At 43.9% G+C, this 144,179-nt stretch overlaps 3 protein-coding genes across 15 annotated transcripts in view; 2 read left to right on the forward strand and 1 right to left on the reverse strand.

Moving 5' to 3' along the window:
- Positions 1-30,371, forward strand: part of klhl17 (kelch-like family member 17) — an 85,902-nt gene extending 55,531 nt beyond the window's left edge. For all 9 annotated transcript variants that reach the window (XM_072586184.1, XM_072586179.1, XM_072586187.1 and 6 more), the window contains 4 exons: positions 4,889-4,977; positions 7,378-7,451; positions 11,206-11,387; positions 26,358-30,371. In XM_072586184.1, the coding sequence (XP_072442285.1) occupies positions 4,889-4,977; positions 7,378-7,451; positions 11,206-11,387; positions 26,358-26,586 (574 nt within the window). In that variant the 3' untranslated portion in view covers positions 26,587-30,371. The remainder of the gene's footprint in view (positions 1-4,888; positions 4,978-7,377; positions 7,452-11,205; positions 11,388-26,357) is intronic.
- A 19,456-nt stretch (positions 30,372-49,827) lies between these two features.
- Positions 49,828-108,489, forward strand: plekhn1 (pleckstrin homology domain containing, family N member 1). Of its 5 annotated transcripts, XM_072586188.1 has the most exons (18): positions 49,828-50,025; positions 55,356-55,458; positions 65,162-65,308; positions 67,506-67,586; positions 69,688-69,775; positions 75,248-75,387; positions 78,181-78,330; positions 79,734-79,814; positions 83,014-83,092; positions 84,168-84,322; positions 85,264-85,503; positions 87,034-87,246; positions 88,414-88,644; positions 89,673-89,912; positions 93,687-93,914; positions 96,696-96,744; positions 104,278-104,331; positions 107,642-108,489. In XM_072586188.1, exons 1-18 carry the CDS (start codon positions 49,949-49,951, stop codon positions 107,866-107,868), a joined length of 2,583 nt encoding a protein of 860 aa, XP_072442289.1. In that variant the 5' UTR covers positions 49,828-49,948; the 3' UTR covers positions 107,869-108,489. The 5 variants fall into 5 exon arrangements, with proteins under 5 accessions (XP_072442289.1, XP_072442290.1, XP_072442291.1 ...); XM_072586189.1 differs by lacking the exon at positions 104,278-104,331; XM_072586190.1 differs by lacking the exon at positions 93,687-93,914.
- A 9,951-nt stretch (positions 108,490-118,440) lies between these two features.
- perm1a (PPARGC1 and ESRR induced regulator, muscle 1a) lies at positions 118,441-130,260 on the reverse strand. The gene is made up of 4 exons (XM_072585891.1): positions 130,177-130,260; positions 126,544-127,860; positions 119,404-119,517; positions 118,441-118,585 (listed from the first exon to the last, which is right to left on the reverse strand). Exons 2-4 carry the CDS (start codon positions 127,856-127,858, stop codon positions 118,479-118,481), a joined length of 1,536 nt encoding a protein of 511 aa, XP_072441992.1. The 5' UTR covers positions 127,859-127,860; positions 130,177-130,260; the 3' UTR covers positions 118,441-118,478.
- Between the last annotated feature and the right edge of the window lie 13,919 nt (positions 130,261-144,179).

Genomic DNA, 144,179 nt, shown 5'->3' on the forward strand with positions numbered 1-144,179 from the left:
TTGGTGGGAAGGGTGGAGCGTAAAGATGGGAAGGAGGATGGCCAGGTCAAGAGGGCGGTGCCGAGCTGTGGGTTGGATCACACAACACTTTGCTTCTTGGGCTGTGAAGCACTATATAACATCCTGAGGTTAAATATAAAGTGCAGTTTGTTTCTATAGAGATTTCTAATGGCTCTTGTTGATTTTTGCTTTCTGTTGTTGAGGCAATTTGGAAGACAGTGTTATGTTGTGATGTTTGTCATCCTTACTGAGCAATGCATTTTGGGTAACTTTTTATCATGGAGCCCTCCAGACACACAGTATTTTCTGACCAACGTTCATGTTGGGCTTCGGTTGCAGATAGGCAATGGCTGATATCTTTGCAACATATCGTAAACTCCAACTTCAGAAGGATATCACCAGTACGTAGACTGCTGTGCTGTATAATTCTATTCAACCCATCATAGTGTACTAACCCTTTTGAAAGAGCGAAAATAGAAATTGCTGGAAAAGCTCAGCAAGTCTGGCCGCATCTGTGAAGAGAAATCCAATTTAATGTTTCAGGTCTGGTGACCCTTCCTCAGAATTTGGAAAGAGCTGTCCTTTTGGAAGAATTTCCTCTGTGTTGCTTATGGCTCTGCAGATTATTCATTTTCAAAGACATAATCAATTCCCTCTGACAGTTTATAGTAAATATACTTCAATATTTGATTATAGTTTCCATTTGAATAGAAATAAAATGTCCTTTGTTTGACTCTTTTATCGATTACTCTATTCCGGTCAACATCTCGTTACTTTGTCCCACTTTGCAACAACTTCTTACTTTTAATTTCTCAGGAACCATTCTGTGTTTCTGAACGAAACCTTTAAAATAATGAGGAGTTTTCCTGAGCTTTTAATTTTAAATCTTAGCCGCAGAGAAACGGTGATTTCTGTTTCACAGTTTTGGGTGAGATTTACATTGAAGCTGTGAAGGTGAAAGGGCAGTACTCAACCTGACTGTGTTATTGAGTTCCCCTCGTTCAACCCCACCCACAACATGGCAGCGTGACCATTGCTTTTTGCCTCTATGTTTCAAGTGTTTCTGGGAATCTGTTACCTGAGATTATGCCAAAGCCATTGCTCAGTCTCTTTCATAGAGGACAGTTTTGTAGCTCATTCCTTTTATGAGATGACAAACATAAGATCAAAGGGACAGGAGCATCTTTAAACATATCTATAATTGACACTTTAACATGCATGTTGTTCACAGTGAACTTCATATATCGACACTTGAGGCACTTGTATTATGCTCTAAGCGTGACTATTGTGCTACACTTAATTGAAAATCAGGAGTACATGGGAGGGTGGAATTGGGGGTGTGCAAGGACCCCAGAGGGTTACAGAATAAATGTGGGGTCATGCATGGATTTGCAAACAAAGGTGGGAATTTTAAAATCGAGGCATTTTCCAGTCTGGGAGCCAACACAAATACAGGAGCACAGAATGGAGAATAATTACTATCAACAGCTCAAGGCATGTGCAGACCAAAGCAAAGTTTCCATATGGCCTTGTGGTACAATCTAAGAAGATTAATACTTTGAACTAAATCTCTCCAGAAGCAACATTTGCCAATCTCTTCCACCTCACGCAGTGTGGCTTATGGAGCCTGGGGGGCTATATACAAAGTTGAAATGGATGTGAATATTAATTTGCATGCATCCCAAGTTGCTGATAGTGACAGATCTTAGTGATTAACTTTGACATTAACACCTATAAATGTGGTTGGATTTAGATGTGACTAATGACTGTAATTATATTTTGATAACATGCGTGCCTTGCCTACAAATGTTTCAGCGTTGAAGTGCCTGGAGGTATTATGACTGTAAGAGTGTCCTCCATTGTGGTGGGATCTCTCTTTAATTTATGTTATTTTGATTAACTCATTACTATTGCCATGTGTTGAATTTGCAGAAGTACTTGAGGGTGAGCGACATAATTAACAGATATCATTACACATCAGTACAAAACTCCTTTGACTGCTGGTTTTGCAAAGCCGTTAATGGTGGATAAGGGAATGTACTCATTCCCAATGACTTTTAACCAGGTACTTCCACTTAACGGGGCAATGAAAGTGCAGGAAATTGGGATCGTTCAATATTCCTCTGTACAGTATCCCAGCAACCTTCAGGACTCTTGTCTCTGCTTCTCCAAAAAGTACAATCGTTTGGAATGTCCCAAACTCCCAAGGAAACATTGATGGGACCTGAACAGGAGACAGCATGGGAGCAGCCATTATTGTTATTTGTGTTGAAAGTTGAGGACCACACCCAGTCCCTATAAGGGTCTGAAGGGGTTAATAGGAAGGAGTGTCATAAGCCGCGCCCACTATAATGATTTAATTTGGACTTGAGGTAGAACAGCTTAGGTTAGGGTCCCCAGGGGGATCGTGAGATGTAATTTTGGTGTCGTGAACTCTGTGTGAGAGCCATGGACGCTGTGCAGGTCCAACCGAGTGACATAGCTGTGCCCCCTCCCCTCCCACACTGCCCTCCTAATTCTCACTGAGAAGCCACAATAATTGAGATGCTCCAAAATGGGGTGACAGTGAGAAACAGTTGGCTCAGGATCTCAGAGGAGTAAGTTCCAGGTCCACCTCATAGCCTCTGTGACAACATATGACACATCAATGTAATCTGTAAGCAGTTGTTAATGTGATGACATAAGACCATAAGATATAGGAGCGAACATGAGGCTATTCAGCCCATTGAGTCTGCTCTGCCATTCAGTCATGGCAGATAGACTTCTCAATCCCATTCTCCCTTTTTCTCCCTTCACTCTTGACACTCAAGATCCTATCTATCTCAGTCTTAAATATACTCAATGTCCTGGCCTCCACAGCCTTCTGTGGCAGTGAATTCCATAGATTCCCCACACTCTGGGAGTAAAAGTTGCTCCTTATCTCCATTCTAAAAGGTCTTCCCTTTACTCTAAGGCTGTACCCTTGGGTCCTCGTCTCTCCTACCAATGGAAACATTTTCCCACCATCCACTCTGTCCAGGCCATTCAGTATTGTATAAATTTCAGTTAGGGCCCCCCCTCATCCTTCTAAACTCCATCGAGTATAAACTTAGAGTCCTCAAACGTTCCTCATATGTTAAGTTTTTCATTCCTGGGACCATTCTCGTGAACCTCCTCTGAACATGCTCCAGGGCCTGTACATCTTTCCTGAGGTATGGGTTAGACCAGGAAGTGTTTTCCCTTGACTACAATAGACCAATAGGGCCCTGTCATCTCCTACACTTCGAGGTTAGAGGTTAGCATCCTTTGTTGTGAACTGGAACTTGTATAATGCACGAAGCAGCATATGTCTCACCCTGACAAGAGGTGACTGTCAGGATGTCCAGAGCAAGCTGCTCCTGGATGTAGCTCCTGGCCAGCTCTGTATTTACAGCAAAGAAAGAATTTAGATCAAAGTTTGTGAGAAGATTTGTAGCTTGGATGCTCGTTGTTGTGGTTCTGTTCGCCGAGCTGGGAATTTGTGTTGCAGACGTTTTGTCCCCTGTCTAGGTGACATCCTCAGTGCTTGAGGGCCTCCTGTGAAGTGCTTCTGTGATGTTTCCATCGAGTATAAACTTAGAGAACAGCCAGGGAATTCCTAGAGGCATGGCACTCATCCACAGATTCAATCAATAAGCACATCGACCTGGACCCAATATACCGACCACTACAGCGGACAGCTGGAACTGACAACCGGAAGCGGCAGAGACAAACCACTATAAATGCCGGAGGAAAGATCACTGAAGCGCTTCACAGGAGGCTCCCAAGCACTGAGGATGTCACCTAGACAGGGGACGAAACGTCTGCAACACAAATTCCCAGCTCAGCGAACAGAACCACAACAAAGAATTTAGATGTTGCCCTTGACCCTGGCACCATGGAGCTAGGGAGGGGCTGAGTCAGGGTAGGTTGCCCCAGTGCTTGGTGTCAGATACATCTGTGTGAGCATCAGGTCCTCGTTCCCCCTTGCAATCCGTTTCTTCCCTGGGCCCATTCTTTCCTTTCTCTTCCGGCTCGTCCAGTCATAAAACACACAGAGATCCCTGTGTGCCTCTCAGTCCTTGGCCTTTGGTGTTTCCTTCTCACAACCATTGGTAGCCACACCTTCAGCTAAAGAGAAAGCGGGAGTGGGATACTGAAATTACATGATCAGCCATGACCATAACGAATGGTAGTGCAAGCTCGAAGGACCGAATGGCCTACTCCTGCAACTATTTTCTATGTTTCTAATTGGACCATAACTGCTGGACTTCAAAATTGATCTTAAAAACCTACATTTTTGACCTAATCTTTTGGTCAGTGGTTCCAATGTCTCTGTGTGTCAGCTCATCATGGATTTACTTTCCTACAGCGTAGCTGGAGGAGCTGCGTTGCATTCAAGGTGCTACCCAAATGCAGTACGTTCTTCTATAATGTGATGGTTGCATTCCCTATGCAATCCTGTGTCATAGAAAAACCTTTAGCTTCAGAAACAGTGCTTAAAGTGTCGGCGATGCAATCGTGTTACAGCCAACACTTGTTTTAAAAGTTTGTGCTTTAGAAACAGCATCCCCAGTTCGTCCATCGTGTGACAGCAGATTTGCATTGACGAAATATGCATTACAACAGAATGGCCAGTGTGCAGAAAGGGGCACCTTGAGGATGAGTTACTGGAAGAAGCTGGAGCCCTCAGTTGGAGTAGAAATTGGAGAGAGAGCATTCTAAAGGCAATTTAGAAATCTCTCGTTTCTATCACCAGGATAAGTCGAGCTGTGTCAGTCTGAGTGAGAAGCTGAAGTGCAAACATTCCATAGCACGTGAGGCTGAAACACAGGGTGAGGTGCCCAATGATGCCTTTTTAATACCCGCCACTTTCTGTTTGTTTCCTCAGTGCTGAGAGGTACGACCCACTGACTGGAACGTGGTCGTCGGTAGCTGCAATGAGCACTCGGCGACGATATGTCCGAATTGCAACACTAGGTGGGTGCCTTCCACGTGCCGTGTTTTAGTAGCAACCATTTGATTCATGTCATTGGAAAATGCAGAGAAATGTTGAGTGTGCAAATGCTAAATTGTCACTGGAATGCTAATTGAACAACCAGTGAACGATCTCCGTGTTAACTTGCTACACAAGCTGTTGGCAATAATTGGTCCTTTGGGTATGGTTGGGAGAGTTATCTGCCAGTATTTATTGGCTCCAAGGTTTCTTATATGGGTTGAAAGTTTATTTTTAAATTCGTGCCTGGAATGTAGGCCTTGCTGGGCCAGCTTTTATTGCCTATCCCTCAGCACGTAAGAGACTGGAGTCACATGTTGACTGGGCAAGGACAGTAGTTTCCTTCTGTAAAGGACATTAGTGAACCATATGGGTTTAATGACAATTGTTTCATCGATCAGACTTTTAATTCCAGATCTCTTATTGAATTCAAATTCCACCATCGCTTGTGCTGGGATTTGAACCCAGCTTCCCAGATTATTTCCTGGGATCCGGATTCCTGATCCCATTGACAATACCATCAGGCTGTCTCCTCCCTAGATGTCAGCTGAAGTTTTGTACATTAACCTGTTGTGCTGAAAAGCATGTAACCCAGCTATGAAAACCCGAAACTTGACCTTCTCTCGTGTCCCCTCAACTTACAACAACTAAGTTGAGATGGGGAGTGCTACATTTGGCAGTGCAGTGGAAGGAGGTAGTTCAACCTGTACTCACACTGCCATCCTGGGAAGAGTGTGGAGAGTGTGGAATATGAGACTGTGGAGGAAAAGCATAGCTTACAATGTCCTACACAGTTGAACAGCACATCTTGTCAATGCGCCCAATCAACTTTATACTGGGACACAGTACCAGAAACCTGAAGGAATTTGTTTAGCCATAACTTGGCATGCCACCAGATCTACAGTCATCACCAAAAAAATTTAAGTCTTGATTTAATCTAATTTTCTGGATGGGTCAAATATGTTGGTATATCTGGGGTTCTGAAAATCACTGAGATCAATAAGGACCTGGAGCTTTGTCACAACATGTTTGGGCTTGGCTTCTGGGGTTGGTTAGGCCTTTGGAGGTTGGAGACTTGACAGGGAATTGTCATCATATTCATTGGCTCAATTACTAAAATAATGGAATCAATGTTACAGGACACACTGCCAGTCCTCTCACAGATAAAAATGGTGAAATTGTTCTCCATTTTCCTCGCTGTTATACTGACTCTGACCGTGATTCAGGCCCAGAATGCGGTACTAGCCCTCATCTTCTGCAAATTACAGACGTGGGGATCATTTACAGAACTTACAGGCAAGCCATCAACCTACACCATTTCTTCAGCTTTACCAAACCAACACCTCCCTTGTGACAGCCAGTGAGCTTCAGGGTGTGTGTGTGTTTGTGTTCATTCAGAAACTGAGCACCATGTCTTTGTTAAGCCCCTGTCCAAAGCACATGAGAAATTGGGCTTTTCACTAAACTCCTGGAAAACTAAAGCCCCTCTTCTGACAAATTTTAACAGCAACACCTCCCACCCCCTCTCCAAACCCCATTTAAAATCAATGGTGAATTGTACACATTGACCATTTTCTGGATCTTGGGGAACATGATCACAATGAAGGGTGACTGAGTCAACAGAAGCCCTTGTTGCCTCCGATGTAACAGATCAGGTCAAGTTGAGGAAAGGAGACATTGAAGACCAGGATCTCAGACAAAGACTAAGGTCCTGGGTCACTGAGTGCAGTGATCCCTCTGCTCCCACACACAGTGGAGATTTGAACAACTCCATGCTGTACATCTCTATGACCTTAAATGCCACCCGACGCTATCTTCATAGGGTCCTCCAAATCTGGAGACAAGGAAGGGGATCCACCAACAAAGATCTCTTCCAAACCAACATGGGCCAAAGATAAGACACAAATCCAAACCAACTCTGCTGGGCAGGGCTCATTATTCATATCTCTGGCAATAGACTCCCCGGCCAATCAGTGACTCGGAGCACTGTCTATCTGTGGGTCTTTGGTCACGATGGAGGTTGGTTGGATGTATTCCCAGAAGTCTCATTGTGTGATTGCTTGCCTGTTTTCAGCATTCCTAAAGCTGATCATTGAATATGTTCAAAACCAAAGGGCGCAGTGTAAGGATGGAGTAGAGGAAGTACAGTTTATTGCCTCCCTTTTCCATCAGGACTTGCCCCCCTCAGTGTCCCAGAGATTAATGTCAATACCTGGTGATTACTGTGGAGTTGGTGAGTCCACACTAATTTCACAGAAGTTTGGATTGGATGCTCTTGAAGTGGTAAGAGTTTCTTCCGAGTGTCAGAAATCGGGCTGACTCATCAAAAAGAAACCCTTATTAAGCAGTCGATGAAATCTCTTTTAATGATGCTGTCCTTTCAGATGGAAACCTCTACGCCGTTGGTGGATACGACAGCTCTTCGCACTTAGCAACAGTGGAAAAGTATGATCCACAGGTAACTGATCACACCAATGTATCCAGGGTTTATCCTTCCCAAAACATAGGTCTGTTCAGAGTCGGGGGAGCATTCATAGGATTCTGCTTCTCCGGCTCAATCAGAAGGGCGATACGGCAGTTCAGTGGTTAGCAGTGCTGCCTCACAGCGCCGGGGACCCGGGTTCGATTCCAGCCTCAGGTGACTACCTGTGTGGAGTTTGCACATTTTCCCCGTGTCTGTGTGGGTTTCCTCCGGGTGCTTTGGTTTCTTCCCACAATCCAAACGATGTGCTGGTTAGGTGAATTGGTCATGCTAAATTGCCCATAGTGTTCAGGGATGAGTAGGCTAGGTGCATTAGTCAGGGGTAAATGTAGAAATGTAGGATAAAGGGGAATGGGTCTGGATGGGATACTCTTCGGAGGGTCGGTGCAGACTTGTTGGGCCGAAGGGCCTGTTTCCACACTGTAGGGATTCTAAGAAACCTTTGGTCTTGTTGTAAGTCTGCACACTCTTCATTCAGTCTGCATTGTTTCCGGTCCCCAGTCCAGCCTCTTCAAGACTAGGATTGATGTCGGTTTAAATTCTGGCGGAGTGGGAAGTTGCAAGAGATGAGCAGGGGTGGCCACTATGTTTAATAAACTCACCACAAATATTACAGTAAGTAATTAAGTAGCAGCTGGGGCTCTGTGTCCCCATCTCTGGTCCAAGAGAACTGGGTTCAAGTCCCACCTGTGTCAAAGATGTTTAATAAGCTTTCTGTGCGGGTTGATTAGGGAGAAATAGCAGCTCACTGATTTGCTTCTTTCTCTACCCTGGCCAGACACTGATGAGAACACTGCACCCAAAGTACAGTGGAATTGTCGGACCCCTGTGCCTGTCCCATTAACATGGTTAACAAGGTACCCCAGTATAGAGTCAGTGTCTGCCAAGATACACCAGCACTAGGGACTTCAAATAAACAGAAACGTACATTTCTATCATGCTTTACCAACCTCACCAAATCCCAAATCTGATTTATGCAAAGCAAAATGCAGTGGACACTGGGACTGTGAGTAAATTTGAGGAGGAGTTAGACAGATTTTTAATTGGTAATGGGTTGAAGGGTTGTCGGGAGAAGGCAGGAAAATGGGGGTGAGGAGCACATCCGCCATGTTCGAATAGCAGAGCTGACCCGATGGGCCAAATGGGCAAATTCTGCTCCTATATCTTGTGAACTATAAAGTCCCACACGATAATGACTAAATATTCTGTTTCCTTTTAAATTGATACTGATTTGAGTAATAAAAGTTGGTCTGGATACTTATGTGCAAATAAAACTGAGGACCCCCTGAGCCTATGGTTAGGTTCTGGGCTTACAAATCATTGTGAGGAAACCTGTGTTTCATTTGACACAAGTATCACTGTCACTGCATTCACTGGCTGGTGTAGAGAGTAGTTGATCAAATATGACATTGGCGGAGTTTCCTACTGAGACATGTGGAGTTATGAGTTTTCAGAAATGGTATGCCTTAGTCATAAATTCTGGCCTTCATTTAGATATTGTTGCCTCCACTATAAAGCAACCCAATTTGTAATATCATACACCAGCAGATGTCACACTTGACTTCAGTATCTACTGATAATGACTGACACTGTAAAATGTAATCCTTTTCTTCCACGTTGGATTTGTGTGTACAGTCATATAATAACAGGCAGGCAGTGTGTGCAGACACCTCACTGTGTTATGTTAGTACAGTGGCTTCCACATTTCAAATTTGGGTGACCCTCAGGAAACATTAACACGCTGTAGGGAGCCATGTCTTTGAGAGAGAATTGCAATCTACAGAATGTCCTTCACAATCTTGGGATGTCCCAAGTGTTTTACAGGAACAAATTGCTTTTCTTTTTTTTTAAGTGTGGTTACTGTCGTGCTGTTGTAAACACAGTTTACTCACGGCAAATTCCCACAAAGGAAAGCAACCTTTTTCATGCTGTGAACCTAATTCAGTGCTTGAAAATTGGACCAACTCTGCAGCAGGGATAGGGTAATGGAGGAGACTATAGGGAGAGAATTTTGACTGGAGTGGTTGGGGTGGCAGGAGAAGGGGAGAGGAGAGGAGTAGTGTCAGTCATTCCCAGTCATTGGCATTGATGTTCCTGTGTTTTGCTCCATTTCTCTCCATCTGCAGTTAGTGCCTTTCAAACTGAAGAATGGAAATATCTGTGAAAGAGGCTTGACGCTACTTTTAAAGCAGAAAAAAAGTCTCAAGAGTCACCTTTGCAGAAATACTTAATGTTTTAGAATACTCCTTCGGTGGTTATAGTCACAAGATAGAAAAATACATGATCGAACATTGTTAAGCCTAGGGAGTAGTGATCATAACTGGAATAGAGGCAAAAGATTATCTCTCAATATTTTGTACCACAATAATTTATAGGAAGATAAAACAAAGAATTGTGGATGCTGAAGATCTGAAACAAACCAAAAATTGCTGGAGAAACTCAATGAGCAGCGTCTATGGAGAGAGAAACAGAGTTAATATTTTGAGTCTGCTGACCCTTAAAGAAGTAATTGTTTGCTTTGTTTTTTTCTGAAGAGTGCAACTTATAACTGGAGTGTTTCTATGTGAAACACCCATTTAATGTCCTGTTTGATTGTGGCAGGCGTTGAAATTTCCAACATTGAAATAGAAGTTGATTAATTTTTTTTTTTAACCCATTGCCTGATTGCACAGTTTAAATGGTGCAAGTTAGTTGGAGCTGAGGGAAAGCTGCAATGCTTGATGTGAGGCTCTTTATTGGAATTTCTTTTGTACTAGTTTTTAATGTTAATATCGGAGTGTGTTGCTGGAAGAGCACGAGCAGGTCAGGCAGCATCCGAGGAGCAGGAAAATCGACGTTTTGGGCCGGAGCCCTTCATCAGGAATTCCATACTCATTCCCGATGAAGAGCTTTTGCCCGAAATGACGATTCTTCTGCTCCTCGGATGCTGCCTGACCTGCTTGTGCTTTTCCAGCCACACGCTCTCAATTCTGAACACCAACCCTCACTGTCTCCACCTTAATGCCGGTATCATTGATTCATTCACTCACTTTCCCTGACTTTCTTTGACCCAACAAGAATCCTTTCACTTCTCCAAATATCCAAATAAATTTCTAGAGTTTGCAGGAAAACCAGAGAAAGCCCTGTTCTATTCCTTTCAGCAAAGCTTCTAATCGAAGTTCACAGCCTATTGATGAAAGCAGGTCCCACTAGGACATTGTACCCATGGTAACAGAAGTACTGAAGGAGATAGACTGTACAGGGACATTTCACTCTGGTTGACCTTCAAGACGTGGGTTGGTTCAGCTCTCTCATTTTTTTTTCTTTTGGTCATTTAAACTTTTTATTAGCTGCACAGTAGCTGGGTCAGATTGCATTTTGTGCCCTGTGCAGTCTGTGGTCACTGACATGAGGGAATGGTCTCAAACCCTGAAGGTGTTTGCAGGGAGGAGCTGTCTGCGATTAAATTAAAAAACAAAGATAGAATCACAGAGGTGTACAGCATGGAAACTGACCCTTTGGTCCAACTTGTCCATGCGGAGAGCTCAGAGGGGTATTTTAAAGATAAAAGGTAAATGTTGAATGATCAGGGGAACTGTCAGGATGGGGCTGGCTTGACTACTCCACCTTTACCCTACTCCCCATTGAGACCAAAGGTGTATTTCACTTACCTGTCTGTTGTGCAGTCGTTCTCTAATTCCTGCCCTGAACCATCTTACCAGCGGATTGACATGTTCATTTCTTTGTCTAGACCAACACGTGGACCACTATCGCTAACATGCTGAGCCGCCGGAGTAGTGCTGGCGTGGCAGTGCTGGAAGGAATGTTGTATGTGGCTGGTGGGAATGACGGAACTAGCTGCCTTAACTCCGTGGAAAGGTATAATCCAAAAACCAACACTTGGGAGAGTGTGGCACCCATGAACATCAGAAGGTACGTGTGTCTGTGCCTCTATAGCGTCAATGCTGAGAAATGTCGCCTCTTGTGAGGAGAATCTAAAACAAGGGGTGGTAGTGTAAGGATTAGATTTGGGTTACTGAGGAGAGAAACCAGAAAATACTTTTTCACACAGATTTTCAGTAGAAATCTGTAACTCTCTCACTTTTTTTTAAAAAAAGCACTCCCATTCCTAGTCTTCCTCCGACACTGAAAACAATCATAAATGTAATGTAATCTGCAAATCCAACACCCTCAGGACTCAGGCTGTGTCAGATTTTCAATATTTCCAGATTTTAATATATTTACGGTCAGGTGAAGTCGAGGATTATTTGGGTTACATTGGCCAGCAATACCAATGATTTTGCCTGTATCTGGGCTGCAGAAGGGTTGTGACTGGTTAAATAGTTTTATTTAAAATTTTACTCCAATTGCAATTGATGTGTGGATAATTCTAAAGTTGTCTAGTTTTTGGATATTGCAGCTTTTCTAAGTTTATCATAGAATCCCTACAGGGTGGATACAGGCCCTTCGGCCCAACAAGTCCACACCGACCCTTTGAAGAGTAGCCTACACAGACCCATTCCCCAACCCTATTAACCTACATTTACCCCTGACTAATGCATCCAGCCTACACATCCCTGAACACTCTGGGCAATTTAGCATGGCCAATTCACCCTAACCTGCACATCTTTGGGTCATGGGAGGAAACTGGGGCACCCGGACGAAACTCATTCAGACACTGGGAGAATGTGCAAGCTCCAAACTTACAGACGCCCGAGGATGGAATCGAACCGGGGTCCCTGGTGCTGTGAGGCAGCAGTGCTAACCACTGAGCCACCGTGCTGCCCCATGGTAGCCAGTTTTGAGGTTCTCTACCTGTATTGCAATAATAACTACTGAAGTGTTAGCATTCGCTTTCTGTACCATGAGGTTAATAAAATAACTGCACAGAGTCAAGTGTCCTGTCAACAGTTCACCCGTTTATTTACACATGAACTGTCCTTGACTCATTCAGTATCAGTTACCAGAGTATCAGCCAGAACTCCCTGATTGGACCAGATTAACAGCTCCAATCAGGGGACTCCTATTCTACAATGTCCAGCTGGCTGACCTGGTTGGAATGTACAAGCCTTTGACTTCAAACACCATTTAGCACCATAGAGCAGCCATTGATGAAGTTTAAATCTTCACTCCTACCAATTTACAACCATCTCGAGTCAGTGGTTAGCACTGCTGCCTCACAGCGCCTGAGACCCGGGTTCAATTCCCGCCTCAGGCGACTGACTGTGTGGAGTTTGCACGTTCTCCCCGTGTCTGCGTGGGTTTCCTCCGGGTGCTCCGGTTTCCTCCCACAGTCCAAAGATGTGCAGGCCAGGTGAATTGGCCATGCTAAATTGCCCATAGTGTTAGGTAAGGGGTAAATGTAGATGTAGGGGTATGGGTGGGTTACGCTTCGGCGGGGCGGTGTGGACTTGTTGGGCCGAAGGGCCTGTTTCCACACTGTAAGTAATCTAATCTAATCTAAAAAAAAACTCTCAGAGACGTATAAAATTCTAACAGGACTAGACAGGCTAGATGCAGGGAGGATGCTCCTGATGGTGGGCGCGTCCAGAACCAGGGGTCACAGTCTGAGGATTCGTGGTTGACCATTTAGGATGGAGATGAGGAGACATTTCTTCAACCAAAGAGCGGTGAGCCTGTGGAATTCATTACCACAGGAAGGAGTCAATGCCAAAACATTGAATGGATTCAAGAGGCGGCTAGATATAGCACTTGGGAGCGAATGGGTTCAAAGGTTATTGGGAGAAAGCAGAATTAGGCTATTGAGTTTTTTTTAGATTAAATTCCCTACAGTGCGGAAACAAGCCCTTCGGCCCAACCAGTCCACACTCACCTCCGAAGATTAACCCACCCAGATCCATTTCCCTCTGACTAAATCACCTAGCACTATGGGCAATTTTAGCATGGCCAATTCACCTGACCTGTACATCTTTGGAGTGTGGAGGAAACCGGTACACCCAGAGGAAACCCACACAGACGCAGGGAGAATGTGCAAACTCCACACAAGCAGTCACCTGGGGCTGAACCTGGGACTCTTGTACTGTGAGGCAGCAGTGCTAACCACTGAGCCACCATGGTTGGATGATCAGCCATGATGGTGATAAATGGTGGAGCGGACTCGAAGGGCCGAATGGCCTCCTCCTGCTCCTATCTTCTATGTTTCTATGCAGATTGCATTGCTTCAAGTCAGAGGCCGTCAACACCAAGAACCGCCCTTTCCAAAATTCAGGCTGACATTACGATCAAACCTGTTTGAAAAAAAATCAGAGTAGGTTGTTTGGGCATGAGAAGGGAATATTAGACAATAATGGTGCATGTGTGGCTAACTGGTTGATGTTAACCTTTTATATCTTTACATTTCCCCAGTGTAAAATTAAAGCTCAGGACCATGCTCATGCTAAAATTCTACTTCAGGACAGTTTTTTTTAAATTGACAAGGCGGATTGAAGGGTGATGACAGGAGGGAGAAATGGGACACTCCCAGTCCGTAGTCTCATGCAGCAAGTGGGCAGATATGTTCTCACCAGTAGGCCATTCTTCCCTCAAGTTTCTTCAGACCGGTGTTGAGTTTGTCCTTTTGAGGGGGTCATGTTAATGAGCCTGTGATTTTGAATGGGTTGTGGGCTGCCCTCCATTCTCTGAATGCTCTGGTTAAAGTGTGTCAATGTTCTGGTGAGTTACCCTGGGGCAGCACCAGTGGGATTGTAAAATATTATAATGTCAAAGGAAACCATTCAACCTATCACACCTAGGTCAGCTCATGTGAAGACACTGTCCAACTTTGCCCTGGAGACTGGTCCTTCACGTGTCTCATTGACTTTTGAAAGTTCCTGCAGACATGGCTTCCACCAGCCTTTTAGGTCGCACCTTCCAGATCTTAATGGGCCTTTGGATCTGATGTAAAAGAATTTCTACTCAAATTCTTTTGCCTTTTGTTTAGTCAGGCATGTGAATAAGGTGGTAATAAACATAGAAATGCAAAAAAAAATAGGAGCAGGATTAGACCTTTCATCCTTCTATGCCATTCATTATGATCGTAGCTGGTCATCCATCTCAATAACCTGTTCCTGCTTTCTCCCCATATAGAGTGATAGAGATGTACAGCATGGAAACAGACCCTTCCGTCCAACTCATCCAATGCTGGCCAGATATCCCGATCTAATCTAGCCCCATTTGGCAACATTTGGCCCGTATCCCTCTAAACCTTTCCTATTCATATACCCATCCAGATGCCTTTGAAATGCCGTCATTGTACCAGCCTCCACCACTTCCTCTGGCAGCTCATTCCATGCACACCCCCCCTTCTATGTGGAAAAAGTTGCCCCTTAGGTCCTTTTTTATATCTTTCCCCTCTCACCCTAAAACTATGCCCTCTAGTTCTGGACTCCCCCACCCCAGGGAAAAGACCTTGTCTATTTACCCTATCCATACCCCTCATGATCCTTGACAGCACCAGTTATCTCCTGTCGTCTGCACAGTACACATTTGACGTTACCAGCTGATACTTGCAACAGGGGGAAGGCAATGGCCTAGTCTTATTATCATTAGACTGTTAATCTTGAGACCCAGGTAAAATTCTGGAGACCTGGGTTCAAATCCTGCCAAGGTAGATGATAGAATGTGAATTCAATAAAAATCTGGAATTAAGAATCTAATAATGACAATGAATCGAATTTGGGAAAAGCCCATCTGGTTTACTAACTTCAGGGAAAGAAATCTGCACTCGTTACCTGGTCTGGCCTACACATGACCCTCAGCAATGTCATTGGCTCTAATCTGACCTCTGGAGAAATTAGGGATGGGCAAATAAATGCTGGCCCAGCCAATGGTGCTCTCATCCCATGAATAAATGAAAAGATATCACTGATTTTTCCCTGCGGAGATTGGAAGAACCAAGAACCAAATTGAAAGTGAAACAGAGACACTCGAGAATTGCATCCCATCCCTAACAAGAACAGAGGTTAAAGTTACACTCTGAGACTAGCGCATTTTGAGAAGATTTGTAGCTCCGTTTGAGGTTCAGGATATAGGTTTGCTTGCTGAGCTAGAAGGTTCATTTTCGGACATTTCGTCACCCTACTAGGTAACATCTTCAGTGAGCCTCCAGACAAAGTATCGTCCGGAAGCTCACTGATGAGATTACCTAGTACGGTGATGAAACATCTGAAAATGAACCTTCCAGCTCAGCGAGCAAACGGCCATCCAGAACTCTGAGACTACACAGTACAAGGAACAATCTCAGGGATTTGGCTTGATGGCTCAGTGGTTAGCACTGCTGCCTCACAGCGCCAGGGACCCAGGTTCAATTCCAGCCTTGGGTGACTTGTCTGTGTGGAGTTTGCACATTGTCTGCATGGGTTTCCTCCGGGTGCTCCAGTTTCCTCCCACAGTCCAAAGATGTGCAGGTCCGGTGAATTGGCCATGCTAAATTGCCCGTAGTGTTAGGTGCATTAGTCAGAGGGAAATGGGTCTGGGTGGGTTACTCTTCGGAGGGTTGGTGTGGACTGGTTGGGCTGAAGGGCATGTTTCTACGTGGTAGGGAATCTAATCTAATTTTCTCCCTTTTTCAGCTTTCAAATATTTTCATTATTTTCCATTCTGATATTAACAACTCTGGCTGCTACTGCCATAGTTGATTGATTTTTATTCTAATGTCGAACATCAGGACGCAGTGATAGCTGGCACTGTTATTTTTTTTAAAACTTCATTTATTGAATGTGAATGCCATAAGCTGGGCCAGCACGTTTCACCCATCCCTAATTACCCAGAGGACAGTGAATAGTCAACCCCATTGCCGTGGGTCTGAAATCACATGGAGGCCAGACCAGGTAAGGACAGCAGTTCCCTTCCCTAAAGGGTGTTAGTGAAACAGATGGGCTGCTAGATTGTTTAATTCCAGGTTTTTTTAATTCCACCATCTGCCATGGCAGGATTTGAACCCAGGCCTCCGAACATTAACTGGATCAGTCATCTACTGATAGTGCCACTAGGCCATCACCTTCTGTACAAATGAGAAAGAGAAGGGACACACCACAAATCAGGTGTGACCTTTAACCCTCCATCACCTATTTCACATGGTATCCATGTCACTAGACTCTGATAATAGTCCTTCTGGACTCGAAACATTAACTCTCCACAGATGATGCCAGACCTGCTGAGTTTTTCCAGCACTTTCTGTTAGTATTTGAGTTTTCCCAGGTGCCCTGGCCAAACGTGAATTCCCCCAAATAGACAATGTGATCAATTTGTGTTTGGTAATGTTATCTCGATGATAACAGTTCGAAAGTGCCTGTGGACATCCTTAAATTGAGAGTGGTGCTATATGAATGCAAATCTCACCATATTCTTCCATTGCCAACAAAGATACACTTCAGGAACAAAAGCATCAGTCTGAAACAAACAGCATTGTTCTTCAAATGCACAAGCCAAAGGGAAGTTTTGTATTTGGCAGCATTAATAATGATGGAGGAGATTATGGGCTCATACTTTAGATTCCACATGTACCGTGTTCCTTCTTAACTTTTGACATCAACGGAGTACCTGAAGGAAATCTAGTCTTTCCCTAAAAGGGAAGAGAGAGAGAGAGAGAGAGAGAGAGAGAAGGCCAATTGTCCGAACATGCTCCAGTTCAATCAGGTGGAACACTGACAAATGTCACCACCAGCCCACACTGGTGCCTGGAGAATGCATGTGATTCCACGAAAAAGGGGAAGGCAAATTGCTGACGGAGGGGAAAGGAACAATTGAGCAGTGCAGTGGTGGAGGGAGAATTCCAGGAATGTGGAATGTGAGCCATTAGTTACCACACGGTGAGCTCCTGATCAGACCGTACACGGCTGTGTGGGGGTGAGGGGTGGGGGGGCGAGGGGTGGGGGCAGGGCGGGGTGCGGTGTGGGGAAGGTACCATGTCATATCGAGCAGCCAGTCCAACTTGTCAGAGAACTCTGGGATGGTGCACAAACAGGAGTTAGAATACAAACATCAGAGTTTTGGATGAGTTTGAGTTTTGTTGGGGAAGGAAAATGGGATTACAGCCATGAATAGTCCAAGTACAGAACTATCACGAATCGAGGTGGGGGTTTGACCGCCAGGTGAACTGAAGCAGTGAGTTATTGTGCATAATTGGACCCATTCAGCGTGTACTGACTGAGTTATCCAACCGAATCTCACTTCCCAGGATGACAGGGAACTGGACTTGGTGACAGAGAAGGTATTTGGTCAGAATCACAGCAAATAGGCTTCCAAGGTTAGAAACAACCTGGTTCAGCCTAGGCGACATGGGACTGGGATGAAGACTTATTTTTTCCCCTTCTGATCCTTCTGATTCTTTAGGCAGTTGTTTAGGGGATTCCAAAACTAGAGGGCTTAAGGTGAGAGAGAAAAGATATAAAAGGGACCTAAGGGCAACTTTTTCACACCCAGGGTGATGCGTGTATGGAGTGAGCTGCCAGAGGAAGTGGTGGAGGCTGGTACAACTACAGCATTTAAAAGGCATCAGGATGGGTACATGAATAGGAAGAGTTTAGAGAGATATGGGCCAAGTACTGACAAATGAGACTAGATTCATTTTAGGATATCTGGTCTGTTTCCATGCCATGCAACACTGACTCTGAATATCCTCAGGGTAGTAGTTCTTCGGCCTTGGGAGCAGTGTTTCCTTGACTTAATCTAGCAAAGCTGATTTGTGAATGCTTCAAACAAATCACTTAATCTCTCTTCTATCTGACCTGTCTCCAAACATCTGTGACAAGTGACTTGTGGTAACTGTGGCTAGGCCAATCCAATATTACAGTGAGAAAGGCAATCCAGTGGCTTCTGGGTAAGGAAGGGCTGCCTTAGCAGGAGAGACTGAGTGGATTGGGCCTGCACTCCTTGGTGTTGTATGAACCATGCAAGATTCTTAAGAAACTGGGTGGCGTCGATGTGGAAAAGTTGTATCCTCTTGTGGGAGAGTCTATAAACCAGAAGGTATAATCTCAGAATAAGGGAGGAAGAATCTCGTCACTTCAGGATAGTGAATCCTTTACCACTGAGAGCTGTCGTGGCTGTGTCATTTAGGTTCGTTCAAGGCTGTGGATCAGTAAGCGAATTGAAGATTCTGGGGAGAATGCAGTTGTGAAGTTATCAGATCAGCCATTGAATGGCAGAGCACATTCAGTGGGCTGAATGGCCTGCTGCTGCTCCCACATCTACTGGTCTCGGTCTGTCAGGCAGGGCAGGGAGCCAACACTGTCAGGGTTTATCATAAACAACCGGGAAAGCTGCCAGACCCCCTGAGATCTTGCAAGATTTGGAAAAGATCTGAAGTGTGTGAGAAAAAAATATTTAAAAACGGAACAAACAAAATCTTTAATGGAACTATTAGAGTTTTTGTTGGAACTTGTATGAGTCAACATTATTCCAGTGCGTAGCCTCCAATCACTGAAGTATAATGTTGATTCTGACTCAACAAACTTTCCGTTTGTCATCTGACAAAAACACGAAAACCTGGAACAAGATACAATCTGGGAGATAGCTGATACAGACTTGGCGTCATTGTATACTTAGATTAAGGAGGCAGATCTATTGTGTTGGCCTAAATTCTTGCACTGAACTACACATGACAGATTCATTGCAGCCTTGTAGCTGTGAATTGCAAAGCATTTACTCCTCCTGTGCTGCCTGTACTGGCAAGTGCTGCCTGTGCTGTGTGTGACATTTATGCCCCTGACATGCCTGAAAGAGATTATGCCTGAAATGTTGACTCTCCTGCTCCTTGGATGCTGCCTGACCGGCTGTGCTTTTCCAGCACCGTACTTTTTGACTCTGATCTCCAGCATCTGCCGTCCTCACTTCCTCCCCTGTACTGTACAGGCAGCAAGTGTTAGGGTTAGTGTCCCAAATGTACTGAAGTAACAATTGTTGTAAGGAAGGCTGATAGCAGGTCACTGGAAGAACACAGCAAGCCAGTCAGCATCAGGAGGTGGACAAGTCAATCTTTCAGGTGTAACCCTTCTTCAGGACTGTGGGTGGGTGTGGGGGAGCTGCAGACAAAATAGGTGGGTTTGGGGGTTGGAGGCTGGGGGCAGGGTGATGAGGTGGGGATAGGTGAACACAGGTAGAGGGTATGACCTGGTTGATCGATGGGAGGAATGAATCCACTTGGTAGCTGGAAGGAAGGGTCAGTCAGAGAAATGGAAGAAAGGGGGAGGGGCTGGGAAGGGAATCGGGGGATGGGAAGGGAGGTTATTTGAAATTGGAGAACTCCGTGTTGAGTCCTCCAGGCAGTAGGCTGCCCACGCGGAAGATGAGGTGCTATTCCTCCAATTTGCGATTTGGTTCATTTTGGCAATGGAGGAGGCCAAGAATGGTCATATTGGAAAGGGAGTGGGAAGGGGAATTAAAATGGACGGTGATTGGGAGGTCCGGTCAGCTCCTGCTGAGATGCTTGGTGAAATATGCCCTTAGTTTATATTTGGCCTCCCCGAAGACCACATCGGGAGTACCGGATACAGTAAACTTAAGGTGGAGGAGAGGCAGGTGAACCAGTTAAAGCCATTGGAAATGAAGGCTGCTGACACGTTTGATATCAATCAAAATCTACTGCAGACTGTGGGCTGTGATCCCCAGTGGAGTCCATCGACCAGATTTTGGAGTTGCAAGCTTACAATCAGCAATGCCCTGGTACTTAACTCATTTCTAACAGCTTGGAGATTCCTTTAAATCCTTGTTTATTTTTCTGTCTGCGGGTGGACGTGGCCCTAATGGACTGCCCCTCTGAGACCCAGTTGCTGCTGGGGAAAAAAGAAAGTTTTGAGTTCTCTTAGGGCTTCACTCGAGGGAAAGACAGCCTTTTCATCATCTCCCCCAGTGTTTACCTCCTGTTCCCTGCCCGAACCCTGGACGCGATGTTAAGGCCCCACCTAGATCTCTTGATGGTCACACAGGGTCACTCAGTGTCAGGGACCTTAAGGTAGCATCACACCAGCTAAAACACTGCAAAGTGCTGACATGGACAAACACTGGACACAACATTGCAGAATTCCCCACCCCACCATTCCTGAGCACCACCGAAATATGAGGAATTCTGTGGCGATATCTGCAGTGGGAGACTCTCCGAGCTAGAGCTCACTTTGTTAAAAGGACTTTATCCAAACTCTCCTCAGTCCTGTGAGGTTTCATTGCAATATGTCTAACTGCTGTTTGGTTGCTACATTGAGCCAAGATGTAATATTTGGATACAGGTGCATCTGGGTCAGAACATAACAGGTTGAAAACCAAGATGTGGAGGTGCCCCATTTGGACAGGGGTGCTCAGAGTCTGAAGCCATGTGGCATTAGTTTATAGCTGAAAATGTGTTGCTGGAAAAGCGCAGCAGGTCAGGCAGCATCCAAGGAACAGGAGAATCAACATTTCGGGCATGAGCCCTTCTTCAGTTTATAGTAAATATCCGTGTTGATTTGGTTGCCCGAGATAGAAATGGAAAGGTCTAAAAAGAGGAGGGAGGAGTCTGAGACGGACCAGGTAAATTTGAGGTCGGGGTGGAAAGTGTTGGTAAAGTGGATGAACTGTTCAACCTCCTCGTGGGAGCACGAGGCAGCGCCGATACAGTCATCGATGTAGCGGAGGAAAAGGTGGGGGGTGGGGCCAGTGTAGCTGCGGAAGATGGACTGTTCCACATATCCTACAAAGAGGCAGGCATAGCTGGGACCCATGCGGGTGCCCATGGCTACTCCTTTGGTTTGGAGGAAGTGGGACCGACTCCCACAGCTACCTAGACTGCACCTCCTCCCCTCCTGCCCCCTGTAAAAACGCCATCCCATATTCCCAATTCCTTCGTCTCCGCCGCATCTGCTCCCAGGAGGACCAGTTCCAAAACCGTACCACCCAGATGGCCTCCTTCTTCAAGGACCGCAATTTCCCCCCAGACGTAGTCGACAATGCCCTCCACTGCATCTCTTCCACTTCCCGCTCCTCCGCCCTTGAGCCCCGCCCCTCCAACCGCCACCAGGACAGAACCCCACTGGTCCTCACCTACCACCCCACCAACCTCCATGTCCAGCGTATCATCCGCCGTCATTTCCGCCACCTCCAAACGGACCCCACCACCAGGGATATATTTCCCTTCCCTCCCCTATCAGCATTCCGAAAAGACCACTCCCTCCGTGACTCCCTTGTCAGGTCCACACCCCCCACCAACCCAACCTCCACTCCCGGCATCTTCCCCTGCAACCGCAAGAAATGCAAAACTTACGCCCACACCTCCCCCCTTGCATCCCTCCAAAGCCCCAAGGGACACTTCCATATCCGCCACAAATTCACCTGCACCTCCACACACATCATCTATTGCATCCGCTGCACCCGATGTTGCCTCCTCTATATTGGGGAGACAGGCCGCCTACTTGTGGAACATTTCAGAGAACAGCTCTGGGACACCCAGACCAACCAACCCAACCACCCCGTAGCCCAACACTTCAACTCCCCCTCCCACTCCACCAAGGACATGCAGGTCCTTGGACTCCTCCATCGCCAGACCATGGCAACATGACGGTTGGAGGAAGAGCGCCTCATCTTCCGCCTGGGAACCCTCCAACCACAAGGCATGAACTCAGATTTCTCCAGTTTCCTCATTTCCCCTCCCCCCACCTTGTCTCTGTCAAATCCCTCGAACTCAGCACAGCCTTCCTAACCTGCAATCTTCTTCCTGACCTCTCCGCCCCCATCCCACTTCGGCCTATCACCCTCACCTTGACCTCCCTCCACCTATCGCATTCCCAACGCCCCTCCCCCAAGTCCCTCCTCCCTACCTTTTATCTTAGCCTGCTGGACACATTTTCCTCATTCCTGAAGAAGAGCTTATGCCCGAAATGTTGATTCTCCTGTTCCTTGGATGCTGCCTGACCTGCTGCACTTTTCCAGCAACACATTTTCAGCTCTGATCTCCAGCATCTGCAGTCCTCACTTTCTCCTCGGCATTAGTTTATAGTCCAACAGGTTTATTTGAGGTCACCTGACGGAAGGAGCAGTGCTTCAAAAGCTTGTAATTGCAAATAAACCTGTCGGACTCTAACCTGGTGTCATGTGACTTCTGAGATTGCAGACCTGCCTTGGAAACCAGAGCAAGTGACCCCAGCCAATGCCTCAGTGTTAACTGTGGGAGTGCCGCACTGTCAGAGGTGCCAGATCAAGTAATCCTAGCTGACACCTCAGTGCTAACTGTGGGAGTGCTGCACCGTTGTTTTTCACATGAGGTGACAACAAACTGAGACCCATCTCGTGAAGGGAATAGATTACATGGAACAGTTTGACAAAAGGCAGATGAGTACTCCTCTTGCCCTGCCTCACGTTTATGCTACAACCAAAGCGGCTTGACCAGATGGTTTATTTAATTGCTGCTTGTAGGAGCCTATGTATAAATTGACAGCCACATTTCCCTATTTTACAACAGTCACTGCACTTCGAAAGTACTTCATTCACCTGTGAACTACTCTACAATATTCTGCAGCTACACAATGAGGTGTAAAAAGACTATCGGGGGTGGTCAGGTCCACACCCCCCACCAACCCAACCTCCACTCCCTTAAGGCAGCATGCAGCCTTCTAGGCCATTGTGTGTGGCCTTTTGAATGAATCCAAATTTTGAAGAACAAATCTTTTATTTTTTATTATGTTTTTCTTCGTCCTTTTATTATTTTTATTTTAATCTTAAAATGAATGTATTTAAAATACCAGAGAGTAAAGAAAATTCAACAAAATAATCCTCACAGACTGACCACTGCAATTAAAAAATTGGTAAGTCACAAGAGCTATTTCGACACCTGCCATGCTCATGTTTTAGTTATTTTAGTAAGTTAGTACATAGTAGTTAGATTTTTACAAAATAATGTGAATTTTGAAGAATATATAATTGAAGTTTCTTGGATGTGGCCTTATTAGATTACAACTAACGTAATGCGGCCTTCCAACATGAAAAGGTTCCCCACCTCTAACCCATTCTCTTACATTTGATGGTGTGATACCCAAGAAAGACTATTCCTTGTTCCACTTACCTGGGGGCTAAGATTGACAAATTATCTACTTGAGTGAGTGATCCACCGAATCCTTACTCCTATCATGATTTTACTGACTGACTGGTCATTATCAATTTTGCTCTTCATTAGCATTTTCTGCTGGGGAAAGTCATTGTTAGTTTAGCCTAAAGGGTAGCACCCAACTCCTTTTGAACCAAAGCGTATGGTTTACATACTGTCATTGACAATTAAATACTCTGTATGTGGCCTGACCCCGCAATGTATTTCTCCCAGTGTTCGAGAGTAGGAGAAGACTCAAGACCCACGTCGAAGATTTGAGTATAGGAGTTGGGACACCATGTTGAGGTCATTGGTGAGACCTCTTCTGGAGTACTGTGTGGGGTTCTGGTCACCCTGTTATAGGAAGGATGTTGTTAAGCTAGAGAGGGTTCAGAAAAGATTTACCAGGATGTTGCTGGGAATGGAGGGTTTGAGATATAAGGAGAGGCTGGGACTTTTTTCGCTGGAGCTGAGGAAGTTGAGGAGTGACCTTATAGTTTTTTTTTATAAAATCATGAGGGATATAGATAAGATGAATGTGTTTGTTCCCAAAGGTGGGGGATTTCAAGTCTAGGGGGTCTATTTTTAAGGTGAGAGGAGAAAGATTCTTTTTAAAAAAAAAGACATCAGAGGCAATTTTTTTTAACAGAGTGGTTTTTAGTGGAATTAACTGCCAGAGGAAGTGGTGGATGAGGGTACACTCTCAACTTTTAAAAGACATCTGGATAAGTGCATAAATAGGAAATGGTTGGAGGGATATGGGCCAGGAGCAGGCTGGTGGGATTACTTCAGTTTGGGATTTTGGTCGGCACTTGGACTGATTGGACTGAAGGGTCGGTTTCTGTGCTGTATGACCCACAGATGTTTGGGTCTGTAAAACAGATGATAGGGTTAAAGTTCACATGGGTTATTAAGGATCACCATTTGAGCATGCATGGTGCTTCTTTGAACCCCTGCACCCATCCCACCCCCGTGTGAATCAAACATTAAATCAGCTTCTGTTGCCCCTTTCGCCCTTGCATTCCAGATCATGAGCGTTCATTGTCTTCACAACATCTTTGCTTGTGTCATCTCTGGTTATGATCAGATTCCCTACAGTGTGGAAACAGGCCCTTCAGCCCAACCAATCCACACCGACCCTCTGAAGAGTAACCCACCCAGACCCATTTCCCTCTGACTAATCCACCTAACACTATGGGCAATTTAGCGTGGCCAGTTCACCTGACCTGCACATCCTTTGGATTGTGGGAGGAAACCGGAGCATCCAGAGGAAATCCACGCAGACACTGGGACAATGTGCAAACTTCACACAGTTATATTATCAGTGACTCTAAATTGGGGTCCAGCAGTCCTTTAGCCATTCAACAAGTGGAACAGCCACTCACTGGGAAGCAACTCACCACCACCTCATGGGCAACTAGGGACAGGTAATACAGGGTACCCCCCCGTCCCCCCCCCGCCATCCGAAAGTAGAGCGTTCCCATGAAACCTTTCGTAAGCCAAAGTGGCATCAAGCGAAAAAGCATGACTTTATGTGGGAAAAATTTCGCCTTCCTTCATAAAAGTGAACATCCTCTTTGGATTTCTTTTGGTTAGTGAGAACAGGTACTAATGTAGATCTTTTGTAAAAGCGAAGTGTGTAAAGCGAAATTTTGAAAAGCGGGCAATACCTGTAATGCTGACCCAACTCATGAAGCCCACACCCCACGAGTGAATTTTAGAAGAAATTAATGTTGGAGACCCCTCACTTCCCATCTTCAAGGCATCCCAATCCCTGAGAGCCATCATCGGTTGTTGTGAAGGAACAAATTCCACCTGGCTCACTCATGTCCTGTTTTGGGGATGGAAATTGCCATCCTCACCAACGTTCCTTGGAACTGTGTTTTTTTTTTCAGGTGGACAGACCTCCGGAGCAGTGCAGAGCCATGACTTCTGAAACTGGAAGTCAATGCTCGGAATGGCCTCTGGCTGTGCTGCGTGGAGAAAATATTGGTCTTTACCTGGTCTGGCCCACAGCAGGGTGGTTGACTCTGGTTTGCTCAGCTAGTTCAGAAGGCACTTCAAGGGCAATTAGGGGTGGGCAACACATGCAACACTCTCGTCCAATGAACAAATAAAGGAAAATGGTTATAGAACCCCTGCAGTGCAGGTGGAGGCCATTCAGCCCATTTCGGTCTGCACCGTCCCTCCAAAGAGCATCCCAACCAGACCCACACCCTATCCCTGCAACCCTTTATTTACCATGACTAATCCATCTCACCTGCACATTCCTGGACACTACGGGCAATTTAGAATGGCCAACCCACCCTAACCTGCACATCTTTGGACTATGGGAGGAAACCGGAGCACCCAGAGGAAACCAACACAGACACGGGGAGAATGTGCAAACTCCACACAGACAGTCGCCCGAGGCTAGAATCAAACCTGGGTTTCCTGGCACTGTGAGGCAGCAATGCATACCATTGTTTCCATCCTTGTGAATTTTTGACACAATCCACACATACAAGTCACATCCTTTGCAGGTATCTAGCATCTTGGTACTCACGTGGTTATGTAGTAAAGCAGTGTTCCCACTGAATATGTGTGCGGGTTGGTGATGGGGTGTCATGGGTCAGGGTGCTCTTGTGTGTTGGAGCATTCATGTGACTCAGTGCTAAGGAGTAAAGTTTGAGCTCATCTTTGGACTCTCCATAAACGTCATTAATATTAGCAGTGTTTCCTCTGCCTCTGTGCTGATGAGCGAGCTCTTTCAGGGGTGAACGTAGGAAGCTCCTTCAGATGATGAGAGTTAGAAGTGGCTTTCAGAGTGGCAGTAACTCACTTTTTTTTTCCACTTCTGCTGTTTTCCTCTTCAGGAGCACGCACGACCTTGTAGCAATGGACGGGTGGCTTTATGCAGTTGGTGGCAATGACGGGAGCTCCAGCCTTAATTCCATTGAAAAATACAACCCTCGCACCAACAAGTGGGTGGCAGCTTCATGCATGTTCACACGACGAAGCAGTGTGGGCGTCGCTGTGCTGGAACTACTGAACTTCCCCCCTCCGTCTTCTCCCACGCTCTCTGTCTCTTCGACCAGCCTCTAATGCCAGAGTCCCAGCCAGGCCTTACCTCGTGATGAACACGGTCCTTTTGGAAGCAGCCAAAGTTTGCTGCCCCTGGATTTGTGACGAGGAAGCTCTGGGTGCTGTTCCTCCTGCTCGACAAGAACAAAAAAAACGGGCTGGATTGCACCTGAAGTGGTGAGCGTTCTGTGAACAAATCTGAAATTTGCCAAAAACAGGCAGCGTCCGATGAATGATACAGTGCACCTGCCCACCTGCAATGGTCTGGTCACACAACCTGAAAGGTGTCATTTGAGGCCGAGGAGGAGTCAGGTCTGAAACCTCCAATGTTCAGGTGGGGGGAGGGGGGGAAACTGTGTTTTTTTTTTGAATGCCCTATCTCTATCGTAAGAGTTGGCACTGAGAGCAACGCTGCCGGTGTGTTGGAAAATTTGGCAAACGACAGAATCTCTCCATAACTCAACACATCACCACCGGGAAAGTGCAAGCTGTTGTTATTTCTGGAATTTTATCTCACGTTTTTCATCGGTATTTCCACGGCATGATGCACAGTTCTTTAATTCCAGTGAAAATATATGACAGCCCAACCTTGGCTGTAATGGCCCAGCAATGGACACTGACCACTCTCTTTGAGCCCCTCTCCTCCACAACGCCACTTTTAATGACTTTTTGTTTAAAACCTCACTCTGTTATCTTCAAGGCTATGTAGCATAACTGATTATACGACATATCAACTCCTTCCTGAGTACCTTGATTAACCAAGGTAGACGATAGCAGTGCACAGAAGATATGACAAAGAGAGCTTAACAGCTGAATAGACCTAATTATTCCACCTCTTTTTGTACTGATCAACAAAAATCATTCAAATTGATTACATACCTCGTACTTTTGGTAAAATATAATCTCCAGGAGATTCTACTGTAGCACTTGGATTTTATCACTCAACTTCTCATTGACAGTACAAGTTACCACTGACCAGAGGTGATAATGTGGGTTTAATTTAATTTTTATCTTTTAACTGTGAAGTTTGTTGTCTTTTTATGCATTTTAGTTTTTTTTTACTCTATTATGTTTCTGTGTATTTTACTTAAATGATTGTCTACCTCTGGTCAGGGTACTGTTGCCAGATAGAAGGGCAAAGAGGGGATTTTGCTGATTTTATGGGGAAGGTAAGGACTGGGGATGAATCCAATAAGCATTGTGAATAATGCTTTCTTCCCAAATAATGAATAATGCTTTCTTCCCAAATTTCTCTTCAGTAGCACGGACAATACGTAATAATGAAATATAACGCAATTTACCTTTTTTTGGTTTTCGCCCATGCCATTTTGGTTTCTCATGTTACTATGCCTTTTAGGCGATATGTTTTCATCTGTTTCTGTAGCAAAGCCAGTGTCGCGTTAAAAGCTACTTTTAGGTAAATGTCACTGAGTCAGGTAGCTCCTCAGTGTGCGTACAATCACACAGTGTGTGCCGAAAATTCCCATCATGCAAATGGTATCATTATTTTACATGCTCATGCTTCCGAACCTCAACAGATTCCTCCGAGTTCTCGAGATGGATGATTGGGTACGGAGGGGGTAAATCAATAAGGATAATGTCAACTGGGACAGGTCTTGTTACCACCCCCACCAAAGCCTAGGGCACAGGAAAGCTTGTCCTGCTGCTAACTCCTGTCTGGGGCACTAGGTTGAGGACATCGTCAGATTTGACTGTGACGGTGTTGTAGTAAAATAGTCTGCCAACTGACAGTTCGGTAGGGAGATGGGTGGCATTGGTGTTCCTGATGAACTGGCATAACATTGGTCACAGTTTGTAAGACAACCCCCTCCCCATTTTGCATCGGTTTTCCAAAGATGTAATTGTGGCCAATCAAGTGAGATCAACCCCTATGTTCTATCACAACTCTCGATCACCGCCATGAGGTGCTGGAGAGCCATCTGTATTTGAACTGTGACCCCCCCCCCCGGTGCCAGCAGTTTATTTTAGTCACCTGACCTAAAATCTTGGAAGTACTCAACTTTGAGGGTAGAGTCATCTCCACATCCCCGGAGCAGTAGCTCTCTAACAAAGCTTAAATTGGCAATACTTGGCACGGCTGAATAGATTCTCTCTCTCCCCATCTCATTACTCATTAGCAAAGCCAATTCCACCTACTTTCCCCTTGTTCTTGCATTCGCCAGTCATCCATCTGTAGTAAATGTAAAATAGGTAAAATAAACCTCATGTACTGGGTTACACTGAACGTTAATAAATGAACCAGCTAGCATGTAAATAATTGCTAAAGTAAATCTAGGAAGTGTATGTTTCCAGCAAAACAGTCTCTTGTTGTACAGAATGCAGTTGTAAAAGGGGTTTGACTTTGGGTTTTACAGTGATTTTCACCATGGTTTCTAAGGAAATTATTGTCAGTTTTGAAACCAGACCTTTTCAGTAGATTACCAAATAACAGTTAAAATGGGCTTGAAGTTGTTGAATTCTAAATGTCCATGTTTTTAATTGTTTTTGTTCCACAGTGAGTTTCTGAAGATGTGTTAACTCAAACCCTATAGAATATTGTGCCAGATATCCACACGATGGTTTCACCAGCCTTCGTTCTCTGACTTCAATGAACTTTGCACCTTGACTCCATTTGTCTTTGTTATTGTCCGTGGCCTCCATATAAAATATTCTTTGTCCAACAAGGCTCCAGTCATCTACATCATGTAGTAGGTTTCTATACAATAGAACTTTTTAAAAATTCCTTCCATAATTGAACAAAATGCAATATTTGCGCTATGCCATCCTTGTTTGTAACTGTTTCTGTCCTAGACACCTTGACTGGAACAATTAGATTATCCAAACACGAACTGTTTGTGTGATAATTCAACCCATTTCCAACCTGTCTCAGGCCTTGGGAAAACATGGTTAAGTTTCTCCAAGAGCTAAGAAGTTTAATCCTATTAATTTTGTCATTTATGAACTGACTTACAGTATAATTCTTTTTTAAAAAAAAAGGCACATATGTTTAATTTAATAAGAAGCTTCACTGTAAGGCATGGAAAATGTGTACAGCATCTTTTTAGCTCTTAGCAAAGCTGTTATTAAATGAAAACCAATACTTACATCCCTCTTTCAGTCAGATATTTGGGAAACTACATGTGCACTGTGCAGTGATTTAGAATGTGTTTGAGTGAACCTATAAGAATTGTGGGTACTTTTGGATATAGTTTCACGACTATGATGTTTACCTGTCAGATGTTTGGAACCTTTGCCTTGTCCCTTCAGGGTCAGCTTCAATGTAGCATTTCTACTCCCACCTCCCCACACTGAAAATCAAAGTAGATTTATCTGCTTCAGAGATCCCTCGCTGGCACAGGGAGCTAGGTTTCAGGTTAGTTTGTGCAAGTTGGTAAGACAGGCTGCAACAAAGGTACAAATGCACAAACTTGTCGGTCGTCAAAATAGTTGATCCTGATTTATTTTTCTGAGATTACAATTCACGAACGGTGTGTGTGTATATGTTTGTGTGTGTGTGCGCGTGTGTGAGGTTTTTTTTTTGTCAATTAGATAATCAGACCTGAACAGAATCTAGTACAATGGTTTTGTTTTTACGTGTGCAGGTATGAAGAAAATGACATGTTTGAACAGGGTGGGTGAAGCACCGTGGGTTTAGTTTAATTTACAGTTAATATATGTGAAACTTGTCGCTTATTTATATGTAATTTATGTTGGCAATACTTGTGTGAAATGTTTTCATTATCTTTGCACTACACTTTAAAGAAAAGCAATACAAGATTATGTGTGAAATAAATGTTTTTCCATTATTTGGCAAAGTTATTTCTTTTTTATGTGAAGAGAGCTGTCAAAGTATTGTGTTTGAGGTTTTTTTTTACTGATTCCAATCGATCGGCGATGGGAAATACAGTGTTACAGAGGGACGGTCAGTGGATGGATCTTGGTTGGATGCTGTTTGGAGGGTCGGTGTAGACCCCCAGGCCAAATGGCCTCCCAGCTGTACTGTAGAGATTCTATATTTTTAAAAAATTCTATCCTCTCTGAGTAGAGGAGCCCAGTTTATTATTTTATATTTGTGCCTTCTAGTTTGGGATCCTCCCACAGGAGAAACATTCTCTCCACATCTGCTGTGTCCTAATTTTAAACACTTCATTGGGATATCTCCGTTTCCTCACTTCTGTAAGTTCCAAACCGTTCAATCTTTTCTGATGGCTATAATCTGGGAAAGCAGGTGGTGTAGTGGTAATATCCCTGGCCTAGTATTCCTTAACCACAGGTGAATATTCTAGGGATATGGGTTCAAATCCCACCATGGTGGATGGGGAGAATTGGAACCCAATTTATCAAAAATAAACCTAGAATAAAAACCTAACTTAATGCCGGTCATGTTGTAACAACCCTTCTGATTCACAAATATCCTTTAGGGAAGGAAACCTGCAGTTCTTACCTGGTCTGGCCTACATGTGACTCCAGACCCATGGCAATGTAACTCTTAACAATGATGGGCAACAAATACTGGCCTAGTCAGTGTCACCCACATCCCATGGACAAATTAAAAAGAAAACTCTCAATTCTAGTACCCTCTTTGTAAATCTTCCTTTCAGAAGAAGTGAGATCATCACTTGCTGATGGCCCAATACTGAAGTACTGATCAGAGGGAAGGGAATGGAAATGAACAGTTCTGGTTCAGTCCTCCGCCCCTGCTCCTCAGATGCTGCCTGACCTGCTGTGCTTTTCCAGCGCCCCACTCTTGACTGGTTCAGTCTTTCTCCAGTCTGCGTCATCAAATAGAGGTTATTTGAAACAAGGGTTAAAGGTGTCCTTAGAAAGGGAGTACTTGGTGCTCAGCAAAAGCTCTCAGCCTTAGATGACAGGAGGGAGCTGCAGAGGCTGGAATACATTATTTCCCCCCTCCAACACCATTTTAATTTTGCACTTTCTCCCTTGTCCTTCCCTCAACCCCCACCCACCAGACTTTGTCATGGCATGGGCTGCTATCACAACCAACCAATTGTCAGCTACTCCCATTAGCAGCTATTCATTCTCCCAGGCTGAACTCTCACTCACTCACTCACTCACTCACTCACTCACTCACTCACTCACTCACTCACTCACTCACTCACTCACTCACACTCTCTCTCTCTCTCTCTCTCACACAGACTCTCACACACACACACACACACACATTCTCTCTCTCTCACACACATTCTCTCTCTCTATCTCTCTCATACACTCTCTCACTCTCACACAAACATTCTCACTCTCTCTCTCTCTCTCATACACATTCTGTCTCTCACACTCTCTCTCTCTCTCTCTCTCTCTCTCTCTCTCTCTCACATTCTGTCTCTCACACTCTTTCTCGCGCTCTCTCTCTCACACACACTCTCACTCTCTCACACACACACACACACACACACACTCACTCTCGCGCTCTCTCTCTCACACACTCTGTATTTGGACTCTATCTCCACCTATTGTTTACTCCTTATCCCTCCCCACCGTCCCTTCTCTAGCATATCCCAACCTTTTTCCAGCTACAGTCCATTCTGAAGAAGGTCATCGAACCTAATGAGTTAACTCTGCTTTCTCTCTACCGATGCTGTTTGACCTGCTGAGTTTTTAGTCATGGAGTCAAGATGTACAGCACAGAACCAGACCCTTCAGTCTAATTTGTTCATGCTGACCAGATACCCTAAATTAATCTAGTTCCATTTGCCAGGATTTGGTCCCCATCCATCTAATCCCTTCCTATTCATATACCCATCCAGATGTCTTTTAAATGTTGTCATTGTACCAACCTCTTATCGACCCTTCTTCCAGCTACCAACTGGATTCATTGCTCCCATTGACCAATTAGGTCATACCCTCTACCTGTCTTCACCTATCCCCACTTCACCACCCTGCCCTTGCCACCCCCTTTATCTGCAGCTCCCCCTACACCCACCCCCAATCCTGAAGAAGGGTTACACCTGAAGCATTGACTTCTCCACTTCTCTGGTGCTGCCTGGTTTGCTGTGTTCTTACAGCCTTCTGCTTGTCCACCTTGGATTCCAGCATCTGCAGTTTTTTTTTGTCTCCTCCACTTCCTCTGGCAGCTCATTCCATACATGCATCTCTGCATGAAATTCCAGCAATTTCTGATTTTACTTTTGACCCTTCCTGCTCTTTCACCATTGACCCCGGTGGACAGTGCTTGTTAATTGTTACTGTTTAGTTGGGTTTTTTTATTTCAAAAATATACTTTATTAATAGAAATCTTTGGTACATGTCCAGTCGATGATGCTATTCAGATGTATATGGTCTTTATATTCAGACAACAGATTGAGTTGTTGATGGTTACAGTTCTCTATGTTAATTGTCCCACCTCTTGGCGTTTAGCTGAGGTGTCAGTGGAGCCCAATTACTGAATGGGCCCCCATTATTCTTCAGCAGAAGGACCTTACACGGTGGTCTTTCCCCACCGCACATTGGCAGCAGCTGCCCCAAGCTTCAGTGCGTCCCTCAGCACATAGTCCTGGAACATTTAAGAGGCATTTGGATGGGTATACGAATAGGAAAGGTTTGAAGGGAGATGGGCCGGATGCTGGCAGGTGGGACTAGATTGGGTTGGGATATCTGGTCGGTATGGATGAGCTGGATCAAAGGGTCTGTTTCCGTGCTGTACGTCTCTATGACCTTGGAATGTGCCAGTCTACAACGCTTGGTTGGGGCCAACTCTTTCGACTGGAAGACCAGCAAGTTTCGGGCAGACCAAAGAGCGTCCTTTACCGAGTGGATGGCCTTCCAATGTAGTCGATGTTTGTCTCTGTGTGTGTCCCAAGAAACAGCCCGTAGAGCATGGAGTGCCGTGTCACAGAGCTGCGCGGGACAAACCTTAACAAACCACTGCATTCCTCTCCAGACTTCCTTTACAGAGGCACATTGTTACTGTTTAGTTATGAATTAGTTAATTTGGTGGTGTGTTTTCAAACAAAAAGCCTGCTGGTGTATCAACTTTATTGTAAAGACATAGCATAAGCCTGAATTTATTAAGTGTCAGAATCTGAGGAACGTACCAATTTACTGGGTTACTTAGAGTCATTGGTGTATTTCAACATCAGATTAATTGAGAATGTAAAATGTCACTTCCAACTAATAAAGGTTGAGTTATTAAAATTGCATAACAATAAGGTGGAAGCATCAGCAAGTCCATACAATACACTGGGATGATGGGGAAGCGAATGTGAGGTAAAATCCACAGAACCCAGACAAATAGAAATTTTTAAAACCAGCCTCCTTCCAATCACGTGAATTTCTCAGCTAAAACAAACACTATAAGTCAAAAGGTAAAGTTTCATCTTTGAAAGAAGATATGCGATGTAGGACAAATTATTCCATATGTTACATAGCAAGGTCTTCTCTGTTATTATCTAATATGTTAAAAGTCACCTTTAATCCTGTTTCAAATTAGAAAGTTCATGAGTTAAATTTATTGATCCGATTCAGGGCATGCACTGTGTTTGGTCCTGGCATTTTTGAGGAAGATAATAACCTTCCAATAATCCTGTTGGTGACTGAGTCATTAGGAACATAAAGTTATCCCGATGAGGATAAAATGCTGTGATGTTCCAAAGTTGGATCGCTACCAGCAATAACTGTCCAACACTTGAAGGATGGTCACTGAACTGCAGTATTGGAGGACAGCTAGGTCTGATTGATGCTGCTGTCAGCAAGTGGACACGCAGAGAGAGAATTATTAAAAGGGGAAACTAAGGTAGAGACGCTTGAGTGGATCGCCTTGAGAAGTATTCTTAGAAACCTTGAACTGCACCAAACAGAGTGCAATAGCTTTGGCGGATGATGACAAAGTGGTTAAAAGCAAAAAGAGGTTCCAAACGTGTTGAGCAGAGGTGATGATCTCTCTGTGACAATACAACACACAAACACCTCACCATGACTCTTAACGCCATGTGACTTAGAAGAGCATCATGTTTACATTCTGTGTCTTTAAGGTGAGGTCACTCAGCTGTGAGATCACAGTGAATGCTCTGGATGTGACAATGATAAACACACTCTTCTAACGGGCTACCTGTCCATGGTAGAGGAAGGAACAGGGATTGGCCGTTGGGTGGGGGGGATGGAGGAAGTGGGTGGTAGAGAATGAGAAGGGTGTGGGGTGGAGTTGGGGGAAGAGGATGGTTGTCAGAGAAGTGAGATGAGTATGAAGGGAGTGGTGGGAGATGGTGCAGGGAGTGGGAGAGGGGAGAGGGTGCAGGAAGTGGGAGAGGGGTGGGTGAGAGGGAGAGGGTGAGAGGGAGAAGATGCAGGGGGTGGGTGAGTGGGAGAGGGTGGAGGAAGTGATATAGGGGTGGGTGGAGTGGGGGTGAAAGAACAGCCCAGCACTGTAGGTCAATGACTTTCTCCACTCCTCCAGTCCCCATTGCAAAATCAAAGGCAAGGCAATGCAAGGCGGGGATGTTGTGGGCATCCAGGGAGGTTCAGAGTGAATGACGAAGATGAGAGCTACTAAAGAACCTGGTGCAGTCCTGAGCTGGGGGTGAGTCCCTGACCACACACCGTCCTTGCTGTGGTGTTACAAAGGGGCATCCTGAGGTGCAACATCAAAGAGCAGAAAGGTCCTGTAAGGGAATCGGAGATGTGCCATGAGGGCTGTGAGGGGTTGGCACACATTGGGTGCCTATGTCTGTGGACGTTGGGTGCTTGTTGCTGGTGCGCATGGAACATGCCCTGAGATTTTGATGCCTAGTATCCAACATGGAGCTCCTTTTGGAGTGAGTGGTGAACTGACTAGGGGATTGGGGATTCATACGTAGGAAATGGGGTGATGCCAGGGAGGAATCTGTACACCAGGAAAGTATTAGATCGTAGAGTTTTTTTTGGTCATTATCACAATTCTGTGGGGGAGAGGTTACTGAGTGCAAACTAGTTCCCAATTTTCATACAACACTGACCACACTGAAAAAGTACTTCATTGGCTTCATGCCCTTTTGGATATCCTGAGTTGTGAAAGGTACTATATAAATGCAAGAATTTCTTTCTCTTGTACCCTTCCTGGAAAGTTGGTGTAAATGTCACCTAATGAAAGTTTACCAATAAACTCACCACAACCTCAGCAGGTCGGTAAAATACAGAACTTTCTGTCTGGTGGGCAGTTCTGCTGCTTTTCAGTGCCGCTGCAGGCTTTACCAAAACTGGAAGCTGTTCAGGCATGCCTACTGTTGTGCAATTAACAGGAGAACTGTGGAAAAGCTGTGTCAATTCTCAATATTCCACTGTGTCGTAAGCTGCACATGAGTATCTACCTCAGAAATTCTCACGCTGAGGTAGGGGAAACTTTACTGAGACAGACCTACTGATTAGCTTTTCAATCCAGTGATCTTTCATGGGAAATGATGAGCTATCAGCTCATGCTTGCTGACCTTCGCTGGTTCCTGGAGGCACCTCACTGTTAAAATTCCTGTCTTTATTTTCGAATCCCTCACTTCCTATTTCTGCAACCCCCTCCAACCATCTAAGATTTGTACCCTGCTCCAATTCCTATTCTGACCCATTTCCTGAATTCTTTCACCCCACTGTTGGCGGCCATGAGCTCTGGAGGCCTCGCGTCTTCTCTGCCTTTCTCCTCTCCTTTTAAGTCTTCTGTCTTTAACCAAGCCATTGGCTGCCTGTGCGAAAAGCTCATCATGTGGCTCACCATCAAATGCTTGTTTGGTGATACTCCTGTGGCTTGAGAGGTTTCAGGCACTATATGAATGCAGGTTGATGCTGTTGTTATCGCCGATCAGCAAGTGGAAAGTTTTGCATTTATGACAAAGCCTTATCATGTCCCCAGGGCCCTATAAAACGGTTCACATCCAGTTGTAAGAGCCAGTCACTGTGGTGAGTTCTGCAACCTCATTCTCTGGGCAGGAGGATGGAATCATTGGGTGTTTAAAACAAGAAGAGCATGTGGATTGCAGATGCTGGAGATCAGAATCGTCATCCTGACGAAGAGCTTATGCTCGAAACGTCGACTCTCCTGCCCCTCAGGTGCTGCCTGACCGGCTGTGCTTTTCCAGCCGCACACTTTTCAACTCATTAGGTGTTTATCAAAGCACTGGAACAAGAGAATGGTGAAAATGAAATGGGACCTTGAGATGAGAGGCTTAATAAATATTGTGGGCTATTGGTCTTTAAGGCGTAATCAGACAGTAAATCAAGTTATTGGCAGTAATTTAACAGATATCAGTGAGCAGAGAATGATTAGGTCAATGCTTCAATTCAAAGGAATATGAGGCGAAAGAAGTATATCCTAGGATCACGGGAAAGTAAACTGCCACTGGTGATGTCCAAGGGAGGTCACAAGCTAAAAGGTTAGTGTTGTAAAATGCAGGGGCAGTGATGGATTCTCATCATGTTACAATATCCTTCCTCCTGTGCTAACTGCATGCTTTCACTCTCAAAGCTCTCACTGAGGGATCCTGGCAATTGTCAAGCCTTGCACTGGGGTCACGGTGAGAAAATGATGTGAACATAAGAGGTATTGTTAGTAAGTTTGCAAATGACACCAAAATTGGAGGTGTAGTGGACAGCAAAGAAGGTTACCTCAGAGTACAGTGGGATCTTGATTAGATGGGCCAATGGGCTGAGGAGTGGCAGATGGGAGTTTAATTTAGATAAATGTGATGTGCTGTGTTTTGGGAAAACAAATCTTAGCGGGACTTATACACTTAATGGTAAGGTTCTAGGGAGTGTTGCTGAACAAAGAGACCCTGCAGTGCAGGTTCATAGCTCCTTGAAAGTGGAGTTGCAGGTAGATAGGATAGTAAAGAAGGCATTTGGTATGCTTTCCTTTATTGGTCAGAGTATTGTGTACAGGAAACGTCATGTTGTGGCTGTACAGGACATTGGTTAGGCCACTTTTGGAATATTAGATGCAATTCTGGTCTCCTTCCTATTGGAAGGATGTTGTGAAATTTGAAAGGATTCAGAAAAGATTTACAAGGATGTTGCCAGGGTTGGAGGTTTTGAGCGAGAGGCAGAGGCTGGATAGACAGGGGCTGTTTTCCCTGGAGCGTCAGAAGCTGAGGAGTGACCTGATAGAGGTTTATAAAATCATGAGGGACATGGACTCTGCAGGCACCCTGCCTCTATTCCTGATGAAGGGCTTTTGCCCGAAACGTCGATTTTCCTGCTCCTCGGATACTGCCTGACCTGCTGTGCTTTTCCAGCACCACACTGATCTAGACTCTGGTTTCCAGCATCTGCAGCCCTTGTTTTTACCTAAATAGACAAAGTCTTTTCCCTGAGGTCGGGGAGTCCAGAACTAGAAGGGTGAAAGGGGAAAGATATAAAAGGGAACTAAGAGGCAACTGTTCACACAGAGGGTGGCACTTGTATGGAATGAGCTGCTAGAGGAAGTGATGGAGGCTGGTACAATTACAACATTTAAAAGGCATCTGGATGGGGATATGAATAGGAAGGGTTTAGAGGGATAGGGGCTGGGTGCTGGGAAATGGGACTAGATTGGGTTGGGATATCTGGTTGACCTGGACGAGTAGGACCGAAGGGTCTGTTTCCGTGCTGTACTTCTCTATGACTTGAAGCAATCATGGCCTAAGGGGCTTATTACGTGTACATAGGACAATGACAAAGGTAATAACCACTTATAAAAGGGAATATTACACTAATACAGGTAATTACGGGCAATTATCTTAACATCTGTGGGAAGGAAAATATTACAACTCATACTCATACATTTTGTTTGTCCTAATTGAAATTGCATTCGCTATGCATGACTGAAAAATAAAAGGAGGAAGTTGCATCAATACTCCAGCCCACACTGCTCCACAGCACCGCTGAATAAAGGGAGAGGGAAAAGAATGTCTCAGCTCTTCAGAGTTGTTCCCTGACAAGGATGCTATCAATGGGAGTGGAAGGTGGCTGTGTCCTACAAAAGTGGCTCCTACCATCAGCATTAGGCAGTGAATTGGAGAGAATGCAGATAAATGAAAATGCAGATACTTCTCCAATCCTAAGTTAACACAGTCTCTCATCAGGCACTTCTCCTATTCTGTAAATCCATCCGCCCCTCTTCACCTGACCCCACCTCTAACCTTTCAGCTCAGCACCATCCTTATGACCTGTCCCACCTGTCTATCTTCCTTCCCACCTATCCGCTCTACCTTCCTCTCCAGCCTAGCACCTTTTACCCCCACCTCCATCCACCTACTGCACTCTCAGCTATCTTCTCCTTAGCCCAATCCCTCTCCCATTTATCTCTCCACCCCCAAGGCTCCCAGCCTCATTGCTGATGAAGGGCTCCTGCCCGAAACGTCAATTTTCCTGCGCCTCGGATGCTGTCTGACCTGCTGTGCTTTTCCAGCACTACACTAATCTTGACTCTAATCTCTAGCATCTGCAGTACCCACTTTCGCCTATTCTGCAAACCTCCAACCTGAAGAGACCTCCCGTTCTGCCCTATCCTGTGTTAGCCCAGACCACATTCTTGTAAAGGAACACTAATTCCCCCCTACTACAGAGTAACAGCTTGATCTAACACAGGTCATAGAGTCTTACAGCATGGAAACAGAACCTTTGGTCCAACTAGTCCATGCCAACTATGTTTCCAATAGTAAACTAGTCCCATTTGTATGTGTTTGTCCCGTTTCCTTCTAAACCTTTCCTATTCATCCTGTACAAATGTCTTTTAAATGTTTGTAACTGTACCTGCATCTATCACTTCCTCTGGCTGTTCATTCCACATTTGTATCACCCTCTGTGCGAAAACGTTGCCCTTCAGGGCCCTTATAAATCTTTCTCTTCCCACCTTAAAAGATATGCCTCCTAGTTTTGGACTCCTCCGCCCTGGGGAAGAAACCTTTGTAATTCACCTTATTTATGCCCCTCGTAATTTCATAAACCTCTATAAGGTCACCCTTCAACTTCCTACACTCCAGTGAAAAATGTCCCAGCCTCTCCCTTTAACTGGAACCCTCAAATCCTGGCAACATCCAGGTAAATCTTTTCTGAATCCTCTCCAATTTAATAATACAGCACAGCAACCAGAACTGACACAGTACTCCAGAAGAAGCCTCACTAAAGTCCTGTACAACCTTAACATGACATCAAACTCCTATATTCAATGGTCTGAATAATGAAGACAAGCCAGCTAAACACTTTCTTAACCACCCTGTCTACCCATGATGCAACTTTGAAAGAACTATGTTCCTGAACCCCTAGGTCTCTCTATTTGACAACACTATCCAGGGCCCTACCATTAATCATCTAAGTCCTGCCCTTCTTTGCTTTATCAAAATGCAATACCTGACATTTATCCAAATTATACTCCATGTACCATGCCTCAGCCCATTGGTCCAATTGATCAAGGTCCCTTTGCACTCTTAGATAACTTTCTTCACAATTGATTACATCACCGATTTTGGTGTCATCTGAAAACTTACTAACCATGCCTTTTAAACTTCTCAACCAACTCATTTATATAAATTACAAACAACAGTGGTCCAAGCACTGATCCCTGTGGAACATTGCTAATCAAAGGCCTCCAGTCTGAAAAACAACCTTCCACCACCAGCCTCTATCTCCTATCATTCAACTCCAATTTTATATCTAATTGACAAGCTCAACCTGAATCCCATGTGATCTAACTTTACTAATCAGTGTACCGTGCAGAACCTTGTCAAAAGCTTTACTAAAGTCCATGTAGGCAATATCTACTGCTTTGCCCTCATCAATCTTTTTGGTTACATCTTTAAAAAAAATCAAGCAAGTTTGTGAGACATGATTTCCCTCATACAAAACCATGCTGAGTATCCTGAATCAGTCCTTGTCTCTCCAAATGCACATAAATCCTATTTCTCAGAATCCTCTTAACAACTTACCTACCACTGATGTCAGGCTCACAGGTCTATAGTTCCCACACTTCTCCTTACAGCCTTTCCTAAATAAATGCACAACATTAGCACCCTCCAATCCTCCGGCACATCACCTGGGGTTATAGATTATACAAATATCTCTGTTCGGGATCTGCAGTGTTTTCCCAAACTTCCCACAATGCCCTGTGATATACATGATGAGATCCTGGAGATTTATCTAGCTTTATGTTTTTTAAGACCTCCAGCAGCTCCTCTTCTGTAATGTGGACTGTTTTCAAGACATAAGTATTTATCTTCCTGAGTTCACTAGCCTCCATGTCTTTGCCATAGTAAAAGTCAATGTGCAATGTTCATTTAGCATCTCTCCCATCTCCTGTCGTTCCACACATAGCTGACCTTACTGATCTTAAGGAGCCCTATTATCTCTCTAGTTGCTCTTTTGCCCTTAATGCACTGTAGAACCTCTTTGGATTATTCTTAACCTTATCTGCTAAGGCTATCTCATATCTTCTTTTTGCCCTTCTGGATTCCCTCTTAAGAATGCTCCAATTCCCCTTATATTGTCAAGAAATTCACTCGATCCCAGTTGTCTATATCTAACATATGCCTCCTTCTTATCCATAGTTCCTTACTTTGACCAGCCTTACCCTTCCCTCTAACAGGAACATAATGCTTCTGGGTCTCATTATCTCACTTTGAAAGCCTCTCAATTGCCATACGTCCCTTTATTTGTGAACAGACTACTCCAATCAACTTTGGAAAGTTCCTGTCTCAACCATCAAAATTTACCTTATTCCAATTAAGTACTTTCACTTCCATACAAGGTCTATCCTTTCTCATAACTATTAAAACTAATGGAATTATGATCACTGATCTCAAAGTGCTGCCCCACCAACATTTCAGTCACTTGTCCTGCCTTATTTCCCAAGAGAAGGTCAAGTTTTTCTCCTTCTGTGGTAGGTACATCTGCATATTGATAAAAAAAATTGCTTGAACACATTTAAGAAATTTCTCACCATCCAACCCTGCGGCAGTCCCAGTCTATGTTTGGAAAGTTAAAATCCCCTTCTAATACAACCCTATTATTTTTATATATATATCTGAGATCTCTCTACATATTTGCTCCTCAGTTTCCCGCTGACTATTGGTGGGTCTATAGTACAATCCCATTAAGGGGATCATCCCCTTCTTATTTCTGAGTTCCACCCATATAACTTCACCAGATGATCCCTCAGAAATATCATAATTGCAGCAGTAATGTTTTCCCTTTTCAGAAACACCACTTTCCCTCCTCTCTTGCCTCCCTTTCTATTCTTCCTATAGTATCTAAACCCCAGAATATCGAGATGCCAGTCCTGTCCCTCTCTCAGCCATGTTTCTGTAACTGCTATGATATCCCAATCCCATGTTCCCATACATATCCTGAGTTCCTATGTGACCCCTTGCATTGAAATGAATGCAGTTTAATTCTTCAGCTACCTTGTTCTCTGACTTGCTCTTGCCTACCTTTTCAAATTAACTAGCTTTCTTTAATTTCAGAATCATCCTCATCTATCTCTCTATTCTCACTATTACTTAGGATAACCCAACTTTCCCTCCAAAATTTAAAGGTTCCTGAATACAACTAGCAAATCTCCCCGCCAGGATATTTGGCCCTCTCCAGTTCAAGTGAAACCTATCCCTTTTGAACAGGTGTCTTCTGCCCCAGAAGACCTCCTAATGGTCCAAAAATCTGAATCCCCTGCCCCTGCACCATCTGCACAGCCACTGATTTATCTGTCCTATCTTCCGATTCCTACTCTCATTAACACATGGCACTACGAGTAATCCAGAGATTACTACCTTTGAGGTTCTGCTTTTTAATCTCCTGCCTAACATCTGAAATTCACTTTGCAAAACCTCAGCCCTTTCCCTAATTATGATGTTCTTACCAATATGTACAACAACTTCCGGCTTCTCACTCACCCCTTTGACAATAATGCTGCAACCATTTTGAGATGTCCTTGTCCCTGGCACCATTCTGAATTTATGCTCACAGCCGCAGAATTGCATGTCTGTGTCCCTCACAAAAGAGTCTCCTATAACATTTACTCTGTTCAATCTTGATAAACCTCATTTAACATGAGAAGGCAAGATTTGGCTGCCACTTCTACTTTCCTCTGACGGACTATCCCTTCCAAAAGTATCCAGAATGGTATATCTGATTAACAGAGGAATAGCCACAGGAGATTCCTGCACTACCTTCCTGCCTCTCCAACAGTCACCTATATCTCTAACTGATCCTGTGATGTAAGCACCTCTCTAATCCTCCTATCACACTCTGAGCCTCCGATAAGTGCCTCAGCAACTCCAGCTGTCTCTCTAGTCAATCCAAATGGTGCATTCTTAAAAAGATTCAAAGTCCAACCATTTTGTTTAAAGATCTCCAATGAAGGTTAAACTGATCATGTTCTTATAACATTCTGTCTAGATTTGAGTGGCATGGTGGCTCAGTGGTTTGATTCCAGCCTTGGGTGGGAATCAGGTTTGATTCTGTCAGCGGGTGACTGACTGTGTGGAGTTTGCACATTCTCTCCGTGTCTGTATGGGTTTCCTCTGAGTGCTCTCGTTTCCTCCCACAGTCCAAAGATGAGCAGGTTAGGTGGATTGGCCAAGCTAAATCACCCAAAGTTTCCAGGGATATGCAGGCTAGGTGGATTAGCCATGGGTGATGTGGAGTTATGAGGATAAGATGGGGGTCTGGGTCTGGATGGGAGTCTCTTCAGAGGGTCAGTGTGGACTTAATAGGCCAAATGACCTCTTTCCATGCTGTAGGAATTCTGCAATTCTAAAGATAAAGTCATGATTTCCAATATCATGAATGAGGTTACCAAGTTAAGTTCCTACTCTGTTTGTCACTTGAACTGGAGTCTAGCAGTCCGATGTTTGGGGATCAGCCTTTGCAATTTCGATTGTTAAATCATTCTGTTACCTGGTGGTAGCCTCAAAGATGCAACATGAAAGACTCTTTAGAGCCAGTTTGTGCCAAATTTGGGGCTGCTATTGTCGTGTAAGCATGTCTATAAAGAGAGCTAGATTAAGACTGCTCAAATGTAGTTCATTATTGGGCCCCTGCAGAGTCTCTGTTGTGTTTGATGCCACAAATTGGGCTGGTCTATATAAAAGTAGGCTCATCTCATTGTCAATTTCTTTCATATGGAGATTTCTTGACTTCCTTAAAAGGCTATTGGCAATGAGGGTTGAAATCACACTAGAAGCATATCAGAAAGTGATATCTCACTTCCATCTCCAAATATTCCCACTGAATTCCTTTATTTATATTGGAGGTTTCAATAGTTTGCTGAATCTTTGAGCCACAAGATGAGGAGCAGTCCCACCACTTAAGAAGATCTCAACCTTCTTGGGCCTGAGTAGTTGCATTTTCTCCTGCAGAGGATTTTTTTTTGTGTGGTCCCATGAGGAAAATGCTTCTTCCCCCCTCCCCCCCCTCCCCCACAAAAAAAATTTAAATTAAGAAGCAGAGTTCTTTCAAGAATCCTTGAAAACTCCCCAGGCTGACCTTTATCCAGTCCTTTTGTCTGTCCAATTGTTTTTCTCTCTCTTTTGGATCTATCTCCACTGATTGTTTAGTCCTTCACCCCTCCCCACCACCCCATCCTCTGCATAAATACCAACATTTTCCCAACTACCATCAGTTCCGACGAAGGGTCACTGGATCCGAAACATTAACTCTACTTTCTCTCCGCAGGTGCGATCAAAAGCGCTGAATTTTTCCAGCAATTTCTGTTTTTGTTTTTTTAAACTCTGTTGGCTGGGCCACGCCATGGGGATGGAAATGAGTAGTGCATGGGAGAGCAACCTCTGTGCACTGGTACCCTAGAGCAGCCAATGGTGTCCAATTTGCAATATGCGCAGCCATGGTCTGAACTTCACAGTCTGTCCAAGAGTCTTCCCCAAGATGGGAACAAATATGGCAGGAGGACAAGCAGGGATGCCAAGTCATCCAGTGCTATCTGAGGCTGACAGTCCCCTCCTGGCAGTGAGCCCTGGGTGAGGGAGGTGGTGGTGGGGTTGGGGGTAGCAGTCAGCATTAACGTGCTTAGCCACAGCAGCCTAACCAGCAGCAGATAACCTGGGCCTTTATAACATGTTGGACATGACAATAAAACACAGTGATCCTGTTTTTAAGCTTCCTGCTGGAATCTTTCCTTCAATAAATCCAACTACGTGGCAGTGCTTGGATAAACATTGACGGTAAGCACAATAGCAAGTGGCGATTGTATCAGTTCTTTGTGACTGAGAGAACCCACATGAAGGTGAAGGAGAAACAGGGCTACCTGCATGCAATGAACGAAACAGTCCCTGTTGTGGTTGCCAATGATTGCAGCAAGTTCATGGAAGACTTTGTTCCTTCATTCCATAGATTCCAGATAAGCTCAATTTTGCAAAAGCATGTCAGCCATCGATTCCATCAGTTCTCCTTTTCTACCCACACATAATTACTATTGTGGCTCTTCTTACCAACAGTTAGTAATTTGCTCTGCATCTGGATGCATTTTTCTTTTCAATCTTTATATTGAAATCCAGCTACCATTTTGAAATTAAATGGATAAGTGTAGATACATATAATCATGAGTGAGGCCACTTACTTAAGGGTTTATTGGAAGAATGACAGAATAGGGGAACACTGCTAAATTTTCTAGTTATGTACTGTCCGTACTGTAAACCTGAGACTTCCAATGGGTAATTGGACATAGAGTCATAAAGTTAGACAGCTTACATATTTCTGGAGGTTAATCATGTGACTTCCAGTCAATAGTTGCCTAATCTGTTTGTCGCTCACTGATTGGAAGATGAACTGAATCTTGGGTACTTTATTGGATGAGGTGATGATTCATCTAAAAGCCATTCCTCATCCATCTCCAACATGGTTCATAACAAGGAAACAGCAACATACCAGCACACTGAATAACGTGCAACACTATTCCAAAATCTAATGATTTATTTCTCCAGGATTGTTCTGAACTGACAATTAAGCTGTAATTTCTCGGAGCACTGGGGCAAAGGTAGAGAGTTGGCAACTGTATTTGTGCTAGGTTAGACTTTAGCTCAGTTGGCTGGAGTGTGCCGCCTAACAGTGTGGGCTCAATTCCTGGATTGGCTCAGGTTGCCACAAAGGGCTTCTCAACTTCTCCCCTTGCCTGAGGTGTGGTAACCCTCAAGTTAAATGCCATTGACAGAGTGGGACCATGGCAATGTCATCTTTGCCTCAGATTTAGGGTAAGATTCTCTGAATGACAATCTAATTTAATTGGCTTTATTGAAGACTCTGTTAGTTTAAATGGTACTGGTTGGGTTATTATATTCATATGCAGTTGAGTCTTCTTAGGGGATCCTCAGGGTACTCAGTGTCACTGCAATTGGTCCAATACAAAGCACAATTATAACATGTAAAATAAAGAATTTAAAATTTTCATCTTGAATGTTTCACTTGTTGCTGTTTTAATACTGACAATAATCCCAAGACTAGCAGTAATGTTCAAACCGACACAGTCAGTTTTTGGAAACTCCAGCCTGCTCAGTCACTGTAATGTTGAGAGTGTATCTGACCTGCTGTGCTTTCCCAGCGACACAGTCTCAACTCTGATCTCCAGCATCTGCAGTCCTCACTTTCTCCCACTATAGAGTCAATGATAACACTGATCTGTTTTGAGTAAGGTCGGTGAATTTATTGTTCCTGAATTCCTACCACCCTGACCTTTGCTGAATGATTCCTGATCAAATATCACCTCGATTTTAAAATTCTTATCCTTGTTTCTAAATCCTTCCACTTTGTCCTTCCCTATCTCCATAACCTCTCCAGTCCCATATGATGTCTGTGCTCCAATACTTCTGGTTCTTTGACCCACTCCAGTTTCCAACACTCCAGCATTGACAATTGTCTGTCAACTGCCTTGGCCCTAAAAGTTTGGAATTCCCTGCAAACAATCACTGTCTCTACAATGTTCTTTTCTCTTTTCAGCTACTCCCTAAAACCAACCTCTTGAATAGGCTTTCCATCACTGTCCTAAACATCTCCTAATGTGGCTCTGCGTCCAATCCTCCTTGACATTCCTGTGACATTCCTTGGGATGACTTTGTTCTTCTTTGAATGGTGTCATGGGATCTTTACAGTTATCTGAACAATTAGGCAAGTGCTCATTTTAACACTTCATCTGGAAGGCAGAAACTCTGGCAATACAGTACTGCCCCAGCGTTCAGATCTAAAGAAGTGTAATGTTGACCCCTGTTTCCCTGCGGGATCTGCTAAGTTTCTCTTGTACTTTCTGTATTGATTGTCTCAACAGTAGATTGTAATGCTGTCTATATTATGTGTCAGTGTATGCACGCGAGACATAGCACATAAATGGACACTTTTATGCATGTATGTACTGTGGTAGCACTATAACAACCTTCTGAGAGGTGAGACTGGTATCAAAGGAGCTGCAGTCATGCAATAAAGTGATGTTGTAAAGCTTTAACAATTACACAGATTATTCCTCCTGGTTTCCTGCATTATCTGGCACTCAGATGTTGTAAAATAGTGGCCACAAACTTTTTCACAGAGGTATAGTGATTATGGTATATATTGAATACTGGATTAGTGGTGCTGGAAGAGCACAGCAGTTCAGGCAGCATCCAACGAGCAGCGAAATCAACGTTTCGGGCAAAAGCCCTTCATCAGGAATAAAGGCAGTGAGCCTGAAGCATGGAGAGATAAGCTAGAGGCACAGGCACCTGATGAAGGGCCCTAATCCAGTATTTGATTTTCAGCATCTGCAGTCATTGTTTTTACCTTATATATTGAACCCAGCCCCCAAAACTTAGCTTAACTGTGAACCTAACCTTAAATAAAATACTAAGTTTAATATTAATCCTAATCACTGTCCCATCCCTAATTAATGTTAAATTCATCCAACAATCTTATCCATAGCTTCAACTTTAACCATAACCCCAATAAATAGCCTCAGCAGGGAATTCATCCATAACCCGAACCTCAAACGCTAAAATCAGTGTGAACCAATTAAAGATCAGAGTTCAAAAGTAACATTTGGCAGCTCAGTTATTACTTTGATTTTACTTTGCTGCTTCTCAATATATCTCTATTTCTCCTGAGGACAGTCACTCTTGAAGGGAATTAATTCCACATTTTATTTTGTTTATCTTCCATGTGTCAATATGTTGGTTTAACCAATGAATGTCATCAAAATAAGAGCAAGGATGAGAGTCATGCATAGGTTTATCCAAAACTGGTGTTTGCACACTCCCTAACAGGATTTACCAGACGGACACATCTCTCACTACTTTAATCTACTATGACGGCTATGTGCTGTCACCCATGATCTGGAATCTCCTCCCTCACCCTTTCTTCTCTCCTACTTTCAGGCACTGTCCAGCTTTTTGGCTACAGTAGTCATCAAATTTCCAGTTTCTCTCTCTCTCTTTTTGACGAGACAATTTACATCTGTCTGGTTCCGATGTCTTTCTCAGTTGGAGAACTGGTTTCTCACCCCCACATATGGGACCAATTACAGAGATGTGCAAAGTCCCACAGTGTTTGACGGGTTTGACGGTGTCGACCTGCCCCTGGTTCAGTTTCCTGGAGATTGAATGGACGTCAACAAAGCCCGCAAGGCTTTCAAGGTCGACTGGGGGAGGGGTGTTAGATGGTTAATTGTGCAACGCTGACTGGCGGTTGTCTAATGGAGGCCAGCGCTCCCAATAGGCTTTGAGATCCCTCCGCACCTGCCCACTAGCCTGGCCACAAGTTGTCCTGTGGGGGGGTGGGATGAGTTTTTCCCCAGAATGGTGACCTTGCTGCTTTTATAAAAGGCCATCCTTTAATCTAAATGCTCTAAGGTTGCACAGGGTGGTGTCTGTCTTGAGGCATCTCTTCACTCGGTCTGAATTGACCAGGAACATTGCTCCTCATGGGCTGCGTGGTCTCCTTTGTCCCTACCACAGCTTGAGGAGTCTACCTGCTGCCTGGCAGTGAATGGTGAACACATCCTTTAGTCACTCAATGGAAAATTCTGGAAAAATCACTGCCAGTTTGTGCTACCAATGAGATAAACATTGGCAGAATACAGATTTTTTTTCTTGATACGAACAGAATAAAGCCATTGGTGACTGTTTCCCACAGAGTGAGGGTATGTGACTGCCATTTGACCCAGAGACTGGAAGTCCAAACCCAAAAGGCAAACCCATTTCCAAGTGAATGCTCTTTGTTTGTGCTTTTTTAAATAAACAATAGGATCCCTACAGTGTGCAAGCAGGCCGTTCAGCCCATAAAGTTCACAATGACCCTCCGAAGAGCATCCCACCTAGACCCATTTCCCTATCGTATCTCTGCATTTCCCAAGGCTAACCCACCTAGCTGCCGCATCCCTGGACACTATAGGCAATTTCCCCTGGCCAATCCAGGGGAGAAAGTGAGGACTGCAGATGCTGGAGATCAGAGCTGAAAAACGTGTTGCTGGAAAAGCGCAGCAGGTCAGGCAGCATCCAAGGAGCAGGAGAATCGATGTTTCAGTCCACCCTGCCCTGCACATCTTTGGACTATGGGAGGAAACCAGAGCACTGTGAGGAAACCCACACAGACACGGAGAGAATGTGCAAACTCCACACAGACAGTCACACAAGGCTGGAATCGTACACTGTTCCCTAGTGCTATGAGGCAGCAGTGCTAACCACTGAGCCACCGTCACACCCATATCGTTGCTCAACAATGTTTTGGATTCAGTGACCCTTCCACAGAACAATTCTGAGGAAGGGTCACTGGACCCCAAACATTAACCCTGATTTCTCTCCACAGATGCTGCCAGACCCACTGAGCTTTTCCAGCAATATCTGTTCACATGGGCAATAAGAGTGTCTGGTGTCTCCATCCCAAGATACAGTGGGACTGGAAAATCCTCTCAAGATCCTTTTTGTTCTGAGCTAACCAGTACTAATAATAGCAGAAGGGATGAAATGATAGATTCTGAAGTGCACACCCCTGTGTAAAGTTATTCTAACTCCCAAGTACTTTTCACAAAATGATCACCTGACAAACACTGTGTTCTGAAACAAACAAGCCAATTCAGTTACAAACATGCTCTGGTTAACAGTAACGCTGGTACCACTGCACAGGGGCTGCACACACTGTAGGCTTGTACAATCAAGTCAGCCCTAACACAAGCTTACAGGAAAAACATTCTTCCCTCGTTCGTTTACCTGTGAGGCATTTTGGGTGTTGCATTTATCTGGGAAACATAAGACCTTTGACCCACCTGACAGGTTTGACTCAGGTTTGAGTCTTCTTGTCCCCACCCATTGGAGTCATTCAGTTTAAAGCGGAAACTGGCGAGGAGTTAAAACACATACACACACACACAAACAGAGGCAGCAAGTGATTGGCACCAGACTATCCACCAGCTTGTATTTGGATATTGGGCTTTGGGAGCCACTGTTGGCTCGGCTTCTCGGTTGGAATGGGCAACATTTTATCCTGTATTACAAAGAAGGAACGCCGATTGAGGAAGCCCACGAACAAGTCGAGAGATCAATGGTACGTAGAGTTAAAGTGTAGCGTTAAACAGCAGCAGAACTTTCAGCTGTACCAAAACAGAGCTGTGAAAAATCCTCGACTAGACATTTCTAAAACAGTCAAACATTTAGAATGGTGACATGCACATTATCAATTGAAGTAGGGGGTGACTGTTAATACAGACTGAAAGTTTCAACACTGTGAGCAGCTTAGATTTTAACTGCTTCAGTCGGACAACAACCACAAGCTGTCACTCGGTTAAATAAGTTCCATTTGAAATGAGAGCAGAATGTGCAAAGTAACCTATGAATGGCAGGGAGTGACAGGACTGTAACTTAATCCACATGGAGTAGAACAGCACATTTGTGTGAAACACACACACCCAGAAATTGTGGCAGAAACTCTGGCAGGATCTCTGGAACGACAGGGTCCAGCACGACTCTTTATTAAATCTGTTCCTCTCTCCCCCTGCCTCCACGGAGTTTCTGCAGCAATTTGTGTTTTTGTTTTGTTTTGTTTTTGTGTGTGTTTCAGCTTCTCCCAGCATCCGCGATGCTTTGTTTTATTTTACACCATGAATGAACACAGCTGCGTGCTGGTCTAACTCAACCGCAAACCATGAGGTGTATTGTCCCTTAATCGAGTATTGCAACATGCACTTTATGTTCGATGACTGAACGGGTGTGTGAAAATTGGTACGCAGAAAGAAGTGGCTGAATCTGTTAACCGTTGCATTACCTGGAGAAATTAAAGGGGTAGTTTTGTACAAAAACTCCGCTTTGTTCCCCCCCCCAATTCCATGTGATGTATTGGTTGCTTTGTGTAGCCATCACTCAGAAGTTTTTGTGACATAATTCGGTTCATTTTGTAACATTTGATGTGGGAGAAATTGCAGGTTGCAGTTTATGAGAATGCCAGGTCATGTTATTGAAAGATACAAGATTCTAAGGGGACTTGACTGAAAACAACAAATGCTGGGGATTACAGCGGGTCAGACAGCGTCCATGGGGAGGGGAGCGGGGACAGACCAGATAGACTCGCCCACAAAGGGAAACCAAAGACTAGAGGATGTAATCTCAGAATAAGGGGTTGTATGTTTAAGACAGAGATGAATTTTTTCTCTCTCATCTAGTTGTTAGTCTGTGGATTTTTTTTACTGTAGAGGGTTGTTGAGGGTTAATTGGGTCAATGAACATTTTCAAGGCTGAGATAGATTTTTAATCAGGAAAGGGAATTTTAAGTTTTGGGGTAAAAGCTGGAGAGTGAAGTGGAGGATTACTAGATCAGCCATGATCATTGACTGGCAGAGTGGAGTCAACAGACTGAATGGCCTGCTCTACTCTGTCTCATGGTTCCAAATACAGGGCTTTAAAGAAAGAAGGTTCTCTGATGTGTGATTAAGGGACAATTAGCATATATTGCAATGCTCTGATCATAATCACATTTTTCACATTATTATTTCACTTATTTTCACAATTATGTTAAAAGAGTAACATTCAGATTCCCATTGCCAATTTCATTTCTTGTTTAGAGTTTTCCTCCTCATGTATGTGAGAAATTTATCATCCAACTGTAAATTATTCTGACACATGTGCTGCTTGTCTCTTTGCAATGTGTTCAAGGTCTCATGGGTCAGGTGTTCAATTAATATTGAGCGAAAGTCATATATGACCATTCATTCATTTAATTTCTACACACGCTTAACACCTTCAGATTTGTAGTGTTGAAGTCCATTCTACCTCTAGTGCTAGACTGGCCTTTTTTATAAGAATAGTTAACTTCATTTCTGACCCTTTCTCCATAACCTTTTACATTGATATTCTAAAAGTATTCACCCACATCTGAAATGAACACTGCTGGGAACTCTGCTTCCACCAGTTTGTATCAGGCACCTTGATTCCTAGCAGCTGTTTCAATTCAAAATAGAATGACTTGATATCTTTGCCTTTATCTTTTAGTGATATTTTGTTCACTTACACAGACCACGGAAACCCTATTTGTCTTATCCAACCCCTCAGAACTGGTGCCAATAATGATAGAATCCCATACTATATGGAAGTAGACCATTCAGCCTGTCGAAGAGCATCCCACCCCTCTTATCCTATAACCCTGCATATTCCACTGCTAATCCACCTGGTCTGCTCATCCCTGGCCAATCCACCTATCCTGCACATCTTTGGACTATAGGAGGAAACTGGAGCACCTGGAGGAAACCCACGCAGACACAGGGAGAATGTGCAAACTCCACACAGACTGTTGCCTGAGGATTGAAATCAACCCGAGTTCCTAGTGCTGTGAGGCAGCAGTGCTAACCACTATGCCACCCTTATAGGCTGTTCTTTGATAAAGACTATTCTTTTTTGTTCTGCTGTTTCTTTATTTGTTAAAAACTCTATTGTGTGCTGTTTGCAGGTGGCTATGTGAAATGGCTACAGTGAACTTACTGTTATTGTATTAACATCGTTGACCTTCATTATCCATGAGTTGGCAATCCTGAAAAGCTACTGCATAGAATCATAGATATGTTCAGCATGGAAACAGACCATTCAGTCCAACTCATCCATGCTGACCAGATATCCCAACCAATCAAGTCCCATTTGCCAGCACCCGGCCCATATCCCTCTCAATCCTCCCTATTCATATACCTATCCAGAAGCCTTTTGAATGCTGTAATTGTTTTGGTCTCCACCACTTCCTCTGGCAGCTCATTACATACACCTACCACCCTCTGCGTGAAAATGTTGTCCCTTAGGTCTCTTTTATATCTTTCCCCTCTCACCCTAAACCTATGCCCCCTAGTTCTGGACTCCCCAATCCAGGAAAAAGACTTTGTCTATTTACCCTATCCATGCCCCTCATAATTTTATAAACCTCTATGAGGTCACCCCTCAGCCTCTGACACTCCAGGGAAAACAGCCCCAGCCTATTCCGCCTCTCCCTATAGCTCAAACCCTCCAACCCTGGCAACATCCTTGCATGGGGCCATGAAGTCTCCACAGTGCCATCCCTACTATTTCCGAGGCTAAGATGGGCAAGGGGATCAGAAAGTCTTGTAGAGGCAAATAACCTTCAATACTCTACAAGGGTGATATGCCATGTTGTTATTGATGGTTTGTCTTACCTTGACTCCATCCTCTTCCCCCTTAGGACACGTTCTTCCCACCTGCATCTGTGATACCAACTACACCTTCCATCTCTTCAGGAGCTTCCACTTCCCTGGGTCCCAGCACTTTATCTTCATTATGGACATGCAGTCCTTATACACATCCATAAGGATGGCTTCCAGGGTCTCCACTTCTTCCTGTCCAACAGACCCATCCAGTCCCCCTCCACCAACACCCTCCTCCACCTCGCCAAACTGGTCCTCACCCTCAATAACTTTTCCCTCAACTCTTCCATTTCCTCCAAATCCAGGGGGTGGCCATGGCCATTCGGATGGGCCCCAACTACAACTCCTCTTTGTCGGCCATGTTGAACAGTCCCTCTTCAGTACCTACATAGGCACCATGCACCAACTCTCCTGCTGTTACATCGATGACTGCATCAGAGCAGTGTTCTAAACCCAGGCTGAACTGGAGCAGTTCATCGACTTCACCCACAACTTCCACCCTGCCCTCAAATTCACTTGGTCCATCTCGGACACCTCCCTCCCCTTTCTTGACCTCACCATTTCCAACTCCAGTGACAGTCTCCAGACAGACATTATTATAAGCTTTCAGACTCCCATGACTACCTGGACTACACCACCTCCCACTCAATACTCTGCAAGAACTCCATAACAATCTCCCGGTTCCTCCGCCTCCGCCACATCCACTCGGATGAGGAGACATTCCACTTGCGAGCATCCCAGATGTCCACCTATTTTGAACAACGTGCTTTTCCACCCTCCGTTATTCAGACAGCCCTCCACCGCACACCCTCTACTCCTGTTCTACTGCTCTAAACCACCATCCCCTCCCAACACCATAAGGACAGAGAACCCTCTGTCCCCAATTACCACCCACCAGTGTCCCCATCAAATGCATCATCCTTAAACGCTAACTCCAACTAGACTCCACCACCAAGAACATCTTCCCCTCCCCCACCCTTCTCTGCCTTCCACAAGGACCACTCCCTTCAACAGTACTTGGTTTGTGCCACTCTCCCCACTGAATTTCCCCCCGAACTCTCAGGTACCTTTCCCTGTCACCAGAAAAGATGCAAAACCTGCTGGTACGCCACCCCCCTCACCTCCGAGGGGCCCCAACCAGTCCTTCCAGGTGAGACAGAGGTTCACTTGCTTCTCTTCCAACCTAGTTTACTGTATCAGATGCTCCCAATGTAGGGAAGACCACATCGGGGAGACCGAATGTAAACTTAGGGAATGGTTCACCGAGCATCGCAACTGGGCCCACAGGAGCTGACCGGATCTCCCAGTCACCGCCCATTTCAATTCCCTCAACCACTCCCTGTCCGACAAAACCATCCTTGGCCTCCTCCAATGCCACAATGAACCACACTGCAAATTGGAGGAATAGCACCTCATCCTCCGTCTGGGCAGCCTACAGCCCAGAGGACTCAATATTGAGTTCTCCAATTCCAAATAACCTCCCTCCCCCTTCTCTGACTCCCTTTCCAGCCCCTTCCCCTCCCTTCCACTCCTCCCTGCCACCAACCGGAGTCATCCCTCCCATTGACCAACCAGGTTGTACCCTCTACCTGCCTTCATGTATCCCTACTTCACCACCCTGCCCCGCCACTCCCTATATCTGCAGCTCCGCCCATATCCACCCCAGACCTGAAGAAGGGTAATACCCCAAAACATTGACTTCTCCACCTCCTGATGCTGCCTGGCCTGCTGTGTTCTTCCAGCCTCCTGTTCGTCTACTTTGGATTCCAGCATCTGCAGTTTTTTTTTTGTCTCTAATTGAGGGTTTGTCAGCAGCCAATAACAAGGTCTCTGTGGGAAATGGAAAGATGTTATGTTGAAACACCAAGGAGTATGCTTTATATATGGACAACTTTGGGTACATTTCCTGTTATATGGTCATGCCAACTCTTCCAACATATCCTCCACCTGGCACCTCCAAATCTTTCAACAAGGTTAGTAGGTGGAGAAAGATATAGTGCTCCATTTCTGCCAAATTTACTCAAGTGTCCACTCACTGGCACAATGATCTCTCACCTAGATAAGCTCAAAGTACACAAGTTTCTATGTTAGTTTAACAAAGGGACCATTGGTGTGAAGTGTGACTTAATATCCTCCAGCACAAATTTCCCTCATGCTTCTTACACATGCTGATACGTATCTACAATTCAGCAATTCCTCAAAAACAAATATACCTTCATTACAGTTCCTCTCTGTCACACAGGGAACAACCAACGCGGGAGATTTATGCCAAGGTACAAAAGAAGCCAGCAACTGAGCTGAAGGAAGCCGGTCCCATCCCAAAGGCAAAAACACATGTAGTGCAGGTAAGCTCCTATTTGTTCCCATGCTAACAAACATAACATGCAGCATTAAAAGGTTGATGTACCACAACAGAAGCATGCATGTGCAATATAACAAATCTCACCAACTGGGTCACTCATCTTCCAGTGAAGAGAAAGACTTGCATTTGTTTGGCACGTTTTGTAATTTCTTGACATTCCAAAGCATATGACAGCCAATGAGGTAATTGTTTTGAGGAGTACACATTGTTGGAGACGAGCCCAACCAGAATGTGAGTTTATAAGCTAGGCTAATACTTTAGTGCAATGCGACAGGAGAGCTGCATTGTCAAGAGATGTTGCCTTTGTAATCCAAGACTAAGGTTTTGTCTGAAAGTCAAGTGGAAATTGAAGATCCTATAGCATTAGTTTGAGAAGAAAAAGCAAGGGGTTTTGATGGAATAAATTTTGAGAAACTGTTTGAGATCTGAGAATGACGAGAACGAGGGTAGGTCCGATCAAGGACAGTGGTGGGAGACTGTGTATTGAGTCGGAAAAGATAGGAGAGGTCTTGAACAAGTACTTCTCTTCAGTATTTACGAACGAGAGGGACCGTATTGTTGAAGAGGAGAGTGTGAAACGGACTGATAAGCTAGAAGAGATACCTGTTAGGAAGGAAGATGTGTTGGACATTTTGAACAACTTGAGGATAGACAAGTCCCCCGGGCCTGACGGGATATATCCTAGGATTATGTGGGAAGCAAGAGAGGAAATTGCAGTACCGTTGGCAATGATCTTCTCGTCTTCACTGGCAACTGGGGTGGTACCAGGGGACTGGAGAGTAGCGAATGTTGTGCCCCTGTTCAAAAAAGGGAATAGGGATAACCCCGGGAATTACAGGCCAGTTAGTCTTACTTCTGTGGTAGGCAAAGTAATGGAAAGGGTACTGAGGGATAGGATTTACGAGTATCTGGAAAGACACTGCTTGATTAGGGTCAGCCAGCACGGATTTGTGAAGGGTAGGTCTTGCCTTACAAGTCTTATTGAATTCTTCGAGGAGGTGACCAAGCATGTGGATGAGGGTAGAGCAGTGGATGTAGTGTACATGGATTTTAGTAAGGCATTTGATAAGGTTCCCCATGGTAGGCTTATGCGGAAAGTCAGGAGGCATGGGATAGAGGGAAATTTGGCCAATTGGATAGAAAACTGGCTAACCGGTCGAAGTCAGAGAGTGGTGGTAGATGGTAAATATTCAGCATGGAGTCCAGTTACAAGTGGAGTTCCGCAGGGATCAGTTCTGGGTCCTCTGCTGTTTGTAATTTTTATTAATGACTTAGATGAGGGAGTCGAAGGGTGGGTCAGTAAATTTGCAGATGATACGAAGATAGGTGGAGTTGTGGACAGTGAGGAGGGCTGTTGTCGGCTGCAGAGGGACTTAGATATGATGCAGAGCTGGGCTGAGGAGTGGCAGATGGAGTTCAACCCTGCCAAGTGTGAGGTTGTCCATTTTGGAAGAACAAATAAGAATGCGGAATACAGGGTTAATGGTAGGGTTCTTGGTCAAGTGGAGGAACAGAGGGATCTTGGGGTCTATGTACATAGATCTTTGAAGGTTGCCACTCAGGTGGATAGAGTTTGTAAGAAGGCCTATGGAGTATTATCGTTCATTAGCAGAGGGATTGAATTCAAGAGTCGTGAGGTGATGTTGCAGCTGTACAGGACTTTGGTTAGGCCACATTTGGAGTACTGTGTGCAGTTCTGGTCGCCTCACTTTAGGAAAGATGTGGAAGCTTTGGAGAGGGTGCAGAGAAGATTTACCAGGATGTTGCCTGGAATGGAGAGTAGGTCGTACGAGGATAGGTTTAGAGTTCTCGGCCTTTTCTCGTTGGAACGGCGAAGGATGAGGGGTGACTTGATAGAGGTTTATAAGATGATCAGAGGAATAGATAGAGTAGACAGTCAGAAACTTTTTCCCCGGGTACAACAGAGTGTTACAAGGGGACATAAATTTAAGGTGAAGGGTGGAAGGTATAGGGGAGATGTCAGGGGTGGGTTCTTTACCCAGAGAGTGGTGGGGGCATGGAATGTGCTGCCCGTGGGAGTGGTAGAGTCAGATTCATTGGCGACCTTTAAGCGGCATTTGGATAGGTACATGGATGGGTGCTTAATCTAGGATAGAAGTTCGGCACAACATCGTGGGCCGAAGGGCCTGTTCTGTGCTGTATTGTTCTATGTTCTATGTTCTATGTTCTATGTTCTATGTTCTATGTTTCCACTGATGGCGGGGTCAATGGTGAGTGGGAATGTAAATTAACCAGTAAATTAGAGAAGGTGAAGTTGAGATTTTTTTTTGTAAACTGTTAATTGTTCTGGTTGGAGTCAGATTGAAATGGTGATGAAAAAAATTCAATTCCAACTTTCAGTATGGAATTAGGTGAATACTTAATTGCAGGGCAGCAGAGAGAGATCATGGGCAGTGGGGATAATAGGAGGTCCCTTCATAGGAGCAATAGGCCATATGGTCTATTTTTATTCTCTCTGGTTCAATGATTTTCCTTAGCGCCACAGCCAAGCTGCAACACTCAACAACATCTCGCTCCGAGCAGATCACATCATTCATTCCATTTTGGGAACATTACTGGCTCACCTGCCAAGGCATTAGGCAATGCCACCCTCTGAAACATGGCAAATCATCATAGTAAATATTTCAAGCAGTCCAAGTCTGTGTTCTAGGAGAAAGTGAGGACTGCAGGTGCTGGAGTATCAGAGTTGAAAAATGTGGTGCTGGAAAAACACAGCAGGCCAGGCAGCATCTGAGGAGCGGGAGAATGTTCTATCTAGCAATAATATATAAATGAAAGTATTAGCTGTCAAATGTGGTAATGTGAAAGATTCTTGGCCCTCTTATTGAAAACTAACCAGTGACAGAGTGACATTGGACTGTTGTGGCTATGCCTACTCTGTGACACTGTTACACTGACAACTCACACCTCAACCCTAATGGGTTCACCTTGTTTCTATTTCCGAAACCGTTAAATTGCTGTTAGTTTTCACTACAGAAGCTTCAGCAAACAATAAATGTGTAATTTCCTGAACTATTGCAGCAGCCATTGTGTCACTTCTTCGGTCTGAGAATTCTTGTCATAAACAGCTCCCTCACAGCCTCAGGTGACATCTGTACATGAGTCACTGATTTGAATACAATGTACGGCAATGATGCTGATACTCTCCCTGTTTCTGTGTGAACGTGAGGCAGTGGCAGGACTGAGTGACCTCTCTCATTGTATTGCTGAGCTCTTCTCAGTCATTTTCTGGATCCTAGAATCTGTGAGACAATCATTTATGACTTCTAACCTTCGCTCATAGAACTGGGGAGAAATGTGAAAGGGTCACATCTCCAACTGAGCCCCAACTGAAATGCTTCGAATTGGGGAAGCAATCTGTTCTCACCTTTAACAAATAGGATAGGAGCGGAAGATGACCATTCAGTCTCTCCAGCTTGCCCTGCCATTCTATCAGGTCATGGTTGATCTGTCAGTGTTTCGAATTCCACTTTGTCATCGACGCCAATAAGCCCTGATTCTCTTGCCTGTCAGACATCCATCCACTGCTGCCTTTAACTTAGGCAATGACACTGCTTCCACCATCTTCTGAGGCAGAGTGCTAACATGGAACAACCCTTAGAGAGAAAGGTAACCTCTGTTCTCAAAGGGTCACCCCTGACTTTGAGACAGCGCCCCCACCCCATCCAGGTCTGGACTGACGCACAACAGGAATCATCCTAACCCTGTCCATCTCGTCAGGGCTGCTTGAGGTCTTATAATCTTCAACTGAGTCATACCTCACTTTCCTAAACTCCAGTGGAATCAAACCCAGTTTTGTCCCCGCCTTTGCTTGTGAGACCACCCACTCAGTGTGAATGTGGATCAGTTGGCTGGCTGGCCAGTTTGCAATGTGGGATAACACCAATGGTGTGGGCTCAATTCCATCTGAGCTCACCAAAACATTCTCTCTTTGCCTAAAGTATAGTAATCCTTAGATTAAGCCAGCAGTAGTTATTTCTCTCGAATGAACAAGTGGGACTATAGCAACTTTTGTTCTGTATAAACCTTCGCTGAACTGCCTCGAATGCATTTCCACCTGTTCCTAAATAAGAAGACCAAAACTGCATGCAGTATTCAAGACATGGTCTTGCCAATGCCCTGTATAGCCTAACTTTTACATTCAATTCCTCATGTAATAAAGAATAGCATCTGTTTAACTACACCTCTTGGTTACATGCTGAACTTGCATTCTAACATTTTGTGACTCAAACACTATAACACCTTGATGTCTCTACATCTTGGATTTCCACAGTCATTCTCCGTTCAAGTAATATCTTACTTTTTTATTCTTACTGCTAAAGTGAATGCTGTGTATAACTGAAGCATAACATCCTTAATGTCATGTCTGATTCCTCTCATAATAAAGGATAATATGTGATGATGTAATAGCCTGCATACTTATGTATATACATCAGAACACTTAAACACCATTAACATCATAAATGGGTTCATGATTTCATGATGATATATGATGAAATATTATCAATGTGCATTTATGTAGCATCTCTTTGAGAATAAAGGATCCCAAAGTGTTGCATTTGAGCATTTTCAAACAAAATATGGCACCAAACAATATAATCAGTGCTAAGAAGGAAAGCTGCTTTAAAGAGATACGTGCTGAGGAACATTTTAATAGAGGAGAGAGGTTTCGGACTCCAGAGTTAACAGTCTAAATGAGTGAGCATGCACCAGTGGTGGAGCGATGGATGTGGGAGAGGAGTAAGAGGCGAGTGTTGAAGGTAGGCTGTATTTTTGGAGGCCTGTGGGCAGTAAAGTGGAAGGGGCAACGTAATAGAATGACACAAACATTTGGCTAGGGCTTGGAAATCAAGGTGTTGTTGAAATGACGCAACAATCTAGACAAAGACAAATCTGACCTGTTGGATATTGAAGTTGTCATGATCGGAGGAACAGAGGTGTGGGTCAGAATTTCAGCAACAGCTCCAACATGGAATCCCCTTCAGTGGGAGCTAGGTTTAGAGCATTAGGAACTGATCAGTGCCTTTTATTAAAGTGACATTTCAGCATTAGAGGAGTGGTCATAGAATTCCTACAGCAAGGAAGCAGGCCATTTGTCCCATCACGTTTCCAGCTAGCCTCCGAAGAGCATCCCACCCAGACTCATCCCCCTCTCCTGTCCCCATAACCCTGCATTTTCCACGGACAATCCATTGAACCCGCATATCTTTAGATTGTGGGAGGAAACTGGAGCACCTAGCAGAAACCCATGCAGACACAGGGAGAATATGCAAAGTCCACACAGACAGACACCCAAGGCTGGAATCGAACCCTGGTCCCTGGCGCTTTGAGGCAGCAGTGCTAACTACTGAGCCATCATGCTGCTCCTAATGTGAAAAAGCTCTTTTTCATAGAGTGAGTAGTTAGGATGTGGAATACACTGTCTGGAGAAGAAGGTTTAATTGAGACATTCAAGATGGTATTGGATATTTGTCTGGGTGGAAATGAAATTCAGGGATATGGGGAAAAGGCAGGAGGTTGGCTCTAAGCGATGGGCCAAATGGCCCCCTTCTGCACCATAACAATTTTGTGATTTGACACCATTCTAATTATAAGAACATGGCATTGAAGAGCATCTACAACTGGACATTTAATTAAAACCTAATTCTCTTCAGTATTAAGTGAAAACCTATGATAACAAGCTATAAATTAGTTTGGATTTAACAAAAGCAAAATAATAAATATGCATTTTTATCATCCCAATTGGTCGACGTTTTAATGTCCCAAAGAGATTTTCAGCTGATTCAATACTCTCTTGACGTGTAGCCTTTGGTGTGATGTAGAATATGAGGGCAACCAATTGGTGTGCAGCTAGGTCTAAATGCAGCAATGTGATAATTGCCAGATTATTTTGTTTTAGATCATAGACCAGTACAGCGCAGTACAGGCCCTTCAGCCCTCGATGTTGTGCTGACCTTTTATCCTACTCTAAGATCAAACTAACCTACATACCCTTCACTGTACAATCTTCCATGTGCCCATCCAAGAGTCACTTAAATATCCCTAATGTATCTGACTCTACTACCCACCACTGGCAGTGCATTCCACACTCTCTGTGTAAAGAACCCACCTCTGACATCTCCCCTAAATGTACCTCCAATTATCTTAAAATTATGCCCCCTCATGATAGCCATTTTCACCCTGGAATAAAGATTCTGGCTATCCACTCTATCTACGCCTCTCATCATCTTGTACACCTCGATCAAGTCACCTCTCATCCTTCTTCGCTCCAATGAGAAAAGCCCTAGCTCCCTCAACCTTTCGTCATAAGACATGCCCTCCAGTTCAGGCAGCATCCTGGTTTTATTCATGTTGTTTGTGAAATATGTATTGCCCATGTCACATTGGGAAGAACTCACTTCCTCTCATCGTAATACTGCCATGAGATCTTTCACATTCCAGCCAAAGCAAACAACAGTACCTCTAAGTGTTCAGCATGTCTACAGCATGTACTGAATAAGGCATGATCTCCCATTTATCTAACCCAGAGGTATGAGTGCCACCCACTGAGCCCACACTACAGCCATCACTGCTGCACAGTGAAAAAATTAGATGCATCAGTGTTTTTCATAGTGCACTTTCAGGAAAGAAAAGCAATGTCATAATTTTTAAGGTTGACTGATAAGGCTGTGGAGATGCAGTACAGAAATTCACCAAGTTGCCTTAGACAACACCTTCCAAACCAACGGCAGCTTCGATCAACCAGGACAAGGGCAGCAGATACACCACCACTTACCAGTTCCTCTGCAGACATCCACCATCCTGACTTGGAAGTATATTGTTGTTCCTCTACTGTCGCTGGGTCAAAATCCCAGAACTGCCTCCCTAATGGCATTGTGGGGGAGGTGCCTACACCAAATGGACTGCAAGGGTTGCAGAAAGCACCACCTGCTTAAGAACAATGAAAGCAATAAAAGAGCCATTGATGCCCACATCCCATGAATGAAAGAAAAATATTCTTGAGGTACAGATTGTAGATAATTTTTGTTTGCCAGTTTAGATCAAGTTGCCAACAGTCTTGCCTCAGGGACACACTGACAAAGTCCAGCCACATCAAAGCCAGCAAAATCAATGCCAACTAATTCTGACAGATGTTGCAAGACTTCTTTATTCTTGCGTAACTTTTGTCTCCACACTGTGCAGAGCTGGAATAGGTTTGGGAAAATGCCACATTGGAAAGCTAATAAAATGTCATTTAAATATAAATATATATCAGAACCACAGACAGCATGTCAGTCATCCATAAAGAGGAACGACAAATTATGTCTCTATCTCTCTCACTGTCTCTCTCGCTGTCTGTCTCTCTCTCACAAACACACACACACACAAACACACACATATGCTGGGAGCAGGAGAGTTGACGTTTTGGGCATAAGCTCTTCAACGAAGGGCTCCTTGGATGCTGCCTGACCTGCTGTGCTTATCCAGTGCCACACTTTTTGACTCTGCAGCAGATAACTAGCGTGCCTTCTGCATGTAATCTAGGCTAATACAACAGCCCTCTTTCAGATGTGATGCCCCATCAGTTTTACACGTTTTGAAGCAGAGTAAGGGAAGTTTCTTCCAATTTCCCGGTCGATAATTAACCCTCAAACAACATTGACTAAAAAGAGATTGCTTTGTTGCTTATCGTATTGCTGTTTGTGGGATCTTGCTGTGCACAGTTGGCTGACAGACTTCTTAGATTAACAACAAATAGAACTGCTGTGGAACTTCCTGAATTTGTGAAGGCCTCTATCTAAAAAAAACAACGTTCTTCTTTTTTCGTTCAAACTCCCAGCACTTGCAGTCTTCTGCTTTAATTCCAACCTTGCATAAGCCTGTCTTTTCAAGCTTACAGTCAGAGCAGGGTCTAGTTCTCCCAGTTCCCTCTGAGCTAACTGCAACTCAGCCTCAGCCATGGCTCTCTGCTTTCAAAGATGTTGCACTAATTGCATTTAGATGGAGCCCATATGGATTTTGAGCCAAACAGTCTGTGCACACTTCCCAACACATTCTTGCTGCAGCCTTGTTTCAAAAAGATCAGTAGTATGTTTCACACTCCAGAACTCATTCCTCCTTTGTTCCTAATTAGTCCAGGGCGATTTCTTAAATGAACTAAAAATGGATAATGAGCACATTTTCCACAATGTAAAAAGTGCAACAAGCAACGTATGTTCATCAGATTTTGGGAGGAAATAGAACCATACAATATCAATAACAAACGCTTCAGGTTGCTGGAATGAAATTCCTGAGTCTACTGCTTTAACTAAGGCATCGATGCCCTTTATTAGGGTTTAAAATCGCAGATGAATCAGTTTCACACATCACACTTTGTGGCTAGCACTGCTGCCTCACAGCACCAGGGACCCGGGTTCAATTCCAGCCTCTGGCGATTGTCTGTGTGGAGTTTGCACATTCTCCCCGTGTCTGTGTGGGTTTCCTCCGGATGCTCCAGTTTCCTTCCACAATCCAAAGATGTGCAGGTTAGCATGAATTGGCCATGCTAAATTGTCCATAGTGTTCAGGGATGTGTAGGTTAGGTGCATTAGTCATGTGTAAATGTAGAGTAATATGGTAGCAGAATCGGTCTGAATGGGTTACTCTTCGGAGGGTTGGTGTGGACTTGTTGGGCCAAATGGCTTGTTTCCACACTGTAGGGATTCTATGATTCTAATATCATAAAGCTCAAATTCAACCCAGAGACTTGCCTGAATTCCAGCTTGAGGGAGTGGCAGCCATGTTTGATTTGTTGATGTCAAGTTTTTATCTCAAAATGTGGATAGCACCTAGGTCCAGTGAGCCCCATTTCATCAGGGGAGGGCTTGGGACTTTGGGGGAGATTCTCTGGGGTAGTGGGTGGTTGGAGAGGAGTCAGCGATCATAAGGGGCAGAAGGGTAGGAGTGAGAAAGGGGAGATCATTGTAGTGAGGAGGGAGATTGGAACGGCTGATCTGGGTGGAAGCCAGGATTTGGGGTGGAGAGGGAGATGATGGGGTTGGTGCTGCTGGGGGAGGTCAAAAACCAAATGGGGAAGACCGGGAAAAGGTAGGAAAGTGGGATTGGCAAGGAAAACTGGAGGCCAGGCAGTCGGAATTATCGGAGACTGAATTTGATCTGAGATCAGGAGGGGAGGGTACGTGGGAAATGGAGATTGGAGGAATAGAAATTTGGTAAGGGTGGTTTGAGGGGGAATGGATTTTAAAGTCAACAGGATGTATCAAAGGGTATAGGAAATCTCTGACCACAAAAGGTTTGGATGAGCACAGGTTTGGATTCCTGGGAGGGCCATGTAGCAGGAAACACTCCTGCTAGCCCACAAGCAGTGTTGGAGTGGCCTTAGCTTCCTGATCCACCAGTCATCATCTCTCATTAGCTGCTGGGTTTTCTGAGACCCGGGATATCTGCTTAACAAGGAATAAAGCTAAAATGAAGGAATGCTGTGAGGCTTATAGCCTCAATCAGATATGTAAATGTGGCTTGTGTTTAGCTGCAATTATTTTATTTTCCACATCTTAACATCTGAACGTTTCTATTCCACCCGTGCTTGAATTTTAATGTTCTCCTCACTCTGTCGATAATTCGTGATTGATTCCCCGGTTGCTGGATCTGCTGTCAATCGTGACCATTTTATCTGTTTCAACTAGGAAGCGAAACAAAATGATAAAGAAGACATAGAATCAAAACTATGCTACTACCCCATTAAGGAGTGGGATCAAAGCGGGGTGAAGCTGGAGGACCTAGGGAAGATGATTTATTGCTCCAAGGTTAAAATTTGCCGTCAGCCCTGCAAGGTAAGGAATGCCATTGTTACCCCGTTCCAATGTTTCTCAGAGGAAGAAGGAAGGTGATACTTGCAATGGGTCCCCATATCGGCAGAAATGGGGAAATGAAGTTGAGGCAAAAGGTTGGCTGTGATCATATTGAATGAATGATGGAGAAAGCTGGAGGGGCTGAATGGCCTACTCCAGCTCTTGTGTCTTGTGTTTTTATCTTAGGACTGATTCCTGTAAGATACTGAACTACCAAAGGGGCCTGATCACCATTGGGGTCAAATTGATATCATACAATACTCACTGAGGTAAGAATAGAATCCCAAAGTGTGGGAGCAAGCCATTTGGCCCCACACTGACCTTCTGAAGACTATCCCACCCAGACTCTTTCCCCTATTATTCTACATTTCACCTAACTATTGCACCTAACCTACACATCCCTGGACACTATGGGACAATTTAGCATGGCCAGTTCACCTAACCTGCACATCTTTGGACAGTGGGATGAAACCCATGCAGACATGGGGAGAATATGCAAACTCTACACATACAGTCACCTGAGGCTGGAATCGAACCTAGGTTCCTGGCGCTGTGATGCAGCAGTGCTAACCACTGGGCCACCCAGTAGGCATTAGATAAATGAAACCGTTCCACTGGAGGCGTTGCCAATTAGATACGATGGATAGGAACTCCATTTGGACTCAAAAGGTTATGTCTGAAGCCCTATCTCAGGATTTAGGACCATGAGAATTGCCTGATTGGAGTATTCCAAGGTGCATCTCGTTTGACCTCCACCAACATGATATAATGGCTATAGAGTTGCTGACCAATGACTGCCATCAATTACTCACCAATAAACTCAGGCACGAGGTGAGGGGAAAACTTCAGTGGTGCAAAATTCCAGAAAGGGTGGAGCCAGTGAAATTGGCTCTAGGATGTCACTGGACACACCCAACATTGATCATGGTGCATGTCCCATTGTTCACATGGTGGGCCTGGTGTTACCACTCACTCAGGGAGCCCAAGTTCCTGTGGCAATGTACACTTTTACAGGCATGTAGTAGTCTGGAGTGACGATAGTGGTTGCAGATTATCCAACATTCTTTCCAACTCTCGGTCTCCTGGTCTTAGCTCCATCCATCTGTTTTGCTCCTTCTTGGCAATCAATGTCCTGGGGTGGTGCACAAACCAAGGAGCTCCTGACTTAGAGGCAATGACACAACCCTCTGTACCATAAGACCCCCCAGTTGTTCATGTGTCGTATTCCAAAATGTTACTTTTGGATTTGAGTGGACAACTAGAGGGCCATGTTGTGCAGTGTTGAGAATTTCTCCCATGTATGAACATCTCGTTCCAATATTAAAAGTCCCAGATCATTGTTGAGCAACGGAGTGAGTCAGTCCATGACATTCTTACCCAATTCCAAACAGCAGTTGAATTGATTATTGCCAGGTATGGACTGGGGCCATTGCATTACTCAGGCAACCACAAAATGTAATTTGCTTCTTGTGAACTGCTTCAGGATGTTGCTGACTTATGTCACACAAAATCAACAGTCCTCGAAGGCCAGAGATGAAAGGGATGGGGCACAAGTAAGGATGAGCTGAAGTTCACGGAGAGTGGAAACGAGAGGACAATAGTCAAGCCTCTTGAAGATGTGTCTCCAGCTTCACTGTGCTGCCTCAGCCTGGCTTCCAGTCTGTGTCCCTGTCTGGGGAGCAAGGGAGAGGCTGAAGACTGGAAAAGACCTGGAACTGAAACTTGCCTGTTTGCCAACCTCTCCACCCTCCCCTCCCAGCATGTGTTATCTGCCTCTCAGAGTAGAACTACATGAAAGTGGAAATATCCCAATACGTTGCCAATCCCTGGTGACAAAATAAATGTTTACAACCAGCACCAAGATCTGAGTAATAACCTACTGCTGAGGCTTGAAAGCTGCCTGTTCTCAAACTCTACGGAGGGAATATTGAGCTGCTTGCTTTAACGAAATGGTCCAACAACAAAACTTTCAAACCAGTTAAGTTTTAGAATGTGTGATTTTTAAATGTAGAATTTTATTAGTCCAGAAGAATATCTTCTGCTGATTTCTGTCAAAGGGGACATCTGACTACAGTCTGTCGTGTTTGATCAGTGCATCAATATTTACACACCGTTTATGGTCTGATAAACTGGAGCCTTTATAAACTGCTAATTAAATAAATTGTGTCTCTAATTGTAGGATATTAATAACAGGTGTTTGATATTATTCCAAAACCTCCTGCTTATTCTCTCTGAGGATTCCCATGGCTTCACATACCAGGTAAGTCTGGCTTAGACTCATTAACCTGTAGAATATGGACCCAAGTTGTGGGTGTTGAACAATCTGTTTATCATTCTGATAGTTTCATTGCACGGATTTAAACAAAAGTTTTGATTTTCCTGGAAAAAGAAATATACTGTAAAAGCTGAAGCAAAAATAAAAATTGCTGGAAAAGCTCAGCAGGTCTGGCAACATCTGTGGAGCGAAATCAGAGTTAACTATTCAGGTCCAGTGACCCTTCTGTTTTTGTTTCTGATTTAGAGCATCTGCACTTCTTTTAGTTTTTAATACTGTAAAAGCTTTTGGTCTTGCACTCTAAGTAGAATACCAAATCTCAGTGTGAACAATACAGGGGGGCCCTCATTTACAAACATCTGACTTACGAACACTTGTACTTACGAACTTGATCCCATACAGGGTATAATTTTGAATATTTGACTTAGTAACATTTCCTGTACTTAAAAATGGCTGCTTTATATTGTTATTTCCTGTGTTCTGATTTGAACATGAATCGACTTATGAACAGTCTTCAGAAGAGACTGCCTGTCATTCATCCCAGAATGACACTAAGGTCCAATTGAAGGTTACCAGTCCAGCTCACAATGTCACTCATATAAAGATGCCCAAAGCCACATACATTCACACAAATACCTCTCTTCTTTGCAAACAGAATATTCCCACTATTGTATCTTTCACAACCAAACAAAATCTCAGGAAACAGGCATTCCCTGATACTTTGACAATCAGAAACTACTTGGCCTGCTTTGAATTTCTAAAAAAATTAAATGTTTAGATTTTTAAACATCAACATTTAACAAAGAATCTTGATAATTAACATTCTCTGGTGCATTCTCCACGGCATTGTCTGTACCGGCAAGACACCACGTATCAACCAATCCACAGGTTCCTCTCACGCAGGATATGTAGTTGTTCCCTGGATGCTGAGGTCATGGATTCACTCTTTTCAGTGGAAGTTAAATTGTGAGTGCATGATTGTAATTTTCCAATATGTGTCCCAAAATGGAATTAAGTCTTCCTAATCCCCATCCTATTCACCCTCACCGTGGTCACTCCAGGTGACTTGTCCCTTACACTTAGTGCCTTGGTATAGAGTCCTGGTTTTGTCTGACTGGTGGCACATCACATTTATGTCACAGAAGTGCCATAGAGTGAAAATCTCTAATAAGAGAGAGCCTACCCATCACCCCTTGACAGTCACTGGAATTACAATTGCTGAATCCCCTACTATCAAAGTCCTGGAAGTTACCATTGACTAGAAACTGAACTAGATGAACCATGCAAAGGCTAGGAATTCTACAGTGAGAAACTTACATCCTGAACACCCAATACTTATCCACCATCTACAAGTCAGGACTGTGATGGAGTACTCCCCTTTTGCCTGGTTGAGTACAGCTCCAACAAAACTCAAAAAGTTTAGCACCATTCAGGACAAATCAGCCTGCTTGATTGACACCACATCCACCACCTTCAACATTCACTTCCTCCACCACCAACCCACAGCGACAGTAGTGTGAACCAATCCACAAGGTACATTGCAGCAACTCATCAGGAGTCTTTTACCAACATTGTCTGAACCCTGGAACTCTGCCATCCAAAAGGGCAAGGGCAGCAGATATATGGGAACACCACCCCTTTTAGGTTTCCCTCCATGTTGCACACCATCCTGATGTGGAAATAAATTGCTGCTCCTTCACTGTCATAGGGTCAAACTCCTAGAACTCCCTCCCTAACAACATTTCTGTGTGCACCTATAGCGCACAGACTGCAACAGTTCAAGAGACAGCTCACCAACACCTTCTCAAGGGCAATTAGGGTGATCAATAAATGCTGCCTAAGCCTATAACACCCACTTCTTGTGAATGAATAAAAACAAGTGCTGCTGGAATAGTATCGTTCACTCATCCTGTGGGATATTAAGAGTGAATGGGTTAATCTAAGTTGGGAAATAGAGTTTCAAACAAGACTGCGAACCTTTTGAACAGTCATAGATCCTTTGCATGAGGGAGGGGCCTATAAATTTGGGTAATTCACAAACACTGTAGTATGCATGTGAATAATCCCAATGTATTTTGTGTTATAGGGTACACTCCCTTTAGCAGGGATTACAGTAAATGACATGGACAACACCGATAGCAGTTCAGAGCTGCACCATGCATTTCAAATTACAGGTATGTAGCACGCAGTTTAGGTTCTAAATTATCTAATTAAAATGTCATTTCTGCTTAATTATCTTTTAAAACCAAATATATTTCGATATTGACATGGATTTATTTGTGGAAGCTCGCAATTATCACAAGATTTATGGAACAAGTTTCCGTTTAATGAGCAATTGAATTTTCTTAACCAGTGTTATCATTCATTTCCCCTTGCTAAATTTCCATTTACTGAGCATTTATATATCTCCTGTTTCATTTGTTACTTTGTTTACCCCTCCTCTCCACCTTTTTCCTCTCCTGCTGTTCTTGTCTCCATCTCTGCCTTCCTCTCTGAAATTACTGCCAGTATCCCATCACCAAGTCAGCCTTTTATTTATTATTGCACAGTACCCTGGCTGTAGCCAGCTAGCTCAGTGTCAGTCCTCAGCTGAGGAGATTTTCATCTCCTGGTTATATTGGTCAACCAAAGGCTTTCCTGATTGGCCCAGGTTAACAACCTCAATCAAGAACTTCATCATCAATGAGGTCCCAATCACTACACTCCCCTCTCCCTTCATTTCTTCACTAAGTTCCCCTTGCTTTCCCCTCTCCATTTCTCTTTCAGTCCATCCATCTCACCTCCTCCCCGTTCTTCATCCCTCCTGTCATGTCTCCACTTTTCCTCCCCTCTTCTCTGCCTCATCATCTTCCCCTCTTCTCTTACATTCCCTTTCCCTCTCTTCTTCCTCCTCCCGGCTCCATTCCTTCTTCCCTCTTCTCTCCCACTTCCCCCTCCTCTCTCTCCTTCCCCCAATTCTTTCTCTTGCTCCTTCCACACTTGCCCCAGACAAAGCAGCAGTGACCCACATGACTTGGAAGAATCACCTGATTGGTCAACAGTCCGGTCCTAATTTCCTTCCACCACAGGTTACAAACTTCAGAACAGAACTGTAAATGAACACCGACCTTGAATTCAAACCACACAATTATTACCTGGGGTAGAAGCTATGGGATTATTTGTCTATATTGATATAAACATACTTCTCTGACTCATGAATATGTTTCCTACAAAGTACTAATTGCAGGAACGGATAACCCACTGAAGATTTTTGAATAATTTTGTTTAATAGCAAATGGAGCACAGGAGGTTAAGAGATGACCTGATAGAGGTTTTTAAATCATGATGGATACAGATCAGGTAAATGGCAGGTGTCTTTCCTCTAGAGTGAGGGATTTCAAAGTTAGGGGGCATTTTTTAAGGTGGGAGGAGAAAGATTTAAAAAAGACATGGGGGCAATTTTGTTTTCACAGAGTAGTTCTTGTGTGGAATGAACTGCCAGAGGAAGTGGTGCATGCGAGTACAGTTACAATGTTTATAAGACATTTAGATAAAGACATGAGTAGGAAATGTTTGGCGGGATATGGGTCATGCGCATGCAGGTGGGACTAGTTTACTTTGGGATTATGGTCAGCATGGACTGGTTGGACCAAAGGGTCTGTTTCCGTGCTGTATGACACTGACTCACGTCGAGTCTAGATTAGAGTGGTGCTGGAAAAGCACAGCAGGTCAGGCAGCATCCAAGCAGCAGGAAGATCGACGTTTCGGGCAAAAGCCCTTCATCAGGAATGGGGGCCACTCACATTGAACTGACAAATACGTCCATTTTAGGGAGAATATTACTTAACATTTAGACAAAAATAATTTTCAACACAATTTATTTGCTGAATATTTAAGTTTCTAAAACTTTAATTTTGATTGTTAGAACTGCTCAATGTTAGCATGGAAAATTACTTTTGAAGGACTATGTTCAGTTGGTCGATGTCCATATTTGCTGAGATTTTGAGAACTGTGTTCCACAGTTTGCCAATGGAAGCCATAATTCTTTAGCCTTGGCTGCATGTTTAGCAGTGTGAAAAGTATTTTAAAAATTATGTGCAGAAAAATACAAGGATAAAGAATTGTTTGCAGCCTAAACTTTTGCCAGCTTCTAGGTTCACTTGATGTTCGGGACATTCCTAAAGGTCATTGTAACTGGAGGGGACAAGGTTAAAAATCACACAGCTTCATGTTATACTCCATCAGGCACTCTGAAAGCTAGTGCTTCCAAATAAACCTGTTGGACTACAATCTGATGTGTGAATTTTAACATTGTAACTGGATTCCTTGTGATGCATAGCTCTGATGGACTGTGAAGAGGCTATTTTGTTTGAAGGAAACTGAAATGACAAATGAGAGAATAAAATTATTGTCTGTTATCAGGGCAATTATAAACTAAACAGCCTGCAGCTGTGGTGTAATATCTTTATCAAAAACTTGCGTGCGCACTGTGCCCTATTTGGTGATTAAGTCGAACTTATCAATCAGTGTACTTTCCATCTTGATGTCAAAACTATTACTTCAGTGAGTTTTGAATGAGGCATTGATTATATGGAGGTCAGACATGAAAGCCTTTGACAATAATCAGGATATTTACATTGATATTAATAGTGGAGGGCAAAGGGAGTTGTTTTTGAGGTGTATAAAGTTATGAGTGATCGAAATAGAACAGATAGGGACAGATTTATTTCCAATGACAGGGAGCTCAATAATCAGACAACATAGATTTAAAGTAATTAGTTGAAGGATTAATGGGGAATTGAGGAGTTTTTTTACCTGGAGTGTAATGGAGGTCGGGGGGTTCATTAAATGAAAAGGTGAGGAGACAACATTGGTCATTCAGCCCATGTCTGTGCGAGACCAGCATCAAAAAGAACATCCATTTGGATGTACATGAGGCACTGGATGGGCTGAATGGCCACCTTTATGTCCTAAACCTTTCTACACCTCAAACATGGAGTTTTGTACAGTTATGCTTTATTTAAAATGCATCAAAGAGTAGAATTCCATTATAATGCAAATGTTACTGTCCAAAAAGTGAACCCACACAATAGCTGGACTGTGTTAATAAGAAAATTACTATTTTCTCCTATTTTATAATCATTAAAATTAGATTGAATTTTGTTTTGAAAGCTATGAGACCTTGTACACCATGGTCTTACTGACCACAGAGCTGATTTTGCTTAGAGACAAACAAAGCATTGTGGTTTAACCTGATAGTCACCACAGCTCAGGTGAGGAGAGATAATCTTCTTAGAATCCCTACAATATGGAGCAGGCCATTCAGCCCCTACCAACCCTAAAATGAGTGTGCCATCCAGACCAACCCCATCCCCATAACCCTGCATTTCCCATGCCTAATCCACCTAACCTGCACATCCCTGGATACTACGGCCAATTTAGCATGGCCAATCCACTTAACCTGCACATCTTTGGGACAATGGGAGGAAACTGGATCACCTGGAGGAAACCTGCACAGACACTGGGAGAATGTGCAAATTCCACACATTCTTGATGTTGGGATTGAACCCAGGTCGCTGGTGCTGAGAGGCGCTCGTGCTAACGACTGAGCCATTGTGTGACCCCAAAGGTTGAGAGGGAGAGTCCTTCATGGTAAACCCAGTTGGTGGAGCAATTGAACCCATTGTTGTTGGCATCGTTCTGTATCGGAGATACAAATGTGTTATTGACATACTGAACTCCACCTTAGAGGACCTCTGTTGTATTTGGAAGTGATGTGAGTCTGATTCTCATTACCAGGATTCAGCTGATGGTGGAAACCACTTGAACTCTACTCATCCTGTTTACAGGGTTTTTGGAGCTCCTGAATGAGATTTGTGTTTTGTAATCTCCCTGAGATCCATTTACTTGTAGATCACATACTTTTATCTGTCAAATAACTTACTAGCAAACTTGGCAACGTATCAGTAATTAACCGTATGACTCCAGACTCTCAGCAAATTATGGGAAGGTTACAAAACATTTGATTACTCAAAGAAGATAGTGTGAATTGAAGAGCTCTGTATGACAAAGGCACGGGTCTTAGAATGGTACCGGGAGTGCTCATTTCGTTGCTATAGATGTTTGTAAAGGTGAAAAAGGCCCATTGTATCACAATCTCAGAGTAAAAGGGCACCAATTTAGGGCTGAGATGAGGAGAAATTTCTTCTATCAGAGGGTTGTGAATCTTTGGAACTCCTTGCCACAGAGTCCATGGGGGTAGAGCCCATGTATATACAGTTGGTTCTGAGATAACGCAATAGTTCTGTTCTCATGCGATCTCACATTATAAGAAAGTCTAATAATAGCTGTGCTGTTTAAACTAATGGGCTGGAATCGCATTATAGCCAATATAGGGAAGGAAGGTTTGCGTTCTACAAATGACGGTCTGAATTCTTCAATTGCGTTAAAGGCAATTCGCTTTGATAAAACATGCGTTATCAGAACTGACTGTATCTAAGGCTGAGATGGATAGATACTTGGTCAGTAGGGGAATCAAGGATTATGGGGAAAGGGTAGGAAAGTGGATGTGTGGAATTCTGGATCAGTCATGATCCTATTGAATGGTGGAGCAGGCTCAAGGGCCTGAATGGCCTCCTCCAGTTTCTGTTTCTTATGGTATTATGGTAGCTCTTGATTGGAATAATCTAAAACTAATCACGTTATCTTTCTTCTGCATTTATCTTCTAGTCCCATGTAAAGCCATATCTCTATATCAGTCACATGCCTGAACACTTCATGTTGCAACAACTCACCTTCCCTAGAAACCTCTCTTATTTCACTCATGGTTTGGATACCTGAGTGACACGATTTGTTCCTGTGATACTCTCGTGCCTCCTCCTTTAATGTCAGACAGGCTGGAGGTGTCTGTTGGCTCTCCACTGTTGTTAAAAGGTTCAAAACTCAATTGATAAACAGTGCAACTTTTAGTGCATTTATTGTGAGTGAGACTGTAGTTCTAACTTTATGTGGAAGTCCCTTCCAAGGTTTCCAATCTTTTGCTCTTTGTGAGGAGTTATAAGTTAGTTAACCTGTTCCTGGGAAAGGATTATTGAGCATGTGATGGGGGGAGAAAGTCACAAATGAGTTGCTCATTCAGAAAGCTGGTGCAGGCACAATGGACCTCATGGCCTCTTTCTATGCCATTTTGTGATCCCAAATTTCCTTTCCTAAACTACCAATGCAAAAACTTAAATAGATGATCTAAAATATTCGTACTGTTTTCTAACTTCCAGATAAAATAACTCAGTTCAAGAAAAGAGCTGCAAGTGTCAACCACAGCAATTTGCATTTATATAACAGCTTAACATAGTTAAAATATCTCTTACCCAACACAGTCTGATACCAAGTCTCTTAAAGAGTTAGAAGGACTAAAAAAACTTGCTTGGAAGGTAGGTTTTAAGCAACATCCTAAGGGATGAGAGAAAGGGGGAAGGGGAAAGGTTTAGGGAGGGAATATCAGGGATTTGGGGTGAAATGATTGAAGACACAGACACCTTTGGTAGAAGATTTGGCAATGTACAAAATGTCAGAATTGGAGGAGCTCAGCATTCTGCAGGTTTCAGCACTGCAGAGTTAACAGGAATTTACAACTGACATGCATGTACATGTACTCTATCTGTTTGCAGGTCCTCTGCTGCATCCCTTTACAGTTTACTGTTCCACGGAGAAAGAGGTGAAGGAGTGGCTGTATTATCTCAACAAGCAAAGACAAGTGAGCAGCAAGACTGCAGATTCCCCTCGAGCACAAACGTGCGCAGGGCTTGATGTAAGTTCACCTTCAGCTGCCTTTTCTTATCCTTTCACAGGATGTGGGCATCACTGGCTAAGCCAACATTCAATGCCCATCCCAATTTGCCCTTGAGAAGGTGGTGATGAGCCAACTAGGAACCATTGCTGTCCATATGGTGTGAACGCCCACCCCACCCACTGTGCTCTAAGGAAGAGATTTTCAGGATTTTGATCCAATAACACTGAAGGAACAGATTTAGTTCCAAGTCAATGTGGTTGAATCTTAACTGCCCTCTGGGCAATTAGGGATGAGTAATAAATGCTGCCTAGCCAACAACACCCTCCTCCCATGAACGAATGAAGAAAGTCAGGATGGTTGAGCTACAGTTCCTTCTGCAAGTTACAGTGAGAGAGAAAATAGATGGATGTGAGTCAAAGGAAAAGCAGTCTGGATTTATCTTCTCCTGTGCACCATTATTCTGATTGCTCCCTTGCAAACAATGTGTTAAACAGAGAAGCACTTAGACTGAGTCACTCTCTTCTTCACTAGATGTAGGTGGAGATGGTGAGAGTCGTTGCCTTGTGGGTATCCACACTTTGGTGAGGACCATATGCCAGGAGCTCAGGGAAGCAGGCAGTCTCAAGCAATTGGTGAAGCAACCTCCTTCATCGCCTCTCTCTCTCTCTCTCTCTCTCTCAGCAAGAGCTGAAGGTTGACAAAGCTTTAGTAAGAGACTGGACTCTGGTAACAGACTCTAAGAGTGGAGTTCAAACATTAGATATGACATATCACCAACCCACACAGGAACTGTCCTTTTGTATAGATGCTGATGACGCCAAGAAGAATTCATCTGCAATAGTTGAAACTGAACAGGGGCATGTTGGTGTGCAGGAAGAGGTCAGGTGGAGTGTACGCTACGCCTTTAGCTACGGCATGTCTTTAAGTTGGGAAATCTGAGCTCTTCCAGGGCCTATAACTTCCTTTTTCATAAAGACTGTTCCCTTCAGGCATCTTGACCTTAACGCCATGTTACTGTGGAGCCCTTAGTGTAAGTCTTTGTCCTCCACAGCTGGGATTACTGTGCATTCCATTAGTTATCCTGGGTGGGTGACTAGTAGCTACTTGAGAAAAGCAAAAAGGGCTTTGTTGTGGACAGACAATCTTTCATCGTTGCTGTGTGAATTGTGGAATTGTGAAGGGGTGCATATGCCAGCTATTTGTGAAGATTTTTATGCAATCCATACTTTTCTATAACTGCCTCTACAACAGCAAAGGTGCTGGGCTCCATCAATATGGCTTTCTCACTGTCAAGATTCAATAAGCTAAATCTCATTCCCAGCGTTTCCTTGCGTGAGGTGGTATTATCTTTTAACAACAAAGAATAATAACATTAAACATTCATCATCTCCCTTTTGAGGCCCTTTGAAGATTATTATAACAGGTAGAAACAAACATGATCATAAACTAAAAGAAACTAAACTATCGCAGTTAGTTATTCTGTAGGGGAATGCCTTAGATAGTTTTACACAGCAAGAGCTCTCGAATTGTGATGCTGTGAGTTGCAACGGTGGTTATGACTGCAGCTTGCTCATGTGACAGGTTGAGATATTTCAATATGTGCCCAGTTTTGGATTGGGGTCACAGTTTAAACACTCATTGAGTGGACAGCAGCAATGATAATGTAGCATGACTTCAGGCTTGCACCAGGACACCTGGAAATAGACACTTAAGAAATGAACATGAAGGATGAGCCAACAACAATTTGATTCTGAATTTGAGCAAGTTGAAAAGAATTAGCTGATCCTTCCTATTCTGCAGTAACCCTACTGCCCTTATGACTGGAACTTGTTGGGTAAACCCATTACAGCTTCTGTGACTCAGCTTACTTCCCAGTGTTAGCAGGATATTCAGTCGTTACACATTAATCCTGAGGTTTATACTAGCTACAGATTGGTACCAGAATCTAGCAGATACCAATGACTGGCAAATAGATTACTGGAATTTTTTTTATTGATGCTGGACGTTATCTCAGCTATTGCTCTCCTGGAGCATTGTGTCATTTGAACCATTCAACGTAATTCCTTCCTATCTCTTCATTCTTTTCTCTAGAGTTAACTCTGTTTATTTTCCTCTTTTGTTTATATACCAGAGGATTAGAATGGCAGTGGAGTACCTGTGGGGAGAGTGGGAAAGGTCACACGGTGGGGCTACAACCTAAAATGGAACTACAGGGATAAGAATTTCAATTAAATAGTTGACTGATGTTCCTAGTCTGGGCTCACCTGTGGATTTGGTTGAGATGCTGGAAGCTCTGCTGTGGGTCAGTTATGAAATACATATGGGGGAGTCCTAAAGAACCGGGGCACACCTACGACTGACTGGAAGCTGCATTGGAATACCATACATAATGGAGTCTTTACTCTACTCAGAAGCTGCACAATTTTCTATCTGTTTTGCAAAGAAAATTTTACAGGTGACCAATGTAGCATCCAAATTCTCAAATGCGTGCCCCATAACACAAAGGCACTGAGATATTCACGCATTCTGGGGATTTTGTTCCTGAATATGGGATTTTATACCAGAGAATAGTGAGTACCTGACTTTAGTACTTGTACTGAAGTTACTGAGATATTATCACACAGCGCAAGGTCAACAATGTGTTATTGAGGAAAAGGATCACTGGACCCAAAAGGTTAACTCTGATCTCTCTCCACAGAAGCTGCCAGACCTCCTGAACCTTTCCAAGCAATCTCTGCTTTTGTTTTTGATTTCCAGTGTCTGCAGATCTTTCGGTGTTTATGGGATATTTGTTATTTTTATTTCACACAGCGCAACTCACTGGGGCAAAGTGCTAAAAGTGTTGATCTGAGGATGTTAATTCTGAACCGACCAATTCAGGGAGGCGAAAGGACTCACATCAACTCGCTGGGCAATGTCATCTGGATATCGGAGAACAAATTACAGCATTTGCCCTTTCAGGTATTCAGACATTAACAATAACATCACGGGGCTGCATTGAAAGAATAATTATGGTGCAAAAGCAAGCCGTTCAGTCTATTGCATTTGTACTGCCTCTATTGCCTATTCTATTTGGAAACATTCCTGCAGTTTCATTATATGTACCCCCTCCACCACCAGTCAATTTGTCCTGAGCAGTCAAAGAGCTAAGTTTCTGGAGACTTCAGGACAATTCCAGAGAGTTGGCAACATGTCATTTTCTCTCCCTGGGACTTTGAACCTATGAATGGGATCATGTGCTTCAATCAGTCCTTGTACTTTGACTGTTTATTCAATCTCTGATTGTCTCGACAGCCAGTTGCAAGGACAGCCATTTATCCTCCCGACAAACATCGTAAGGATACGCAGCAAGGGTTTCCTCTCCAACTGTAAATGTACCCTTTCATATTACCACTTTTAAGACCATTAGCAATAGGAACGGAAGTAGACCATTTGGCCCCACGAGCCTGCTAAATCATACAAAAATTATTTTATAATTGGAGCCTTTATGAGAATGGATAAGAAACATATGTTTTAAGCTGGACATCTGTAGCCCAATAACCTTGTGGGTTATCTGCACTTCTCAGTTCTGACCTTCAGCACATCCCTGATTTTTAACTTCCACTCCAGTGACTGTGCCATAGGCCACTTAGTCCCAATATGACAGAATTCTTTTCTTAAATTTCACTGAATTTCTAGCCCTCGTCCTGGCTTTAAGACTTTTCTTAGAATTGATCTCTTTCCCCAAGGTTTTGGTCACCAGCCCTAATACCCCCTCTGGAAACTTGGTGTTAAATTTTGTTTGATAATTTTTCCAGTGAAGTGCGTTGAGACATTGTATTACTGGAGAGCTGTTGTATGGATGCACATAGCTGCTTTGTTTGGTGTAAGGATTAGCACTTGTATGCATGGGAATTCGATTTACAACCAGATATAGGTTGAAGGTCCTTACTTTCCGGCTAGCTGTTAATAATTTATCTCAAATTGGTTTGGGCACCTTCTACATTGTTGGCTCACAAGACAAAAGAACTATTTGTTGATATCAATTGACACTAAGTTCTCAGTATCCCTCCCAATGTTGCAGATTAACAGCATGAAGTGAGAAGGTATGACCCTTGCGCTGTATAATGACCTATTCTGAATCAGAGGCAGATAAATCATCCTTTACACCAATTTGGAACAGACACCAGGATTGTGGAAATAGACATATCTTAAATAGGAACATCTTCATTTTTCAAAAACTAAGGTCAGAGGTGAAAATTTGTTAATTAAAGTTGAGGAACAAACCAGCATGATCTAAATGAAAAGCAGAAATGGGGGTGAATGGCCTCTTCCTGCCTTGACTCTCCTGATTACATTAGTTTATGTGCTTACTATCCCTGCAGGACCAACATAACCGTCTTCTGGTTCTCTTCCCAACGACGCTACTCATTCTGTCTGAAGAAAACCATGTCCTACATTATAAGGTAAAAGTACAATTATCAATTATTTTGCAAAATATTGAAGGAATTTTCCAATTCTCTCTGAATATCTACAACGCGCATGGTCTAATTTTTTTGTGTGATCTCAAACTGTATATGAATTGTTTCTCTTCTTCTGTGTGAGCTCCAAGTACTTTAAAACTCTACATCTATTTTCCGAAATCTTCCCTCCTTCCTACAGCTTGAGGGCTTTTAAAACTCAGACTGGTGCCAATTTGATCACAAAACAATCCAACCTCCCTCTTATTCTTTTAAACTTGGTGCTATTCTGTATCATAACTCTTATTCCCTTCACTTTGGTATCTCAACAAAACTGAGAGGACAGACTCAGTGAGTCACGCCAGGGTCGGGGATATCTCCATATTGGCTGCATGGTATTCTGAAAGGGGGATGTTGTACCGATGACATAGGTAAAAAAGAAATTAGGTCCTGCAGCAGGAATTCAGAGAGTTAGGTAATAGATTAAAGAGGAAGACCACTAAAGTTGTGATCTCTGGATTGCTCCCAATGCCACATGCTATTGAGTATAGGAATAGGAAAATAGGTCAGATGAACACTTGGCCAAAAGGATGGCATGGGAGGGAGGGCTTTAGACTTTTGGGTAATTGGGATTGTTTCTGATGTAGGTGGAACCTGTTGAAGCTGTTGCACCTGAACTGAAATATTCCATTGTCCTTGCTGGGAGGTTTACTCCTGTTGTTGGGGAGGTTTTAAACTGGTCTGGCAGGGAAAATGGGACACAGAGCAGATATAAAGTCAGGAACAAGATCCAATCAGATCTAGAAGGAATGCCAGGAAAATCCAGTAGCTGAAGGATAAGGCACATGGGAGGTCTGGAAAGCTACGTTCTACCTATGTTAATGCAAGAGGCATGGCTGGTAAGGTGGATTAACATAGAGCATTGATCAGCATGTGGGAATATGATATTGTTTCAATCAGTGAGACACATTTGAAGGAAGGCAGGAAAGGCAACTGGACATTCCAGGGGTTCGATCTGTCAAGCAGAATGGGGGAGGGGCAGGGAAAGTAAACAAGGTAAGGGCCTTCCATTATTAATAAAGGAAAGCATCACTGCAGTAGGAAGATGCATTGGAAGGGTGTTCAAATGAGGCCATCTAGATAGAACATAGAAATAAAAAAAGGGATGATTACCTTGCTGGGATTATACTACAGGACTCCCAAAAGTTGGAGGGGGTTAGAAGAGCAGATATGCAGGCAAATCGCAGAAAGGTGTGAGAGAAACAGGGTCCTAGTTGTAGTGGGCTTCAACTTTGCTAACTGGGATCATCTTGGTGTGAAAAGATTGGAGAGGGTGGAATTTTTAAAGTGAATCCAGGTCAATCTTTTAGTGGCAGTCCATCGATAATTCTACGAGGGACGGAGCAGTGTGAAACCTAATCCTCGGAAAGAAGTTGGTCACGAGGTTGAAGTTTCAGTGGGCAAACATTTTGGGGACAGTGATTAGTCATTATGGAAAGGAATAAGGATATAGGAGTATGGAAGTCTTGTTAGTGCTTTATAAAAGATTGTTTAGATCGCAGATGGAATACCATGTGCAGTTCTGATTGTTACACTGTTAGGAGGTAGTGATTGCACGGGAGGGGGTGCAGAGGAGATTCACCAGGATGCTGCCTGGGATGGAAGTCTCAGTTATAAGGAGAGGCTGGATAGGCTGGGTTTGTTTTCCCTGGAGCAGAGGAGGCTGAAGGGGATCTAACTGAGGTAAACAACATGATGTATCGCATAGACAGAGTCGAGCATGAGAATCCTTTCCCCATGCCAGATTTGTCCAAGATAAGAGGGAACCAGTTTAAGGCGAGGAGCAAGTGGTTTAAAGGAAATTGGAGGAAGAATAATTTATTTAGAGGGTGGTAGAGGCAGGTACTCTCACAACATTTAAGAAGTGTCTGGATAAGCACTGAACATGTCAGGGCATAGTAGGCTATGGGCGAGTAAATGAGATTAATATAGTTAGGTGTTTGTTCATTGGTATGATGAAGGGCTTATGCCCGAAACGTCACCTCTCCTGCTCCTCGGATGCTGCCTGACCCTGCTGGGCTTTTCCAGTGCCACACTTTTCGACTCTGATCTCTATGACTGTCTAAAACCGTACGTTAGGAGATTACTGAACAAGTTTTTTGAGTGTGACAGAATTGTGACATTGACAACTTACTGTCCCTAATGCAAGGGATGATAGTGAAGTCCCACTGTTTGTAAGAGCTGGATTCCTGGAGAATATCACAAATGGGAAATTGTGAATGACATGTTTTATTAAAGCGGCCGACAGGATGTTCTAACCGTCTGAACTTTTAATAGCTATCAAACTCCAATTCAAGATAAAACTGGAGATATCTAGGAGAAATTCTGCAATAAAAAAGACATAAAGAGATTTGATTAAACCAATTCTTTCACTAAACTACTCCCAGGTGAAGTTGGTGGAAGTCAGTTTACTCCATTCCAGCGTGCAGTGCTGTGGGTCCACGGGAATCCTGCGAAATGCACATGTCCTGACATCATTATGTGTCTTTTGTAACATAATGTTTCATAGCTTTGTTTAAATTCTAGTTTTCTGATTTTCTTCACATTTTGGGCTGGTTAGAAGCACAGAATAGTGAACCTTGATATGACTGTGTGCGATACAATATGCAGAATGCTCTGTCTGGTCAAAATGAAGCTAGGGTTTCATTGTTTGGGGTGGCTCAGTGGTTAGCACTACTGTGTCATAGCACCAGGGACCCAGGTTTGATTCCACCCTCAGATGATTGTCTCTGTGGAGTTTGTACGTTCTCTGTGCTTTTTTGGATTTTCCTCCCAGAGTCTAAAATTGGGCAGGTTAGTTGAATTGGCCATGGAAAATTGCCCTAATGTCTAGGGATGTGTACTCTAGGTGGATTAGCAATGGGAAATGCAGATATTTGGTAGGTGGGGATCTGGGTAGGGTGCTCTTTGGAGGTTCAATGGGATGAATGGCCTGCTTCCACACTGTAAGGATTCTGTGTATAAATGAGCAACACTGAGAGTAGATATTCTCCCAATCAATGTGTACATAGATGTTATGAACCACCTCTGGAACAGGTGGGACTTGAACCTAGCTTTGATTATGTTCAGACATAGCGATACGATGGCTGCAGCACAAGAGCCCTCACACGGGTTGATAATTTTTTTTCTTTGTGTTTGCTAACAGGGAGAACTTCCACTTAATGCCATAACGATATTTGAACAGGGTGAATCTGACAGTGATTCGCATGCACTGCTGATAGAAGGTGAGTGCAAGGCAAGCACCCATCGTGATTGCAATGTGTATTCACGTAGCACCTTTGTAAATCGCAAAATATTTCAAAACGGTGCACAGAAGCATTATCAAATAAAATTTGATGCCTAACCACATAAGATTATATCAGCGAAGGTGACTAAATGCTTCATCAAGAGAATACTTTTTGAGGCTCAGGATGGTAGGGAGAGAGGTCCAGACTGAATTCCAGAGCGAAGAGCCTACATGCTGAGAGTTTCCATTGCCTTTGTTGGAGAAAGGAAACTCGGAGAGGGAGAATTGGAGTGTAGCGACATCTTAGAGGGGTGTGTGAAACTGGAGGATGTGACAGAAATAGGAAGGGGGCCAGAGCCCTGGAGGGATTTGCAAACAAGGATAACAATTTGACACAAAGCCACTGATTCCAATTCAAAAACAGGAAGTGCTGGAGAAACTCAGCAGGTTTGACAGCATCAGTGGAGAGAAGAAAAACAAACTTAACATTTTGAGTCCAATTACCCTTCTTCAGAACTGGAAACAGAACATTGACTCTGTTTCTTTTTCTACAGATGCTGCCAGACCTGCTGAGATTCTCCAGCACTTCTTGTTTTGTTTCCAATTCCCAGCATCTGCTGTTCTTGGTTTTACAATTATTCCTATTATTGTTTTGTTTTTGATCAAAGGATCTGAACATGTGTCTTGTGCGAACAAAGGGAGTGGGCATGTGTAGGGTTTGTAGTTGGGGGTTGGAACATTGAAGGTTGTGAGTCTGGAGATTTGCAAGCAGATATGGGAGGGACAACGACCTCTGTAAAAGGAGAGGACACAGATTTATTAGCCTTCACTCATACCACACCCATGCCATTTCCTAAGGGAAGTTCCTTGATTCTGAATGAATACGTCTCCTGATCTGCATACTTACAGCGCAGATCTCCCACTCAATAGTGCCTGTCCTAACTACTATGTATCAGAGAGTAATTGTCAGTCCTGCACTGAGCCCATCAATCTGCGAACAGCCCTGTAGCAGGTTCCCAGCTACTGAATCTTGTATAGATTATTACTCTTCCATATTTGCTGTTATATTTCAGGTAAAATGATCAACCAAATCATAGTGTCGTCACAGAATAAAACAGCTCACCAGAAATTGATACATCACCTGAATGCTGCAGGGGTCACAGTTCAAAGAGCTTCCATCGTTAATAAAGGACGTGATTACAAACATTCTGCACAGTGCAGAGATCAGGTAGATGCTATTTATGACACATTCAAATGTTTGCACAATCCCAACCTTGGAAAAGACCATGAAACAAGCAGTTTTACGGTTTTAACAATTGGAGACTTTCTTCCATCTTTTTGTGCAATTAACTAGTGGATCTGAATTAGTTTGTTTTTGGATTTTCCCACGTTACTGAGTATATTAATTATTTACTTGGAAGTTTGCTCCATTAGCATCAGAGGATGAAATTCCTTTCTCCATAATATTAACAAAAACGTTTAGCCCCTTTGTAACATTTGGGTGGGATGCTCAGTCAAATCGCGGACAGATTAACGTCAAGTACATGTGGGTTAATCATACTCTCCTGCAATTTGCCATTTTGGAGTTGAGGCTTTCCATTGGCAACCTGTGAGTTATTTCATGAAGAAGTAGAAATGAAATGCTGTCATTCCCCTTAAGTGTAAGTTTTTCAGACTTGCATTGAGTTCTATCCTTCCATTGCATGATTCAGATTTTTGGATAATTCAATTATTTCTATGGATTGAATTGACTTTGAAAGATTCAGTGCAGACTATATATGCTACATGAGATAGTGGAGTCAATTACAGATGGGATTGGACAGTAGTCATATCCCAAACACCATTTCATGTGCCTACAATCTAACTTGAACCGTCGACAAAATTTATAGTTTTTTATTTATTAATTCGCTGGATGAGGGAATCGCTGGCGGGTCAGCATTTATTGCCCATCCCAAATTTCCCAGAGTGCAGTTAAGAATCAACATATTGCTGTGGGTCTGGAGTCACATGTAGGCCAGACCAGGTAAGGATGGCAGATTCCGTCCCTAAAGGAGATTAGTGAACTGGATGGGTTTTTACAACAATCCATATTAAACTCATTAATTCCAGATTGCCTTTTTTTTTGTCATTTTGTTGTTGCTTTGTGATTAAAACCTTCATTAATTATAGTTTGCAGACGAGGTCAATCCTTCACTGGGATCACTCCGGCATGACGACAGCCCGAAGACAGTGTACGGAGTATTCACATTTCCCCAGAAACCAGTCGAAATGATTTCCATATCAGAAGACTTACCCACGCTGGTTACTACGAATACAACGCATCCAATCAACCCTCCTGATTATGCTGAGCCTTACACACCTCCTCCAATGAGACTCTCCGCACCAGCTGAACCTTTCACGCTTAATTCAGTAAGTGATATTTTATTCGATAAAATATTGTGAAATTATCTTACAATTCTGTATAAATATTGCCGTGTTCTTTTATTTAAATTAAAGACACTATGAAGAAGAAGAGGAAGTGAGATTTGCAGTGATACAACGATTTATTACCACTCCTGGAAACAAATAAAAATGTTCCAAATGCAATGAATTATTTCTGGTCAGTTCATAATCTGGGCTGGAGTGTACTGCCTGGGATGGTAGTAGACATGGGAAGTCTCACAAACTTTAAAATGTATGTGGATGAGTGCTTGAAACATTATAGCATTTGAGGCTACAGGCTAAAAACTGGAACATGGGATTAGTGCAAATAGATCAACACAGACTTGATAGGCTGAAGGGCCTCTTCTGTACTATATGACTCAATGACATGAAACTTGCATATAGGAAGATCCATGTTCAATGGTGATATCAAATACCAGTTGTTTAGTTTTAGTTAGTTCTGGCTGAAGAAGGGATGTTGACCAAGTATTGGGAGACTTCCCTACACTTCAAAACATGGCATAAGAAGTTTCACTTCTAGCTGAGTGAAAGGTGGAAGCAGATCTGACATTGGTTAAACTCGCAGTTGTTGTGGGTATGTTTGCCAAGCTGGGAAGTTGGTTTGCAGATGTTTTGTCCCCTGTCTGGGTGACATCCTCAGTGCTGTGGAGCCACCTCTGTGAAGCTCTGCTGTAATGTGTCGGTTGGAATTTATTTGGCTTTGTACCCATTACTTCTAGTTGTCGGTTCTGGTTGTTCATTGCAGCGGTGAGTATACTGGTCTGGATCAATGTGTTTATTGATGGAGTCTGTGGATTAATGCCATGCTTCTAGGGATTCTCTGGCTGTCCTCAGTTTGGCTTGACCTATTACTATTGTGTTGTCCCAGTCAAATTTGTGGTCCTTGTCATCTGTCTGTAGAGATACTAGGAACAGCTGGTTGTGGTGTTTAGTCACTAGTTGATATTCATGGATGTGGATTGCAAGTGTTCTGCCAGTTTGCCATATATTGTGCATTCTCTGCATGGAATGTTGTCCACAATGTTTGTCCTGCACACGATGGGTCTAGGGTCTTTTGTTCTGGTGAGTTGTTGTCTAGTGTGGCTGTCGGTTTATGGGCTGTCTGAGTGGTCAGAGTAGTCTGGGTATTAGTTCTGAGGTGTTTTTTATATAAGGTAGCGTGGTTTGTGTGTTGGGTTGTGGCATGTCCTTGATGCGTTGTTTGTCTGTTAGGCATCTGTGGATGAAGTTGCGGGGATATCTGTTCTCCGTGAAGACTCTGTAGGGGTGTTCTTCCTCTCGTTGCAGGTCAGGGTTGCTGCAGTGTGTAATAGCCCTTTTGAACAGGGTCCTAATGCAGCTTGTCTCGCGTGTGTTCAGGTGGTTGCTGTACTCTTGCATTGCGTTTGCTTCATGGAATGTGTTGTTAATTGTTCTGTAAGAGGATGATATGCCAAATAAGTGCCCTTTTGGATGTTCAAGTGTTTCAGCTGTAGTAATGGTCTGTATTCATTCCAGTCTGCACACAAGCACAGCTCTTCACCCCTGCCAATCCGTGGAAGCAGTATGAGGTTCTCGGGGCAAAATGTCCTTGCCCTGTCCCAGCCTCCACCCTCGACTTCAGGAAATGCACTTATTGCTGAAAATCGCTTGTCCTTGGGCTATACAGATCCCTTTCCAGCTTTGAAAATGCAGCCAGCAGGTTCTGGGGGCAGATCCTCCCATCGAAATGTAAGTAGAGAGGTCAAATTTGCAGATTATTTGTAATTATTTCAATGATGGATAACATGGAATTACTTGGTTAATAGCACAGAAGCAGGCCATCCAGCCTACCTGGTCTGTACTGGCATTAATATAAATCTGCTTCATCCAACCAAATCAGCATATACTTCACTCCCCTTCTCCCCCATTGAAGTGTGGAATTTGATTTTTCTATGCTGGCTGTTTGGAAGAGTTAGTCCCACTTCCCTATGGAATCTCAGAATGGTCATTGCATTTTTTTGTTTCCATATATTTTGCTTGCCCTTGAGAACATCTATACTGTTCACCTCAAGTTCTCCAAATGACCTCAGAAACCCTCTTACTTGTTTGCCTAATAGCTACCTGCCTGATTATAAGGCAGAAGTCTTAGGCTGAAGCTTGTTTTGACATCGCTTCAAGTTTCACTGTTTCCTATTTGTTTGACAATTGTCTTCATTTTCCTGCTTAGGCCACTTCTGCAATCTAGTTGTAAGACCAAAGTTTGCCGACTGTCAATTCTTTGTCTACTTACAGAGAAGGGAGGATCCCATTAAATTCGTGATTTGGAGATGCAGGTGTTGAACTGGAGTGTACAAAGTTAAAAATCACACAACACCAGGTTATAGCACACTAGCTTTCGGAGCGACGCTCCTTCATCAGGTGGTTGGGGACACCCAACCCCATCTGGTTCACTAATATCCTTTCGGGAGGGAAATCTACTGTTCTTTAACTGCCCTTTGGGCAATTTGGAATTGGTAATGAATGCTGGCCTTGTCAGAGATACCCACATCCTACGAAAGGATGAAAGAAATCTCTCTATTATCCTGTCATGTGATCTAAACCTTCCCTTTAACAGTATCAGTGCGCTTGAATGACATTTAAATGGACTGTACCGTTGTGATTTTTCAAAATCTCCCACTTACCACACATAAACACCTAGAGAATGCAGCCCACACTTCTGTGTGTTTGCGTGTGTGAACGTGCGTGTGTATATATACCCGGGTTGTGAAAAGTTTGATAAATAAAAGCTTGTTTTAAACCGTTGAGCTGACCTTAATGTCATGGTTTGTATTTGGTCAAAAGCACCTTGAGGATGTTTTGCATTGAAATATGGTTGCTGAGTGTGCTGACATAAATCTTCTTTTCTACTTATTTCAGATAGTCAACAGTCAAGGTTCATCAAAACATCTGCAGTCAAGAAACTTCAGGACATCAGGAACCAATATTTCCAGCTTACCTCCTGTTTCATTGCAGCCTGGCAGCATCACAATCGACGATTCACCGAGCGAGGAAAGTTTGAACAATGCTATGTCTCCAACGTACACCGTACCTTACATGCCATTTAGATTACAGCCAGCCCCACCCGCAAGGCCTGTTTGGCTCAGAGAGGTGAGCAGTATTGGGCTAGGAGAAAAGTAGAACTGGGTCAAATATACAAATGCTTAGTACCCAAAGGTCGGAATAAGGAAGCATCCAACACCTGAGTATATCAGGAAATATTTTAATCTACTTGTTTTGAACCTAGTGAGACTATTGGAGATCGGACAAAAGTGAGGACTGCAGATGCTGGAGATTAGAGTCAAGATTAGAGTGGTGCTGGAAAAGCACAGCAGGTCAGGCAGCATCCAAGGAACATGAAGATCAACGTTTTGGGCAGGACCCCTGCTGAAGGGCTTTTGCCCAAAACATTAATTTTCCTGCTCCTCGGATACTGCCTGACCTGCTGTGCTTTTCCAGCACCACTCTAATATTGGAGGTTGGAATTCCACTGTGCAGTACTAAGCACGTTAACATGCCCTGTTAATTTGTATTAAATGGATTAAAGCCTCCTTAAAATATGTGAATAAAATATGTAATCGCTATATGTAATTGTGAATTTTGACTCAGTTGCAGGCTATAAAGTTTGGAGTCTGAAGTCACACGCCACCAGATTATGGTCTAATGGGTTTATTTGAAACCACCAGCTTTTGGAGCCCTGCTCCTTCATTGCTACAACCCGCCTCTTCTCCATCTCTGTTAGGAAAGGCAATCGAGAGATTTAGCTGCTCACCAAGGTAGCACAGCTTCCTTGGAAAGGGCAGTACGGAGAATTGATAAATCCAAATGACCAAAATCCTGACGTGATGAGGATTTCACTTGAGTTGATGCCAAAACAGACAAAAAAAAAGGAATGATCAGTCTTCTCAATGGCGCCAAACTGACAATGTTGCATGGTTTGAGAGAATTCAAAAAGCAGACAAGGGCAATTTTATTTACATTCTTTAGCTGATAGGAATCCAATTCATCAGGATCCCTGTGATAAGCATTGGCTCTATTCGCAGTGAGGACGTTTGTTTTAAGGAACACTTTTATATTTATAGCACAGTTGGCAAAATCCTTGATAAAGATGAAGTAGTCATAATTCTATTGTCTTTCAGCCCGTGTCCAGGCACAATTCTTCACCGTTACCAGATGGAAGGGCCGATCAGAACATACCTCTTCGAAAGACACTTACGTTGTCACAGCCACCGACCAGGTCCAATGGCAGTTTTGGAAAGAATCTGTATCCATTCCCACCCAGGCGTCTTGGTGTCCCTTCATCACCTCTATATGCTGAACCGTTCACAGCTGCCAAGAAGCAATTAACCCCATCTTCAGGCAGGCTGTCTGCTGTGGGGGTAAGTACACGTCAAATGCACACGGATTTCTCATCAGATAAGCAGGAAGTGCTCAGCAGGTCAGCCATCATCTATGAGAGAGAAAATCGCAGTATTCATATATCAGGCTGAAGGATCATCCAGTTGAGAAATTGGGCTGAATTGTTTGGCTGGGGAGGGATAACGAGAATGTCCTGCTTGCTCTCTTAACCCCTCGTCCACTTCACCCCCACACATTCCTCTCTGCTAATCACACTCCCAGCAGAGTTGGTACCCAGTTAAACACATCTTCACAAAGGTTAGATAGGATGGACATTGAGAGCCTTTTTCCTCGGATGGTGATGGCTAGCATGAGATGGCGTAGCTTTCATAGATCATAGAATCCCTACCATGTGGAAACAGGTCCTTTTGGCCCAACAAATCCGCACCAAAACTCCAAAGAGTAACCCACCCAGACCCATTCGTCTACGTATAACCCCTGACTAATGCACCCAACCTACACCTCCCTGAATACTGTGGACAAATTAGTCTTGGACAATTCACCTCTTTGGACTGTGGGAGGAAACCAGAGCACCCGAAGGAAACCCACGCAGAGAATGTGCGAACTCCACACAGAATTGAACCTGGGTCCCTGGCACTGTGAGACAGCAGTGTTAACTACTGAGCCACCATGCTGCCCATTTAAATTGGGGGGGGTGGGGGGGTGATAGGTATAGGACAGATGTCAGAGGTAGTTTCTTTACTCCGAGAGTAGGGGCATGGAATGCACTGCCTGCAACAGAAATAGACTTGCCAATTTTAAGAGCATTTAATTGCTCATCGGATAAACATATGGATGAAAATGGAATAGTGTAGGTGAGATGGGCTTCAGATTGGTTTCAAAGGTCGGTGCAACATCGAGGGCCGAAGGGCCTGTACTGCGCTGTAATGTTCTATGACATCAGACAAAATGCTTCCATGGTTTCTTGGGAGGAGTGGAATGGTATGCTCGGGGCAGGGCAAAACTGGTGAGGAATGTGGGATTTGTGGACCAAGTGAGGAGATAACCTGCCTCCTGACAATTTTAGTGAAAATATTGTGTTTGCCTTTTTGTTCAGCTTCCATTGTCCAGTGTGTTGCACTTTAACACTTTCTCAACCTCCCCCCTTGCCTGAAGCGTGGTGAGCCTCAGCTTAAACCCAGCACCAGTTGTCCCTCTGTAATAAGAGAGCAGCCCAATGGTCCTGTGATGAATACATAGATCACACACATAGATATACGCATATAGAGTCATAGAGATGTACAGCATGGAAACAGACTCTTTGGTCCAACTCGTCCATGCCAACCAGATATCCCAACCAATCAAGTCCCACCTGCCAGCACCCAGCCAATATCCCTTCAAAACCTTCCTATTCAAATATCCATCCAGATGCCTTTTAAATGTTGCAATTGTACCAGCCTCCACCACTTCCTCATTTAGGGAATTCTGAAGAACCTCAGCAGGTCTGGCTGCATCTGTGGAGGGAATTAACCTTTGAGAACTCTGAAGGAGTCATACCAGACTCAAAATGTTAATTGTTTCCCTGTCTCCATAGATGCTGCTAGACCTGCTGAGTTTCTCCAGCGTTCTCTCTGTGTTTGTTTCAGATTTCCAGTGTCCACAGTGTGTTATATGGGGCGGCACAATGGCTCAGTGGTTAGCACTGCTGCATCATAGCACCAGGGACCTGGGTTTGACTCTACCTCAGATGACTGACTGTGTGGAGTTTGCACGTTCTCCCCATATCTACGTGGGTTTCCTCCAGGTTCTCCGGTTTTCTCCCACAGTCCAAAGATGTGTAGGTTAGGATGGATTGGCCATGGGAAATGCAGGATTACAAGGATTGGTGGTTGGGGGGGGTGAATGACCTGGGTGAGATGCTGTTCTGAGGATTGGTATGGACTCAAGGAGCTGAATGGCCTGCTTCCACACTGTAGGGATTATACAATCCATTTAATTAATTACTAAATTTGGAATAGAAAGCCAGTATCAGTAATGATGGTTCGAGACAAAAAAAACTACAGATGCTGGAATCTAAGGTAGACAAGCAGGAGGCTGGAAGAACACAGCAAGCCAGGCAGCATCAGGAGGTGGAGAGGGCAACGATTCAGACCGGTCCTGAAGAAAGATTACAGCCGAAACGTTGACTTCTCCACCTCCTGACGCTGTCCCCTGGCTAGCTGTGTTCCTCCAGCCTCCTGTTTGTCGACCCAGTATTGGTAACGATGACCAGGAAAATCCCCTCTGACACACTTTGGGGAAGTATGTTTGGCCTACATGTGACTCCAGAGTCACAGCAATGTGGTTGACACAACTGCTTTCTGAAGTAGCACAGCAAGTAACTCTGTTCAAGGCCAGTTGAGGGATAGGCAATAACTGCTGGCTGTGTCAGTTGACACCTACATCCTGTGGATCAATCAAAAGAAGACAATGTGCCAGAAAAGATAAGAATCCTGCTCAGCAATGAACTTAGGAATAATTATCAGCAATGATCAAAGAATGACAGGAAGTGGTTTATTTACAAGCAAGTGTTGCAAGACGTTGACGCATTGCAAATGCAAATTATTGTGGTTCCATGCTATACTCAACAGGTGCTTCAGTATAATACTATGTTCCTCACAGTCTACCATCTGAGAAAACAGCCATTACAAACAATGTGTCACCAGAATGTTAACCTGATGATGCGTTTGTGGGTAAGCAAGTAACAATACAAAAATAGGTAGCTCTGTGCACCTGGGGATCTTCCAAAAGTTCAGAATGCTTCTGGAATCTGACCTGAATTCCTTTCAGTCAGATGATAATCCCTTCTGCGTGCTCACTGACCTAGTCATCCCGTTTCGAGCAAAGGTCAAACCAGTTCAATGCTCGGCGCAACACAGAGACAGTAAGGGCAAAACATTGCAGATGCTGGAAATCTGAAACAAACTCACAGAAGCAGAACTGAAGAAGAGTCATACCAGACTCGACATGTTAACTCTATTTCTCTCTACAGATGCTGCCAGACCTGCTGAGTTTCTCCAGCATTCTCTCTGCCTGTGACAAGTCAGTAGATCTCATGTAGAAAGATTGCAGAATGGAAGAGAGAATTTGCATTTCTGTAGCATCTTGGAAAGTCCCACAATTCTTTGCAGCCAATGAAGTGCTGTTAAAATACAGCCAGTGTTTGATGCAGGAGCTAACTAGCACACAATAACCAGCAATGAGAAGATTCGTATGTAATATAGGGATTAGGAAATTGCAGCGTGGTTCGGGGGATTTGCTATCCTGAGATTAAGACTGAGGTACACTGATGAGACAGAGTAGAAGAAGGTTACACCTAGATATTTTTCTAATCACCCTCTTCATAGATGGTATTACATACTTCTGGGGTGGGTGTGACTTGAAGCCAGACCTCCTGGTCCAGAGGTCATGATGCAACAACTGCATCACAAAAGCTCTCGATGATATGTCTAAAGATGTGCAGGTTAGATGGATTGGCCATTCTAAATTACCCATAGTGTGCAGAGATGTACTGGTTAGGTGGATCAGCCACAGGAAATGCATGGATAGGGTCAGGCGTGACACTCTTTGGAGGGTCGGTGTGGACTCAATGGGCCGAATGGCCTGCTCCTATACCGTCTGGATTCTACGTCCAATCTTGGTCTGGTGGTGTATGATCCTAACCTCCTGAAATTGGACGTCTTATTCCTCAGAGTTTGCTTCCTCTGAAGAAACTTGTGAACTCAAAAAAAAAAGTCATTTAAAGACAAATGAAAATCTAAATTTGTTTCCTTCAGGCCGTCAGCAAACCAAATGGATTATTGGTGAGAGACCAGTGGAGTAACATGCATCTGTTGGCACTGGGGTCTGTACCCCGCTCTTCGCTACCGTCATGTTCTGTGTCTGAGAGCAGTTCCTGTTCACTTGTCGATGAAACCCCCTTGGCTGACCCTCTATCTCCACCATATGCAGAACCGTATCATCCACAGTTAGTGTCTCATGCTGACCATTTCTGGATGAGAGAGGTATGTTTCCGTTATGACTGTGGCTATAGTGTTAGGAACAAATGGGTACACTATTTCAGATAAATGTCCCTCGACCTACGGTTTACTGATAGTGGATTTTTTTTTGTCTTAACTTGGAGCGTCCCGGAAGGCATTTGAGCTGGTTTGTTTTTAGTTAACTTAGTGTGGAAACAGCCCCTTTGGCCCAACAAGTCCACACTGATTCGTCAAAACGCAACCCATACAGACCCATTCCCCTACATTTACCCCTGCCCCTAACACTACAGGCAATTTAGCATGGACAATTCACCTAACCTGCACATTTTTGGACTGTGGGAGGAAACCAGAGCACCCGGAGGAAACCCACGCAGACACGGGGAGAATATGCAAACTCCACACAGAGAGTCGCCTGAGGTGGGAATTGAACCCGGGTCTCTGGCGCTGTGAGGCAGCAGTGCTAACCACTGTGCCACACATTATGTTATTATGTACAAGTGGCAAAATGTCCAATTTTGATGGCCTTTAGTTAGATTCCCTACAGTGCAGAAACAGGCTCTTTGGCCCAACCAGACCACACTGACCCTCCGAAGAGTAACCCACCCAGACCCACTTCCCTCCTGACTAATGCACCTAGCCCTATGGGCAATTTAGCATGGCCAATTCACCTAACCTACACATCTTTGGAGTGTAGGAGGAAACACACGCAGACACAGGGAGAATGTGTAAACTTCACACAAACAGTTGCCCGAGGCTAGAATCAAACCTGAGAGCCTGGTGCTATGAGGTAGCAGTGCTAACTACTGAGTAACCGTGTCGCCCTAAAATTTCTTATTTTCAGTTTTTGACCATCCTGTTCAGAGGTGTTATTGCACACCTCTAGAGCAGATGAGACTTGAGCAAAGGCCTCCTGGATCCGAGGTAGGGACATTATCACTGTGCTACAAAAACCCCATTATTTACTGCGTTACCTAGATTAACCCACGACAGAGAAAGAGAGATTCAAAGTTTGTGAGAAGATTTGTAGCTCGGGTGCTCATTGTTGTGGTTCTGTTCACCGAGCTGGGAATTTGTGTTGCAAACGTTTTGTCCCCTGTCTAGGTGACATCCTCAGTGCTTGGGAGCCTCCTGTGAAGCGCTTCTGTGATCTTTCCTCCGGCATTTATAGTGGTTTGAATCTGCTGCTTCCGGTTGTCAGTTCCAGCTGTCCGCTGCAGTGGTCGGTATATTGGGTCCAGGTCGATGTGCTTATTGATTGAATCTGTGGATGAGTGGGACAACACTACTATTATAGGACAAGCCAAACAGAGAACAGCCAGGGAATTCCTAGAGGCATGGCATTCATCCACAGATTCAGTCAATAAGCACATCCACCTGGACCCAATATACTGACCACTGCAGCAGACAGCTGGAACTGACAACCGGAAGCGGCAGATACAAACCACTATAAATGCCGGAGGAAAGATCACAGAAGTGTTTCACAGGAGGCTCCCAAGCACTGAGGATGTCACCTAGACAGGGGACGAAACGTCTGCAACACAAATTCCCAGCTCAGCAAACAGAACCACAACGACAGAGAAAGAGAGAACCAGTTTGCACCAGTTGTAGAAAGGTCATAAATCTCTGTCTGAAGCACATACTAACGCTGACTAATGTTGTTTGCTTGATTATCAATGATTTCTCTTTGCGTATGTCTCAAATATAAGACCGCATCTATTATCAGCTCACACCTTAAAGATTAATAATAAAGTTGTTAAGAAATTGTTTAACTGTAACCAGTGAAAAGAAATGTGGATGAATCTACAAAAGTATAGTTTACACTCCAAATATCATTTCAGGTTAATATATTCCTTCAATTATTATTCCTTTGAGTGGTTGCAACTTCTGATTGAAGAATAATTGATTCTGCTAGAATTTATTTCAATGCTCAGGATTTAGGGACAGAAGTAAGAGAATTATGGCTGATGTTTCCCTCAAACTGTAGTGCATTGATGGCCTTTGGGGGAGAGTTTTGTCTATTTTCTTCTGAGCTTTGTGGCAAGCATGTTAGATGCCGACTAACCAGTCCACCTCCAACTGGCAAGATAACTCAGCCAACCACCCACCCAATCAACTCAAGAAGAACTGACAGGTGAGCCACATCCCACTAATCACAGGCCTTGATACTGACCATTTGGGTCACCAGATGCTGCTGGCCTCAAGGCCCAGCAACCTCTGGGTCCTACGGTCGTCTGGTTGAAGCCTGCACCTCAGTGGATCCAGCGTTGAGGAAGTGAGGTTTGTTTTATCTTTCTTCTCATGTCACGTGGAGAGGGTTGTATGTCAGAGGGGTGCAAGGCTAGAGGGTTAGTTTTCATAGGTCACCTTATTCCCCACCATCTAATAGCTCCAAGATTGGGGCTAATCCTCACGCCCCTCAATGTAGCAGGCAACATGGGTCCCAATCAGAAAACTAGCCATCTCACCTTACCCAGTGGGGAGGCAGCTGACCAGGAAGGTGGTGAATTAAGGCCCTCAAATGACCATTAATTGACCACTTAAGGACCTTTTAATAGTTGATGAGTTCAGCAAGCTCCCCTGGACCTTTTGCACCCAGCACTAAATTGACTCACTGCATTATTTCCCTTCCTGTCACCTCTGGGGAATGGAAAATCATAGAGGTCCCAGGGTGTTACCGCATCTAATTTTTTATTCTAGCTCTCAAAGAGAGAATTCAGTCAAATACAGTCATGTTCATTACTCAAAGTGCTATTGTATTCAACCCGTACAATATTTCCATTCTCAACCATCCCTCCTCTTTTGCAGGAAGTATCGCGGAGAGGAAGTGCTGGTTTTCCTATCCATTGTTCAAAAGGTACATAACCCCATTTTTTAAAAAAACTAAATAGTTTTACCCCCAAGAGTATGGCTGTTGCTCCAATAAGATGGCAATTTTCAGACGGTTACTTACTCGGCCACTGTCCAATGAGGTGAAAGCTTCTAGGTGCCAGGCATTGGCCCTACAGCCAATAGACCACAGTTCCCCATTGATCAGACACTCTATCTTTGTACAAGAGACTGGGTTGGGGAGATGGTGACGTGGTGGTAATGTCACGGGATAGTAATCCAGAACCCACTGCCACTCTGAGGGTTTGGGTTCAAACCCCACCAGAGCAGCTAGTGGAATTTGAATTCAATTAATCCAGGATTGGAAACTTGTCATAGTGATGGTGATCATAAAATGATCGCTCATTACCACAAAAAAAACCCAGCTGGTTCACTCAATGCCCATCAGGAAAGGGATCTGCCATCTTTACCTGGTCTGCCCTACATGTGACTCCAGACCCACAGCAGTATGTTTGATTGGATGTGCTGATAGAGTAGTAATGTCATTAGATCCTGGTGTTCAAAACCCACCATAGTGGCTGGTGACATTTAAAATCAATAAGTTGACTGCCAGTCTTATCATCGGTGACTGACTATGAAACTAATATTGATCGTTGGTGAAACTCATCCGGCTCACTCATGTCCTTTCAGGAAGGAAAATCTGCTGCCCTTATATGGTCTGGACTACAATTGACTCCAGATTAACAACAATGTAGCTGATCCTTACCTGGTGTCTAAAATAGCCGAGCAAGCTACCCAGTGAAAGGGCAAATAAAGATGGATGATAAATAATAGACACAAAATGTCTTGCCATTGACACTAACACCCTGCAGCTCCAACATAATTAGAGAGGTCACACCTATTGTATAAGAACCATTCAGCGGAGCTCTTGGATCATGTACCATTAAGGCCAGCTGCCCAGGGACGCCTTGCCTTATGATTTTTAACTGCAACTGTGCTTAATTTCCCCTGTGTGTGTGCTAATTTCAGGGCACAGGTTCGTTAAACTCCTGTGAGGGATAGTTTAAGACAAACGGGTTAGAACCGTTCTGGATGAATGCAGCAGGGATTTGTATGCACTGGGGGGGATCAATTAAGTCCATAAGCTGTGGGAGCAAAATCAGGCCATTCAGTCCATTGAGTTTGTACCACCATTCAGTGAGATCCTGGCTGACCTGATTATCCTCCACTGCATGATCCTTCCATAATCCTTGATTCTCGTCTTGATTCTCGCCTTTCCTGAAGAAGGGCTCATGCCCGAAACGTCGATTCTCCTGCTCCTTGGATGCTGCCTGACCTGCTGCGCTTTTCCAGCAACACATTTTCAGCTCTGATCTCCAGCATCTGCAGTCCTCACTTTCTCGTCCTGATTGAAAAGCTGTCTGGCTCAGCCTTGAATATACTGAATGACCAATCGACAACAGCCCTCTGCAGTAAAAAATTCCATAGATTCGCAACCCACTGAGAACCATAGGGTCATAGAGATGAATAGTATGGAAACAGACCCTTCGGTCCAACCCGTCCATGCTGACCAGATATCCCAACCCAATCTAGTCCCACCTGCCAGCACCTGGCCCATATCCCTCCAAACCCTTCCTATTCATATACCCATCCAAATGCCTTTTAAATGTTGCAATTGTACCAGCCTCCACCACTTCCTCTGGCAGCTCATTCCATACACGTACCACCCTCTGTGTGCTCAGTAGGTCTCCTTTATATCTTTCCCCTCTCGCTCTAAATCTATGCCCTATAGTTCTGGACTTCCCAGGGAAAAGACTTTGCCTATTTACCCTATCCATGCCCCTCATGATTTTATAAATCTCTATAAGGTCATCCCTCAGCCTTCGACGCTCCAGGGAAAACAGCCCCAGCCTGTTCAGCCTCTCCCTATAACTCAAACCCTCCAATCCTGGCAACATCCTTGTAAATCTTTTCTGAACCCTTTCAAGTTTCACAACATCTTTCCGATAGGAAGGAGACCAGAATTGCAGGCAATATTCCAAAAATGGCCTAACCAATGTCCTGTACAGCCGCAACATGTCCTGCCAACTCCTGTACTCAATACTCTGACCAATAAAGGAAAGCATATCAAACACCTTCTTCACTATCCTATCTACCTGTGACTCCACTTTCAAGGAGCTATGAACCTGCACTCCAAAGTCTCTTTGTTCAGCAACACTCCCTAGAGCCTTACCATTAAGTGTATAAGTCCTGCTAAGATTTGCTTTCCAAAAGTGCAGCACCTCACATTTATCTAAAGTCCATCTGCCACTTCTCAGCCCATTGGCCCATCTGGTCCCGATTCTGTTGTAATCTGAGGTAACCCTCTTCGCTGTCCACTACATCTCCAATTTTGGTGTCATCTGCAAACTGTACCTCTTATGCTCGCATCCAAATCATTTATGACAATGACAAAACGTCGAGGACCCAGCGCCAATCCTTGTGGCACTCCACTGGTCACAGGCCTCCAGTCTGAAAAACAACCCTCCACCACCACCTTCTGTCTTCTACCTTTGAGCCAGTTCTGTATCCAAATGGCTAGTTCTCCCTGTATTCCATGTGATCTAACCTTGCTAATCAATCTCCCGTGGGGAACCTTGTCAAACGCCTTACTGGAGTCCATATAGGTCACATCTACCGTTCTTCCCTCATCAATCCTCTTTGTTACTTCTTCAAAAAACTCAATCAAGTTTGTGAGACATGATTTCCTATGCACAAAACCATGTTGATGATCCCTAATCAGTTCTTGTCTTTCCAAATACATGTACATCCTGTCCCTCAGGATTCCCTCCAACAACTTGCCCACCACCGATGTCAGGCTCACTGGTCTGTAGTTCCCTGGCTTGTCCTTACCACCTACTTCTTAAACAGTGGCACCACGTTAGCCAACCCCCAGTCTTCCGGCACCTCACCTGTGACTATCGACGATACAAATATTTAAGCAAGAGGCCCAGCAATCCACTTCTATAGCTTCCCACAGAGTTCTAGGGTACACCTGATCAGGTCCTGGGGATTTATCCACTTTTATGCATTTCAAGACATCCAGCACTTCCTCCTCTGTAATCTGGACATTTTGCAAGATATCACCATCTATTTCTCTATAGTCTATATCTTCCATATCCTTTTCCACAGTAAATACTGATGCAAAATGCTCAGTTAGTATCTCCCCCATTTTCTGTGGCTCCACACAAAGGCCGCCTTGCTGTTCTTTGAGGGTCCCAATTCTCTCCCTAGTTACCCTTTTGTACTTAATGAATTTGTAAAAACTCTTTGGATTTTCCTTAATTCTATTTGCCAAAGCTATCTCATGTCCCCATTTTGCCCTCCTGATTTCCCTCTTAAGTATACTCCTACTTCCTTTATACTCTTCTAAGGATTCACTCGATCTATCCTGCCTATAGCTGACATATGCTTCCTTCTTTTTCTTAACCAAACCCTCAATTACTTTAGGAGAAAGTGAGGACTGCAGATGCTGGAGATCAGAGCTGAAAATGTGTTGCTGGAAAAGCGCAGCAGGTCAGGCAGCATCCAAGGAGCAGGAGAATCGACGTTTCGGGCATGAGCCTTCCTGAAGAAGGGCTCATGCCCGAAACGTCGATTCTCCTGCTCCTTGGATACAGCCTGACCTGCTGCGCTTTTCCAGCAACACATTTTCACGTCAATTACTTTAGTCATCCAGCATTCCCTATACCTACCAGCCTTTCCTTTCACCCTGACAGGAATATACTTTCTCTGATGTTCCATCTCTGTCTTGAGTGCAATTGAGTAAATCCAACAATATGGTTTAGATCTTGAGATAAATTGATTTTTTACCGTTGCTGTCAGTATGGCTGTCAAAGTGGAAGTAAAGTGCATTCAAGTTTTTTTTCACATTTGTAATTGACAGAACATCAAACAAGTTAGTGAGTGGTGTGATACAAGGGCTGTGCTTTATGGGGCAGAGTGACATCCACCTTTTTTCAATGGAATCCCTACAGTGTGGAAACAGGCCATTCGGCCCAGCAAGTCCACACAGGCCCTCCGAAGAGTAACCCACCCAGACCCATTCCCCTACATTCACCCAGCCTACACATCCCTGGACATTATGAGCAATTTAGCATGGCCAGTTCACCTAATATGCACAGCATTGGATTGTGAGAGGAAACCGGAGCACCCGGAGGAAACCCACGCAGACACTGGGAGAATGTGCAAACTCCACAAAGAGAGTCGCATCCCTTGAGCTGTGAGACAGCAGTGCTAACCACTGAGCCACCGTGCTGTGACATGATCTCCTCATTCTGAAGGTGTGACATGATTCACCAGTCAAGTGTCCCACTCTGACTTCTTGGCTGTATGAAACTGGACAGGGGGTGAAAACAATAACTCCGGAACACAGCACCAACTGCCCCACTGACAAGAAAATCAACTCCAATATTTTAATCTCTGCCTTTCCTTGATCTCCCATCATCAATTTTCTGTCCTGAGCTGCACACCCCCCACAACTCCCACTGAACGTATAGTTTGGAACCATGCCTCTCAACTTCTTGAGTCGGAAGATTGTTGATTCAAGTCAGTTCCCATGCTGAAACTCGGATCTGCAATTTGGTTTGGGGATGGGGACATCGCTGCCAAGCCAAACATTTATCACCCACCCTAATTGAGAAGTCAGTCGTCATCAACCTTCCTGAATCACTGCAATGGTAGACCCTCCAAGCTTTTCTCAGTTTCAGTTTCATAACGGAGCAGCTATTTCTGAAGATAGTTAAGAATCCACCACATTGCTGTGGGTCTGGAGTCACGTATAAACCAGACCAGGGTTAAATGGTGTATTTTTCTCCCAAATGGGCATCATAAATCAAGAGAGCTTTCATGACTATCTGGTAATTTCATGATCACTAGCACAAAGCAGACTTTAATTCCCACTGCTGCTGCCGTGAACTCATGTTTCCCAAGCAAGATGGTAGCACCTGGGTTCCTAGTCCTGGATTATTATTGCTAAACTACCATTCCCCAGAGGCTGGCAATGTGTTGCTCTGGATTCAGAGCAATTGAGTGAGGTGTTGCAAACTGAGAGTCCTAATTGTTCATCTCGAGTGTGCAAAAGATTCGTTCAATTTCTCAAAGAGGGTCAAAGTGTTCACCTCAACAAACTTGCCAGAAACAGGAGAAGGAGATTGCTTATTGTCTTTTCAGTGATTGGTCAGGCTCCCTGTTAACCCATCAAAAGCATTTCCAAAATTAACTCATTGGTGGAAGACCTTGAGAGATAATAGGTGATATGTAACTGTATTTTTGTTCCCTATCCCTAGTTTCTCTAGAGAAGTTAAAAATCACACAACATCAGGTTATAGTCCAACAGGTTTAAATGGAAGCACACTAGCTTTCTCTAGAGAAGGTGGTTCTGAGTTGATGACCAGTACAGCTGCAATCTATGTGCTGTAGATTGTCGGAGACCCACAATACCCTTAGGAAATTTCAGGATTTTGACCCAGTTACAATGAAGGATCAATGATATATTAACCAAGTCAGGATGGTGAATGACTTGGAGGGGAATTCCCAGGGGGTGGTGTTCCCTTGTACCTGCTGCCCTTGTCCTTCGAGCTGATAGCAGGCATGGGTTTGGAAGGTGCTGATTCAGGACCTCTACGAGCCACTGTACATCCCAAACTGGAATGCATTATCATGACCACCATGAGTGGGTGCATCACAACCACAACCGGGCAAGTTAGGAGACAGGAAAACAATTTGATTTAGAAATATTAGTTAACAGTGCATCACAGAACAGATCCCTGGGGATGATTTCCTTGTTTTTTAGCTGTAGTAGGATCAACAGTACTGGAAACGTTATGCTGCCTGCTATTGATTGTCCCAAAAAGAGGTTTTGAAATGGGCACCAGCACTCCAACAAGTGAGGGCTTTATTGCTATCTGCTATGATGCATTATATTCCACTGCAGAATACAGAAAGGAATCATGTCATAGGAGCTCAATTATATTTCCATCTGAAAACAAACAGGATCCACTCTGTGTCATCACTAATTCCTTCTCCAGCTCACCCACCATCCCTCAGACCTTGTCGGAGTCACACAATAGATAATTAAAAGGTGCGTGTCTTGTGGGGTGAATTTCAGAACCTCAGCAATTTTAGCTCATGCAGACACCACAGAAACGTATATCTTTATTGTGCCATAATTTGATTGTCGCAAGGAGTTGGAGCTTCCATAATCAAATGGAAGTCAGTCAAATTATATTGTGCATTTATTCCCAAATGGCATTATTCCAGCTCACTTTTCCTAATTATGTTTGGTGAAAGATTTTATCCAGATTATCTAAGCTTTAGACGTTCTGAATCCTATAAAGCAATTTGTAAGCAGCATTAGGGTGACTTTTACCTTCACGTTGTTGTTCATAAACGTACAATCCAATTTGCTGATATTGGCAAGATCTTGTTTGTCTGGTTTTAGGAGTTCATAGAGTCATGGAGAGATGTACAGCACAGAAACAGACCCTTTGGTCCACCTTGTCCATGCTGACCAGATATCCCAACTCAATCTAGTCCCACCTGTTAGCACCCGGCCCATATCCCTCCAAACCTTTCCTATTCATATACCCATCCAGATGCCTTTTAAATGTTGCAATTGCTCTGCAGAAGTCAGGGAATAATGCTATGAGCAGCTCTTCCCAAACCATCGGGCACATACAGCTCAAATAGGATGATTCAATGTGAAAGAAATACAAGCCTGAGCAGCACTTTTTATGGATGTTAGTGGACAATTTGAGTTCAGAGGCCATAGGCTTGGCAAACTTGTCTAACTAATTCACTGCTAAAATGCATTCTCCCAAAGCAAGATATTACAGATGTTGGAAATCCGAGGGACTACTGAAAATGCTCAGCATTTTGATAAACACAGGAATGAATTTCCAACCTTTCATCAGAATTGGGAATAGTTAGGAGTGTAATAAATTGTCAGCAAGTGTAAAGAGAAAAGTGTGAACACGAAAGAATTAGTAGCAAGAGAGAATAGATGGTCATGATCCTCCCATTTACACCTCTTCTGGCCATGTCTTCTGCTGACAGAGGAACTGCGATTATCCGAGTGACATGGGCACGGAGTATTTTGTCGGATAATCGAATGCTCGGGTAACCAAATGCCACATAACACAGTTTAGATGAGCATCAGGACCTTGCGATCTTGTCCAGATATTCCGAAATTCGGATAATCAAATGCCGGATAATTGAGGCTCCTCTGTATTTATTTGTCCCTCTCTTTCTTTCTTTGTCACTCACATTGGCTTTGCATCATCCATCCATTTATTGTTTAAGCTTCCCGTCTAAGCAAAGAGTAACAAGTTAGAAAAACCTGTCACTGTGATTTTTGGAGAAACATTGTAGAAATCACTTGTTCCTTATTACAAGCAAGACAACAAAAATTGACTGTGGACATTAGAATACAAAGAATTAGAGCTGCAACTTTTAAAAATTGTAGTGCTTCAAACTCTGGATAAAATACACTTAGCATGTATTTTTTCTCTCCTTTTTTCAGATGACTCCTCTGAATATCACGCAGTTATACAACTTTTAGACAGCTACCAAGAAGGTGACTTTATCTATATTATCACATAGTCGATATGTCTACACTGAAAATCTCCTTTCTTCTTCTTGTCACTGGTTTATCTAAGCTACAGACCAAGTCTAATCCTCAACCTGTAGTCAGTTACCTGCCCCAGCTGAGGTGACCTGCCAGTGGGCACAGTGCCCCTGGTTTGTGGAGAGAAAGTCTAGCTGGTTACCACAATCCTGACTCCAGTTCAGGGATGGATATTGGGAGTGATTCCCTACTTCCGTCACAAGAGCTGTGGTCAGATGAATTGAGGAATAATGCTTGAGCCTTAGTTTTGACAGGTACCCCTGTAGAATATAGTGTTCTAGCTAGAAACTGCATCTAAGGGCTGGCGCAGGCAGAAGTCAAGAATAGTGAAATTGCCTCTTTTGGGGGCAAATTAGATTGGGATTGGCAGTATTGCCCAACGTGTCAAATCACATGTTGGAATGTAAAGAGTTGCTTCTTCATTGGGTGAAACCATATTGTAAGAATGAGCTATGGGGTGGAAAAAGTTGAAAATCATACAACATGGGTCCAACAGGATTATTTGAAACCTGAAGCTTTCAGAGTTCCCACTCTCTTTCCAAAGCTTGTGGATTCAAATAAACCTGTTAGACTATAACCTGGTGTCATGTGATTTTTTTTTTGACTTTGTCCACCCCAGTCCAACACTGGCACCTTCCCATTATGAGTTGGAGAGGAGAGATATTCAGGTGTGGGTGGGAAATGGGCATGGCATCAGACAAAAGTCTCTTCGGATCTGATTCAAAACTGAACTGTCACAGTGTTCAGTGCTTCAGACTCAAACCCCAGTACAAAGGTGAAGGGAATAGTTGATGGGATGCAAATCTTCCTCATCGTGTGAAAGTACATCCCTTGAATCTTTATTGCATAAACCAGGGTTATTTTTCCTTGAATTCAAGAACATTTGAGTGATGATTTGATCAAACCTTTCTTTTTAGAATTAGAATTAGAATTCCTACAATGTGGAAACAGACCCGTCGACCCAGCAAGTCCACACTGACCCTCTGAAGAGTAACCCACCCAGACCTATTCCCCCACCCTACATTTACCCCTGACTAATGCACCTAGCCTACACACCCCTGGACACTATGGGCAATTTAGCATGGCCAATTCACCCAAACCTGCACATCTTTGGACTGTTTGAAGAGAAAGGACAACAAGAGACTTTGTTTGTCCTGGTTAGGGAATCCAGGACAGGGACAAATCTAAAATTTTGAGCCAACCCTTTGGGTGTGAAATTAGAAAATAATTCTATGCAGAGAGGCAGTTTAGCACTCTGCTCCGCAGATAGTAGGCAATACTGGGTCATTTGTTAATTGTAAATCGGAGGTTGTTGATTTTCTGTTAATTGAAGGCATTAAACTGTGTGTGGAGCAAAGAGGTCCGATTCAATCACAGATCAGCTCTGGTCTCAGTAAACTGTGGGAGAGGCTTGAGCAGCTAAAATGACCTCCTCCTGCCCCTAACTTCCACCCAATGTTTCATCAGATTACTGGAACCTTTAAATCACATTATTACCCCGGCTTTGCAAAATCTTCAAATGATTCTAATAGGGCACTAAATATTTTTAAAAATGCAGTTTTTTAACCACAATCTGCTGGATCAGACCAGAACCACCACCCAAAGAAGAATAATACTTTATCATTGGGAAAAGCACAGGCTGTTACCGGCAAATTGTTTTAATGGTTGGTTTAACTTGAACTAGGGCTGATCCACAGGCAACAGTGACAGGAATGAGCTGAACTTTGTGGCATTTAGAACAGTCTCAGACCTTAGGGTTTCCCTCTGCTATTAGACTGTGTGGAGTTGAAGAGTTTATGCAGAAGTCATTTTGCTCGGAGTGATTTTAAAACAGGTTGACACCCAGTCTGAAAATGTCAAGCATCTGCACATTAATAGTTGCAGAGTGTAATTAGGGCCTCTGCTTTTCCCATAATGGTGTACTCGGTTTTGTAGAGAGTCTTGCGCCCATCCTTGTATTTACAAAAAATAAGAAATAGCAAGACCTGCTGAGGTCTAGACTTGGAGTGATAGGTGTTTTGACTTTTGTAACGGGAGCAAAAATGAACAAAACCAAACAGGTGTGAACCAAAGTTATTAGTATCAGCCTTGGAATTTGATAAAGTTTTAAAGCACATTCATGTTTCCATTGTATCGTTGAATTATTTCATCAACTATAGTTATAATTGGATGTGCAGCAGGATGCTATTAACTGGCTTGGTCCAATGTGTACTCACTGGGGTATATTTAACTCATTGGCGTAAACATAAGATCCCAAATTCCCTGCCAGGAAACAATCGGACAATAACATGACAGCCTCATTTCTGTACTTTGTTATTCCTTTTCCACATGGAGAATGGGATTGACAAATTTATCTCTTTGTTTTATTTTTTGCTTCTTGTTTGAACCAATTAGCATTTATACTGAAGCAGAGCTTAAAATTTGTTCATATCTAGTTAACGTTAACTAGAGTGGAGAACACAGTATTCGTAAAGAGAGGATTTTATCCCCTGATTCTTTCAGTCATTCAGTGGGAAAAGACATCCACTGGTGTCATTGTGTTACCAAGCTCAAGGTTCAAATAATCAGCACAGTCACTGTGAAGGAAAGATAAGGAAGATGCAACATTTACCCACTGTGGAAATGGGTTATGTCTCCCATCTTCCACTTAATCCAGGCCATTGTCCCTAACTCATCAGACGAGGCTGTGTGTCTACTTTAGTAACCAGGTCACACTGAGTTAGCATGTTGGCCTTGACAGTTCAGAGTCGGGAATGCGGAAGAACATCAAAATATCACAAGTGAGAGCAGGAGCAGGTCACACAGTCCTTTGAACCTTGCAACAACCTTCAATAACATCAGGGCTAATCTCCTACCTTCCTCCCAACATCCCCACTACAGTAGGGTGGCATGGTGGCTCAGTGGTTGGCACTGCTGTGTCACAGCGCCGGGGACCCAGGTTCAATTCCAGCCTCGGGTGACTGTCTGTGTGGGCCTTGCAAAATGTGAAAAAATATTCTCCTTAAGAAAGCAAAAATTAAGTACTGAGCGTATAGGGTGAGGGTGGAGCTGGGGTCTTTCTGATTGGATTAATTATCTGTTGCATTGCTGCTTCCAGAGATATTTATTCCTGCTTAATGCCAACAAAGAAAAACAAAACTATTTCATCAGATTTTCACACTAGAGTACACCGATATCTGTGAAAGTACTTCTGTGATAAAGACTGTGTTGTGACTGTAGCTGTTTGATGAGTTTAACTCTGTGATCTCCACCTTTGCAGGCAAGAACATAAGCTGGTACAGTGACGACAGTAGAATGTCTTTAACGTCGTCGGAACACACGTACGCAGAACTCGAAAGTCTACAAGATGAATCCGACTACAGGTTTTGGGATTTCGACTTCAAGCAACAAGAAATCCCCCATCTTTCTGCCCAGACCCTTATGAAGCTACGACAGCGGGGCATAGTTGAGTCAAGACTACCAGGAAGGTCGCACAGATGGTCGTGAATACCTTCTGGAATCTTGCGCTCTGCCATATTTTTGGAATACTGTCCCATTTTGATAGTGAGTGGGATACGGCGGAGCAGCTTGTGGTTTACTGCCTGATATTGCGGTCTAAGGTCAACACCAATGCTGAGACTTCAAGGGGAGGTTCTCAGAATCTTTGAAGCATTCCCTAGACCTGCGGAAATCAGTCTTTTCAAAGCAGGGGGTGCCAGGACCTAGTCAAGATGATGATTTCTGGACAACCCAGTCACTGTTACCAGTCCATCACACTGTACCCAGAAGAAGCATTCACTTGAGCTTTGTTGTCTTCAGTTCTAGACAATGTAAAACTCAAAATACTTGTAATACCTGTGGAAAGAATATATATGATATGAGCTGGTCTCATGTCATCACCTTGTGTTTCAATTATATTAACGTTGTCATGCGATTGTATTTTTAATATTTTCATTTGTTTTGTAAATCCTGATTGTTAACTGCAGTTTATGTATAAAAGGAGGCTGAGATTATCCTAACTGACTGAACATTAATAATTTGTCTGAAAAGTGTTTTCCACAAGCTCTGTACAGTAATTATATTGTTTTGTTTAGAATGCCGAACCATATAAATGAAGCCTCCATGTTATTTCTGTGTTGGTTCTCATTTTTCTGAATCAAGCCAACTCTGCAGATAATAATAATCCAGCTGATTTTACCAAAAGTGTGATGGATTCTGCATCATCACAACCCCAAAGCTCCACCTCTGACATTGTTAGTGATGCTTAGACTGATCAGATGGTGACTCAGAGAAATTACTCAAGTGTTATCCTTTCTAAAGTAGGCCAAGCCATTCAGCTCACCTGAATTAGTGCATTAGTCAGAGGGTCTGGGTGGGTTCCTCCTCGGAGGATTGGTGTGGACTTGATGAGCCAAATGGCCTGATTCCACACTGTGGGGAATCTAGTCTAGTCTCGTTAATTGTTAGTACAACCTGGAGAGTTCTGTATCATAGAATCTTTACAGTGTGGAATCAGGCCATTTGGCCCATCACGTCCACACCAACCCTCTGCAGAGCATCTCACCCCATTTCCCATGGCTAATGCACTTAACTTGCACATTATGGACAATTTAGCATCACCAACTCTGCATAGCTTTGGACTGTGGGATGAAACCAGAGGAAACCCACACATTCACAGGGAGAATTTGCAAACTCCACACAATCATCCAAGGGTGGAATCCAACCCAGGTCCCTAGTGCTATGAGGCGACAGTGAAAGCCACTGTGCTACCCAATACCTGTTGTATTCAGCAAAGGTTATAGTTTTCCAGCCTTTCGTTTCATGTAAGTATCTCTGACTGGGCTAATGTTTTGTCGCCGATCCCTAACTGCCCTTGAGAAAGTGGTGGTAACTTGCCTACAGTGGTCCATGTGGTGCAGTGCCCCCATAGTACTTGTTATGAGCTGACAGGCCAATAGTTTAACTTGTAGTGCGTCTTCATTGAACTGATTGTAAAACATACAAATCTGCATGCTGTATCATTTACACTGTGTCTTACTCAAGTTACCCATTATGCACAGAACTGCTGTAATGCAATAGCAAAGCTATTTGTTATTCTACCTACTACCTCTTCTGTCAGTATCCTTATGTGCATGGCACACATGGGAGATATCAACTTTTCTTTCGATGCCTGCTGGTTGGAATGATGTTATGTCTGATTCCATTTCAAAACCTTCTCGGTTGACCTTTCCGATTTAGGCCAATGCTTCAGACATTTCTTTCAGCAGATTTGTCATTGCGCTAGGCTCTCAGACTGATTGATCCCCTTGGTTTGGGCATTGCTTTGACACAGAGTCTCAGCATGGTCTGCACGGTGGCACAGTGGTTAGCACTGCTGCCTCACAGCGCCAGAGACCCGGGTTCATTTCCCGCCTCAGGCGACTGTGTGGAGTTTGCACGTTCTCCCCGTGTCTGCGTGGGTTTCCTCTGGGTGCTCCGGTTTCCTCCCACAGTCCAAAGATGTGCAGGTCAGGTGAATTGGCCATGCTAAATTGCCCGTAGTGTTAGGTAAGGGGTAAATGTAGGGGTATGGGTGGGTTGCGGTTCGGCGGGGCGGTGTGGACTTGTTGGACCAAAGGGCCTGTTTCCACACTGTAATCTAATCTAATAAACCGCCACTTTCACATTGCTATCCATTCCAAAAAACTTCTTGTCAACTTGAAAAGAGCAACAACTGCACCAGGGAAACATAAGTTGAGCAAGCACTAGAAGATAATGTGTTCTTTGCATGTACCACCAGAATGGATTTCTTTCCATAATTGAAGTGATTCAGCAAAATACTGCAGGAAGCAGAGACAATGTAAATATTGCAGGGCTATGGGAAAAGCGAGAGTCAATGTGGGTGGTCTCTGAAATGAACCAGCAGATAACTGATAGATTGAATGGACTTCTGTTATAGAAGACTCCACAACACTATGAAAATATTTCTGGGCAGTTCTCCTAATCATACAGGCAGCCACAACCTAAAAGGAGAAGACCAACTTCAATGCCAATTGCTTTTGCATTAGGCGAAAAGAGGTACTGCAAATGCTGGAGATTAGAGTCAAGATTAGTGTGGTGCTGGGAAAGCACAGCTGGTCAGGTAGCATCCGAGGAACAGGAAAATTGAAGTATTGGGCAAGTGTCCCTGATCAGGAAGGCTCCTGATGAAGGGCTCCTGCCTGAAACGTTGATTTATCTGCTCCTCGGATGCTGCCTGACCTGCTTTTTCATTAGTTCAGTCGAATAATGACAGTGAGTTTGGCCCCTTACTTCATAGAGTGGAGAAGATATACCAGAAGATTTAGTTCATGGTGGTATCCAGTTAGTTGCTTACACAACCCACATGTGAAAGGTAGTTTGAAAGAAAGCTCACATTTCCCTTATGCATAAGACCATAGGAGCAGGAGTAGGCCGTTTGGCCATTTGGGCCTGCTCCCACCATTCAATAACATCATGGCTGATCTTTTCATGGAGTCAGTTCCACTTACCCACCCTCTCTCCAAAACCCTTAATTCATTTACTGTTCAAAAAATGGTCTATCTTTGCTTTAAAAACATTCAACAAGGTAGCCTCAACTACTTACCTGAGTAGGGAATTCCACAGATTCACAACCCTCTGGGTGAAGAAATTCCTTCTCAATTCAGTCCAAAAGCTGCTCCCCCTAATTTTGAGGCTATGCCCTCTTGTCTTAGTTTCACCTGCCATTGGAAACATCTTCTCTACCTCTATCTTATCTCTTCCCTTCATAATTTTATATGTTTCTCTAAGATCCCCCTTCATTCTGCTAAATTCCAAGGAATATAATCCCAGTCTACTCAGTCTCTCCTCATAAGCCAACTCCCTCAACTCTGGAGTCAACTGAGTGAACCTCCTCTGCACCCCCTCCAGTGATAGTACATCCTTTCTCGAGTAAGGACACCATCATTGCACGCAGTATTGCAGGTGTGGCCTCACCAGCACTCTGTACAGCTGCAACATAACCACCTTGTTTTTAACTTAATCCCTTTAGCAACGAAGGACAAAATTCTATTTTCCTTCCTAATCACCTGTTGTACCTGCAGACCAACCCTCTGTGATTCATGCACAAGGACACCCAGGTCCTTCTGCCCAGCATCATGCTGCAACTTTTAACCATTCAAATCATAGTCCTTTTACCGTTACTCCTACCAAAATGGGTGACTTCACATTTGTTAACATAGTACTCTATCTGGCAGACCTTTGCCTACTCACATAAAGTATCTATGTTCCTTTGCAAAGTTTCACAGTCCTCTGCATACTTTGCTCCAGACTTAACACTGAAAATATTCAGTAGCTGCTCACACTTGGCTGTCTTAATGAAATAGTTTAAATACAGTTGCAAAAGTTCATTCAATTATTTTGTTCCTTTCAGCCTCTATATTAACTGTGCTCTCAATGTGAGAATATAAATTCTTCAATTGCTTCTGCTTCCTGAATTGATTCACATTATCATAAGTAATATTGATTTCAGCATTGCTGATTGCAGAACATGGGTTCACACATCACAAATCTGAGGAATACCCTTAAACCCTACTCACTGTTTTCTTTAGCTGCCTATTCTGTCATATTCTTGAGGATTACTTGTAGATACCCATTTGCTGACTGTATCTGTTCTCCAGGATTAGGAGTTGACACAATTTAATACCATGCTTGGGTGACCTTTTAGGGCAACAGTGCAGATGCAGATGGGTCATGATGATCATTTTTGTGTTGGAACTTTGTTCTGATAAAATTCCCCAGGCAAGCAGAGCCAAGCTCACACTATAGAATCATTTCCTGAGCCTCAACGTTCAATTTAAACTGGGCCTGATCCCTGAGGACGTCTTTGCTGTTTAACTACAGAGATTAATGTTCTACTTAATTTGAAAGCACACAGTTTCTAATTAATTCAGGAGTCCCAGGCTGACTGACAGTCAGACAGGGAGAACTCTTCTTTCAAGTGTTCACAAACATGTGTAAGCACAAGGGACAAGAACAGCCTGCAATATGAGCAGCACTGCCTCTCTCACTCTAATCTCACACCCTCGATCAGCTTACCTTTATTTTATCAATGTTATTATACCCGCAGTAGATGGGGAAGGTTAGCTTAGTCAGCTGAATGGCTACAGTGCCGAGCGAGATCAGTTCCTGTACTGGTTGAGGTTACCATGAAGAACTCTCCTTCTCAATCTCTTTCCTCTCCTGAGGTGTGGTGACCATCACCAGCCAACTCTCTCTTTCTCAAATGAAAGAGCAAACTCTATTTCTTATTGATTCCCAACAAGTAGCCATCTTCCCTCCTGGCTACAGGCCGCTTCAGAAGTCTTTGAAGAAAAACTGAAATGTCTATCTTTTTAGTGTTATTTCCTAACTTATACTATGTATACGTGTAATGTAGTGAAACCTTTTTCTTTATTTTCTCTATTTTCTGTATCTAACATTTGTACCTATGATATGTTGGTTATATTGTACACTTTTCACTGTACTCCTGTTCTCTAGCACCCTGAGCACACAATAAACCTAATTCTAATTCTCCAATTCTCTTTCTACTCACTTGCTTGAAGTAAATTAGAGGGAGCATTAAGTCTAATTCACAAAGGATCTGACTGTCAGTGAATAAATATAGCACATGGTTTCTAGTTAATTAGTCCTCAAGTGCCCATGGAATGCCAGCTTCTATAAACAGTGAGATGGAATATATAATACTCACCTGGAGGAGCACACAGTCTCACTCTCTCATTAAAGAGACGACTTCTGGTGAGTTTAACCTGAGGATCACCACACCTCAGACAAGGGGTGAGGTTGGGGTGGCTTCAGCCAATACAGGAATTGAACCCATGATGTTGGGATCAATCTGTCTCATAAACCAAAAGTATTAATGTTGGGGATAACCGCAGAAAAAGAACTAAAATATCACCCTCTGTTAGTAAGAAGACACAATCTCGATTCACTGGAACAGGTTAAATGTGAGGCACTGTACAAGTACATTAATTAACTCCACCTTGAGAGCCTGTTCACCAGTGTCTTCTGGTATAAGTTTGCTTGGCTTCAGAATGATCTTTAGCTGTTATTCATAATCATTTTTTCCAAGAGTACCTACGTCAACAGCTTGTGCAGACAAGTACAAGTTGATGTACTTGTACACGACATTGGAGCCTCTGGGGCACGGAGAGAGACGTTTCTGTGGCCGACATCCTTGGGATGAATTTCTGCTGTGCCTCCCAAATTACCCCCAGAAACTCCTGCCATTGCTGCTCCACCATTTTCCCTGCTGGGCTCCCCTTCCAAATAACTCCGGCCAGCTCCTCCCTCACATCTCTGTAGCTACCTTTACTCAATTCTAATACGATTACATCTGATTCCAGCTTCTCCCTCTCAGATTGAAGGGTGAATTCTATCCTCTTGTGGTCACTGCCCTCCAGGGGTTCCTTTACTGCCAGCTCCCTAATCAGGTCTACCTCAGAATACATCACCTAATTCAGAATTGACTGTTCCCTGGTCGGCTGTACCACAAACTGCTCCAAAAAAACCATCTTGTAGATATTTCTCAAGTTTTTTTTTAGATTAGATTAGATTCCCTACAGTGTGGAAACAGGCCCTTTGGCCCAACCAGTTCACACCGATCCTCCGAAGAGCAATCCACCCAGACCCGTTTCCCCTCTGACTAATGCACCTATTGCTAATTTAGCATGACCAATTCACCTGCCCTGCACAGCTTTGGATTGTGGGAGGAAACTGGAGCATCCGGAGGAAACCCACGCAGACACGAGGAGAATGTGCAAACTCCACACAGACAGTCACCCAAGGCTGGAATCGAACCTGGGACCCTGGTGCTGTGAGGCATCACTAAAGAGATTTTTCCAGTCCGCCAGCATACTGACGACCCCATGATTGTTATAATAATGCCTTTCTTACATGCCTTTTCTATCTCTGGATTTATTTTCTTCCCCACATCCTGACCACTTTTCGGAGGTCTGTGTATCACTTCCATCGGGGTCCTTCTTTCTTTGCAGTTCTTCAATTCTAACCAGACAGATTTTACGCCTTCTGACTCCAAATCACTTCTTGCGATGGATTTCATTTAATTTCTTATGAACAAGGCCACCCAGCCCCCGCTGTCCATTAGCCTGTCCTTTCAATAGGGCGTGTACCCTCGGATATTTAGATCCCAGCTCCAATCCTCTCGCCTCTGTGATGTCCACAATATTGTACCTGGCAACTTCAATCTGTGTTACACGCTCATTTACCTTGTTTTGTATACAGCATGTATTTAAGTGCAACACCCTCAGTCATGTGTTGACTGCACCCTTCTCATAGTTGTCTCCTCATCTGCTGTGCCTGAACTTAGAATCCTGACCCTTTCCATACTCCCTGCCCTATTACTCATTCTGGAAACTTTAATAACCTCTGCTGAGTCCTCTCCTCCTTTAACTTTATCCATAATTTTCTATGCAACTGAACCCAGCTCCCCAGTGTTTAATTGAACGACCTATCCACATCCCTACTTAAGTGATTCACCAGGATAATACAGGTGGAACCCATCTCATTGGCACAGCTCCCTCCTTCCCCAATGTCCGATGAATTTGAACCCATTTTTCCTACACCCACCTTTGAGCCATGCCTTTACATGTTTACTCTTGTTGTCCATGCACCAATTTACTCGTGGCTCAGGAAATAATCCAGAGACTATTAACCTTCTGGTCCAGAGTTTTCATTTAGCCCCTAGCTGCTCAAATTTTTCCTCAGCAGAACCTCTTTCCTCTTTCTATCGACATCTGTTGGTACCTACATGAACCACTACAATTGGATCTTCCCCCTCTCACTCCAGGTTCCTCTGCAGCCCAGGTAAGATATCCTGAACCTGGGCAACACAGTCTTTGGGATTGACACATCTAACCGTGTTGCTGTGGAAGATCCAAGTCAGTTGGTCTGTGCTGAATTATCTGTCTCCTGTGGAAACAGTTGTGGAGAAAAGACCTTGCACTACAAGTCCACCTGGCAGTGGTCCACACACAATGTCCCCCATGCCCTTGTAACGGAAATGTTAATCTTGTTGGATGGTTCCCTGAGCAGACTCTTAAAGTCAAAGTCTCAAATTCCCAACCCAGCACCAAGATGTAAGGTGATGTCAAAGGGTCTGCCTTTTGGACCCTTCTTATCTGCCCGGAGTCTCGCCTCCTCTGCATGTTGTCTTGGAGAAAAACCAGCCATCACCCACACACCTCTCTGAGGTGTTCCTTTGTGAAGAAGGTCTGGAAAGAGATGCTGTGGTTATTGTTGAACTTCGGACCCAAGCAGTCTCAGTGCACGGTGCTCCACGGGCTCTTCTGTGGGTCGTCCACTTAGCGAACAACTGCACTCAGGACCATCTACTCAGTGCCTGACATCCTTTGGCTCATCGGAAACATTTGGGTTTTCTAGTGCAAGCAGCTGCCTCGACCAAGTGCAGCAACCCGGCATATTTCACGGTTTAGGACTTGGTGCTGAGGTTCAGCTCCTGCGAAGCCCCAGGGTGGAAAGGCTCCACGCTGAAGCCTTACAGACTTAGTGAACTGAGGGACTAGAAACTGGGTAAAACCACTAGGGCTGTATATCTGCTTCCTTTAACCTCATGCCTCTGTCCAGTTTCCCCTTAAATATGTTCAGGGTATTCACTTAAACTATTCCCTATCAAAGTGAGTTTCACATTTTCACCTGAAATTTCTTCAGAATTTCCTCTCGGTACTTTATTTGGTGTCTGCCTGTTGTGGATGGCCTGTTGTGATGCTCTTCATGCATGACTGATCATCCAACTCAGTAGCCTAATCCTGTTTTGTCCCCATAACCTTTGAACTCATTCGCCCCAAGTGCTATATCTAGCCGCCTCTTGAATACATTCAATGTTTTGGCATCAACTCCTTCCTGTGGTAATGAATTCCACAGGCTCACCATCCTTTGGGTGAAGAAATGTCTCCTCATCTCCATCCTAAATGGCCCACCCCAAATCCTTAGACTGTGACCCCTGGTTCTAGACACACCCACCATTATGAACATGCTCCCTGCATCTACCCTGTCTAGCCCTGTTAGAATTTTATAAGTCTCTATTAGATCCCCCCCTCACTTGTGTGAATGATTAATTCTTTCTGTTGTTGACAGAAGAATATTTACCAAGATAGTGGGAAATCGCACTTGCCTCTCACAGCAGAGGTAAAAACAATGACTGCAGATGCTGGAAAGCAAATACTGGATTAGTGGTGCTGGAAGAGCACAGCAGTTCAGGCAGCAGAGACTGGCTTAACTTGCATTCTGTGCACAGACCTTGGAATGAATTACAGTATTATTAAGGCTTATTTTTCACACCATTTAATAAAAGAAAGATTAGATTATTTACAGTATGGAAACAGGCACTTCAGCTCAACAAGTCCACACCGACCCGCCACCCACCCAGACCCATTCCCCCACATTTACCCCTTCACCTAACACTACGGGCAATTTAGCTTGGCCAATTCACCTAACCTGCACACTTTTGGACTGTGGGAGGAAACCCACGCAGAAAATGTGCAAACTCCACACAGACAGTCACCTGAGGTGGGAAATGAACCCAGATCTCTGGTGCTGTGAGACAGCAGTGCTAATCACTGAGCCACCATGCTGCCCACTATGTGTACATTGTCCTGTGCATGTGACAACATTGCCTCAACTTAGCTCTAGGAATTACTTGTGTGGCACATTCAAAACTTGATTTCTGACATCTGCCCCTTTGTACTTGACAGAGATACAAGTGTGATTTGGACCACCACTGACAAGTGTTTCCAATTATGTTTTGAACTGACCTTCATTGTTTTGCCAAGTATGACACTGCATTGGCAGTTGTGCCTGAATTGGCATTCTGAATGCTGTGGGCTCATGTCTCACTGCAGAGACTCGAGTGCCAAGTATTGGCTGACATGCCTGTGCTGTACTGAGGGAGTGCTGAAATGTCAGTGGCGCTGCCTTTTAAATGAGGTGTTCAACTAAAGCTCGGTCTCCACCCCCTCAGGTGCACACAAAAGGTTTCAACAAAAGTCTAACACTGTGGATATCCGAAGAAGAGTCACAGGTGCCTGGAATCTTCGTCATTTTCTCTCCCCGTAGATGTTTCCACTTGTGGAATACTTGCACCACTTCAAGTTTTGTCAGGTGTCATAGCCCATGTTCATTGTTCAAACAACATCAGAATAAAGGACAGATTGCCACTTTGTTGTGTTTCTTGGGAGCTTGTGATGCACAAATCAGTCGCCATTTTTCTTACATTACACCAGTGACTGCGCTATTTTATTTTATCGAAGTACAGCACTTTGGGTGTCCTAAAGTTACCAAAGGAGCTATACAAATACAAAAAGTTTTCTTTTCCTCCGTTTATTATTATTGTCTGTTCGGCCAAAGTCAGCTGGAGCATTGATAGCTTCATTACCTCTGAGCTAGGAGGGCTGGATTCAAGGCCCATCTGCTCCAGAGATGTGTTTCATGACAGAACAGGAAAGTATCTACCTGTCCTTCAATGCAATTCTGAAACACATTAACACTGAGGCCATCCTGTCAGTTTTACCAATACTCCTTCTGCCTCAGGTAAAAATACCTGGCAAATGGTGGAAAGGTTCAATATTAATTACTTTTCTGCTCATTGCAGTAATATATCTTCGAGAAAAAAATGATAATTTGCATTGTCTGAAAAAAGTATCAGGGCCTCTATCACTTCCAGTGTGCCATCACACATCCTCGTGTTAAACTGATCAAATACAGTCATGACGAGGGATTTGACTGACTGTGGACCGAAACACTTTTCAATGCCACAGCCAATTTTTGCCACGTTTGAATAAAATACCAACCCCTCCCCATCAAACTGGCCCGAATCACATATGTATCTTTGTTAAATACAAAGGAGCAGATGTCAGCACTGTACCACAGTCAAACAAGCGATAACAGATAGTTGCCATGTTTTACAACATGGATAAGAGAGATGTGAAACCAGTTTCTGAGTGGCTAATGTACAAAGTTACAGGCAAACACTTGGATTTTGTTGCATTGTTTAATTTTGCAGCTTTACAAGTTGAATTCTGGAAAGTTCATTCTTCTCAGAGTTATTTTTGTCCAGAGTCCTGGAGAGCCAAGAACTTAGAATTTTCCTTTTTTGTACGTGTCCTAAAGTATCTTATGGCAGAGATAGCACTGATATTCACCAGCAATGCTGCAAAAAAAAACACAAAAGGAAATAAGATGTTGGGACGTCATGTTACTGTTGTACAAGACTTTGGTTTGGCCGCATTTGGAACACTGTGTTTCAGTTCTGGTCACCCTGTTATAGGAAGGATGTTATTAAACTGGAAAGGGTGCAAAAAAGATGTTTACGAGACTGGAGGGTTTGAGATATAGGGAGGGGGGAAAGGTTGGGATTTTTTTTTCCCTGATGTCTGGGATGTTGAGGGGTAACCTCATAGAGGTTTATAAAATCTTGAGGGGTGTAGATAAGGTCAGTAGCAAAGGTCTTTTTTCTAGGGGAGGGGAGCGCAAAACTAGAGGGCATTGGTTTAGAGGGGGAAAGATTTAAAAGGGACCTGAGGGGGAACATTTTCACACAGAGGGTGGTGCATATATGGAATAAGCTGTTAGAGGAGGTGTTAAAGGTGGGTACAGTTACAACATTTGGACAGATACATGGAAAGGAAAGGTTTAGGGGATATGGGCCAAACGCAGGCAACGTGGACTTATTCAGTTTAGGAAACCTAGTCAGCATGGACGAGTTGGGCTGAAGGGTCTGTTTCTCTGCTGCAAAACTCTACAATGATGAGCTCAGCTGAAACATGCTTTCCCATTTCTGTCCTCACCTCATGTGGTGAAATACTAGTCTCCTGGGCTCCCAATCACTATCTACTACATCAGAGGGAGTTGGTTTAGCTCAGTTGGCTGGTTGGTTTGTGAAGCAGGGTAATGCCAACAGTATGGGTTAAATTCCCACACTGGCTGAGGTTACCATGAAACATGTACCTACACTGCTTGCATACTCACCAGCTTTCCACATATCTGACTGAGAAGCTGCCGATTTCATAGCCCAGGAAGCGCAAGCGAAACAAAATAAACAGAAATCTTTCCGAGTGCGGGCCAGACAGGAATGTCCTCTCCCTGAGTGTAGAAAGAAATAGTTGTTTAACTTGGATAATCAAATTTAGAATTCTTCTTTGCACAGTGAACAATTGAAATGGTTAGTGGAGCTAGAGATCTTCAAAACAGAGAGAGTTGCTTTACTGAGACAGCAATGATTTGATAGGGTGAATGTCCTATTGCATCATATTAGATAAACTTTTAACTGTTAGATTTGAAACACTGGGGGTTCAGAATGAGTCAGCCTTGCTGTTGCGCTGTTGCATTGATTCCATGTCAGACAGGCAGAGTACTTTTGAAATAGTTATATGTTGTCATGCATGTGACATTGCAGTATGATATTTCTCACCTTCAGTAACTCTCTCAGTACAGTGGGATCACTGTAGTGTGTTCACTGTCATGGATTTCTGATGAAGGGCTTATGCCTGAAATGTCAATTCTCCTGCCTCTTGGATGCTGCCTGACCTGCTGTGCTTTTCCAGCATCTCGATTCTGATCTCCAGTATCCGCAGTCCTTACTTTCTCATAGTGTGTTCAGTCAGTCAGTTATGTGTATGTAATGTAGAGTAACATCAGGAAGCACAGAACCCCAACTATATATGAGTCTGCATAAGCAATGCAAATAGTTAGTGTTGCTAATAAACTTCAGGACATCCATCTCAACAAAAATCTGATGTCTGTGGCATATTTCACATGAGCTAGCACACAGACCACATCACGCAGCTAGTTAGTGACAACTAGTTGGCACTAAAATGTTGGAAAGGCAGTAATAGCGTGGAAGGTTGTGAAGCAAACTTTTTCCAACAATCATTTCTCATTATCCACCTGGATTCAGATCTGAACTTAACAAATCAGATTGAAGTGTTGTATGTGTACTGAAGCAAGAAATACTTGTGAGTGTTCTCTCTCTCTTTAAAATAAAATAGGAGGTTACGGCTGATCTGTTTACCCGAAACATCGACTTCTCCTGATGCTGCCTGGCTTGCTGTGTTCTTCCAGTCTCCTGCCTGCCTGCTTTTTGTTTAGAAAGACAGCTCCAATCTACCACAGCTCTTCTAGAACAAAATACAGCCCACAACACTAAAATACGAAGGTTTTGTGCATTTAAATCTGTGTTCAAGCATCAGTTAATTCTGTCGTCCTGCTTCTTTGAAATGGGGCAAAGGTTTTAAAAAGCACGCATGATGTCATTAGTCAATATTTGATCCACAGTCTGTAACTTTTAAAGAAAGCAACAAGAAATAAAATTGCAAAAAAAAATTAAAATTGCAGCCCTGCGCTGTAACACAGGTTTTTATAGTAACATGTTTAAAGAGTATCCAAAGCACAATAAAGGTGGAAAGCAAGTATGGATCGGCTCTGCATTGATATTTGGTCAAAGTTTCAGTTACTTAAACTGTGCATTAATCTTTTCTTCATCCAATCAAGTATAAAGAAAGACAAAACATCAAACTCCTTATTGCTGTTGGAAACAAGGGATTAAGATGAGTTAACTCATCTGCTGTTCCTTCAAAGATCCTGAAAGGATATTCCAGATTTGAAGTTAATCTTCCAGATTTTAGAGGACAAACTTAAAATTCAAGTCAACTTCAGGATACACTGACTTGAGATCATGTCCGACTAGCAACTACCAGGTGAACCAGTCAATCGATTCAGCAACATGGGTATTGATATAGACGTTTGCACTGTAATTTCATCAAAGTTTACTTATTTGAAAGGTTTATGGCACTGGTCATTTACTCTAGATGGACAATATGTCCTCAATGACCAAAGTGCATATATCATCCCGAATGCATCTTACAAGGGACCTATGCAGAAAACTGCACAATGTTGTGCAGTCCACACATGACGGGATATCTGCTTTCAATGAACTTGACATCGCACATGTTGGAATCATCCTCCTTCAGTGTCAATACAGTTTCTCAGTGGTGTACATCTTTTATATTGTTGAAACTGTAGAACCAATGATTATTGGTTATCCTAGCAGCATAGAAGGATCTGCATATTACTATATTTCAGGAGGTACAAAACCTGTCAGTTACAACACCGAAGATTCCAGACTGCAATGTTAAAGGTATCATCAACCTCAACAATCATGAGAATGCATCTTTCCCGACGAAATCCTCACTGAGCCAAGGTGAAAGATTGTGACTGCTATTTTCTATTTCCAAGAACACAATTATATTCTGGACACTGACTCCTTCAGCAAGTTCCCTTTGGTGTAACAACTCAAAGATGTCACCAACACAATCGTCATTGATACCTTTAAAATTCTTGCATGTGAGCGGGTATCGCTGGCAAGGCTGGCATTTGTTGCTCATCCCTAATTGCATTTGTTGCTCATCCCTAATTGCATTTGGACTGATTGACCAAATCAGAGGGCAGTTAAAAATCAACTACATTGCTGTGGGTCTGGAGTCACATGTAGACTAGACCCAATAAGGGCGTCAGGTTTCCTTCCCTAAAGGACATTAGTGATCCAGATGGGTATTAAGACAATGGTCATGTGGTTCCCATTAGGCTGACTTCTAAAAACAAATGCTTCATTGAACTCAAATTTTAACCACCTTCACATGGTGGATTTGAACTCATGTCCTTGGAACACCAGCCTGGATCTCTAGATAATTAACACAGTGTCATTAGCACTATGGTACAGCTCCCATGTGAGCTAACATAAAGAGAGCATTCAGACATTAGCATATTGTCAACAGTGTTTGACCCAAGAAACCACATCTTGGTAGCACATCACTAACAACAGAACACTCAAACGCTCATGCCTTGATGATCCAATCAATGAACAATCTCAAAGACAGCTGTCCATTACACAACAGGCCGATTGAAGGTTAGCCTTTTGGTACATATTCTGAGTTCATTTTCTCTGGCAGTGCCACAGTTAATAGGTTTGTGAAACATTTCCTTTCTACACTATGGAAGCATAGTTGTAAAGCAATGTAGTCTTATGATTGCAATAGATTAATGTGGACAAGTCATCAGAGGAAATTAAACCCTGAAGTGTTGGCATTTTCTCAACCAGGCCTGGGACACAATATGCTCACAGCAACTGCAAATATATCTCAAGATGGAGAAGCTGGTTTGTGATTAGAATGTTTGTTTGTCTTAGTGTGGCAAGAGAACTGGTAAAGACAGAGTCAACCTGAGATGTAATGGTTCCTACAGACAAACAGCCTGCAATGCTCACTGAAGAATGAGAGCAATCCAAGATTTCAGGCTACAGAAAACCTAAGTGACTTCAGGAATGATGAGCAGACAAGTGGAGGGAAAATAGCTCAAACAGACCTTCCTCTCAGACAAAAGGCCAGGCTTTCATAGTGATTAACTAAATTACCGAGAAAAAGTTTTTTTTTCTTTCAGGCAGGTTGAGGGAATAAGCCCAGAGTCTATCTCAATAGGAGTGGGGGTTAAACCTTCAGCTTCAGAGCTAATTGGAAACACACTACCACAAGTTAGGCATCTGAGCTGGTAAATGGACCGCTGATAGGGATGCAAACTGTGATAAACATCAACTGCTCCTGAAGAACAATAAACATCTTGAGAAATGCTGAGCATTCGGTACAAAATTACTGGGCTTCCTATGCAAAGAGTTGTCCCTGAACGAGTGTTGCTGACTGGCACATTCCAAAGTCCAGGCCTACACGCTGAATGAGACACAAATGAGGGGAGCCACTGAAATGGGCAAAGCCCATTGAGCTCCTCTTGCCATACTACACTGAGAAGCCAGAAACTATATAAAACCCTGCGGGGGGCTGCACGTTCAAACTGAAATATGTTCTACAATGTAAATGTAAGTTATAATTGCAACTGCAAGTGCAGTGAATCACCTCGGAAAACCATATACTGGACTGAAATATAGAAATCTGCATTTCCTGTCTGGCAATGTCAAATTTGAACATTTCTTAACATACTATTACAGATGATCTGAATTAAGTGTATTTTTGGAATAAATCAAAATAGGTGAAGAATGGAACACAGCGACATGCAGGAGACCAGAGTTGTTCTTTCTTTCAACCTGCAGCCTGCTTAAGTTTGTTCAGTTGACTGAATAGTCCTGAAGAGAACTTGTACTGTCAGGTCTGGTACAGCTTAGGATGCGTGCTCAGTACATTCCTGCAACTATCAGTCACATCAGTTAGGTTTTTGGGGTTAGCCTATCCCTGACAGGATAATTATCTGTGACCTCAAAGTTCAAATACGGACATTATTTTACTCTCTCTGATTAATCTAAGCAAATGAATTAATCCACAGCATATTCACATACAGCGATCGAAATCACTTCAGTACTACTTCCCTAACACAGCAGCCTCATTAACACTTCTGATGGTAATACTAGGTTAGGAGCCCATGTTCAAGTCCCACCAGTCCAAGAGTGTATGTGTGTGTGTGAACAAGTTGATTTAAATATAAATTTCTCATTGAATTTGTTCGAGGAGATTATGACTTTGCCTTTCAGAATGTTTCTGACGTCCTTTCATTTTCTGCAGGGATTATTTCCTTGTCAAACTCCACAACACAGTTCACCTGGCCAAGGTTGCCTTGTAGGCAAAGCCCAGTGCCCATATGCTCCCCATTGCCCTCAATACCAAACACATCTGAAACAACTCCACAGAGGCTGGTATCCCATCATCAAGTCATCCTTTATTTACGTGCACTCAGTACTTGTCACTGGTCCAGCTTTCTCAGAGTGAGAAATCATCAAAAAGGCAAAACCACACCTCTTCTTCCTCAGTAGGCTAAGGAAATTCAGCATGTCCATTAGGACCCTCACTAATTTTTACAGATGCACCATAGAAAGCATCCTATCCGGATGGATCACGGCAACTGCCGGATGGTAAGGAACTACAGAGAGTCGTGAACACAGCCCAATCCATCATGTAAACCAACCTTCCATCCTTTGACTCCATTTACACGTCTCATTGCCACGGAGAGGCAGCCAACATCATCAAAGACCCCACCCACCCTGGTTAGAATCTCTTCTAAACTCTTCCGTCAGGCAGAAGACACAAAAGCTTAAACACATGGACTAACAGGTTCAAGAACAGCTTCATCCTCGCTGTGATTTGATTGCTGAATGGACCTCCGAAATTTCAAACCTAATGTTGACCTTGCTTTCTATGCACCTTCTTTACAACCGTAACTTTGTATTCTTCACTCTGTCCAAACACCCTATGGCCTTTGATCTGCTGCACTGCATGTAAAACAAAACTTTTCACCATACTTAGGTACTCGCGACAACAATAAATCAAATCATTTTGAATCTGTCAGCTAGAGCTCCCTGATTGGACCACGTTAATATTCCCAATCAGGGAACTCTTATTCTAAGAGGTCCACCTGGCTGACCTTATTACAAACACTACAACATCAGAGATCGCAATTATCTCTTTCTCTGGGCATGTCTCTGTTTGTCGCAGCTCACCTCTGAGTCAAAACCCTACGACTTCCTAATGTCCTGGGAGCTGAGGATTCAGCCAGTGCCACATCATTAGAGAGGAATCCTTCTGGAGTTTAATGGCTGATTCTAGCGATTCAGTAAGTATGTTAATGAGCTTGTAGCAACTGTGATATACCAACCAACGCTAACATAAACAAGGGCAGGCAATGGCCCAGTGGTATTAGCAGTAGACAATTAATCCAGAGACTCAGGTAATGCTCTAGGGCCCTGGATTCCAACCCTGCCAGGGTAATGGACCCGGCATTGATCCTTGCAGCACACTGCTGGTGCGAGGCCTCCAGTTCAAAAGCCACTCCCCACAACCACCCTCTGTCATCTGCTTTTGAGCCAATTTTGTATCCAAATGGCTAGCTCTCCCTGTATTCTATGTGATCTAAACTTGCTAACCAGTCTGCCATGCGGAACCTTGATGAACACTTTACTGGAGTCCAGGTAGGCAACATCTACCACTCTACCTTCATCAATCTTCTTCGTTACTTATTCAAAATACTGAATCAAGTTAGTTATACATGATTTCCCATGCATAAAGTCATGTTGACTCTCCCTAATTAGTCCTTGCCTTTCCAAATACATGTAAATCCTGTCCCTCAAAATTGCCTCCAACCACTTACACCACTAACACTAGGCTCAATGGTCTATAGTTCCCTGGCTTTTCCTTACCACCTTTCTTAAATAATGGCACCACATTAGCCAACCTCCATTGTGACCCATAAGTTAAACAACCACCGGTCACTTCTCCCCACTGAGAGAGCAGCCCTATAGTCTGACAGGACGATGGCAACTTTAGTTTTACTTAATAACTTTGTCAAAAACAGAAAGTGCTGGAAAACCTCAGCAGGTCAGGCAGCATCTACGCTGTTTCTGAATTTGGTATCCTGTGGAACTCCAAGATAGGGTTACATTGAAATGGAAACATGAACTTTGCTTCTCTTTCAACTGATGCTACCAAAGGTGCAGAGTTCCACTGCAATTTCTGTTTTAGTTTTGGATCTACAACATCCACAGTATTTTGCTTTATTTCTTTTTTTTCCCCCAAATCCCCTGTTTATTTTTTTTTTCTCTTTCTTTCTTTTCTGCGGTAGTGCTTATTTTACCCCATCACCCATGGTGTGTGTGTGCAGGTGTGAGACACAGTGAAGGACACAAAGTGCACGAATCTTTATTCAATTGCCACCACCAGGAAGATAGGAAAAACACCCGAGTGGCCAGTGACAAGCACTGCCCTTCAAACCACAAGGCAATGCAGTATTTTGCTTTAATCAAACCAGTTGATTAGGTCATTGGTTGATGTAAATCAAAAGGCAATTAGTCACCTTTCAGAAAAGTGAAAGGAGTGAGGGTGAAAATGCAAAGACATGCATAGGAGAAGCTTGTGGATGAGTTGGATCTCTTGTTGCAGTTATGAAACATGTTTGAGCGCACTGCAACCACTCAACTGTTAGTGGACACGAACAAACAATTTAACAACATACAGCACTTCAATTCAGCCTTGTCCCAGACACATTTGCTGCACCAGTCAAATTAACTTCTCAACACTGACTTCCACACCAACACTGATTAGTATTCACTCAATAAGCTACCTCGCTGTATGGTGCTCTCCATCATTGTCGGACTTGCTTCACCTTCTGAATATTTCACTAATGCATTATTTAGTGATCCAAGGTCAGGATTGCCAAAAGCCTTTGTGCTTTCAGATGTGTTAGAACTCCTGGCAGACACCAGTGCTGTTTGACCTTGCTGTGTTGGATGTAAGTATTTATGTACCAAAGACTTAATGATAGTCAATAAATTAAGTTTCCTTGGTTGACGGCTCCCTTGTTTCACACGCTTGAACACGGAAGGCACACGCAAGAAAAGTAAAGCATTGTCATCCATTTCCTCTCCAAAGTCCTCGTAAAAATACTCATAAATTTCAGGGCACGTGATGGAATAATCATCCTCAAGTTTCCCTTTTGCAGCTGACACTAATTCCAAACAAGGTGAGGGGTCCCTGCTTATTAGAAATTGATTGTCCTTTGACACAGGGACAGAAGCCTGTGCATTGAAATCCTCTTCTAACACACTTTGAGGCTGAGTGCCACTGGGGACAACAACTTGTCCATATTCATTGTGTTGGCCCTGGAACACTGTACTGTCCCACAGTTCTGGGAGGGCCTTGGCAGCTTGCTCACGTGCCTGTGTGCCTCGAAATCCAACATCTAAATGGTCATCCTTGGCCATCTCTATATAGCTCTTATAACAATCATGGTCCAGCACATTTTCGACATAGCTGTCCATGTCCATCATGACACTGGGTCTAGCGCAGGCACTCCCATCGTGAGACTGGTGAACCGTGGTGCGAGTGACAGAATTGGATGGATGTGTAGAGTACGAGGATTCGGAAGTGGAACTGTGAAGATGTTGCGGTGTTCTCGAAGTATGGAGACCTTCGCCAGAAACCAGGAAACACTGCCTCCCAGACGGATTGCCGCTTGATGTCATGTGACCGGTGGCCACCAGAAACTGGTTAACGATTTCCAGCTCCACGTCTTCTTCAGCAGCAGACAAGACATCCTCGGAGGGGTAGGGCATGCTGACGTGCTCTGGAGGGAAATGCCCGGCTAAAGTGGGTCTGCCTCTGCTCTGAAAGATTGCCTGTCCCTCTTCCCTGTCTATTCTCCGCGTGCACTGTATGGCCACGTCCACTGGGCTAGGGGACTGGCGAGATCGGCTAAGGTTGACCCTCTTGCTCCTCTTGGGGTGAGACCGTAAGATCTTCTCCGAATCCTCACTGAGGTCGGAATCTTCCGAGGTGGCCAGGGAAGGTTTTAGGATGCAACGGCACTCCTCAGGAACGCTGTCGAACAAAGGCCAATCTCTCTCCCCCTGGTGGAAGCTGTAACCAAAATCATCCATATCTGAAACCACAGAGAGTCGACAATTTAGCAAAGGAAGTGGGCACCAGTTGGAAGGATTAAAGAGCTGGAATTAGTTGTGTGCTTGCAGGTTCAGAGATTGTAGATCGACTGTCCCTCAGCACAGAGGCACATGCCAAAGTGTGTGGCTACACAGAATGCACGGTGGCTCAGTGGGTAGCGCTGCTGCCTCACAGCGCCAGGGACCTGGGTTTGATTCCAGCCTCGGGCAACTATCTGCATGGAGTTTACACATTCTCCCCGTGTCTGGATGGGTTTCCTCTGGGTACTCCAATTTCTTCCCACAATTCAAAAATGTGCAGGTGAATTGGCCAAACTATATTGCCCATAGTGGTCAGTAGGTTAGGTGCATTGGTCAGGGGTAAATATGGGAATGTGTCTGGGAGGGTGACTTTTTGTTTGGTCAGTGTAGACTTGTTGGGCCGAAGGGCTTGTTTCCACACTGTAGGGATTCTATGATTCAATGAAATGTGCCTGTTGCCACATCGGTTAAGGCGCATGATAGCCATCGAGATGTTAGACCCAATGCACCAATGTCAAACCCGCTTGCTAAGCTGGGTACATACTAGCCTTCCTGGAGCACAAGCACACCAACTGTTCTGAAGTGTTTGGTGTAAGCTATCACTCACCCTGGGCTCCACCAATGCCCATTCTCTCCAGCCCTTTGCCAAGCTTCTCACATCCACTCTACACCACCCGAAACCTGAATCTGTCTAATGCCCTCAAACATCATCCCCTCCCCTGACACTGGTGAGCAGGTACACGCTGTAAGAACAAGCTGAAACATTCAACATCTCAGAGAGCCCATTGTGAAACGCCACCACTTACAGACTTAAACCATCGACGTGTACCTGTACGTGACTGAATTAAATGGTTAGATGTCTTGATTGTGGGCAAGTTTTCGCTTTTACATTTCAGCGAGTCTTGCCCGCCCCAAACACCTGTCACCAAGATGGAGCAAAGGCAGTCAACAATTGTCCAAAATGCTAACGTGGCACAGACCTCCTCCCAGAAGAGAAAGTCACCATCCCTTTATCCAGCTAAATCCTGTTAGTGTGAAGATCATTACAATGCAGCTGGTCGTCCCTCGGTTGATGTAACTGGAGAGACCCATTCTCCAGCAGTTCATGGAGAGGGGCTCTGAATGGACAATCCCTACTGTCATGATGCTTTATTCGCTGACAGTTTGCCCAATTGCCCCATGATTCCCTCATGGGCAGACAACACACACTATTTACTTGAAAATGAGACTGAGTCAGGAGAAAACTGGAAGCTGCCTGACCCCTGCTGGCTTCCGAGATGGAAAACCCTGACGTCAGCTGATAGTCTGACCCAAAGCAATGCACCTTGGACATCAAACTCTCCCAAACCCAAGGCAGGTAGGCTGAACATCACATCCTGCTGGATGTACAAGGTGCATTGCAAAACTTCACCCAGACTCCTTCCAAACCTACAACCTCTGCTGTGTTGGACAAGAGCAGCAGTTATATGGAAACATCACCCCCTGCAGTTTCCCCTCTGAGCCACACACTATCCTGAGTTGGAAATAGATTGCTGTTCTTTCACTGTCACTGGGTCAATATCCCAGAAACGTCTCCCTTAATAGCATTGTGGGTCCACCTTTCTTTAGGTGCATTCACAGGATGTGGGTGTCACTGGTCAGGCCAGCGTTTAATGGCCGTTCCTAATTGCCCAGAGGGCAGCTAAGAGTCAACCACATATGCTATTGGTCTAGAGTCACATATAGGCCAGACACATCGAGAATGGCAGATTTTCTTGCCTAAAGGATATTAGTGAGTCAGAAAGATTTTTACATTTCCCCCAAGTGGATTGCACTTGGTTCAAGAAGGCAGCTTCCACCACATTCCCAAAGGTAATTAGGGACGGGCAATAAATGCTGGCCCAGCCAGTGATGCCCACATGCCCTGAATGAATAAAAACAAAGACCTCACTCTGCGAATCGTTGTACAATTTTCTAGTTTACAGAAAGTTATGTTTTGAGGCCTGCACAGACTCTTCAGGGATTGGAATGAGAGTGGGCAATGGGAACGTGGATTGTCTGAGTCCTGCACTATCTTTAACTGGACAAAAACTACACCAGGTTTGTGACTGTCTGGGGAGTAGTTGATATCTAAACCTCAAAGCTGCAGCAGGCTGTGAGTGACATTGAAACATCACCTACTCCTGAAATATCTTAGCAAATAGAGATGGTTAATTGCTCCTTCTTACATTGCTGTTCTATCATCAAATAACATTAGCAACTCATTTAAGTGATTTTCTATTTGAAAAATTACTCACCTTTGCTTCCTACAATAGGCACAAGATACAAAGAGCAGGGAACTGAGCTCCCACATCTACGTGTGCACTATCCCATAGTTTGACCTTTGCTGGGACACACTGTCCTTTACTTACAGTAATATCAGATTATTAAAAATAGACCTGACTATGATCACATGGACTGCGTTTGACTTTGCTTCTTCTAGTGCGATAGTCAGCAGTGTTATAGTATTACAGTCCACTAATAGAAATGACACAGGAAGTCAATGTGGTTCTCGATTAATCCAGGGATATTCTGGGGTTCTGCACTGTCCATGAGGGATTTCTTTTGAGGGGGGGTAGCTGGGGGGCTCCTGAGGTCATTTCTTTTCCGTCATTTACAGGATGTGGACTTCACTGTCTAGAACAGCATTTCTTACCCATCCTCAATTGCCCTGGGGGCAGTCAAGGGTGTGGGTGTGGGTCTGGATTCACACGTAAACTGGATCAAGTAAGGAAAGCAGTTTCTGTTCCTGAAAGATATTAGTGAATCAGATGGATTTTTCCAACAATCGACCGTGGTCATCATTAGAGTCTTAAATTCAGATGTTTATTAAATTCAGGTTCTATCATCTGCCGTGGTGGGATTCGAGACCAGGTCCACAGGATGTTACCTGTGTCTTTGGATTAGCACTACTCAACCATAGCCTCTCCGTCATATGAATCTACAGCGTAAGCAGAGGACACTCAGCCCGTCATGAGGAGTGTGGCCAAATTATAGCTTCCCACCATCTTCATCTGACACTGTCACCACCCCTGGTGGAATAAAGGTCATCCTGTGACATGGGTTCGTAGTTGGTTAGGAGTTAGAAACCTGCAGTGGGCACAAAGAGAGTGTTCCCTCGTTGGTGAGGTGTGACAAGATGTGTTGCCTGAGGAATTTGAACTGGGCCTCAAAACCTATCCCTAGTGCAGGGACTGACTAAGAGCTGTAAGACCAACAATACTGAGCACCACGTTTCCGGAAAGACTTTGGAAAAGGGTACAGAAGAGTTTATCAGGGGTAAGGGACTTCAGTCATGAGGAGAATCACAGAGTCATAGAAATATACAGCATGGAAACAGACCCTTCAGTCCAACACGTCCATGCTGACCAGCTTCCTACATAAATCTAGTCCCATTTGCCAGCACTTGGCCTATATCCCTACAAACCCTTCCTATTCATATACCCATTCAGATGCCTTCTAAATGTTGGAATTTACCAGCCTCCACCACTTCCTCTGGCAGCTCACTCCATACATGCACCACCCTCCTCATGAAAAAGTTGCCCCTTAGGTCCATTTTAAATCTTTCACCTCTCACCTTAAACCTATACCCTCTAGGTCTGGACTTCTCTAACCCAGGGAAGAGACTCTGTCTATTTACCATATCCATGTCTCTCATGAGAGATGGAAAACTTCAGACCATTCCATTTGGAAGTGAAAACATTAAGAGATGATGCAATGAGGTTTACGAGAATGTTCCTGAAAATGAGAAACTTTGGTTCTGAGGACAGATTGGTGAACTTGGTCCTCTAGTCCTCAGAGAGAAGGTTGAGGGGAGATTTGTTGGACGCTTTCAAGTCATGAGCAGGTTCAACAGAGTAGAGGGAGTGAAGCCATTTCCAATTGGAAAAGGACAGAGAGTGAAAGCGCATAGATTTGAGGTGAAGTGCAAATAAAACAAAGTTGATGTGAAAATAACTGTCTCACACAGCGAGTTGTTAGGGTATGGAATGCACTACCTCGAAATGTAGTGGATGCAGTTTCCATTGAGACATTCAAGAGGGCCATGGATGGTTATTTGGAGAGATATAAAGTGCAAGGGTATGGGATAAAGGCAGGAGATTGATGCTAGGTAATAATACTCACTTGAAGAGTCAGTGCCGTTACAATGGGCCAAATGGCCTCTTTCTGCACAATCAGAATTTTGTGATTCTGTGCCCTATTGGGAGCTTTCAAAATGAAGAAAAGTTTTGATAGAATGGCTGTAGACAAACTATTCCTTCTTTCAAGTGGGGCTGACTTATAGAGGTTTATAAAATCATGAGGGACATGGAAAGGGTGAATACCCAGGGTAGGGGAGTCCAAACCTAGAGGGCAGAGGTTCAGGCTGAGAAGAGAAAAAGGGATCTGAAGGGCAACTTTTTCACGTAAAGGGTGCTGCGTGTATGGAAGAGGCTGCCAGAGGAAGTGGCGGAGGCTGGTACAATGACAACATTTAAAAGGATATTTGGGTATATGGATAAGAAGGGTTTAGAGCGATATGGTTTAAGTGCTGGCAAATGGGACTACATTACTTTGGAATATCTGGTCAGCATGGAAGATTTGGACCGAAGGGTCTGTACAACTTTATGACTCTACGATTTTCTGGGTCAATACCCAGCAGAGAGAAGTTTAAAATCATTGGTGCAAAATCTGGAGGGCAGATTAGAAGAAACGTTGTCACTCGGAGAGCTGTCGGGGCTTGGAACAGCCGATTCTGTGAAGAATTTTAAAAGGGGGTGTGACAGGTATCCGAGGACAAGAAATTTAGAATTTCACGGTCAAAAAGCCAGAAGGTGAGGCTAAGGACAACTGTTCTCTCAAAGAGCCTGCATGGGGAAGGATGAGCTGCGTGGTCTGCTAGACTATTTCAGAAGCAGCTTAGAGGCACTAACATTGCTGTGGGTCTGGAGTCACATGTAGGCCAGGCCAGGCAAGGATGGCAGATTTCCATGTCTGAAGATGATTAGTGAACCAGTTGGGTTTTAATGACAGTCAATGATAGTTTTATGTACACCATGACTGAGACTAGCTATCCTGATTTATTGAAACAATTTATATTTCTGCCACTGTGAAGTTCAGATTTTTGTCACTCACCCCTACCAATAGCCTGGTAAAGGTAAAACTACCCCAGACTTACCAGATGATAGGACTGCTCTTTCATTGTAGAAAGACACTCACAACTGCTGGAGGCGTTTTAACCTGAGGCTCACCACACCTCAGGCAAGAGGAGAGGTTGAGAAGGTGAGATTGCTCTGGTAACCTCAGCTGGTGGGGGAATTGAACCCATGCTTTTGGCATCACAATCCTGCCATCTGGCCACAACGACTCAGACCACAAATTGGAGGAACAACACCCCATCTTCCACCTGGGCAGCCTACAACCCGGAGGACTCAACATCGAGCTCTCCAGTTTCAAATAATCTCCCTCCCAACCCTAAATTAGAGTGGTGCTGGAAAAGCACAGCAGGTCAGGCAGCATCCGAGGAGCAGGAAAATCGACGTTTCGGGCACAAGCCCTTCATCAGGAATAGAGGCAGGGTGCCTGAAGGGTGGAGAGATAAATGAGAGGGGGTGGGGGTGGGGAGAAAGTAGCATAGAGCACAATAGATAAATGGGGGTGGGGATGAAGGTGATAGGTCAGAGTGGAGGGTGGAGTGGATAGGTGGAAAGGAAGATAGGCAGGTAGGACAAGACAAGGGGACAGTGCTGAGCTGGAAGTTTGGAACGGGGGTAAGGTGGGGGAAGGGGAAATGAGGAAACTGTTGAAGTCCACATTGATGCCCTGGGGTTGAAGTGTTCCGAGGCGGAAGATGAGGCGTTCTTCCTCCAGGCGTCTGGTGGTGAGGGAGCGGCTGCAGAGGAGGCCCAGGACCTCCATGTCCTCGGCAGAGTGGGAGGGGGAGTTGAAATGTTGGGCCACGGGCGGTGTGGCTGATTGGTGCGGATGTCCCAGAGATGTTCCCTAAAGCGCTTTGCTAGGAGGCGCCCAGTCTCCCCAATGTAGAGGAGACCGCATCGGGAGCAACGGATACAATAAATGATATTAGTGGATGTGCAGGTAAAACTTTGATGGATGTGGAAGGATCCTTTGGGGCCTTGGATGGAGGTGAGGGAGGAGGTGTGGGCACAGGTTTTGCAGTTCCTGCGGTGGCAGGGGAAGGTGCCAGGGCGGGAGGGTGGGTTGTTGGGGGGGGCATGGACCTGACCAGGTAGTCACGGAGCGAATGGTCTTTGCGGAAGGCGAAAATGAGTGGGGAGGGAAATCTTTCCCCGGTGGTAGGGTCCATTTGGAGGTGACGGAAATGTCTTCGGATTATGTGGTTAATGCGAAGGTTGCTAGGGTGGAAAGTGAGCACCGGGGAGTTCTGTCCTTGTTACAGTTGGAGGGGTGGGGTCTGAGGGCGGAGGTGCGGGATGTGGATGAGATGCGTTGGAGGGCATCTTTAACCACGTGGGAAGGGAAATTGTGGTCTCTAAAGAAGGAGGCCATCTGGTGTGCTCTGTGGTGGAACTGGTCCTCCTGGGAGCAGATACGGTGGAGGCAGAGAAATTGGGAATACGGGATGACATTTTTGCAAGAGGTAGGGTGGGATGAGGTGTAATCCAGGTAGCTGTGGGAGTCGGTGGGTTTGTAAAAAAATGTCAGTGTCAAGTTGGTCGTCATTAATGGAGATGGAGAGGTTCAGGAAGAGGAATGAGGTGTCAGAGATAGTCCGGGTAAATTTAAGGTCAGGGTGGAATGTGTTGGTGAAGTTGATGAATTGATCAACCTCCTTGCGGGAGCACGAGGTGGCACCAATGCAGACATCAATGTAGCGGAGGAAAAGGTGGGGAGTGGTGCCGGTGTAATTACGGAAGATGGACTGTTCTACGTAGCCAACAAAGAGGCAGGCATAATTGGGGCTCATACAGGTGCCCATGGCTACACCTTTGGTCTGGAGGAAGTGGGAGGATTTGAAGGAGAATTGTTAAGGGTGAGGCCAAACAAATGAGAATGAAGGATACTTTTGGGGACGTTGGGAGAGGAAGAAACGGAGGGCTTGGAGGCCCTGGGCCTGGCGGATGGAGGTGTAGAGGGATTGGATATCCATGGTGAAGATGAGGCGTTGGGGGCCGGGGAAACGGAAGTCTTGGAGGAGGTGGAGGGCATGGGTGGTGTCTCGAACGTATGTGAGGAATTCCTGGACTAGGGGGGATAGGACAGTATCAAGGTAGGTGGAGCCCTGACTCCCTTCCCAGCCCCTCCCCCTCCCTTCCACTCCTCCCTGCCACCAACTGGATTCATTCCTCCCAGTGACCAACCAAGTTGTGCCCTCTACCTGTCTTCACCTATCCCCACTTCACCACCCTGCCCCCTGCCACTCCCTATATCTGCAGCTCCGCCCCACCCCTGCCCAGTCCTGAAGAAGTGTTACACCTGCAAGGTCAACTTCTCCACCTCCTGGTGCTGCCTGGCTTGCTGAGTTCTTCCAGCCTCCTGCCTGTCTACCTTGGATTCCAGCATTTGCAGTTCTTTTGTCTCTAGTCCAATCAACTGACCACCATCTAGAGTCCTGGATTACTTGCCCAGTGACACTCCTCCCAGGTTCGTGCTTGGTATTCACTCTGTGCGTTATCAAACTTTGAAGAGAGCTGCAAATCATTCGTGTAAAGGAGCCAACTCATTGACAGGGAAACCAAGCCCGGGTGAGTGACATAAATCAAACATCCCTTCTCCAATACTAACTTGTATTGTTAAAACCTTTCCAAAAATGATATGCCATCACTGGAAACAATGAAAGAAGGCAACAGGAAAAGGATGGGGCAAAAAGCAGCTCCTCTCCCTAAAAATTACCTCTCCAAGTTGACAGTTTTATAAAACATTTCCTGTTAAGTCTAAGACTGTTACAGGCTACAGTTCAAGAGCTCCCCCTCATGGCACTTTTCTTTTAATCTTCACAGCTGACTTGAACCACTTAGAGCAACTACCTGCATTTACGTAGCACCCTTAACATGGTCAAGCTCCCCAAGACAGGAGTGTGGAAAACTTACAGCATAGGAAGAGGCTGTTCAACCCTCTGTGTCTATGCTGGCTGAGAAAGGAGGGAACAGGCTGATCCCACTTACTGTCCTTGGCCGCATTCGAGTCAATGCAATGATGGTTTCTACTACTCTCATCGCTTCAGGACCCTCTGGATGAAAGAAAATTCCCCACAATTTCCTGCTGAGTCTGTGGGAGGAGGATTAATGTCCTTCTCCACTCTGCCAAGGTAAGCGGCACCATCTTCTCTTTGATAGATCACACTCACTCTATCTCTGCTGTCACACACACTTTCCACCCAGGCTCATTCTCTACCACCCTCACTATTGTCTCCAACGTCTTCCCTCCCTCCCATCACCCACCCCAACCCCCAACACTGCTAACCCTGCGTGCCCTCTGTTCTGCCTGCCACCTACTATCATCTCCCTTAAGCCTTGCCCTTTTCTCTCATTCCAGGACAAAAGCAGGGCCCTCTAGATGAGGGGGTATGTGTCACTTCTTTCAAAGGAGAAAACAGAGATCAGTGCTATCAGGTGAGGGGCAAGGGTCAGTGTCTTCAGGTGAAAGGGCAAGGGTCAGTGCCTTCGGGTGAAGGAACAAAAGTCAATGCCTTCAGGTGAAGGGGCATGGGTCAGTGTCTTCTGATGAAGGGGCAAGGGTCAATGCCTTCAGGTGAAAGGGCAAGGTTCAGTGCTTCAGGTGAAAGGGCAAGGGTCAGTGCCTTCGGGTGAAGGAATAAAAGTCAGTGTCTTCAGGTGAAGGGGTAAGGGTGACTGCTTTCAGGGGAGAGACCAAAGTGTAGTGATTGTAATGAGGTCAGCGAGGTAGACCTCATTGAACATGAGTTTCTGGATTGGGGCTGCTAATCTGGTCCAATCAGGGAGCCCTCACTGACAGATATAAACAGGGACATCTATTCTCTCTGACAGCTGGATCTGAGGGAGCTGGATCAGTGTCAAGGACTCTCCATGAGAAAATAAAAGGTGACTTGGTGATGCAATACTGGCCTCTGAGGAGTTATTTCAGTGGCAATGAGAGTAAAGCACGTTTCTGAAGAAACTAACTTATAATAGTCGTCTTTAGCTTGAGGCAAGCATTTCTAGCATCATGCTATTGTTTTGGAAGCTTGACTTGTTTGATCCTGCTGTTGAAGTCTGGGCCCAGTACGTGGAAAGAATGCATTAGTTTTTCTAAGTAAATGACATTGGGGTGGCTGACAAGCAATGAGTAATTCTCCTGACAGTCTTTGGACCCACAGCTTTCTCGGTTATTAGGAGCCTAGCTTTCCCTCAGTCACCAGACACTAAAACCTTTCAAGAGTTGATGGATTTAATTAATGAATATTATGATCCCAAGCCTCCACTAATTCTGAAATGCTATCGTTTTCACTCAGTAATTTGAGGACTAGGGCAATCTGTAAGAGGAGTTTTGACTAGGTTAAGGCAACTGACAGAGGCATGTTACCTTGGCTTATCCCTTAATGAAATGCTGAGAGATGATTTGGTATGTGGAATGAAGGAGGTAACCATGCAAAAGTGCCTGCTAGCTGAAGTCCATCTGGACTTCAAATAGACACTACAACTGGTTTTATCTTTGGAAAATGCAGCAAGTGGAGCATATGGGTTGCAGGGTATTCCCATGGAAGTGGACACCCTCATCAGTCTGACTGAGCTTGGGGAACATCCCTTGAGCGAAGACAATTGCATGGCCTCACTCAGGACATACCCTGAACAATGGGACTCTAGGACTGCCCAGAGCAAAACCCCGAACAAAAAGCCGAGCCTTGGCCAAACCGTTAAAGTTTTCTTCAAGATCCAGGCCATTGTAGTTGCTGCTGGTATGTGAAGTCGACACAGCAAAGGAGTCTTACTGTACCTGAACTGAGTAAGAAAACTGACTGGTCTGTATTCAGGAGACTGCACCCCTGGAACGTCCACCTACACCTGCTTTGGAATGGTTAAATTGCTTAGCAACAGCCAAATAAGAACCAATCAAAATAAACCTCTGGCCCAATGGTCAACACTGACGTGGTATGTTCATTGCTGCAGGACCTGGCTCAGTGCTAAATATCCCTGGAGGCATTTCAAGAAAAATAACTGGTCTATGTTGTTGAACCCAGAGGGATAGGGATTTAATGATTGTAATTAAGCCAGCGAGATGGACCTCATACAGGATGAGCTCCTTGACTGGGGATGTTCAATTATCCCAATCAGGGAGCCCTGGCTGACAGATATAAACAGGAGTGTCAGAGGTTCTGTTCACTCCGACAGCTGGCTCTGGGAGAGCTGGATTGGTGTCAAGGATTCTCCCCGTTTAATTAAAAGGTGACTTGGTGACAGGACACCAGCCTCTGTAGAGTTATTTCACAGAGGTCAGTGTCTCCAGTTGAAGAGGCAAGGGTCAGTGTTCTCTGCTGAGGGGCAAAGGTGATGTCTTCAGGTGAAGGGGCAAGGTCAGTGCCTTCAGGTGAAGGGACAAGAGTCAGTGCCTTCAGGTGAAGGGGCAAGAGGTGATGTCTTCAGGTGAAGGGGCAAGGGTCAGTGCCTTCAGGTGAAGGGACAAGGCGCTATGGCAGTTGAATACATTTAATTGTGCAATTTACCCTGCGGCATTTCACCCTAATTATGATAAATGGTGAATTTGTTTAGAACATAAACACGCGTGGGGTCATAGTCAAATCTAACAGAGCTAAATAAACAGCACATCAGCAGGAGTCTATTTAATTTCTTCTTGGAAAGTGAGACTGTGTAGGAAGCCTTACTGTCTGTGAATATCTTGAGTATTGGTTTCAGGCCATGCGAACATTCCTTTAAGTTGTTCTTTCTATTTGTATGAAACTACATTTGCATTTGCTAAAGAAACCTTTATCTCGGAACTGATAGTTGTCTTGCAAACATCCACAGTTTCATGGGAAATGGTTACCATCCCTGTTCACAGAAACTCCTAAGGCAAGTTGAGTCTTGCAGCTAAACCGCAATGCTTATAACTGAAAATATTGATATTCCAGGACTATCAGGTTAAACGTGGCTCACAGAGTTGGTTTCTTTGTCAATTTGCTTCTTGTCTATAATCTAACCTGTCCGAAAGAAGGAGCACTGTGCACTCAATATCTTCCCAATGCCTTAGACTGAAGGATGGGTTGATGGAGATAATCAGATTTAATTTCATAAATTTTCTTTATTTTATGATTTAGTTCCAGATTGTTATGCCTTTCAAAACTTCAGGCGTCTTTACTTGTTTGACTTTTTTTTGTCTGATGACAATGATTTCTCAATTTCTCAAAAACTTGATGTCTCTTTTTGGTTAGTTGGATGTATGTTCCTTGGCACCTTCCTTCATAGGACTAATCAAAATTAATGGACAGACTGTGAAATAGCAGAAGGATCTCAAGGTGCATATAAACACATTGCTGTGGGTCTGGAGTCACATGTAGGCCAGACCAGGTAAAGATGGCAGATTCCTTCCCTAAAGGACATTAGTAAACCAGATGGGGTTTTCCTGACAATTGACAATGGATTCTTCAGAATGTATAAGTCCCATTGGGTCAGTATACATGAGCAATTAAGCCTGTGTGGATTAGGCATTTCTTATTGTAGTTTTTGGGATCTTGAGGGTGGAATATTAAATGCTTCTTCCACTAGAAATCACCTTGAATATAAATGTGTGCCAAGGTAATTTGCCAATAGAGACAGATGTGGGATAGCCTTTGGAAGTTGAAATCAGGCAGCAAGAAATGCAAAACCCATCCAAACAGTTGGATTTGAGACAGATGTTGAGTGGAGAGGGAGGTCGGGAGATATTTTAAGTTGCTTGGGAATTTTGCATTGGAAAAAGTTGTTTCTATGTGTGAACCCATCCTTACAATGTTGCCAGCAGTTGGCACACATTTCATCCTGTCTGACCTTGTCCAGCAGTCAACTCTGTTACTGGCAGCAATGATAGAAAGAAATCAGCAATGGGCAGAACAGGGAGAAAGTGAGGACTGCAGATGCTGGAGATCAGAGTCGAGAGTGTGGTGCTGGAAAAGCACAGCAGGTCAGGCAGCATCCCAGGAGCAGGAGGATCAACGATTCCTGATTAAGGGCCTATGCCCGAAACGTCGATTCTCCTACTCCTTGGATGCTGCCTGGCCATGCCGTGCTGACTGTGGTGTGGTTAATAGTATGCATTATTCTGCCTCAGTAGATTGGAAGCTAATAACTGGCTCTGGTAGCCTGAGTGCAAAAGTCTAACATTGAGACCCCAGTGTGGGGGTGCTGCACTGTTGGAGGTGCAGTTTTCTTTTGATTTGGCATAAAACTGAAGCCTCAGCTCATCTTATAAAGGATCCTACAACACTCGGCAAAACAAGAGCAAAGGTGAATTCCCGGCCAATGTTGTTTCCACAACCAACATCATCAAAACAAAATTTTTTTTGGCCATTTTCAGATTGCTGGCTGCAGAATTTGGTCAGATTGGTTATTGCAATGTCCTGAAGCTCACCAGTGACCAGACTGCAGGAGCTAAATGTACAGAACTCCGGGAGTGAAGTTCTTTTTGAAGTCATGCTATGTTTTCCTTTGGTAACTCATGTTGTTTGCATTCGGTTTTCGTATTTGCAGCATTTTAGAAAGTGAGGGGAAGCCTCTTACATTTTGATGTGCATTTAAATTGATAATTACAGAATAACCACATTAGGAAATGACTGTAATAAAACAAGTCTATAATTTTCAGTGCAGGTCGATGTATCACTAATTGTCCCAATTATAATGAAAATACATTCATGAGGGGCTAATTCCCAGTCTATCTACAATGTTGGAGAGAAGGATATAATTATCAGAGCCTCCTGGTTTGGTTGGCAGTTTTGCTCAGGCTGTGAGCTAGCTTTGCTCAAAGTGCCACCTCTCATTTCTCAAATTTATTCACCCTTTTATGAACCCATTCTTTGTTGGGAGCACTGACTGAAAGGGAGCTCCAACTCCTTAAGGCTTATCTGTTGCTGTGTAAAGGCTTCAGGACCCTGGATCAACCTTGTGATGATGCCATAAAGCTACACCTCACTGAGTATAAATAGCACAGTCTGGGTGGAGTCAGACCAGATAAACACTAATGGACCAGGCTGCACTAGATGAGAATGATTGAGAGAATATATAGACATGAACACACAAAGAAGACAGTTCTGTTCTTAATAACATAGCTATCAGTCAGAGCCTGGAATATCTGTGATTATCATGTATAGCAGAATTTAGTATTAATTTGTAATGAATATAGCGGCATTAAAGTCTAAGACTGAAGACAGTTCTTGACTTTGTTTTTTCACCGACGAGTCTGTCTCAAACCCAGAATCACAGAATTGTTAATGTACAGGAGGTGTCATTCAGCTCATCGTTCTTATACTGGTTTGATTACCGAGTACAAACCTTCTGCCTTTTCCCCACTGTCCTGCACACCATTATACCCAAATAATCATTCAATGCCGCTCCTGAAAGCCTCAGTTGAACCTGGCTCCACCACATTGCCAGGCAATGCATTCCACACCCTAACTACTGGCTGGGTGAAAAAGACTTTTTTTCTCACATAACCCTTACTCCACTTACACATCACTTTAAAACTGAATCCCTCTCTTTCTTGTTTCTTTATCAAGCTGGAAGAGCTTCTCCCTGTTTACTCTTTCCAAGCCACCCATGATTTTGGGAACCTCTATCAGATTTACTCTCAGCCTCCTTCTCCTCTGAGTCCCACCAGTCCCAACTTCTTCAATCTATCCTCATCCGCGAAGCTTCTCAGTCTTAGAACTACTCTTACCCAAACTTATGGTGATGCATCCAATCTCATGATGAAAAACATGTTGATAGCACTATGCCCCTGATGTGTTAGAGTGGGAGCCAGAGCCACAGTAAATAAAGTCAATAGTGTAAGTCAACATATTTTTTGATTCCATGGTCAGTTCAGAGAGTGTCTCTAAGGAATTCTCCGAATGCAACTTACGATCAAGACAGCACCAATTTCTCCCAATTACAGCACAGGCATTTCTCAAAAGGAGAAGAGGAGGAGAAAATAACGCACATGCAAACCCAGGCTAATTGGCCAGGGCAGTATGGAGAGAGTGCTGAATTATCAGAAGTGCTGTCTTTCAGATGAGAAATTAAACCAAAGTCCCTACTGACTTTCTGGATGTATATGAAACTTCTCAGAGGGGAAGTAACCCTATTGCATGGTGGAGCAGAGTCGAGGGGCCAAATGGCCTACTCTGCTTTCTATTTTTTTATAGTCTTACCATATTAAAGAAGAACAGAGGATTTCTGTCCAGTGTCCTGGACAATATTTATTGCTCAACCAACAGCAGAAGTGCAGATCATCTGGTCAGAACTTGCTGTGTGCAAATTGGGTATGAGTCAATTTGAGATGATCAGTGGTTGTGAAATGAGCTTTTTTTAATTCATTCACAGGATGTTGGCATCACTGGCTAGGCCAGCACTTATTGTCCATCCCTAATTGCCCAGAGGGAAGTTAAGAGCCAATCACATTATGTCATTCTGGAGTCACATGTAGGTCAGACCAGATAAGGATGCCATAAAGGTCACTAGTGTGCCAGATGGGTTTTATCAACAATCAACAATGGTCATCATTAAATTCTTAATTCCAGATTTCTATTAGATTCAAACTCCTCCGCCTGTCGTGCAGGGTTTGAATATTACCTGGGCCTCTGGATTAATAGTCCAGCAATAATACCATTATGCCACCACCACCCCTTAGTGCAAAGCCTTTTTTAAAAAATAAAACCACTTCCATTAATTTGCAGATCTGTGGTCTCTCACTCTGATGGTGAGTCTCACAGTCATCTCAATGTACACAAAGGCACTTTCCTCAGTGATCTGCATAATTAGGATATATAATTGTATTCAGTGCAAAACTTAACACAATGTCAGTCCCTGTCACACTTGCAGATCATCGGATGTGATTTGAAAGTAATGATTATGATACACAACTTAAGTTTGAGGCTGTAACCCAAGGGTACCCTGATATTTTTGATCTGAAAACTGAGACAGAATGCTGCTGGAAACTTATCCCTCACTGACCAACACTGGAAGTAAATGATTAACATCCTATTCAAACTGGATGTCAATCAGGAGATAGTAAAGATTGATATTATATAATCATAGAACCCCTATTGGGTGGAAACAGGCCCTTCAGCCCAACAAGTCCACACTGACCCTCTGAAGAGTAACCAATCCTACAAAGAGACCTATTCCCTACATTTAACCCCTGACTAATACATCTAACCCACACATCCTGAACATATTACTTTCTCATTCATAGTTACCATCAACTCTCACTTTGTCCCTGTACTAGCTCTTTTAAAAATGTGATCAATGAAATCCTTCTCCCCTGCTCTTGTTAGCTTTCTTTTTTTCAAATATATTTCCAATTTAGTTTAGAAAGTTGCTATTGAACTATTTTCCAATTGCTTTGAGCTAACTCCACTTCATAACAACTGGCTGGGTGAGAAAAACTCTCCATCTCACTCCAGGTACCTTGACGAATTACCTTAAATCTGCATTCTCTGGTTACTGACTCTCCCTCCAGTGCTAAAAGCTCTGTCATCTGATAACAAAGCTCCTTTTAATTTCAGAGACTTCTATTTAGTCTCTGCCCTGCAGAGAACAATTACAGGGCCTCCTGTAGGCTGTCCCCGTAACTAACGTGCCTCTTCGTTTGTTACATACGTCCACACTGCCTTCGTGTTCTTTAATCTCCTCCCTAAATGTAGTCCCCAGGACTGTATACTGAGACTAATGTATTGATTCACAAAGGTTTTCCATGATTTTTGTTTATTCTTTCACGGGATTTGGGCATCTGTGGGAAGGTGATCATTTACTGTCCGTCCCTAATTGCCCTTATGGCTTGCTTGGCCATTTCAGTGGGCAGATAAGAGTTAACCACATTGCTGTGGGTTTGGACTCACATGTAGGCCAGTCTGGGTAAGGACGGCAGATTTCCTTCCCTAAAGAATTTAGTGAACAAGGTGAGTTTTTATGGCAACCAGTTGTTGACATGGTCACAAAGGCTGAGACAAGCTTTCAATTCCAGATTTGTTAATTAAATTCAAATTGCCCCAGTGTGGTAGTGGGATTCGAACTCATATCCCCAGAATATTATCCTGAGCATTAATCCAGCGACATCAACAATACCACCATCATTTTTTAAAATTCACTTGGGGGATGTTGCTGGCTGAGCCAGC

The sequence above is a fragment of the Chiloscyllium punctatum genome, chromosome 16, assembly GCF_047496795.1.
Source record: "Chiloscyllium punctatum isolate Juve2018m chromosome 16, sChiPun1.3, whole genome shotgun sequence".
In the NCBI taxonomy this organism is placed as follows: domain Eukaryota; kingdom Metazoa; phylum Chordata; class Chondrichthyes; order Orectolobiformes; family Hemiscylliidae; genus Chiloscyllium; species Chiloscyllium punctatum.

What these genes read in the sequence shown, in the direction of transcription:
- plekhn1 (XM_072586188.1), top strand. Translation starts at nt 49,949, where the DNA reads ATGGGCAACATTTTATCCTGTATTACAAAGAAGGAACGCCGATTGAGG. An exon ending in GCAGATCCTCCCATCGAAAT is followed by an intron (nt 87,247 to 88,413) that starts GTAAGTAGAGAG and finishes TACTTATTTCAG; the next exon opens with ATAGTCAACAGTCAAGGTTC. An exon ending in TCCTATCCATTGTTCAAAAG is followed by an intron (nt 96,745 to 104,277) that starts GTACATAACCCC and finishes TCCTTTTTTCAG; the next exon opens with ATGACTCCTCTGAATATCAC.
- perm1a (XM_072585891.1), bottom strand. Translation starts at nt 127,858, where the DNA reads ATGGATGATTTTGGTTACAGCTTCCACCAGGGGGAGAGAGATTGGCCT. An exon ending in GGAGAGCACCATACAGCGAG is followed by an intron (nt 119,518 to 126,543) that starts GTAGCTTATTGA and finishes TTCTACACTCAG; the next exon opens with GGAGAGGACATTCCTGTCTG. An exon ending in GTCAGATATGTGGAAAGCTG is followed by an intron (nt 118,586 to 119,403) that starts GTGAGTATGCAA and finishes TTTTTTTTGCAG; the next exon opens with CATTGCTGGTGAATATCAGT.